We start from the raw sequence: 144,179 nt of genomic DNA, 5'->3' as shown, positions 1-144,179 counted from the left end.
TGGAATCCAGCCATGTGCTTTTCTGCCACAGCAGACTCCACACTCCTGGAGGGCATTGTGGCACAGCCTGTGGGTTGCCCTATATCATGTTTCCTTTGTATCTCGGGGTAACTGATTCCCTGGTTTTTATAAGAACACCTGCTCACCCAGAATAAAAATAAGACATTCCATCTTCTCTTGCAGCTAGATATGGCCCTATGGCTAAATTCTGGCCGAAGAGCTATGAAGAGAATGAGATATACACTTTCTAAGTCAAGTCCTTACAGGGAAAGAGTGTGCTTGCCTCTCATCCCTTTGTCCATCTAGAAAGGGGACGGTGTGCCATCTTGGGTCACTTGGGCAGGACATAAGCTAGGAAAGCATACCAACCAGTTAGAAGAAGCCCAGCTCTCTGATCTGTCACCCATGTTTGCATGGCCAGTGTTAGAGCTGTTATACAGCAGAAAAATAAACATTCATTTTGCTTAAGCCATTGTTATTTTTTAGTGGGTTTCCCTTGTGCCTCATGTAGTAAAGAATCCACCTCCAATGAGGGAGACCTGGGTTCGATCCCTGGGTTGGGAAGATCCCCTGGAGAAGGGGAAGGCTACCCACTCCAATATTCTGGCCTGGAGAATTCCATGGACTGTATAGTCTATGGGGTCTCAAAGAGTCAGACACGACTTTCACTTAACTATTGTTATTTTGGTTTTCTATTACAAAATTTGGATGGCATCACCGATTCAGTGAACGTGAGTTTGAGCAAACTCCGGGAGATAGTGAAGGACAGGGAAGCCTGGTGTGCTGCAGTCTATGGGGCTGCAAAGAGTTGGACACAACTTAGCGACTGAACAACAAACGTAAAAGCTTTCACCCCAAGACAGCCATTTCCAGGTTGTTGACATGTCATATATGCCAATATGCCTTTGAGATGTGCTCTATAAACCCTGTTTTGGGGGGAGTGAATCAATGAGGCATAGCTGTCTGTATCAAAACACTGGCATTTCCATGACATTTTTCTATTTTGTGTGATAAATCCCTCTTTACTTCTGTCCACTGGTGAGGTTGGGATGAAGAGGTGGGGCAGTGATATTACCTGATGTCTCTGGGTCCCAAGAAGTGTTCAACCCCAAACTCAGTCTTTTCAGATTCTCTTGGTGGCTCAAACTTTATGGGGATATCAAAACTGGGGTCCTGGTCCACACTCTGTCCCCCGGAAGTTTCTGTTAGCTCCTCAGCAGTTAAGCGGGGTTAGGGCAAAAGGGTGCTTGTGTTGAGTTGTGAAGAAACAACCCGCCTGCAGTTTTCAGTCCTTGATTTGACAGCATCACCAACACAGCCACATCCTGGCAGAGTCTCCAGGTGAGGGGAGCATCATCCACAGAGCATTTATAGCAGCCCAGTGCTGGGTGGAGGACCAGAAATTCCTGTAGGTTCTTCTAGGCACAGCTTGTTATTCTAAAACAGAGTCCCTCTGACCTGTGTGGAACCCCAAGCCCTTCATTTTAATGCCTGCATCATCTCTGCGCCCACCCCCCTTGCAGAGCCAGGCTCCTCACTCCCTCTCAGGACATCCCAAAGAAAGTCAGTAACACCCCCTGGGCTTCACCCATTGGTCACCTGCTTCCAGACACGCCTTAGTTTCCAATTCCCAGGCGCTAGGTGTCAAATGTGTTATTAGTGACTCAGTAGATTTAGTTGCAGGATTAATGCCAGGACATGGTAAAGTATTTAAGGACATATTCCATGTATTATTTTAAAATGGTGATTAACAGTGGTTTTGGAGCATTTTGGAAGATTAATTAAATGACTGAAAACCACCTTCTGGCTTTGCGATGTTTGTTCAACAAAAGCGTTTGAGGAAATTAGGTGTAATTCAACCACCTCATTATACAATTAGTTGCTTAATTCTGTCTACAGGCATTCAGGGTCATAGTTAGGATGAAATGGTGGTTTCTAGAGCATGGCTGGGCTTTAGAACTGTCTCTGTGCTTTTTAGGGTGCTGTGGCCTTCTGCCCCCTGTCCCTCCATCCCCACTGGTCCACTGGCCTCCCCCTGTCCCCCCAGTCACCATGCTTCTCTGCAGCCCACTGCTTTGGTGCTGGCTCCTCTGCCTGCCTGTGTGGTCACCATTTCTGCTGTTCACCATGTCTTTTTAGTTTTTCTCAGAAGCACGTGGTAGATGGCACTCCTCTCCCCACCCCCTGGAAGCTAGGTGGCCCTAGTAACTTGCTTTCACATCATGGGCAGAGAAACCTGTGTCGTTTCTGGGCAGAAGCTTGCACAATCTGTATGAAATTCACCCCCATCCTTTCCCTTTTCCATGGCAACTGGAGATTTTCCAGACAGTGTCTTCTCCATCAACCTTGGGTCTTGAAGTGAGAAAGATATATTGCAGCCTACAGGCTTATGGACACCAAGTGTAAATTGGAAACAAATCTTTATTTCTTACAACACAGAGACTTGGAGGTTGTTTTTTTCTGAGCATAACCTAACTTCTCTTGCAGATAGAGTAGGGGGCAGTTTCCCCAGATTTTCCTTTGGCCAATGACTTTTTATTTTTGAGACTCTTCTCAAATATTTTATCCTCAGAATATTTTGCTTTGTCTGTCTCCTCCCAGCCAATTGTGATTGTAAGTCTTTTCTTGGTTTTCTTCAGAATATGTACAGCCACCGACATTATTTCAGTTGTCCACTTATTGTGTTCCATTATTTGGAAGTTGGGGGGTTTCCTTGGTGGCTCAGTGGTAAAGAATCCCCCTGCCAATGCAGGAGATACGGGTTTGATCCCTGTTCCAGGAAGAGCCCCTAGAGAAGGAAATGTCAACCCACTCTAATATTCTTGCCTGGGAAATCCCATGGACAGTGGAGCCTGGTGGGCTATAGTCCATGGGGTATTAAAGAGTTGGATATGACTTAGCAACTGAGCAGCAACAATTTAGAAGATGGGTATTTTTTCACATGATCATATAGGTAAAATCAGAATGTATCTTATAGTCCAGGCTGTGTTATAAAGGCCATGACGCTGTTGAATTGCCCATGTGTGTGAACATCAAAATAACCATCATCCAAATCTGAAGTTCCCTTCTGCAGTGGACACACATAACTAACATGCAACTGACCAGGGTCAGCATGTTAGAAGAAGATAGTGGATTGGATGGGAAGCTTCTGTAACCTTTATGCATGTCATGGATGTAGGGATGGAGTGGAGAACTTGAGCAAATCATAGACATTTAGCAACAATCCTGAAATGGGAACCAAAGCAGGAAAACCATATACAATTCTAAAGTCTGCTTTGAAGAGTCCAATGCTTGGGACTTTAAATCCTTTGATGGATTCTTGAAAGAAATGCCACATCATCAGGGTTATGGATGAATGCATGGATGATGAGAAACCGTGGAAAAAACCCAGACACTGATGACAGAAAAGTCAGGCTCTGTGTAAAGAAGTCTGAGGAATAATGATCAGTTTGTTTCACTTGTATTTTCATTTTTATGTATGCACAATAGTAATATGTGATAAAAAATATTTGTCTAAAGAAGTCTCAAAGAACCCTTTTGATAAGTAAAATAAAAAATTCTAAGTGATAAGAAAGCATTTGTATCATGGTTTAATTGGCAGAGTATTTTTCTTTCACAGTGGAACGAAAAATAACAGTGCCTATTGCAACTGTGTGTCTTAAGAGTTGATGAAATATGGTATTTCTGGCTGGGGCTGCTCTTATTTAATGACATCTGCTGTGTCACTCAATTCCATTTCAGTGGAGTTTAAGCAAGACCTCTGGCCATTTAGAAAATTGGCTCACTTGGCCTTAGAGGCACTTTGCTTTTAAATGTTACCACCTCAGAACTTCAGAAGGGCTCGAATTTTGCTTTGAATGTCCACTGGGTGCCTAAGGCTTGGATGCCCATAGGTTTTGCCCCTGGATGGGACTGGGACCCTTAACCCCTAGAGGAAATTCATCCATTCCTAGACCTTGGGTGTGTCTTATGTTACTATCACAAATTTTCTACTGAATTCATGAGTCACCTGGTACTATCATTGAGTTAATACTTTTCCCTTTGGAAACCTTTTTTCAATAATTACAAAAAGAGTAGAGAGAGGTTCTTCACCCTCTTTCATTGGTAACATCATAATAACTATAGTACAATATCAGAAGTGGGAAGCTAAAAATACAATTTATTAAGGTGGAGACCTTAGTCAGATTTCACCAGTTTTTGCATGTATTCATTTGTATGTGCAAATACAGTCTATGCAATTTTATCACACGTGGCCCCTGTCAAGATACAGAACTGTCACCTCCTGGTTTATAGTCTGTGGGAAACTGAATAGAATTTGTATTCTGCTGTTGTATGAAAACTGCATAAATCTTATGTTGAATTGGTTCATAGTGCTTTTCAGGTCTTATACCCTTCTACTTTTCTATTTATTCTACTTAATTTTGAGAGTATGATATTGAAACTCCAACTAAAAATCTTAATTCATCTACTTAAAAAATAATTGTAACATATAGTGGGACTATATGGAACTCTATTCTATATTTTCCAGGTCTTATGTAAATGTGTTATCATACTTTCATGATTTAAAAAAGAAAGAAGGAAAAAAGATATAAAACTGTCAGTTATGATGACCCCTTCGTGGTCTTACCGCACCCTCCCTCTCTATGCCCCGGTCCACTAATCTGTTCTCCCATCTCTATAATTTTGTCATGTTAAGTTGAATCACACAGGATGTACAACTATTTTTTTCCACTTAGCATAATGCCCTTGACATTCATCCAAGTTGTCGAGTGTATCAACACTCGACACTTTTTGATACACTTTTTGATACACTCGAGTGTATCAACACTCCAGTCTCTTTTTCTTTATTGCTTAATTATATTCCATGGTGTAGACACACTGCAATTTATTTACCTGTTGAAGGATATTTGGGTTGTTTCCAGTTATTGGCTATTACAAAGAAGGTATCTATAAACATACATGGATGGATTTGTATGTGAAAATAAAATTTCATTTTTCTGGGCAAAATGCCCTAAAGTGTAATTGCTGAGTTGTCTAAATAAATGCATGTTTGATTCAGAGAACGGACCTATGGTTGCTGGGCTTGGGGGAGGATGGGGGAGGCAATAGTTAGGGAGTTTGGGATCGACATGTCCACACTGCTATATTTAAAACTGATAACCAACAAGGACCTACCGTGTAGCCCAGGGAACTCTGCTCACTGTTAAGTGGCAGCCTGGACGGGAGAGGGGTTTGAGGGAGCATGGATACATGTATATGTATGGCTGAGTTCTTTTGCTGGTCACCTGAAACTATCACAACAGTGTTAATCGGCTGGCTACACTCCAATACAAAATAAGTTAAAAAATAAGTGCATGTTTAATTTCATAAGAAACTGCCAAATCATTTTTCAGAGTGACTGACCCATTTTTCACACAAACCAGCCGCTGGTGGGTGATGCAGTTTATTCACGTCTGGACCAGCACTGTACTGTTTTTTTAAAATTTCATCTTAGCCACTCTGACAGGTGCACAGTGATGTCTCATCATGGTTTTAGTTCGCATCCCTTGTGGGAGATCCATTGAGCATCTTCTCAAATACATTCTGGCCGTCTGGCTGTCCTTTTGATGGAATATCTGTTCATGTCTGCTGCCCATTTTCTAATTTGATTTTTTTTTTCACTGTTGAATTTTGAGAATTCTTTATATATTCCGAATACTAGTCTTTTGCCAGATACATGGCTTGCAAATATTTTCTTCTTTTTTTTTTTTTAAATAGAGACTTTGTTTTGTGGGGAGCAGTTTTATGTTCACATCAAAACTGCAGAAGTCGGGAGAGTTCCCATATGCCCCCTACCCACCCACTCTGGGTCAATATCCCCCATCAGACGGTGCTTTTGTCACATCTGATGAACCTACGCTGACAGATCACTGCAACTCACAGACTCTAGCTTTCCTTAGTGTTCATTCTTCCTGCTGTATTTCCTTGAATTTCGAAAAATATACAAAGACACGTGCTCATCATTAAAACAGGCTTCCTTATCACACATGCCCTGAGAATGCTCTGTGCTCTGCTATTCCTCCCTCCCTCGTTGCCTTTAGCTGTTTGCTATCGCTTGTCTTTTTTTTTTTTTAAACTGTCTCTGTAGTTTTGCCTTTTCCAGAATATCATCTGAGTTTTCTTTTATGCTATTTTCTAAGAGTTTGATAATTTTGCATTTTGCATTTAGGTCTATGATCCACTTTGAGTTAATTTTTGTGAAGAGTCTAAGGTTTGTGTCTAGATTCATTTCTCTGGCATGTGGATGTCCAGTTGTTCCAGTACCAGCTGTTCAATAAAGCTGTTTTTCATGTTCTTAATAGCATTTTCTGCAGAGGAAAAGATTTAGATTTAATGATGTCTAATTTCATTGGCTTTTTTCCTTTATGGATTGTGATTTTGGTGTCATGTCTAAGAACTCTTTGCCTTAACTTTAGGTCCCGAAACTTTTCTCTCATTTTTTTTTTCTCTAAAAGTTTTATAGTTTTATATCTTACATTTAAATCTACAATCCATTTTTGAGTTACTTTTTGTATAAATTGTGGGTTTAGCATAGATTTTTTTTTGCCAAGAATATCCAATTGCTCCAACATCATTTGTTGAAAAGATTATCCTTCCTCGATTAAATGCTTTTGTGCTTTTGTCAACATTAGTCAAGCATATTTGTGTGGCTCTATTTCTGGTTCTTTGTTCAGTTGTATTGATCTTCATGTTTATCTACATCAATACAGCACTGTCTTGATTACTGTAGCGAGAGAGTGAGCCTTAAAATTTGATAATGTGATTGTTCCAACTTTATTCTTTTTCAAAATCACTTTAGGTCTTCTAGTTTGTTTGGATTTCCATATAAGTCTCAGAATAGAATTTTTATTTAAATTGGCTATTAAGATGCATTTAAAAGGGATATACACAAGTTGGATCTGTTATTTTTATCGAAATTAAAAATATAACTAGTACAATTTTGAAAAACTCACCTGGGACTTCCCTGGTGGTGCAGTGGATGAGAACCCACCTGCCAGTGTAGGGGACAATGGTTTGATCCCCTGTCTGGGAAGATTCACATGACATGGAGCAACTAAGCCGTGTGCTGCAACTACTGAAGCCTCCACGCCTATAAGAGAAAGCCACCAGAACAAGAAGCCTTCACACCACACCAAGGGGAAGCCCCCGCTTGATGCAACTAGAGAAAGCTGTTGCTCAGCAACAAAAACCCAGTGCAACAAAACCAAATAAATAAAAATCAGCTGAAGACCATGTGAAATGATCTCAGAAGCCACTCGATTGGCCCAGACCCTTCCCTCCTGGTACCTGTGTATTGGGAAAGGGGCTCTCTGTGGAATGCCGGTGGTGCTCCCTGGGAAAACACACAAGACCCCGCTCCCTCACCCAGGGCTGGCTCAGTGGTGGTTGACCTCACAGTCATCTACAGGATGGCTTGAAGCCTAGGAATTGGCCCAGAAGGTAGGCTCTGCTCAACTGTAAGGTCTTTTATGAACCAAGTGAGGCCACTGGATACTCCCTGGGAAAGCGTGAGTGTCAGGGGAAGGGGGCTGCTGGTGGGAACAGGGTGGCAGCCATGGGGGAGAGGACATAGGAGGGAACGAGACACTCAGGAAGCAGCAGCCACTCCTGTGAAGAGCAGCTGATTCCCCAGTGGGACACGCCTGAGTGGGAATCCTGGACCTCCTCTGGCCTGTCCTCACAGGGAGGGGGGCAGAGCTAGACCACCAGGCACACTGTAAAATCCATTAAACATAACCGCACTAGGTTCTGTTGTTGTTTTTTTTTTTTCCCTAGCGTTTTATTTTGTATTGGAGTATAGCCAATTAACAATGTGATAATTTCAGGTAGACAACAAAGGGATTCAGCCATACATATCCATATCCATTCTCCCAAAAACTCCCCTCCCATCCAGGCTGCCACATGACATTGAGCAGAGTTCCCTGTGCTATGTGGTAGGTCTTTATTGATTATCCATTTCAAACATACCCAGTGTGTACATGTCCATCTCAAACTACCTAACTATGCACCCCATGTAAACAAAAGCAGAGATTAGCTTTTGTTTATCCATCATCGTTTTGCTCCTAGTGCCAAAGTGCTGGCACAGGGAAGTTCTCCAATACACAGCCGTTGCCTGTTCTGGTTAGTGAATGGGTAAGTGGTGAGGGTGGAGAAGGACATGGCAGTCCACTCTGGTACTGTTGCCTGGAAAATCCCGTGGATGGAGGATCCCGGCGGGCTACAGTCCTTGGGGTCAGACACGACTGAGCGACTAACACACACTCAGTGGTTGGGGAGGCACTGGGATATCCAGACTCGCAGGCGGCCTTGCTCTGCTTTGGCTCCTGGAGGAAGCTGATGTAACTGGTGCTTGTGGGTCCCATTCTGTGTCCACATCAGAAAGCTGGCTGGTTGTTTTTTCCTTGAAAGCCTCTTTGTGAGGGCACTGGTCTCAGCCTGGAATCCCCCACCCCCACATCCTCCCTTCCTTCTCTCTTGGGATAGCCTGACTGGTCCTGACCCTCACTCCAGTCACAGCAGGACAGCCCCTACCTGCCTCTCCCAGGCTCCCACCCACTTGTACTTCTTCATCATCCAGGAAAATCTGTTTCCAGGGCCAAGGCCCTGGGTCCTGCCCTCGGGGTCCTACCGGAGTTGGGGTGCAGAGTGAGAAGCGGCCAGTTTTCTTCCTCGAGGTTGGGCAGTCATCTGGAATACACATTTGAACTTGAATTTCACTCTCCTTTTGTCAGCCTCCAATAGTTTGCTGTGTGCTGGGGCTTGCATGGCAAGCCCGGCCCAAGATTTCTTTGAAAGAAAACCCCCGACCAGGCCCGATGCATTAGTGTTGTCAGCACAACCGTTACCGTCCTTCAGAGAAAGGTCAACAAATAATTTCAGCTTTGTTTAAAGCTTCTTTAATGGATTCTGTAAAATGCTCTAATTACCAATGATTGTCCGTCGAAGTGCTTGCGAGCTTTTTAAAGATTTTCTGCACCCGTTTCACTTTGTTCACGTGGAGTTCAAGTTCTCTGGTGTACTTGAGCAAGAGGAAGCATTTCTTTTCTTTTTCTTATTTATTTATTTGCTTAATCATGTGATTTGGAGTGTTTACAAGGCCAGCAGGCTTTCTCTCTTCTTGGTCTGAAGCAGAAAGCTCTTACACGACTTCCCATCTGTTTCCATTTTGCCCCCCAATCAGAGATGAAATGCCACCTAAATGATAAGGAAGTCTCTTTCTTACCAAATGTAACATAACTGCTTTCTGCTTTACTCAGAATCCTCGTGCGCATGGTCTCACTTGAGCCCTACCAAGGGGGCTGAAGGACTCACTCAGACTGGGTCCTTCACTTCTGCTGGGCTGTTGACCTTCAGGATGGATCATTCTCTGCCTCGGGCCACCCTGTCCATCTTCATAGGCTGTTCGACAGTATCCCCAGCCTCTACCTACCGGACACCAGTAGCACTGTCCCTAGTTGTGGCAACCAGAAATGTCCTCAGATAGTCTCAAATGCCCATGAGGGCAAGATCACGCTTGGCTGAGGAGTTTTCACATGAAGAGGCCAACGCCCAATGCCCAATGCCCCCATCGACGGTGAGCCATAGAGCTAGAGTCTCTTGGCACTGATGGGCCCAGCAGCCCCCGAATCCAGTAGGGTGCACCGTCTTTTCCTCCCCTACTCCTGTTCAACTCCCTCCATCATGGTCCTTTCTGACCTGAGCGTCTCTATGCAGCAGGTCTCTCTCCTGGAATTTCTGTGTTTCACACCTCTTCTATTCTGGTTCCCTAAGTCTCACACTGTCCAGGATCAGATGTGCCATCTGATCCTTAGAGTGTCCATCAGGGGTCTGAACAGGGTGTCAGAAAGCTCCCCCAGGGAGTCTGTGCCCCCACCCCACCTCTGCCACCCTGCTAGTTTGGGTCAGCTCTGACCTCAGGCAAACCCCACCCCTGGGCTGCAAAAGTGAGGTGGAGACCCCCTGGAAGGGGAGAGAAGCTGCACTGACTCAGCTCCACACAGCCCCGGGGAAATTGTCCACTTTCCTCGTGTTCCTTGTCCAGCTAGAAGCACAGTCTCCAGTTCATGGGTAACTAGCCAGAGCACCCATGTTAGTAACAAGCTTAGAGTGTTCTGAGATGGTGACCTCTGACCTGCCTGGTTCCCAGGATCTCGCATTACCTGTCCTCTCTTGGCTGAAAGGGTTGATTTGGGATCAGGCCTCCACTGGGGGGTGGGGTACATGAACGTGTGTACAAAGTGTGCATACATATGAGTGTGTTGTCATGGGTGATGGTGGTATTTGGGGAGAGGGGATTCTTTCATCTAAGGTCTACATGTATTGGAAATAGTGGATTAGACAACATTACACAGGATTCTTTACTGAAGGACTTCTCAGAGTCTTTACTTGCCAACATGCTCTGTGACTATCTTAGAGTGATACAGGATGCAATGGTTTCCAAGGTAATTTGTCCACAGGATTTTTTTTTTTTCCCATTTTCATGGAGTATCTTATGCCACCATTCAGAGTATTCCTTGAGAAGGCGTTCACTGGATATGAAAGTGCACCTCTTTCCCCTTCGTCAGCCAGTTCCAAGGTAGCTTTGCAACCAGGAGGGATCCAGGTGGCCAAATACAGATGTACAAACCCTCCTTGGGTGTGATGAGTCTCAGTGGCTGGAATCAGGGCAAAACCCCAGAGAAGAGAAAATCCTTCCCAAATGTCTGGGCATGCCCACTGTGGCCTGGGGGCTGGTCTGAATGACCTGACCTTCCCGTCCAGCTCAGTGGCCCTAAGGGTAAATGGTGTGGCCAGAAGACATGGGGTGATGGGGTAGGGGGAGCCTGGAGAGAGAGAAACCCACCCTTGCCCACCTTCTCTGAAACTCCAGAAGAGAGGTGCAAGGGAGAGTGTGCAGGGGGAAAGAAAAACAGAAGATTCCATTTGTACCGGATGGTTTTGTTTTTTTATCTGTTTGCAAATGTTCAGTGTAATGGTTTGAAACCCAGCCGTGTAGCTGCCGCCGCCCACACACAGAGCTGCAGTACCACTGAGCATCGGCAGGCAAGCCGTATCTCCAGCATCGGCCATTACACCCGAACCCACACCAGGGCAGGCTGCACCCCTACCCCCTGGGTCCCTCCAAACCTCCCCCCCTCCGCCACCCTGCACCCCTGACACCCACCATCCTCCACACACACAATTAAAAAAAAATTTCCAGCACTCGGTTTCCTCTAGAGAAGGCAGAAAGAGAAGCAAAGGCAGACATGGGACGAGGAGGGAGGAAACTCTTGCCTCATCGGAGCCACCGGTTTTCCGGAGAGCGCGGCAGCCCCCACCTGCCTGTGGACTGACCACTTCAAGGTGAGAGAGGTCTTTGTGATTTCTTTGTGCACCTGGAGGTCTGGGAGGCAAGGCCAGATGAAGGGAGCTTAATCACTGAGCCTTGTCTGTCACCTCCCGAGTGATTCTATCAGGCAAGCATGATGGATGCTCTCTCCCAAGCACACACAGTTTTCTGTGACACAAGCCCCCACTCAGGTCCCTGTGAGCACCTTGGAGTCAGGGGGCTTCTCAGGCCCCCTCCTCCACCTCTCAGCACAGCCTCCTGAGCCGAGACGTGGACTAAGGGCTGACCCTGCCTTTGGCTTGACCTGTTGATTTCCGACTGAGGCCACTGACCTTCCTCCTTGGAGTGAGCGCTGACCCCAAAGTGGGTCCCTACAGAGTGGTTCTCCACCTATGGGGCTTTGGGAAACCTGTCTGCCCAGTGGCCCCAAGCCCGGTAATCAGAAGCAATCAGACCCAGCTGTCCAGCTAATCTCTATGAAATAGGCTTCCTTCCCAGTAGAAATCAACAAAGTTTAAAATAGAACGGACTGTAATCGGAAATGAAGCTATAGAGTTGTGTGTGTGTGAGGCAACAGGCAGCAACATCCGTATGGAAAATGTTAAGGACAAATTACATAGCTCACCGCCATGGGAGCCAGGAAAAGAAATGATTTCCTTGCTTATTAAGCATGTTTGTGGGTCGGAGGGGAGCTGAGTGGGGACATCTCCTCTGGACACTTTCAACCTCTGGACCAGAAGAAGAGGGATTAGAGAAGAGCGACAAAGATGGAAGGAAAGGAAAAAGGCCATAATGTAACGTACTTGGAGAAGAGAAGCAGAGAAAAAAAGCTCCGAATTCTGTGCAGTGAGGGATGAATCAGTTGGCATAGGTTTATTTTTAGTCTCTAAGATCTGCTGTTACAGTTTGCCTGGCATTAATTAATGTCATAGGCGTGTTTCAGACTCCGAAGGTCCTCAGCGCGTCACTCAAACCCGGAGGTGTCGACCCTCATGTCTGGGTGCTCTCGGGCCTTGGGGTCTGGTCTCTGCACAAACACGAGTCCAGAATGTTGCGCTCTCTGACCTTGCCCTCTCCGGGTGTATCCGTTCATCTCCTGGCTCCAACCCGTGGATGTCTGGCCACTGGCCAAGGGAGAATTGCAATTGTTATGCTTTGTTTTTCAAAAAGGAAAGGCTGTACGGAGTCGAAATTGGGGGAAAAAGATGTTGGATCATGGCTTGGAAAAAAAAAATGGCTTTAGGGGCATCTCTACCACCACAGAGAAGAAGGACGGGGCTCCCTAATCTCCACACTGGGTGAATATTGACGAAGCGTGTTTTGTAAGCAGAGAATCGCTCCCAAGGTAGTTAGGACGAAGTGTAATATTTTAGCAGGAACTCATCATGGGGCTTGGAAGTGGTCAGATGTTGGCTGAAATCTCACCTGAGGCTACTTACCCTGAAAACGCCTGTTCATATTTTGGAGCCCAGGCTGTACTGAAAGAGCAGTTTAGATGCAAGAGCTGTCCTGAGCAGGGTGCCTTGCTCTCTGAGGTGAAAACAGGATAACAGCTGGCATGAGGAAAAGGCAAGTGTGAGAAACAATGCTGAGCAGTAGTGGAACCATTGAGCCAACTGTTTGTACATTTGCAACAATTATTAGGTCAGTAAGAAAGTGCGAATGCATCCCAGCCCCTGATTCGAGAGGACATCTCTTATCCTTTCTTAAATTAATCCAAATATCCCCCCACGACCCTACAGTCAGACTCAGTCATTGATGAGTAGGTGTTCAGAGCCGCCTATGTATGGTCTTGATTTAGCTCCTGAGTCTTTCATGGTTGGTCCATCTGAGACAGGGGCATGGACAACCCCACCCAGGAACATCCCAGGGCAGTGGCTGACCTCTCTATGGAGTGAAGAAATACAAAGAGTGTGGCTGATCTCTGATGGCCACTGGGCAGGTTCAGTGCTCAGGTCCTTAAGAGAGATTAGCATCACTGAATTTGAGAAGTTCTTAAGAAGGAGGGTCAGGACCACCGAGAGGGTGTAAGTAGGCAGGGAACTGACTTAGGTGTTTTGTCAAGATTGGGTTCTGTCCTTCAACCCAGGCAGCGGACTCAAGGATCCCGAGTCCACGCATGTGAGCTGTGTGTGTCTGGGTGAGTCATGCCCTCCTGACCACACCAAGCTCCTTGAACATGGCCCATCACATCCTCTACCAAAGCTTCTTCAGCAACCACAGTTGGATTTTTCTGGGCTGGGAACACCTAGCTGGCAGGGGGTGATGAGTGGGGATCCAGTGGATGGGTAACGGGAATTCCGTTCTAATGGGAACCTCTGGTTCCTTCCAGGTTTGCCATGTGTGTGGCCACTGATGTACGAGATGGGTGCCCACCTGGGCACATCAGACAGGGCAGATGACAGACCTTCAGGCTCTTGTCACCTGCTTGAGACCTGACCAGAGGATGCCCTTAGAAAATGAAGTGAAAGCTTCCCCCGGTGCTGAAAACCTGGAGTCTTTAGCAGCTTTGTAATTTGTTTAAGTGCAGAGAGGTCTGATATGCCAGGCCAGTTGAAGGGATAAGTCCAAAACTATGATCAGAGAAGGTGACTGCTGCTGCTGACTCTGACTGCCCGGTGTTATGCCAGAAGGAGATGCTTTGCCTGCATCTCTTTTTCTAGTCCTTGTAATGCCTGGGAGGCTGCAGCCATCCCATCACCTTCTGATGGAGGAGGAAACGGAGCCTTATGTATGTTATTTTTTGCAATGCCTTCCACAGTAGACCCACCGATCTTACTATAAAATAACTCTTTCCCCTAAACAAGGCTTGATGAAGAATTTTCTGCTCCCTCACTCCTGGGTGAGGCACGTGTTTACCTGTGGTGTCTGCAGGTGGAGTCCTGCCTATTCTGGAAGTACAGGGGCCTCATCGGAAAAGCCAGAGCTCAGACCGCCGAAGGGAGGCCTGGGGGCCGGAGGGGTGGCCTCCCTTGCAGGTTTGTGCTCACTGGCAGGTGAAGGGCAAAGGCTCCCCAGCCCCGTTCCTTTCCTGCTGAGTTCCCACCCCCAGCAAAGGTTTGCAGCTAGGCAACTGTCACCTATGATCCTGGGAAGGGCCAGTTGTCTGCAGTGCGATGCAGAAACTAGACAGGGGTCCAGCATGGAGGCGGTCGTCCCACGTGAGGGGGTGGGGTTCTCCAGGGCCCCTAGCTACAGGCCCTCCCTGCCCCCTTCCTCCTCTGTGGCCGCCATGGGCCTCACATCCTGGGGGGGTCCCTAGAAACAGGGCCTGCTGATGCAAACACATGTGTCTCTCGCCACAGGAAACGTGGGCTCACGTCCACAGTGATAACCACCGCGCTCCTCCCAGACACAGAAGAGGAACAGGTTTTCGATGTTTAACTAAATTAGGAAACACGTGTTCTCCCTCCCCCGTGTATCCTTCTGGCAGTTCTCAGTTGACCTCATGTGGAGCCTCTGCTCTCGCTTTCTGTCCTACAGTGGGAAGCTGGACAATTAGGCAGTAAAGCCCTGTTCCTCTGGTCTTAGCTAAAAGCTGGGAGAAAACATGGTATTAGTGATACTAGAAATCAATGGGTTTCTAGTTTCTAGATACTAGAAACCAGTGGATCTGGGGTCCTAGGTAGGGCTGTCCGATAGAATACAGGCACCCAGCTGGACTTCAGGGATGCTGTGAATTCTCTTATACTATAAGGATTGCACAGGATACACTAGCTTATTCTTTGTTGTTTCTTCTAGACTCAAATTTAACTAGGCATCCTGTCTTTTTTAAATTTTTTACTTTAAAAACATTTAGTTTTATTTATTTATTTGGCTGTACCAGTTCTCACTTGCAGTCCGCAGGATATTCAGTCTTGGTTGTGGCATGCAAACTCTTAGTTGTGGCATATGGGAACTAGTTTCCCAACCAGGGATCAAACCTAGGTTCCCTGCATTGGGAAAACAGAGTCTTAGCCACTGGACCACCAGGAAACTCACTATTCTGCATTTTTTCCTTTTCCTTTTTTAAAAAAATAATTTTATTTATTTATTTTTATTATTATTTTTTTGGCTGTGCTGAGTCTTTGGCTGTGCAAGCTCCTCTCTAGTTGCAGCAAGTAGGGGCTACTCGAGGAGCACAGTTTTCTTAGGTTTCACATGCAGGGCTGCTCTTGCTGCAGAGCACAGGATCTAGGGAGCTACAGCTCCAACAGCTGCAGCATGTGGGCTCTGTAGTTGTGGCTCCCGGGCTCCGGAGCACAGGATCAGTAGTTGCGGCACTCAGGCTTGGTTGCTTCTTGGCATGTGGGATCTTCTTGGACTAGGGATTGAACCCATGTCTCCTGCTGTGGCAGGTGGATTCTCGCCCACTGAGCCCACCAGGAAAGGCCCCCATAATGCATTTTTAAAATTTGATGTATAGTTGATTTACAATATTAGTTTCAAGTGTGTAGCACAGTGATTCATTTAAAGATATATATATATATATATATATATACCCATATACATATATATTTTTTCAGTGCATTCTGCATTTTTATATATTTGCCACAAGTAGTAGTATGGGCTTCCCTGATAGCTCAGTTGGTAATGAATCCACCTGCAATGCAGGAGACCCCGGTTTGATTCCTGGGTTGGGAAGGTCCCCTGGAGAAGGAAAAGGCTACCCACTCCAGTATTCTGGCCTGGAGAATTCCATGTACTGTGTTGTCTACGTGGTCGCAAAGAGTTGGGCAAAACTGAGTGACTTTCACTCACTCACTCACTCTCTCACTCAGTAGTAGTATCTATAGTACAGGGTATGCCCACGCAAACTTGAAAAACTTGCTCTGGGAGGAGCTGGGGTCAAGTTCTCCATCAGATTAGCTCCCTGGGCCCTGAGGAGAATAAAGTTGCCTATGTGCTGTAGTGGGTACCTGGCTCTGGGCACACAGTAACATCTTATATGCAGGGTGGTCTCCTTGGGATTTTCCTGGGGAGGCATGATGAAATTCGCTGTCCCGGGGAGCAGCCAAGACCCAGGGATGCTGGCCTGACTTTCCAGGTGCTCAGATTCTGCCTCCCTGCCTACGACTTTCTGACAGTGGGTGGGTAAGCAGCACAAGCGCCTAGGAAAATCAAGCTTTGGAGGAGCAGTAATAACAGGTTAGCTTGGAAACGCTCTATGCAGAGAAGGGAAGGCTGTATCAACACATGCAAATTATATTCAAATACACTTGGCCGCCTGGCAGTGTGTACCTGTGGGAGGCCATGAGCTCATCCCACCTGCACCCCACTACTGTCCTGGGTCTCTGGCTATGGCAGGTGTACTGGGCTGAGCGCTGCTGGGACCTGGTGAGGTCTACATTCCTGGAACATGTTTGGCCTGGGGCAGGAGGTGTGTGTGTGTGTGTGTGTGAACAAGTACACACACGTGTTCTCTGGTGTAGCTGAGGATGCAAGAGGGCTGGTGTGGAGGTGGATGCATTCGGGGGGAACACATTGATGTGTGCGTGACTTGCCACTGTAATCTGTGCACGCCCAGCCAGACACACAGCTCCTGTCTCTCAGGATAAGCCCTCCTTAGGCTCCCCTGGGATCTCTCTCCAGAGAGGAAGAGACAGTCCCTCTTTCTGGTCATCCTTCTGCCAAGACGCCTGGGATGGATGCTGTTGATGAAATAGTTGCAGCTGTAATGTTCCCACTGGCTTCCACCATGGCTACCCAGGTGGCTCAGTGGTAAAGAATCTGCCTGCCAATGCAGGACATGCAGGAGACGCAGCTCAGTCCCCGGGTTGGGACGAAAACCTGGAGAAGGACAGAGGAGCCTGGCAGGCTGCAATCCATGAGGCCACAAAGAGTTGGACATGACTGAGCACACACACAAAAATGCTCCCATTAACATTGACTGGGATTAGAGGTCCACCCGCCTTTTGGGGAGCACCATGAACTTAATTGACCCAAGTGCCTGGGGTTATTATCATCCCTGCCAGACAGAGCAGTCTATGAAGGCTTTGAAAGATAAAGGAACTTGTCCACAACTAGAGAGAACGGAGTCCAGGTCCAACCCTAGGTGCCCTAAGACCCCTGCTCTGAGATTTTGGGAGCTTGGTAGAGCCCTGTCCACTGAGGACTGATACCTGAATCTTGGGCACAGACTTTTTGGAGAGAGTGAATTCTCACGGGAAAGTCTTCACGGAGATTTGCAAGTTTTAAGTGAGATGGTTTGGGATTTGTGCTTTTAGAGTTAACAGGGTTGGCCTCAAATATTGGTGCCAACTGCACCCCCATATGTTGAGAGATGTTTCCCAAGAAAGCAGCTGAGCCCAGGGACCGATGATGGAGGGGTGGACTTCCCCAGCCCATCTGTCTTGTCTGCTGAAGAAAGGAGCTCGGGTTAATGGCTAAGCATGGTGACGTGAGCCTCTTCTCAGGCTCCCCAGAAGACCCCAGATCTGAGTTAGGTCTGAAGGTCTGGAGCAAGGTGATGTGGTGCAGACGGAAGGACGGACGCAGACCTCAGGGCTGGGAGTGGCTCCCGTGGGGCCCCCATGCCAACAGGAGCTGAAAGGCCATGGTGGGCTGGGATGCAAACAGGAAGTGGAGTTTGGGACGGGGCCGCAGAGGTGTGCAGAGGCCAGCACCCTGGAGACCATGCAGGGAGGCTACTTCAGGGAGCTGTGACCGGAGTGAGGACGCTGGACGGGATTCTGTTTGGAAATCAGCCCTCTGGTTGTGGGAGGAGTGTGGTGTTTACAGGGGGCCTGGGGGTGAAGGGCGATCACTGGACCTTTGCTGCTGGTGGGCACACAATCCATTCCCATCCTGCTCGACTGCCTTCTCCACCCACAGCCCAGCAGGCTGAGCGGCCCCTGCAGACCGTGTTCCTGAGTTCACCCCTCTTGGCTCCCTCTCCTTCCCGCCTCCAGAGAACACGTGCACTGGCTCCCAGCCCACACTGCCCTGAGTTCTTCCCCTCAGGGCCAAACTCGGCACAACTGGACCCCACGAGAACAGGAAGAAGGCAGTGCAATATTAAGCATGCCTGAGCCCTGCTGCCTGACTTTTGAGAAGGTCAGGGCCTGATTTTTGTTTGGCCCCCACTTCCCTGGGCTGGGCTTCCCATGGAGCAGAAGTCATGGTGGGAGGAACTGATTGCCTCACGGAGCGGTCTTGCTCCCAGGCCCAGTGGGGGAAGTGCTTCATGGTGCAGGATGCCGCCCCCAGACTTGATCAGGGGACTGGACAAACACACCTGATGGTTCTAGCCACCCCTGCCCCCACCAAGTGCATCCGAGGAAGGACAAGTCAGAGGTTGAGCATCCCTGCCATGCTAAGCTCTGGAGAACAGGAAGGTCCTGGAGGGAAAAGGACATGGTAGGAAGTTGCTTTGGCCAGCCCAGCCTTGGAGAGGGAGTTACTGCCCCACTGTTTCGTGCCAGGGGGAACTCTTTCTCTGAAAAAAGCTACAAACAACCTTTGCTCTCCCAGCACAGCTGGGAAGTCGATCTGACAGTTGCTTATCAAGTACCTGCGTGGAGCTGGCTACATGTGTGTGTGCTAAGTCACTTCAGTTGTGTTCCACTCTTTGCAACTACATGGATCATAGCCTGCCAGGCTCCTCTGTCCATGGAATTCTCCAGGCAAGAATAGTGGAGTGGGTTGCCATGCCCTCCTACAGAGAATCTTTCTGACCTAGGGATCGAACCCATGTCTCTTACATCTCTTGCATTGGCAGGCAGGTTCTTTATCACTAGTGCCGCTTGGGAAGCCCTGTGGAACTGGGCTAAAAAGTTAAAAATTTGTCACCACCTTCAAGGAGTGCAGCTGGTGACAGAAGCTGTTGGGTAAACCAGTCATTGCAACATGCTGTTTGAAGTGCATGGGGAAGGATGTGCAAGCTACTGGGGCTCCCTGAGAGAGGAGAAGGCCTGGACAATTGGGTCACGCCTCACAGAGGATGCAACATCTAGACAGGCTGGATCACCTTTTCCTGCTCGAGGGAGAGGAATCGTGAGTCCAGAATGTAGTCATACACATGGATCGAGCTTGTAGAACAAGTATATAACAACTTTGGAACAGGAACTCATGTGGTCCAGTCTCAAAGCAGCTTTACAAGCCCCAGACAGGGGCTTGTAGGAGACAGCAGATGATTTATCTGATAGGCAAGCAGCAAGGTCCTTTGCTTGAGTTTCTTCAGTGCTGGGGAGGAGTCTCATGATCCACAGCAAAACTTGTAACATTTCTTCTTTCTTTTTCGTCCACGTTCCCTCCTCCAGTGTTCCTCTTCTCCAAACTCTGATGAAAAGCTTGTTCCTCTGTCCTGACCCTCTTTCTCTCAACCGATTTCCCAACGTCCCTGCCACGTCTTAACATCACTGTTTGTCGCTCAGTCATGTCCGACTCTTTGCGACCCTGTGGACTGTAACCCACCAGGCTTCTCTGTTCGTGGAATCCTTCAGGCAAGAATACTGGAGTGGGGCTTCAGTCTTGCCGTTCCCTTCTCCTGGGGATCTTCCCAACCCAGGGATCAAGCCTTGGTCTCCTGTGCTGCAGGCGGATTCTTTACCATCGGAGCCACCTGTGGCCTCAAAAGCTCTACACCCCTTGTCCTCTGATTGGACTTTGGCTTCATCTTGTAGCATCTTCCTCTTTGCTATTGTTCTGCATATCCATCAGCCTCCTGCTGGTTTTAAGTTGCCCAGTGGGTACTTATCCCAGGACCTTTGCACATCAAACTCCCTCCATTTGGAACAACTCACCCTCAGATTCCCCCTTGGCTGAATCATCCTTGCATTTCAGCTATCCTCATGTGTCACAGCACTCCATTTTTTTTTCTTTATCACTTATCTCTATCTGAAATGACTTCACTCACTTATGTGTTTTCTTCTATATGATTGTCTCCTACTCCAAAAGGTGAGCCCACAAGTGCCGGGGCCTTATCTTATTTTCCCCTGATCCTTTGAACCAGAACAGAAACTTGGAACCTGTTTGGTGTTCAAGAAATAGTTGGTGAATGTGTGAGTTAGCTGTGGAATGCAATTTCCCAGGAGTGGGTCTGTTTTCTTCCTCATGGCTTTTTTTGGTTGGTATCTGCCTGTTTGGTTTTTGTCCTTATTTTTCCTCCAGCATCTTGAACATGCATCACAGAAAAGACGAAGACCAGTTTGTTGTTCAGTTCAGTCCCTCAGTCATGTCTGACTCTGTGACCCATGGACTGGAGCATGCCAGGCTTCCTTGCCCTCCACTATCTCCTAGAATTTTCTGAGGTTCATGCCCATTGAGTCGGTGATGCTGTCTAACCATCTCATCCTCTGCTGCCCTCTTCTCTTTTTGCCTTCAATCTTTCCCAGCATCAGGTTCTTTTCCAATGAGTCAGTTCTTGGCATCAGGTAGCCAAAGTATTGGGGCTTCAGCTTTAGCATCAGTCCTTCCAATGAAGAACAGTTCAATGATGGCAAAACCTTCTCTGGGCAGTGGGAGGTGACAGGGCAGACTGGACAAAGCACAGCTTCGCCTGGACAGGAAAACAAGCCAACCCACTGACTCAGAGGACGTGAGTTTGAGTGAAGGACAAGGAAACTAGGTGTGCTGCAGTCCATGGGATCGCAAAGAGTTGGACACAACTTAGTGACTGAACAATAACAACACGTAAGGGACACACCCGGAGGATGGGACGGTGGAAAAGAAAGCCAGAACATGAGCTCAGAGGCCACCAAGAGAACAAAATCCCTGGGGTCTCCTAGGCCAGGACTTGGACTTGAGGAACAGTCATCATTCGGTTTCTTGAGGACAAAGGGATACTTGGCTTGGAGAAGTAGCTGGCAGAGGCTGATATACAAATCTTGGTTTTAATCTGTTTATTGAAATGTTTAAACATATCATTTTTGTAAATACATCTGAAAGACACTGATTAATCCATCTCCTAAGGGGTGGGTGGGGTGGGGGTCTTAGCACCGCCATTTTGTTCCCCATCTGGATCAGTGAACTCTTCCCCTTAAAAAAAAAAAAATAAGAAAACAAACTCCTTACATAAGAAAGTTTTGACAGAGGGTGGAAGAGGGGAACCAGTTTTTCTTTTTATCTCTGAAATGTAGGGCTTATTCTTTCTGGTCTAAAAAATTAATCTACAGAAACAGTGGGTGATGCCGACAAAAATCACTTCAGGTGATGATTAAAAATCAGATCAGCCAAGTGCTCAAGAGCCCCAGCACGCCTTCCTAAATAGGGATACTATGGGGAGAGAACGAAATGCACATTGCCTTCGCCCGGCTTTTGGTCTGCCACTCAGGCGCTTCTGTTCTCTCTAGCTCTGGGAAAGCAGAGTCAGGGCGACAGTCTGGGGAAATGAACTGCTCAGGCAGTTATGGCAGGAGCATCAGCAACAAGGCAGTAATGGGCCCCAGAGGCTCTGAATCTTTCCCCAGATATAGTACGATCATAGCCCGGTGTGAGCCGGAAAGCTGGAGTGATGGGAGCTGTTCTGGAAAAGGAAGGGGGCGTTTGTTTGCTGACTAGGGGTGGAGGAGGACAGTTTTGGGGAAACTGTCTCAAGAGTCAGAAGGACATTGTCCTGATGAACCTGTGCCCCCATCCACTGAACCACGGCCAGGGGTATCTTCCTGTTTCCTCATTCAACCCTCCCTTGAATGGATCTGGACCAGAGAAACCAACCCAAACCCAGCCCATCCCTGGTATCAGAAGAGTCTAAGGGGCTGGCACAGTGTCTGACCTGACATTTCCCAAGATTGGTATCTAGACCTGGGGTACTATATATATATTTTTTTAAATTTCCTCACTTCTGTAAATTTAGGTGGAACCACTAAATATTCTTATTATTTTTTAATTGGAGGATAATTACTTCCCAATGTTGTATTGGTTTCTGCTGAACAACAGTGTGAATCAGCTACGTGCTTGCATGCTAAGTTACTTCAGTCGTGTCCGACTCTTTGTGACCCCATGGACCGTAGTCTGCCAGGCTCCTCTGTCCATGGGATTCTCCAGGCAAGAAAACTGGAATGGGTTGCCATTCCCTTCTCCAGGGGATCTTTCCGACCCAGGGATTGAAACTGTTGTCTCTTACGTCTCTGTCTCCTGCATTGGCAGAAGGGTTCCTTACCACAAGTGCCACACGGGAAGCCCTGAATCAGCTATACATATATACATTTGTGTCTATACTATATACATGTACAGAGGTATCCCCTCCTCCTTGGGCTTCCCTCCCCTATCCCCCTCCCCTTGCACCCCACCCCTGTAGGTCCTCACAGAGCCCCGAGCTGAGCCCCCTGTGCTGACAGCAGCTTCCCACTGGCTCTGGTTTACACGTGGTCATGTATGCAGGTCAATGCTACTCTCTCAATTCGTCCCACCGTCTTCAGGAGAAGGTGTGTCTGCAAGTCTGCTCTCTACATCTGCATCTCTATTAAACATTTTGAAGATAAACTTTGTATCTTGGAGTCATGTTCTGTTTACAGGAAAGTTGCAAAGTTAGCCCTTTGTCCCACTGTGAGCATCTGACATGCACACAGGGCTGCACACTGACAGAGATGTAGTATGTTGACGCACGACTGTAACTGAATTCCAGACTTTATCTAGACTTCCAGTCTTCCCTGGATGTTGGCTTTCTATTCTAGGATCCAGACGAGGGTCAAATGGTATCGTCTGACATATCATTTTAAAAAGTGACTACCAAGGGAGTTATTTTAATGGGTATTGCAGAAGTATATCATGACCACATCAACTGTGATTACAGTTTGTAAACAATTAAATGACAAAAAACATGTCAGTTTGAAGAAATATGTTCTAAGTATAAATGAAGATGACGCTCAGCTTGGGGATGAAGATCCGGCATGCAGTGGTCTGGCTCCTTTTCATCACCACTGCCCTCCCCCCGACTGAAAGGGAGGGCATGGTGTAGGGTCCCCCAGAAATCTGGTTGTAGAATCCCGACTATGAAACTGGCCCAAGGGAGACCCCCGGGCCAGCAGCTCTTCCACGATCCAACAGCGCCTCCTTCCTCAGCAGGAGGAAGGCAGGAGGTGGAGGTGGGGGTGCAAGAGATCCTCTGGTGGGAATAAAGTTTCCATCTCAATTGTTCAGCTGACCCTTGACTCCCATTATCATGGATAATCACAAACTGGCTGGATGCTGCGTGTTTTACATAAAAACGTGGTTGAAGTGGCCCTGAGGACCCAGAGGCAGGTAATAGCATGGGCTGCTCCTGCGACTGCTCTTCAGGGGGGTTAGCTTTTCCATCTGCACAGAAATGAGAACAACAGCCGTGGGGACGCGTCACAGCCCTGTGGAGGGCTCCCCTCAAAAGGAGCTCTACAGGTGAACCTCATTTCTCACTACACAGGGATTGCAGTTACAAACCTCTTTTGATAAGGAGAATGTTAAGGGGAACAGAATCCAGAGAGCAAAGAGGCTTAAATGAAAACCCTATTGCATGTTCCCAAGAGCGCGTGTGTGCGCCCCTGCCTCCCGCTTGAAGCCCACTGTGAACACTCTGCAATTGATAAGCTTGGAGACTTGAAGGTTTTCCATCCCGGCAGGTCCCACCTGGCTGGTAGGTGTCTATGGGCCCCCATGCAAGGTCTGGATTTGGCTCAAGGCTGGAGAAATTTGATGGCATTTGTCTCTGGCTAGATAGTGTCCTCCGGCTGACCCTATGCAGGCCATCAGGTGACAGAGGGAAGCCCAAACAATTACTTAGGACACCCCAGGAAGACAACCCTAGAGGGATGAGAAATGTGGGGGCCCATCTCAGGAGAGTCGAAGGAGAAGGGTGGCTGTCTGTCCTGACTGGTCTTGCGTAGTCTCTTCTTCACAAGTTGTCCTGCTGCACGCACAAAAGTGAAAACAAGCAAACAACAAACAGATACATCCACGCATTTCCTTTCATTTAACACATGCCCTGGGGACTGCGATCTGCTCTAGGCCCAGTTCAAGGGTTTGCAGAGGCCCCTGGAGGAAGGGGAGAGAAGGGCTGGCAGCAGGATGTGGAGAGAGGACCGCACCTGGAGGCGTCTTGCAGTCACTTCAGATTTGACTCATCCGAAGCCTCGAGGAGATCTTCTTAGCGCCCTGCTTGCTGGTGAGGCTGAGCCGGGTCCCCGGGCCCCAGATTTCCCGCACAGACTCATCCTCCTGCGCAGTCTTGGGGGAGGGCTGCTCTCAGAGCTTCAAGAAGGGGGCCAGGTGCAGCCACCCTGGGGATTTGTGCCATGTGGCTGCATCTCTGGGGGCTGGGGAAGATTCTGGGCACTGAACCCCAAAGGCAGGAAGTGATTAGGCTCCCCCGGCCCCACTTCTGGACAGGAATGTCACTGAACCCCAGAGGCAGGGGGTCATTGGACTCCCCTCATCCCCACTGCTGGAAGGGAATGTGTGTCAAGGGGCACAGGGGCCACGCAGCATTGACCTTTGTGTAAATTCCTCTTCCCACCCAGTCTTCCTAGACCTGCGGGACATCTGCCGTCCTGTCCTGGTTTTGCTGTCTTTCCTTTTAGCTGCACCTGAGAGCTGTACTTTAGAGAACTGTCATTACAGACTGCAGTTTTGCCAAACGAGCCTTACTCTTGGCAAGGGAGTGACATATTTTTTTTGTTTCCTTGAGAGAGGAAAAAAAAAAAGGCCCAAGAAAGCAAGTTCACAATAATTCGGAAATGATTTTTCTTTTTCTTTGGTGACTGTTGTCACAGGCTTACTGGGTTGGTTATCTGCTGCTCAATCTGGACAGTTGAATTATGTGACAGTACTTAGAAAAATTGGAAGGGGAGCCATTGTTTATTATCTTGAGATATAATTCACATACCATAATGTTTCCTTTCCAAAGTCTATGATTTAGTGGTTTTTAGTGTATTCACAAAGTTGTGCACTTATCTCTATGATCGAATTCCAGAACATTCCACTCCCCTATCCCAAATAACCTCTGCACGTAGCAGCCGTCACTCCCCTCCCTAGCCCCAGCCCTAAGGAGCTATAACTCTACCATCTGTCTCTGCAGATTTGCCTTTTCTGGACATTTCATATACATGGAACCAGACGACATGTCGTCTTTGGTGTCTGGCTTCTGCCACTCAGCATAGCTCTGGGGTCCACTCAGCGTAGTTCTGGGGTCTACTCAGCATAGTTCTGGGGTCCACTCAGCATAGCTCTGGGGTCCACTCAGTGTAGCTCTGGGGTCCACTCAGCATAGTTCTGGGGTCCATTCAGCACAGCTCTGGGGTCCATTCAGTGTAGCTCTGGGGTCGACTCAGCATAGTTCTGGAGTCCAGTCAGAGTAGCTCTGGGCTCCACTCAGCATAGTTCTGAGGTCCACTCAGCATAGCTGCGGGTCCATTCAGTGTAGCTGGGGGTCCACTGACGTTGTTGCAGGGTCGGGATTTCATTCTTCTGTTGCCTCATGTCTCCATGGCATAGATATGTGAGATTTTTAATCTAATCATCCATTGATATGTTTATTTTCAATTAACTCCAAAGTCATGATTTTTTAAGTTACTTTTGTACAGGAAAGCTTTCCCATTAAGCTGTCTTCATGAAGTGTATTCACACTGTAACTTAGGAGGAAAAAGAAAAAGTAAATCAAAGTCCTTTCCGGATGTAGAGACAGATTCTTTTCTGAGGGCTTCCTTGGTTATGGGGGACTGTCTACTGGCTTCTCAGCCCTTTCTACATCCTCCCCGATGGCTCTCTACTTCTGGGAGTTTTGCCTTACTCCAGGGGCAGGCCCAGCTCTTCAGCTCTTCCAGTCTTCTCCTCTCCCTTCCCTGGTCCACAGCTGTCCCATGGCCCGCTCTCTCCCTTTCGGGGACAGCCGGGTACTCATGAACCTTTGACCTTCATGCGTTTCCAAGCCTCCCAGCTTGCCTCTTGCTGCTACACCTTGCCCAGAAAATTCTTTTTCATCCTGCAACACCCAGATCATCTATTTTCTCCAAGAAGTCCCCCAAACTGTCTTTCCCTGGGCTTCCATGATGCTTTATTTTTGTGTCGTGGTCAGGGGAGTGGTTCTACGACATTTAACAGTGGGAAAACTGTAGGTACCGATACATTGGATTGGATGCTGGTGGCAGTGCTGGGATCCGGGGATGCTGGAGGGTCCCGGGGAGGGGAAGGGCCGTTGGAGCGGTGCTCATGCTACACCACTGAAACACTGCCTCCGGCTTTCCCGTCTTACCTGCATACTACCTGTGACCACTTGCACACCTGGTGGCTCACATAGCTGGGGAGGTACCTGAGCACTGATGCTGGAGGTAGAGGGAGTGGAATCCACATGAATCTGCAGGATGGGGTTCTTCCAAAGACCAGTTCACTCACCCAGGTAAAATTCCTCCCCAAGCCCAATCTAGTTCAGCGTGAGGCTTAGATACATGACCAACTGGAGGTTGAGATGCAGAGTCTTAATCACTGGACCACCAGGGAAGCCCTGAGACTTTTTTTTTTTTGACCATATCAATAGCTGCAATTAAAAAAAAAATTGAAGTTGATTTACAATGTTGTGTTTCAGGTACACAGCAAAGTGATTTAACTTTATATATATACACATGTATATATGTATTCTTTTTAAAGTCCTTTTTCATTGTTGATTATTAAAGATACTGAATATAGTTCCCTGTGCTATAGGTCCTTGTTACTTATTTCATACATAATGGTGCATGCGTGCTCAGTCTCTGAGTCACGTCTGACTCTTTTAGACCCCATGGACTGTAACCCGCAAGATTCCTCTGTCCATGGAATTTTCCAGGCAAGACTACTGGAGTGGATTGCCATTTACTCCTCCAGGGGATCTTCCCCACACAGGGATCAAACCTGTCTCCTGTGGCTCCTGAATTGGCAGGAGGATTCTTTACTACTGAGCCACGTGGGAAACCCATATATAGTGGTGTGTATCTGTTAATTCCAAACTTCTAATTTATCTCTCCCCACCCTTTCCCCTTTAGTAACCGTAAGTTTGTTTTCTATGTGACTTAGAAATTCATTTTGCCTCTCAATTTCTACCACTGAGAATAATTATTATTTATGTACTGAACTTGTACATACTGTATTTTTACATATTTATGGATTGTATTTATTATACTTTTCAATGCTTCATCACTCCTGTGTTTTCTCCTTCCAAAGTTAGAGCAAGGCAGGGACTAGAGTGGGGAGTCAGAGAAAACTCCACCACGGATGCAGAATTTAGGGGTGCCCCAAACTGAAGTCATCAAGATAATGTTTTCATGTGATGTATTGAAAAATTAATGGTACAGCAGAAACCAACACAATATTGTAAAGCAATTATCCTCCAATTGAAAAAGTAAATTAAAAAATATTAAAAAATGAATGCAAGTGATTCCAAATTGAGCAAATTAGCAATACTTTAAATAAAGATAATATCACAGAGATTCTTGTCAGGCCTTCTTCACTTGCGGTGGAAATACTCTACCTGGGCCCTGAGAACCTGCAGTGTTTTGTGGGGAGGTTCTTGGATGCTTCTTCCAACCCCACCTCCAGGAAGACAACCACGCTGGCTCTACTTCTTACCAGCCTGTATAGAACAAACACGGCTCTGATATGCGGGGTGCCACACCTCCATTTCCCAGCAGCAGGCTCAGTAGATGCGCTGTTAGATCAATAGTCACAATTACTGAAGGCCTCAGCAGAAGCTGTATTTTTTTTTTTCTCTCCCTCTCTGCATCTCTCTCTTCCTGTTTTTTAAACGTTGTTACTGTGACATTAAGTGATGTATAGAAAAGAATTGACTTCCTATTTCTGAGCCAGACCAAGTTTCATCTCTGCATGCGTCTCCTCCAGGTTGTTCAAAATGGTGCTTTTCTCACTTAAACCTGGTGTTGACTCCAAGGCCAAGCCACGGGAGGTCATCCTCTTTTACTTTATTTTCTAATACACAAAGAGGATGCCTCTGCCCTCTGAGATGCTGCCTATAGAGTGGGCACCATTTCAGCAAAGAAGGTAGGAGGCAGGCCATGCCAGCGCCTCTCTGCTCTGAGTTCTTTTCTGGGGTCACGGATGTCTCCCCAGTTTCAGGCCAGGTCATTCGTGTTTGAGTTGGAGCACCACTGGCTGCAGGTACATCTCTCTTCATCAAGGTATGTAACATACTTCACGAGGTAAGCCTATAGATGATGCTAGTTTTTTTAAAAAACAAACTCTTTTTTTTCTTTACCCTGTACTCTTAATGATGTATTTATCTTCAAGCATACAGTTAAAAAGAAAATACTACATAAAACTGGGCTTGACCCAGTTCAGTAATTGTCCTGTGTGCTTACCATCACTGTTCTTTTTGTCAAAATATTTGCTGCAAATCATAATGGCTGTCAGAAACTGAGTCCGCAATCCGTGTTCTACTGAACATAGAAAAACCTATAAGTAAATTTGTTGCTGTTGCTTGGTAAGCAGTTCTTTTTTTTTTTTTTTTAGTGATGGATCTAATTAAACTGAAGGTGTGAATTGGTTAGGAACATTAGTTCTATTAGCCCAAGAGTTAGAAAAAGAAAACATACAGTATAATCTAAGTATCAAGGTATTTGAGAGCCATACTATTTATAGCAGCTCTACTGAGCAACCACCCAAGGGGAGCATTTTTCAATGAGATTTACAAGGGACCCTGGACCTGGCACCATGTATTTATACATATATTTGGGTTCCCAGCGTCCAAAATAGCTAAGAGCTGGAGGGTCTGTCAGATAAGCCCTGGAGCCCAAGTCCTGAGAGGTGGCATGCCTCTGGGCTCCCGTCGCAAATCTTCCTGTAAGAATGAGAGCCGAGATGTTATCTGCCGGAATGCAAGGGGAGACAGGATGCAACTTAGAAGAACGATAACGTTGGGCGACTGGGAAAAGCAGAATCAACGTCAGGGCCAATTTAAAATAATGTGCCTTTTAACTAATTCTAGCACCCTAGCTAAGGGTAAGCTTTTAAGATCACAAGACTGATACCCATCAGAGCAAGTGTTTGGGTTCTGCACGAGGCTTGGGGACTGTGGGAAGATTCTGAGAAGCCAAGAGATGAAGGTTTGCTTCCTTGGTTTTACTTTGACCAGAAAGACAGAGGAGGGGGAACCCCCCAAAACTTAAATAATCACTGCTTAGTTGCTGAGGGGAAATGAGGCTGCCAGGAGGGCCAAGTGGGTACCAGCCAGAGGCCCTTCTCATGGTAGAAACCACAAGCATGAATGCAGAGAACCAAGACTGTAGAAGGGGGATGGGGAGGTCTGTGTCGGATTAACACAGAGAAAAACACCCAGCGCAGAGTGCCCACCACCATACACATTTACCAGTTGTCTGATCCTCTGAACAAGTGGGCATAAGCCCTGACCTTCAGAGAAGGAAAACATGGCAAGGAGAGTCGAGGTGACTTTTCCAAAGCCACAAGAGGTTGGGAATTCCCTGGCGGACCAGTGGCTGGGACTTGTCACTTTCACGGCAGTGGCCCGGGTTCAATCCCTGGTCGGGGAACTAAGATCCCACGAGCTGTGTGGCATGGCTGACAAGGCCTTGTATGTGCATGCGTGTGTGCTGTCGTGTCTGACCCTTTGTGATCCCATGGACTACATCTGCCAGGCTCCTCTGTCCATGGAATCCTCCAGGCAAGAATACTGTAGTGGGTTGCTGTGTCCTCCCCTAGGGGATCTTCCTGACCCAGAGATTGAACCTGAGTCTCCTGCACTGGCAGGTGAATTCTTTACTGCTCAGCCACTGGGGAAGCCAGTGATGCCCTACAGTGCTTTAAAAAATAGTTTACAGAATCATAGAGTTTGAAGGGAGCTGAGGAAAGAGTCAAAGACAGGTATGGGAACTCCAAGGTCTGGGAGTTCTGTCCTTCTGGGTGTGGCTGAGCAAGGATGACCGAGTTTCTCTGAATGGTCAGTCAGGAACCTCTACAGAGTCTGTCAGGGCAGCCTTTCCTCTGCTTTGACTTGCAATGAAGTGAGAAATCTTTGAGGGTCTTTACTGATATCATATTGTCATTATAATCATTTGCACTCATATAATGGTGGAGCCTTGCCGTTTATGGCAGTGATGTAAAAATGAATATAAGGGCACTTGAGGACAAGTGAATCGACCTAAAGAAAATGATGCAGAGGAAAATGATATGCATCAAGTCAGTGTTTCTCCAAGGGCAGCCTTATGGTGCCCAGGCCTAGGGATATGGTTTTAGGTCTCTAGATGCTGCAGTAAATAACATGGGCTCACGTGAGACGAAGGTCACTTCCTGTTTCAGTGCTCTTTCTTTTTGTTTATTTATATTTATTATTTTTATAAAGTAGGCTTTTGTTTTGAGATAATTGTAGGTTCCCATGCAGCTGTAGGGGTTCCCTGGCAGCTCAGACAGTAAGACTCTGCCTGCACTGCAAGAGACCTGTGTTTGATCCCTGGGTCAGGAAGATCCCCTGGAGAAGGGAATGGCAACCCACTCCAGTATTCTTGCCTGGAGAATTCCATGGACAGAGAAGCCATGCGGGCTACAGTCCATGGGGTTGCAACGAGTTGGACATAACTGAGCAACTAACACTTTCACTTTCTTTATTTCATGCTGTCGTAAGAAATAATCCAAAGAGATCCCATGAACCTTTTAGCTAGGTTCCCTCCATGGTAACATCTTTCAAATCACAGCCTGCATGTTGATTTAGTCAAGATACAGACTGTTTCATCACCGCAGGGATATCCAGCGGCCACACCCACTTCCTCCCGCTCTCCTCTCAACTCCTGGTAACCTTTCATGTTTTCCAGCTCCATAATCTGTCATTTCAAGACTATTATACAAGTGAAAAAAAAAAAGAACTTCCATAAGAGGTAGCCATTCTACTCCTGGGTATAGAAACAAAAACATTAATTTTAGAAGATCGATGCACCCCAACTTTCATAGCACCATTTTTTTTTTTTACAATTGCCAAGGTATGGCAGCAACCTCAGTGTCCACCAAGAGATGAATAAATAAAGAAAATGTGGTGTATACACAGAATGGAATATTAGCCGTAAAAGAAGGAAATGATGCCATTTGCAGTAACATGGATGGACCTAGAGATGATCATAGCTAAGTGAAGTCAGAGAAAGACAAATACTGTATAATATCATTGACATGTGAAATCTTACAAAATACAACAAACCAGTGAATATAACAACAAAAAGCAGACTCACAGATATAGGAACAAACTAGTGGTTTACCAGTGAGGAAAGGGACGGGGGATGCGGCAACACAGATCTAGGAGATTAAGATGTGCTAACTCTCAGCGATAAAATAAGCTACGAGGGTATACTTACAACAAGGAGACTACAACCAATACTTTATAATAATGAAATGGAGTGTAACCTTTAGAAATTGTGAATCACTATATTATACACCTGTAATTTATATAAGACTATAAAGCAACTACATGTCCATTTTAAAATGGAAAAAAAAATAAAATAGGAAAAAAAAAAAGAAGAATGTCATGTAAATGAAATTACAGTGTCTGGCCTTGGGGTGTGGCTTTTTTCACACAGCATAATTCTCTGGAGATTCATCAATACTGTTCCATGTAATAGTTCACTCCTTTTGATTGCTGAGTAATAACGACATGGCTGGACCACAGCTAATTTAAATGTTCATCTGTTGAAGGACATCAGGGCTGATTTCGATTATCAGCTATTACACATAAAGCTGCCATGACCATTTCTGCACAGTCTCCTGTGTGAATCTAAGTTTTCATTTCTTTGGAATAAAAGGCCAGGAATGTAATCCCTGGGTTAAATGGTAGTGGCAGATTAATTTTTTTTTTTTTAAGACGCTGCCAAAGTTTTGTCCAGAATGGCCTTATCACTTCATTTTCACATCAGCCATTCATGTCATCTTTCCACATTCTCGCCTGCACTAGGTGTTATCACTGTTTTTCATTTCCGCATCCTGATGGGTGTGCAGTGATATTTCGCTGTGGTTTTCATTTGCATTTCTCTGATGGCTAGTGGTGCTGAACGTCTTTTCATTCGCTTGTTTCCATCTGTACATCTTTGGCGATGGGTCTTTCTTCATGTCTTTTGCTCACTTTTTGATTGGACGGTTGTTGAATTTTTTTTTTACATTTAATTTTATTGTATATTGGCATATAGTTTGAATCTTTTTTAAACTTAAAATTTTTTTTATGTTAGATTTTCATACTCTAGGTTTAATTCCCTGGTCTAATATATGGCTTACAAATACTGTCTCCTGGTCTATAGCTGATGTTTTATATCCTCTTCAAAGCAGGGATTCTCATAGAGCAGATATTTTTAATTTTGACGGAATTCAATTTATACATTTTCCCTCTATGGCTCATGCTCTTGGTGTCAAGTCTGAAAACTCTTTCCTATGCTCTGGATCCTAAAGAGTTTTCTCTTGTTTTTTTTTATTCTAGAGTTTTTATAGTTTTATAGTTTCTATTTAAACTTCACATTTAGAGTTAATGTTAATATAAGTAAGGTCTGAGGTGTAGTTGAGGTTATTTTTTATCTCTGGATGTCAGTTACTCCAGCACTGTTTATTGCAAAGATTACCCTCCCCTCACCAAATTGCTTGAACTTTTGGTAAAAATCTGTTGGGCCTACTTGTGCAAGTCTATTTCTGTATTTTTCTTTTTTTAATTCTGTTCAATTGATCTATGTGTCTGTACCTCTACCAGTAAGGCACAGTCTTCTTTACTGTAGTGCTGTAATAAGTTTTAAAATTTATTGAAAATTTAAACTGATTCCTCCCATTTTATTATCCTTTTTCCCAAACTGAGTTGCCCTAGTTCCTTTACCTTTCTCAATAAATTTTCAAATAATCTTGTTTATGCCCACAAAAAAAGCCTATGCGGATTTTGATAGGAATTGAATTAAGTCTCTCTAAAACTCTGGGGAAAACTGATATCTTTACACCTCTACTATGGCTAGTCTTCCAAACCATGAACACAATCTATCTCTTTATTTCTTTAGATTTTCTTTGAGTTTTTCATCAGTGTTTTGTAGTGTTCAGCATATAGGTCCTGGTTATGCTTTGTTAATTTTACATCTAAGTATTTCAGTTTTTTGAGTGCTTGTAAATGACATTGCATTTGAAATTTGGGTTTCTGATTGTTCATTGCTAGTATACAGAAGTGGGATTGATTCTTGTGTGACTTTGCTGAACTTGTTAGTTCTAAAAAGCTTTTTTCCTTTTCTCTCTCTCTCTTTTTTTCTGATTTCTTGGGATTTTCTACATAGATGATTATGTCATCTGCAAATATAGAAAGTTTTGTTTCCTCCTTTCTTGCCTCTGTGTCTTTTATTGTCTTTCTTGCTGTGTTGCACTGGCCAGAATTTCTACATCTCTGTTACATAAAAGTGCTGAGTGATCTCTGTATAATCCTGTTTCTGATGTTTAGGAGGAAGTATTCAGTTTTCCATCATTAAGGATAACATTTTTAAATGCACTTCATCAAACTGAGATGCTTTCCCTCTATTTCTATTTTCTGAGAAAGTTTATCAAGAATAGGTGTTGACTCTTGTCAAAAGCTTTTTCTCCAGCAATTGATATACATGTGATTTCCCTCCTTCTTTCCTCTGTAAATATGATAGATTAAACAGATGCAGGCCCAGGGCCCTGGGCCATGGGCTGTGTAATTCTTTCTATATTGCAGAATCTAGCTGCTGATATTTTATGAAGGATTTTACATCTATATTCATGAAGGGATAGTGCTCTGTAGGTTTTGTTTTGTTTTGCTTTTGGACTGTCTTTGCTGATTTTGGTGTCAGGGTAATACCTAGCTTCATGAAATTAATGGGGAAATGCCCCCTCCTCTTTTGTTTCCTGGAAGAAGTTGTATAGAATTTGTATTAATTTTTCTTTAAATTCTAGGTAGAATTCTTCAGTAATACTATCAGGATCTTAAGACTTCTCCTTGGGGTGTTTTAAAATTACAAATTTGGGGGGCCTCTCTGGTGGTCCAGTGGTTAAGACTTTGTCTTCTAATGCAGGGGGTGTGGGTTTGATCCCTGGTTGGGGAGCTAACATCCCACATGCCTTGCATCCAAAAATCCAAAACAAAGAATAGAAGAAATACTGTAATAAATTCAATGAAGATTTAAAAAAGATAACAAAATTACAAATTTGGTCTGCATAATAAATACAATGCTAATCAAATTATCTGTTTTATATCTGGTGAATTTTTGCTGACTTGTGCTTTTCGAGGAATTGATCCATCTCATTTACGTTATCACATGTATGTGGATGGAGTTATTCATGGTAACCCTTGTGCTGTCCATTTGATACTTGCAGAGTCTGTCATGATATTCTGTTTCATTCCTGATGTTGGTAATTTGTGTCTTCTGTCTTTCTTCCTTTCTAAATCTTTGTAGAGATTCTAAAGATAAATTTTATTAAAAATTTATTTTATTGAAGTATACTTGATTTACAATGTTGTGTTAATTTCTGCTGTATAGAAAAGTGATTCAGTTATATATATAGGTATATACATTTATTTTCAAGTTATTGTCCATTATGGTTTATTACAGGATATTGAATATGGTACTTTGTGCTATATAGTAGGATCTGGTTTTTATCCATTCTATACATAATAGTTTTCATAAAGATCAATTTATTGATATTATTAAAGAACAAGCTTTATTTTTCATTGACTTGATTAGTTTTCTGTTGTAGTTTAATCATTTTGTTTCCTTTTCTTTATTATTTCCTTCGTTCTGCTTATTTTGGGTTTCCTTTACTTGGTTATTGGTACAGGAGCTTGGTTATTGATTTGAGATTCTATCTTTTCTTGAATAAGCATTTAATACTATAAATGGCCTCTCAGCACAGCCTTAGCTGTGTCCCATAAGTTCTGAGATGTTATATTTCCAGTTTCATTCATTCGCTGTGTTTTGGACTTCCCTTGACACCTCCTTTTTGGCTTGTGGGTTATTTAGTAGTTTGCACTTTAGTTTCCAAGTGTTTGGAAATTCTCCTGTTGTTGTTCAGTTGCAAAGTTGTGTCCGACTCTTTGCAACCCCATGCACTGCAGCACATTAGGCTTCTGGGTCCTTCACTATCAGAGTTTGCTCAAATTCATGTCCACTGAGTTGGTCATGCTATCTATCTCATCCTCTGGCACCCTCTTCTACTTTTACTTTGAACCTTTCCCAACATCAGGGTCTTTTCCAATGAGTTGGAACTTCGCATCAGGTGGCCAAAATATGGGAGCTTCAGCTTCAGCATCAGTTCTTCCAATGAATATTCAGGGTTGATTTCCTTTAGGATTGATTGGTTTGACCTTCTTGCAGTCCAAGGGACTCTCAAGAGTCTTCTCCAGCACTACAATTCGAAGGCATCCATTTTTCGGTGCTCAGGTTTCTTTATGGTCTGACTGTCACATCTGTACATGACTACTGGAAAAACCATAGCTTTGACTATAGAGCAATAGTACAGGGTTCTTTTTGAAGGGCACTTAGGCTTCCCTTCAATCAGAGGCCTCTGGCTCTGTGAACTGACTAAGTTCTGAAGAGTGGATGAAGGGCCAAGTCAGGTTACTAGTGACCACACAACCATGCATAGAGTTTCTTGTTATCCAGATCAAGCCATATCCTAGGGACTGACCTCCTATTTTACCCCCAGTGGCACCCTGGTCAATCAGCTACCATGGAAGATGTCTAGGATCCAAGGAACTCTGACTCCTGGCCCCTCCCCATGGCCCTGTGCTGGATGCGCCCACTTTTTCATGGACAGTTAAGTGCTCCCACTTGGCCTCTGCTCTCCTGGGATCCCCAGTGAAATTGGGGAGCCCATCTCAAGGCTGACACCCCCTAGACATACGTGACCTCAAAAGAGAGCAACCACAGAGGTTTTCAGGGATATGAGTGCAATGCCCTAGAGAGGAGAGGGCCTTTGGGTCTTCTAGAAAATTGTGGTTGGGGAGTGGGTGGGTAGGTCTGAACGTGGCACACAGTACATCCAGGCCAGCCTTCCTAGTTACCTGAGCTGCTGAATTCCTGCCTCCATATCAGACCAGAGGAGTTCTGGCATCTCAGTCTCATGAAATCTAGGTCACCATTGGGTCCAAGTTTCTGTTAACCAACCAGGGAAGCTACAAAACCACATCCAGCCACTCAAAGAATACATTAAGTTGAGAACTTCTGATAAGCACCTCATCAATGAAAGTGGCCCAATCACTGATGGTCTTTCTATCCCTTCTGTTATAACACTCTTAGGATCTACTCCCAAACATGGATTCCCAGGTTTCTGCTGATATGTGTTATCAAAGATCTACAGCTATTTTGGTATATAAGCTATTTCCTCCTGGGTAAAGCTCAGGGGCATTATGGACTCAATGGACATGAGTCTGAGTAAACTCTGGGAGATAGTGAAGGACAGGGAAATCCAGTGTGCTGCAGTCCATGGGGTCACAGAGAGTCAGACAAGACTTACAACAACAATAATATACAATAAAAACAATAAAATAACAATAAACAACAATAACATAGCCTGTACCTGTTCCCTGAATCATGCCAACATGCAGCTCTAGTTACTGACAAAAGGGTGGGGGGCTGTGGTGGGCTCTGAGAAGAGAGGGCATCCCCGTTCGAGGCATCTATTAATGCCCCAAGGGAGCATACCATGGGGTTTTCAAGCTGAGGAAGATTGGTCTTCTTGGACTTTGGAGGAAAAGCTACTGCTACTGGTCAGAGAGGTTCAGAGTGACTTGGAGTCGCTGCTGTCAGTTTCTCCAGGTCCAATCAGATGGCCTTATTCCAAGTTTCAGGATCTCATTCTTACCTGATTACTGACCTAATTTTCACCCTAGACCCTTAGTGAGACTGTGAATCCAGCTGCCATTTAAATGCACAACTTGCACCATTAAATTTTGTGTTTGATCTTCTGTCATGTCAGCCCTGAAATAAATTCTTTCAGGGCTGTTGTGGAAGCTGTCTGATTCTCAGATCATGACTTGAGGTGGGAGTTAATAGACCCGGGTTTATAGTTTTCTAAGTGCTCAATGTCAGTCAGAAAAATTCATCTCATACCACATTCCTGATTGTCATCGTCACTGATGTGTGGCTGGTATTCCCAAGGCATGTGCCCCCATTGGCACTTTATCATGAGCAACCACAGGTAATAGCTTGATTAACTGTGATGGCACTGCTTGTCATGGGTTGCAAGCATCCCGTTTCTCATAGGCAAGGATCTAACCTCACACTTAAGTTCAAGGGCATGATCCCATCTTTAGGGATCTGTCTCTTGGGGCCCCTTCCAGTACTGATTCTGTAGTACGTATATCTAATCAGGAGATAGACATCACATAGTTGGTTACATGGGGGAAGTTTAGGATAAGGATGATTAAAATAAAAGAGTAACTATAAGATGTAAGAGGGCTTCCCAGGTGGTGCTAGTGGTGAAGAACCTGCCTTGTCAGTGCAGGAGACATGAGAGATGCGGGTTTGATCCCTGGGTCAGGAAGATCCCCTGGAGGAGGGCATGGCAACCCACACCAGTATTCTTTCCTGGTGATTCCCATGGACAGAAGAGCCTGGAGGGCTACAGTCCATAGGGTTGCAAAGAGTCAGACACAGCTGAAGTGACTTAGCATGCACGTACGCACAAGACTTAAGAACATTGTTTATAGTCCCTAGGATTGCGAGAGATTGTCCACAAAAGGGCAGATTTTGGATGGAGTTCAGATTTCAGTGAAGAAGTTGTGACTTAGTCACCCAACAGCAGAGATGTTGGCTAGTTTAGCCCAACTGGAGCTGGTCTGGAATTGCTGAGCACACAATAGGTAACCTTCTGGAGTGTGAGTCAGAAGCAGGCAATGACAAGAGATGTGGGTGTGCATTGGGAGTATAGACACTAGTGGGGACAGAGGCAGTCAGAGCTCATGGGCTGTGTGGAGGGAAGTCGGGCTTGCAGAGGGACTGGCCAGTCTGTATGGAGCCCCAGCCACAGACAGTTGTGCTTTGCCTGGATGGGTACCCAGTTTCACTGTCAGGAAGGCTGCAGCCACATCCTTTCCAGCCCAAGGTTCTGTGTATGGTTGCAGAGAGATGGCATCTGTGGCCTGTGGTTCAGGCGGGCTCTGTCGGATATCCTCGTATTGATTATGTGGTTGCTATTAGTATTGCATTATAGATTCATAACTCATCATAGTCTATTGGTGTCACTGCTTTACCAGCTGAAGTGAAATGTAGAAACTACCTCCTCTACCTTCTCCCACTTATATTTAACTGTCTTAAATATTTCTTCTAAATGCATTAGTGTTTTCTGTTTCAAACATCATTTGGAAAATTCAAAAGGAAATATTGAATTTATCTCTATTTTCTCTCTCTCCAGTGTTCTTTCTTCTTCTTGAAGTTCCAAGTGTCCTTCTTTTAGTAGTAGTAATGTTATTTTTACAAGAATGGATCACACCATTAATTTATAATGACTTTTTATTTTATGCTATTTTATTTGAAAAATTTTTTGCCACACCACATGCCTTGTGGGATCTTTGTTCCCTGACCAGGTATTGAACTTGGCAGTGAGAGTGTGGAGTCCTTACCACTGTATCACCAGAGAACTCCCCCTTCCTTTATTATTTCCTTTCTATGTAGAGAACTTCCTTTAGCCATTCATGCTGATGATAAATTCTCTGTGTTTTATTTGAGAATGCCTTCATTTCCCCTTCCTTCTCGAAGGGTCTTTTTGCTGGATATAGAATTTGTGGTTGACAGTTCTTTTCTTTAGGCCCTTGAAAAATGTTGTGCTACTTCCTTCTGACCTCAAGTTTCAGACAGGAAGCCTGCTGGCATTAGGATTTGTTTTTCCCCATAGGAAAGTTGTCATTTCTCTTTTTCGGCTTTGAGGAAATTTTTCTTAGTCTTAAGAGTTCAGAAGTTTGACTGTGATGTGTTTTGGTGAGGATTTCTTTGGTTTATTCTGTTTGAGATTCACTAGTGTCCTGATTCCATGGGTTTATATGTCTTTTGTCAAACTGAAGTTTTCAGCTGTATTTCGATGAATATTGTTTTTATCCCAGTCCTGTGTCTCGGCTCCTTCCAGAACTCAGATGATATGAATGTTATAGCTTTTGTTAATCTCATAGGTCCCTGAGGCTCTGCTCATTTTTTATTTTTCCAGCCTATTTTCTCTCTATTGCTCAGACTGGGAAACCTCTATTGTTCTATCTTCAAGTTCATGGCTTCTTTTTTCCCCCTCCCTTCTGTTGTGCTGTTGAGCGCACCCACTGAATTTTAAGATTTGGGGTTATAGTATTTTTCAGTTCTAAAATGTCTATTTGGTTGTTCTTTTACTTTTGATTTCCTTCCTGAGACTGTTTTTATTTGTTTCAATCCTATTTGTAAGTATTCATGGAGACATTTTTTCATGATGGGCCCTCTAAAATCTTTGTCAGATAATCCCAACACCTGTTGCATCTTGGTATTGGCATTTATGGGAATTATCTTTCTTTACTCAGTTTGACATCTTCCTGATATGGAAAGTGATTTGATCAAAACTTAGTCACTTGGGTACTACATTATGAGAGTCTGGATGGATTAAACCTTCTGTTTTTACTGGCTTCCTTTGATGCTGCTCAGCAGGGGGAGAAAATGGAGAGAAGTGCAGATTGCCCACCTGATTTCTATTGACCCCCAAGGGTGAGCTCCTCATTACTGCTTCATGGGGTGGTCATCCTGGCTCCCCACTCAGTTGTCATGGGTGTCTCCCTGGAAAATAGGATGCCGTGTTATGGCTCCTCACAGGCTTCCGCTGACCCCATGGGTATGAATGGCCTTATTGATATTGAGGGTGAGCATGCTGGTTCTCTTTTGAGTAATTGTATAGTTCTCCTTCGTTTTCCCCTCCAGTTATTATAAGCATTTATTTGTTGGTTGTTTTTGTTTTAACTGATAGCAGACACGGCATGATGATCTATGCCTCATACTTCTCGGCCAGTGACAATAAATGTCTTTTCACATGTGTCTTTAAAAAGTTAATTGCTTTTATTTTTAATTTTAAAAATTAATAGACAAATTTAAAAGAGTGGTTTAAGTTTATAAATGGGCTTCCCTGGTGGCTCAGTGGTAAAGAATCCACCTGAAATGAAGGAGCTGTAAGAGACACAGGTTCGATCCCTGGGTTGGGAAGGAAATGGCAACCCATCCAGTGGGTTCTTGCCTGAAAAATTCCGCAGACAGGGGAGCCTGGTGGGCTGCAGTCCATGGGATCACAGAGAGTCGAACATGCACGCATAATGACATGTACCCAGTACTACAGTACTATGCCGGACAGTTTTATTGCCCTTCAAATCTTCTGTGCCCCATGTATTCATCCCTTTCTCCCCCTCATCCCCTGGAAACCACATATCTTCTTACTGTTTTCATAACTTTGCTTTTTCCAGAATGTTATATAGTTGGATCATACAGTCCAACTATATAGCCTTTTCAGATCGGCTTCTTTTGATTAAAAATATTCATTTGTGTGTCTTCATTTCTTTTTATGATTTGATAGCTCCAGTCTTTTGTCATTAAAATTAAATTTTAATTAAAATAATTTCTTTTTAATGTTGAATAATATTCCACTGTCTGGATGCACCATGATTGACTTATTCACCCACCTACTGAAGGGCATCCTGGTTGCTTCTAAGTTTTAGAATATTATGGATTATTTAGAATATTTAGAAAGTTATAAATAGAATCATTTGTTGCTTTAAACCTGTTTGCAGGCTTTTGAATGAAAATAAACTTTTGGCTAACTGGGTAGATATAGTGAAACAAATGAAAGTGTCAGTCACTCGGTTGCATTCAACTCTGTTACCCGTGGACTGTAGTCCGACAGACTACTCTGTCCATGGGATTTCCCAGACAAGAACACTGGAGTGGGTGGCCATTCCCTTCTTCAGGGGATCCTTTCAACCCAGGGATCCAACCTGGGTCTCCCGCATTGCAGGCAGATTCTTTACCATCATAGCCACCAGGGAAGCCCGGTGATATATTATCACCTTTCTTTTTACTTTTCAAAAGTTGTAAAATATGCATAACATAAAATTGAGTATCTCAACCATATTAAAGTGCAGTTCTGTGCTTCTGAGTACATTCACAGTCTTATGCACATAGTTCCCTGTTAAAGTAATGCTAGCCCAGGTGCCCAGGGATTGGGGGAAGCAAGTGGTTCCCCCACACAGCACAGCAGGTGACAGGCAGCCAGGATGGACTGACGTTTGGAAAACTTGCAACTAGAATGACAGTCTTGGTACCCACGTTCTTTCTGGAAGTTCCATCTGCTGAAAATTCCATCTTCATAGTCTTGTCTCTCAGGCCCAGAAGGTGAGTTTTTAAAACCTATTTGCAGCATGCCCACTTTGTCTTTTTGCCCAGGGCCCCTTGTGGGTTGCTCTGAAGAAAGGGGCCTTTGGAAATAGTCACTTTCCTCAGGTTCCTCCCACCTTTCTGTTCATCTCCCCTTAGAGGAACATAGCTTTGGTGAGTGGGAAGCCCACACGTGACAGATGGAGGAAGCGAGGAGTCCGAGAAGCTCTCCGCAGGGTGGACCCTCAGGAGGGCGAGGGGGCGGGGGCAGCGCTTGGCAGTGGGTCTAGCTGAGCAGGTGGTCCTCCTAAAGCCTTCCTGGGGCACATGCTTGATGGCGATAGGATGGCTTCCCACCCCCTTGGTTCAGAGTGAGAATCATCAGCGCAGTCCTTTGCAGTTTTCCTGGGAAAAGTGCCATGTCCCTGCTCCCCAACCTCCGGAAGGTGCTGGTGGGCTTGCTACCTCCCTGGCAGTGATCAGCTGCTACTAAAAGGCGTCAATTTTGCTGTGATCACGCAACAGGCTGCAGAGAGCAAAATAATCATTGTGGCAGGTGTGTCAGAGATGTAGCGCTCTTTTTCTGGAATTTCTATTTTGAAGCCTCACTTCTCCCACCTCAAGGCAGTCAGTTCTGGACTTCTTTTCTCTCTCCCCTGATGATGGGCTTATTTCAGGAGACAGGTGGTGCTCACTCAGCCCCCACCTCCCCTCACAAGCCAGCCCCCCTCGCTGAGTCACCCCTTCTCCTGCATTGCCCTGGGTTTGACCCACTTTCCGGGTCACTCTCAGACCCCTCTTGGGTACTCTGGGAGTTGTTCTGGGCTGTAGCCTTCTGGGCTCTAGGGTTCTGGGCATAGAACCCTGGGGGCTTCTTCCATCCCTCCCACTGGACTTGTGGCTGCAGCTATTGCTATTGTGGGTCTCATCACCTCCCTCTGGCTTTTCTCCTTCCCACTTCCTCCCAACCGAAGGATGGTCCTCATCAGAGTCCCCTTAGGGTTTAGGCTTTGGAATTTACAAGTCTGTCCTCTGTTTTTGCCGTAATAACTCCATTGGAAGCCTTGGCCATTCATCCTTCTCTACATTTACCATTTAGGAACAAATTGCAGGCAGTCTTGCTGGGGATGAGATTTTCTGGGGCCACAGAGCCCACTGGGTGTGTCTCCTTGATTAGCTGGACATGCCAGCCATTGTGCCTTCAGCCCCCAGTGGGGTAACATGTTTATATGATCTATTGTTCCCCAACCTGGTTAGGTGAGGGCACGTAGGGCCCTCAGTGAGGACTTGCTTGATGATACACTCTATTTTTTAAAAATATTTTTTATTGTGGTAAAAGTCACATAATATAAAACATACTATTTTACTATTTTAACATATTTCACTGTATAGTTCAGTGGCACTAAGTATATTCACATTGTCATGCAACTGTCACCATCATCCGACTCCTGAATTTTTCACCTTCCCAAACTGAAACTCTGTCCCCATTAAAGACTAACTACCCCTCCCCTCTTGCCTCCTCTCCACCTCCCCAGCCTGAGGCATCTATCAGTGTACAGTCTAACTCTATGAATTTGACTCTTCTAAGTACCCTGTACAAGTGGAATCAGACAGTATGTGTCTGCATCTAATGTATATTGGAATGTATTTTTAAGGTTAACTTAATCTGTGGATAGCACACTCCTTAAAGCTTCCTTCACCCTGCTTTCCCACTCCCCTGTCAGTGTTATCTGAAATCACCTCCTAAACTGAATCCTTATGATGCATGGCCTTCTTTCTTGGGAACTGCACCTGAGACAGCCTCCCTTCCCGGAGGCTCTGAAGGGAGTTGGCTGCGCTGACTGATGGGGAAGAGACAAGGGGTAGGAGGGAAGGTGGGGAGGGGAAGATTCGCTCATTAACAGTTCAAAATATTATGGCGTATCACTGGAAACTCAGATGAACCAAGCACTTCCTCCCTGCCTGATGCCACCCTCGATGTTTCCATACACGTCATTCATCCGATCCTCCCAGCAGCTGCGCTCGAGTGACCTGGGAGCCAGGTGAGCAGAGATAGGAAGGCGGGTCTGATGGTTCTCCTGGGAAGCACCTGGAAATTTCTCAGCTAGTAGAAAGGACATGGCACCTTCAAGGAAGCCTCACCTTCCCTTCATAGCAGTGCTTAGAAGTTCTAGTAGCTCCTACCCCTCCCTAGGGATTTCTGTCTTTAAGTCTTTCCTTAAAAAATTACAAGGTCTCAAATCTGTGAGATCTACAACACAGACAGGTTTATGAGGAACAGAGAATAGGAGTGACAGTCTTGGGACGAAAAAGAGAAAAAGGATTAATTGTAGCATTTTCCAATTTCTGTGGTATAAATACTTCCACTGAAGCCAATCCCAGGCTATGAATGTGACATGTAGCTATGAAGTTGTGTCCAATTCTTACGATCCCATGGACTGTAGGGATCATACAGGCTCCTCTCTCCATAGGATTTCCCAGGCAAGAATACTGGAGTGGCTTGCCACTTCCTTCTCCAGAGTATCTTTCCCCTGTGTTGTTGCCACCTTTTGGCTCTTTTGAATTGTGGCTATCAAATTTTATGTCTATGTTTTTATTTCAATACCTATTTTTAATTCTTTTGGGTATATATGAAGACGTGGAATTTCTGGGTCAGGTAGTACATCTATGTTTAACTTTTTGAAGAGCTGCCAAGCTGTTTTCCACAGAGTCCCTTGGACTGCAAGGAGATCCAACCAGTCCATTCTGAAGGAGATCAACCCTGGGATTTCTTTGGAAGGAATGATGCTAAAGCTGAAACTCTAGTACTTTGGCCACCTCATGCGAAGAGTTGACTCATTGGAAAAGACTCTGATGCTGGGAGGGATTGGGGGCAGGAGGAGAAGGGGATGACAGAGGATGAGATGGCTGGATGGCATCAGTGACTCGATGGATGTGAGTCTGAGTGAACTCCGGGAGTTGGTGATGGACAGGGAAGCCTGGCATGTTGCGATTCATGGGGTTGCAAAGAGTCGGACACAACTGAGCGACTGAACTGAACTGCACTGAACTGCATCATTTTACATTCTCACTAGGGTTAAAATTTTCTCCACATCCTCAGCAACATGTTATTTTCATTATTATTATAACAGTGTGCTAGTTGACATGAAGTCATATCTCATTGTGACTCTGATTTACATTTTCTAATGACCAGTGATATTGAACATCTTTACATGTGTTTTTGGCCATTTGTATATCTTCTGGGAAATAGATGGGGAAACAGTGGAAATAGTGTCAGACTTTATTTTTGGGGGCTCCAAAATCACTGCAGATGGTGATTGCAGCCATGAAATTAAAAGACGCTTACTCCTTGGAAGGAAAGTTATAACCAACCTAGATAGCATATTGAAAAGCAGAGACATTATTTTGCCAACAAAGGTCCATCTAGTCAAGGCTATTGTTTTCCAGTGGTCATGTATGGATGTGAGAGTTGGACTGTGAAGAAAGCTGAGCGCCAAAGAATTGATGCTTTTGAGCTGTGGTGTTGGAGAAGACTCTTGAGAGTCCATTGGACTGCAAGGAGATCCAACCAGTCCATCCTGAAGGAGATCAGTCCTGGGTGTTCATTGGAAGGACTGATGCTGAAGCTGAAACTCCAATACTTTGGCCACCTCATGTGAAGAGTTGACTCGTTGGAAAAGACTCTGATGCTGGGAGGGATTGGGAGCAGGAGGAGAAGGGGACAACAGAGGATAAGATGGCTGGATGGCATCACTGACTCGATGGACATGAGTTTGGGTAAACTCTGGGAGTTGGTGATGGACAGGGTGGCCTGGTGTGCTGCGATTCATGGGGTCACAAAGAGTTGGACATGACTGAGCAACTGAACTGAACTGATATCTTCTTTGGAGAAATGTCTGTTCAAACCCTTTGCTCACTCTTTGTCTGAGTTGTTTGTCTTTTTGTTTATCCTGCATATGATTTGCAAATATTTTCTCCCATTCTGTGAGTTGTCTTTCCACTTTCTTGATAATGTCCTTTGATGTACAAAAGCTTTTAATTTTGAAAGAGTTCAATTTATCCTTTTATTTTAATTGCTTGTACATTTTGTGTCATAACTAAGAGCCCATTGTCAAATCCAAGGTCATGAAGATTTACTCTAAAAGTCAAGAAGATGTTTTCTTCTAACAGTTTCATAGTTTTAGTTTTTACATTTAGGCTTTAGATCCATTTCAAGTCAATTTTTATATGTAGCGTGAGGTAAGGATTCAGTTTCATTCTTTCGCATGTGAATATCCAGTTGTAGTAACTTTGCTTTTAACATGCTTTATTGAATTGCAGATTTATATAATTTAACTTTTAATTGTGGGCACATTTGGGCTTCCCTGGTGGCTCAGATGGTAAAGAATCTGCCTGCAAGCAGGAGACTTGGGTTTGATCCCTGGGTCGGAAAGATCCCCTGGAGAAGGAAATGGCTACCCACTCCAATATTCTTGCTTGGAGAATTCTATGGGCAGAGGAGCCTGGCGGGCTACAATCCATGGGATAGCAAAGAGTCAGTCATGACTGAGCATGCGCACACACAAATAATGCATAATTGTCTAGTGTAAGCAAGACCAATGCAAGAATTGAGACATATATACATGCTAAAGAATTATGAATTGTTTATCTGAAATTCAAATTTAGCTGGGAGTTTTATATTTTCATTTGTTCAGTCTAGTAAGCATCCCTTCAGATCGGTTTTCTTCCCTGTTGTCCTCATCCAACAGCAGAGACTCAGCACTCCAGAGTGGAAGATGCTGATTCTCTGCCCACTCTATAGATCTGAAAACCAAGGCCCAAATGAAGAAAGGGACTTGCGCCAGTGCATGGGGTCACTGTGGACTCTGAGGCCCTTGATGAGCTGCACGACTTTCTTTTGTCTCGAAGTCAGCACATTTTCTGAGTGTCTCCTCTGCACAGGGCACTGTGCTGGGTAGGGGGATGCCAGTGACAAGCCCACCGCATACCTGTGCGCAGGGCAAGAATCAAGAGTTCTCTTTGGAAAACTAAATAAAAGACAGGATTCAGACAGACCTGGGTCTGAACCCTGCCCTGTCATGTTTTAGCTTCACGACAAGTCACTTCCACTTGCTGAGCTTCAGTTTCCCCCTTTTTTTACAAGAGCGTAAGGGCATTTTTTTTGAGGGAGGATTGTTGTGGCTTCAGTAGAGGTGATGAAATGCCCAGTGCGGGCAGGCAAGTGTGTACTGTACAATGAGAGAAGAGAGATACCCACAGTAAAGTCCGGTTGTTGCTCACAGGTTTCCCAGCACCCCGGCCACCCAGATGATGTGGGATGGATGTGCCAGAACTTGCCTGTCCTACCTCGCCTGCCAGGGACCAGCCGGCACCTGCTTCTGCCCCCCCAGGGGCCCCGGGTGGGCAAGCATCGCCTCACTTGACCCTGGGCCCCGTCATCCTGCCTCGGGAGCAGGGCTTGGCCCCCACCGTGTTCCTGAAGGCCCTGCCCATCCCGCTGTACCACACAGTGCCTCCCGGAGGGCTCCAGCCGCGTGCTCCGCTCGTGACAGGCAGTCTGGACGGGGGCAGCCTGCCCTTCGTTCTCAGCCCCCTGCTGCAGCCTGAAGGGCCCGGTCCCACCCGAGCAGGGAAGCCGGTGGCCCCGGGGCTCACAGTGAACATCGTGGGCGCTCTGCCCATCCTGTCACCGGGCCTGGGGCCCGCTCTGGGCAGCCCAGGCAAGGTGCGCAACGCTGGCAGGTACCTGTGCCCACACTGCGGCCGGGACTGCCTGAAGCCCAGCGTTCTGGAGAAGCACATTCGGTCCCACACTGGGGAGCGGCCCTTCCCCTGCGCCACCTGTGGCATTGCCTTTAAGACCCAGAGCAACTTATACAAGCACAGACGGACCCAGACACACCTCAACAACTCCAGACTCTCCTCGGAGTCCGACGGTGGGGGGAGCAGCCTCCTAGAGGAAAGCGAAAAGGCCGCTGAGCCCACGGGGGCCGACCGGGCGCGATCACAAAGACCCCTTTCTCCCGGCACCCACGCCGCTGGGCACTGCGCGGTGCCCACCGCGCATGTGTCTCTGGTTGCCAAGAACCTGGATCGGAAGTTGGACGCTGTTCCCTGCCGGGGGTCCACGTTTGATATCAAGGAGGCCCCTGTAGACTCTGCTCCCGGGCTCCCGCTGGCCAGCCCGCAGTCGAGGTGGAAGCTGCCAGAGCCTCGGTCCCCGACGGCCAGTAGGCCGAGCTCAGCGCTGCAGCAACAGCAGGTGGAGAAGCCTGGAGACGCCAAGCCCTCGGAGGGCCGGCTGCGGAAGTGCGAGAGCACCGACTCGGGCTACCTGTCCCGTTCGGACAGCGCTGAGCAGCCGCCGGCCGCCGGCAGCCCCCTGCACAGCCTGTCGGAGCATAGCAACGAGTCCGAGGGCGAGGGCGGCCCCGGGCCCGGGCACGCGGAGCGGGTGGCGGGTCTGGAGCTGGAGAAGAGGCGGCTGGAGGAACGCATTGCCAGGCTCATCTCGCACAACCAGGCTGTGGTGGACGACCCCCAGCTGGCCCACGTGCGGCCCCGCAAGACGGTACTGTCCAAGCAGGGCAGCATTGACCTGCCCATGCCTTATACCTACAAGGACTCCTTCCACTTCGATCTGCGGCCGCCGGGACCCGGGAGGCTGCCGGCCGCCTTGCGTGCCGCGCGCTCCACCTGCACGCCCCCAGACAGGGCGCGCCCCCTCTTCTTCCACTCGGTCCCCACGCAGCTCTCCACTGGCACCGATTGCGTGCCAGTCACCAGGAGCAACTCACTGCCCTTCGTCGAGGGCACCGGGACGTGGCCGGAGCCGCTGGAACCTCAGGACGCCTGGCCCCGGAGGCAGAAACCTCTGAGCCCCAAGCCCACCCCCGCCCGCCCAGCTGATGCCCCAGGCGGGCACCCTCGGGCCCTGGTCAGACAGGCAGCGGTCGAGGACCTGCCGTGCCCCCTGACTGCAGATGCCCTGGCCCCCGTGGAGGACCCAGAGGGAAAGAGACCAGCTGCTGAGGAGGTGTCTGCCAGCAAGGGCCAGGCAGCTGCTAAGAAACGCGGCCAGAGGAAGCTGAAGATGTTCTCACAGGAGAAATGGCAAGTGTATGGGAAGGACACGTTCAAGAGCATCTACCAGAGAGCAAAAGCCAGCCACCGTGGAGGCAGAAAGGCTACCGAGGCGACAGTGGGCGGTGGGGCGGCCCTGGAGCGTCCTCTCCAGCAAGAGGCCACGGGTGGTGGGGACACTGTTATGGGGGCCAAGCCAGGGCCGTGGGCAAGTCCGCCAGTCCTGGCAGGCCTCTTAGTGACTGAGCCCCACAAGCAGGGGGAGACAGTGGCCGGAACAGGAGGCCCTGACCAGCTGGGCTCCAACACGGCCGCCTCACCCCCCGCCCTCAGCAGTGGAGAAGCCCTCTGTTTAGGCAGCAGGAGCCCTCTGCTTCCTCCACATGAGGGCCCACAGCTGGAGTGTCAGCAGCTCCCAGCACCTGGTCCCCGCAAAGGGGGTGATCTAGAGGCTCCCAGGCCAGACTCCAAGCTGGAAGGTGGCACCTGCGGTGGTGAGGGCACCACGGAAACCTGTCAGCAGGCCCATGTGGTCCCGAGAGGGCCTGGCGGGAGCTCAGGAGAGCCTAAGCCCCTGGACGACAAGCTCCCCTCAGAGAGGAAGAAGCTGAAGGTAGAGGAGCTAAGCTGCCAGGAGCTCCTGGGAGCAGGAGGAGAGACTCCTGGTGGCCCCATGCAGACTGCCTCACCACCACCTCAGAACCAGGACACTAACCCCGGGGAAAAGCCGGGGGGGCTGCCTGGAAGCGGCAACTGCACAGAGAGGGTCATGTCTGGAGCCCTGAGGTGGGAGGGTTCTCAAGACACGGAGCCTCCACCATGTCCCCCTGGGTGTCCCTCCCAGATGGCCTCCCACCCTCCGGCTCTTCACACCCTCACTGGCCCGGTGGACATGGCCTTTCCTCCCCAGTACCTCCTCAGGTTTCCCCAGCGAGACACCTGCCCCCTGTCGCCTGTCCCCCAGAAGCTAGACCAAGGCCAGGACTCTATCTGCAAGAGAGGGGGGCCTGAGGTACAGACATCTTTTGCTGAGTCAGGGCAGGGGGCCCTCCTGCCTCCCTGTCCTGTCTCAGGCCAGGCCCCAGCTGGAGAAGACAGCTTCTGGGAATACCCCAGCTGGTCCAGGTCATGGGACCAGAGAAAGGGGGTACAGAGAGAGGAGAGGGGCGGCTTGAATGCTGGTATACCAACAGCCAGCGCCCTCAAAGGGTCAGCCTCCTTCTTGCCTGCCCCAACGTGCGAACCCTGGAGGAGTGGGACCCATGAAACCCTAGAAACCTCCAGGAGCAGCACTGTGGCGAGGGCTGGGCCCTCTGGGGGTGTCCTCAATTCCTGGGAGCCCACTGGGGAGCTGCGGGCACCTTCTGAGAGTGCCACTCAAGCCCCTCCTTTGGGGTCTCCAGCAGAGCTTAGCCCCTGCTGCTCCCACCAGGCTGGCTCCTGTCTCTCGGCCAGCACGGCTCCCCACTGGCCTGAGTTGGCCTTGTGCACCAGTGCAGAGCCTTCCCGGAGCCGTGGGGTCCAGGGCTCTTTTCCATCGCTGAGAGCCGAGCCCCGGCTCACGTGGTGTTGCCTGAGCCGCAGCCTCCCCCTGCCGATGGAACAGAAGGAGAAGGATGCTTCTGTGTACCTGGGCTTACATTTACCTGGAGGTGGCCTCCAGGGTGAGGGTCCGGACGCCTGGCTGGTGAGCAAAACAGTGTCTGGAGCATGGACCAGGATACGCCCTGGAGATGGAGGGCAGATGCAGATATCGAAGGTAATACCAGTTTTGCCCCAGGGCCCTGGGAGCCGAGGGAGGATGTTTGGCAGGCAGGACTTGTGATGATGGAGAGAAAGTGTGAGGCCGTCTGGTATAGCCTCCGCTGTCCTGTAGAATGTCTTCTCAGCCCACTTCCAAGGGAGTGAATAGAGGCCCCAAGAGTAAAATAAAATGAAAGAAAATCATGAAAAAAAGTTTCAAAGGAAAGAATAACTGTACCTACCACTCTGGGTGATATCTTTTTCATAACGGGACATAAACCTTGACTAGGAGCTTCCTGGTAGCAGAGGCAAAAAGTAAAAATGAAATGCTCCTCAGGGGAGCTCTCTGGGTAGTCAACAAAATCAGAAACCCTTACTGAGAGACAGACACCAGGAAAAAAACTCTTCAAAGGAGAGCATTATCATTCCAGGGATTCCAGAAAAAATAGTTATAATCAGATTCTACTGATTCCCGAGTTTACTGGGAGCCATGGCAGAAAGGTTAAGGAGCTGAGTGCTCTAGAGGGTTGATTAATCCTTGGTGATTAAAAAGGCTTAGAGTCCCACCATTAGAGGGACCCCATGCACCTGGATTGTATCACTGAGGATGCTGTCCCACCCTGGGATGTCTTGGACCAGTGTGACTGAAGAGGGTCCTGTAGCCTCTGTCCTAATTTAATCATGTGGAACAACAGGGCCTGGTTCTCTGTAAGCAGAGCTTACAGGCTGCTCTCCCTGGTAGTATTGTCTTCATCCCAAGAGTGGTGGGTTAGGAAAGATTGTGCTGGGCCTGAGAGAGAACCTGAGTTAGCCTCCTTCCTCCAAAAGGCAATCAGTTACTGGGCGTGGATTTTGCTGGAGGAGGGCAAGGAGACAGCCACGGTATCACCAAAGGTCAGGGCTTTCCTCTGCAGATCCAGCCCAGGCAGTTTCCAGAAGATTCTGCCCAGGAATGCACAGACCATTTAGCAAGGCAGTATTTTGATGCCTGATTTCTCCAGACAGGCATCCTGTCTGCAGTGGGAGACCCCTCTGTGTTGTTCCCACCACAAGGGCTGTGAGCAATATGACGCCAGCATCACTGGTATTTTCAGCTCTCTGACCCAACAGCCCAAGGGATGCTGTCCTGGGACCGGGTGTCTGAGCCAGAGTGGAAGAAACGACGGTCTCGTAGAAGAGCGAAGATACCTCGTGGGAGCAGCAGGTGGAAACATCTGAGCATCCACTCTAAAAGGTAGGGCGTGTGGCCTCCTCTGTCACTTCCCCATGTGACACTGTCACTGCAAACTGCAATTTCAATAAACCTGCAAAGAAAACTTCACCAGGGATTCAAAAGGCATCTCTGTGCCCAGAGAGAAAGGGAGAGAGCGAGAAAGAGAAACTCAGAGAGAGAGAGAGTCCTGTTTAGGAACTGGGATGTAGAGTTTCATGGTTATAGGACTCAAATGTTTCCCCATCAATCCACTGGCTCTGTGTTTTTCAATGGTGCCCTTTTCAAGGCCAGGCATCCAGCAAATATTTGAAACAACTGAGTGGAAAACACATCCATTCAGTGTAAGTCCTGAAGAGAGAGCGTGTTAATTATTTACAGATTTTATTGCTTTTTTAATTATGCAAGTGATGCATGTCCTTTGCAGAAAAATTAGAAAATACACATGAACAAGGAGAAGACAATAAAATATCTTAGTGATCTCACCATTCAGAGACAATCACATTTAGGTGTGTGCCCTTCTAGACTTTTCTCTGTGCTCTGAGTGCATACGTAAACTCCCAACTGCAAATGAGGTGGGGGGTAGGGGCAAACACTCCTCTTTTAGCATGACATTCTGATTGTCTTGCCTCTTTGCTCAAAACCCTTCACATTGCCCACTGTGTGCAAGTTAAAAAGCAAATTCTTTAATCAGGACCACGACTTAGCTGCTAAACAGCAACACTGCCCTGCACCCGCTGCAAAGTTTTTCTGTCCCATTTTCCCATGGTTGTTCCCTTCCCCCTCAGTGTGACTTGTGGTCCCAGCCCTCATCCATCTTCATTTGACACTCTGAACCCAGATCCCTGAGGCTCTCTTGCACCTCCACACCATACCTCGCCCCCCAACGATGTCTCCTTCCAGGAGTGCTTGGCCTTCTCCTCTTATTGTAGGTGTTTGATCCAGACCTAGGTGCTCATCAAGAGGCCACGCAAATCCCTAATGCTTGCCTTCAACTACTCAGAGTCTCCGTGGCTGGAGATGACAAACCCTCTTTTGAGTCCCCTGCCCGTTTCACATGTCTGCCAGGACCACGTTTCCACAGCTGGCTTCACTGAAGGTTTACTGTGTGCCAGGCTCCCCATTTTTCTCATGAGGACACTGAGACCCACAGAGAGATTGGGCAGCCTCCGCAAGGACCCAGATCTGAACCAGCAAGCCTTCCTCCAGTGCTTATGTGTGAAATAGCAGCTTGCCCTGGTGTTCCCAGCCCATAACAGACACGAAAGTCGCATAGCATTTTTTGGAGATTTTTTGTGATGCTGTGTCAAATTCAGTGGGTCTGAGTGCTATCCAAGAGTCTGCATTTCTTTTTTTTTTTAATTTTTATTAATTTATTTTTGCTAATTTTATTAAAATTTTTTAAATTAATTTTTTCTTTGTTTTTAATTGAAGGATAATTACAATGCTAATTCTACTTTTAATTTTTTTAAATTATGAAAATATAACACAGTTACAGGAGACTTGGAAAATGCAGAACAAAGTTACATATAGTTCCATGATATATTATTTTTTTAAGTAGATAAATTAAAATTTTTAGTTGGATTTTCCATATCAAACTCTCAAACATTAATAGAGTGATTATACAGAGAAGTAGAAAGATAGAGTAGACCTGAAAAGCACTATGAACCAATTCAACATAATTGAGAGCTATACAATTTTCATACAACAGTAGGGTACAAATTCTATTCACGTTCCCATAGACTGTAAACTAGGGGGCACTGGAACATATCCAGGGACATAAGACCAGGTACAAAAATTTCATGGTCTAAAGGTATTGAAATCATATAGAGTCTGTTCTCATCACTGTTAAATTATGTTAGCGATCAATATCAAAACATATTCTGGGATAGGCTACCCACTCCAGTATTCTTGGGCTTCCCTTGTAGCCTAGCTGCAGGGAATCTGCCTGCAATGCGGGAGACCTGAGTTCGATTCCTGGTTTGGGAAGATCTCTTGGAGAAGGGAATGGCTACCCACAACAGTATTCTGGCCTGGAGAAATCTATAGACTGTATAGTCCATGGGGTCGCAAAGAGTCAGACACGACTGAGTGATTTCACTTCACTTTCACATATCTCCAAGTGCAATATGACATTTATTGAGAGAGATCTTTGGAGAGTCTGTACTTCTAACATGCTCCTCAGTGATGCTGAGGATGCTGGTCCAGAGAGTGGGCTTAGAGAGCAATGCTACATCACCCTGACCACAGCCCAGGAGCACAGGTGTGTGGCTTTGCTCCCACATAGCAAACGACACACTACACGACATCTAAGTGACAATGGCAAGCCTGAAATCTCCAGACCTCAGTCAGGGTCCTAGGAGATGTGGAGAGGGCCACAAGGCTGGGGGTGCCTCGTTTATAGCCTTCTGTTCCCAACGCTTGAACTAGACTGGTTGAACACATGTTCATCACGATCACGTCCGCAAAGTCTCTCTAGCCATGGAAGGTAGCGTATACACAGGTTCTGGGGATTAGGATAGGGCCATCTCTGCAGGGGTGAGTGGGTATTAATCTGTCTCTGACACTCTCTGTCTCCATCCATCCCCTAGATGTGAATGACTATATTATAGGGTGTGTGTATCCATTTATATATCCATCTACCCACTCACATATGTATGTATGCTTGCATATCTATATCTATCAATATCTATCCATCCATCTAGCTACCTACCTTGACTATTGATATATTGATATATTGATATCTGTCTGTCCATCCATTCATTCATCCATCTACCTTGTCTATCTATTTATCTATCTATCCATCCATCCACCTAGCTATGCTGTCTATCTATCTATCAACCTGTGTGTTCTCTCCTTAAGAAAGAAGCCCATTTTTAAGTTCATGCCCCCATTTCCACTCCATTTGTCTTTAACATTCTACAGGAAATGAAATACTGTGGCAGATCCCCCTATGGGTCCCAGCTCACAGAGTGTTATGAAACTCATGTATCAGCATGTTCTCTCTCTTTCTCTCTCTTTGCTGTGCTGCACAGTCTGTGGGATCCTAGCTCCCCGGCCAGAGATTGAACCTGGGCCCTCGGCAGTGAGAGTGTGGAGTCCTAACCACTGGACTGCCAAGGAATTCCCATCTTTTTCTCTTTTTTTGAAAAAATAAGAATAAAGAAAAATACGGAAAATTTTAGAAAATCTATAACAGATTCATGGGTGATGATCCAGAATTAACAGATGTTAACATTTTATCATATTTGCTTCCGAGCCTTAACAAATAAAACAAATAAAATATTACTTTATGTAGTATTTAAATATTACATAAAATAAAGGAAATAGAACAAAAAGATAATTAGGTAGCTTTATATGTTTGGTGCTATTTCCATCCATGTGTTCATACCTTATAATCAATGTATCCACTAATATATAAATTGTTTAGTGTCTTTAAAATATATATGTATATGTGTATATTTATATATATATCACATTGAATTTATCATCTTGCAGTTTGATGTTTAAACTTCATATTGTAGTTTTGAAGATATAGCCATGTTGATACATACAGATACAATTTATTCATCTTAATTGCTATAGAGTATTCTATCCCATGAGAATAACACGTTGCGTTTTCCATTCCCATATTTATGGACATTTACATTGTTTTCGGTTTTTTGTGTATGTGTTAACTTTGCCGTGAACATGCTTATGCATGCCTCCTTAAACACCAATGTGAGAGGCTTTCTAAGAAATATACCTTAAAGTGGAATTACTGGGTTATAAGATAATTACATTTTCAACTTGACAGTGTGAGAGTTTGCATGCTCCTATATTCTTCTTACTAATGTCAGGAGCAGACTCTTCATGTTTTGCCCACCCAGAATGTGTAGGATTATGTATATATCCTAGAATTGCATATATCCTTTGTCTGTAATACATAACTACAGGTACTTTCCAAGTCTGTTATCTGATGTTTAAGCCCATGCATTTCTATTTACCCATGGAATTGTAAACATTCTGCCTCTTCATTGCCTTTGGCATGTCAAATCTTTCTTCTGGGATTGTTTTCTTCTGTCTGAAGCATATTCCTGGGAGCTTCCTTTAGAGAAGAAAAATCTCACTTTTTATGAGTCTGAAAATGCATTTATTTCATCCTTGTTGTTGAAAAATATTTTTGCTGTGTCTCCAGTCTTAGGTTGACTGTTATTTCCTCCTAATCCATCAAAGTTCCTACTGCATCATCATTTAGTTTCCGTTTTATGGAGAGAAGTCAGCAATTCATCTACTCATCTACTTTTTGAAGGTCTCTTTTCTCTGGGTACTTTTAAAGATCTTCCTTAATCTTTGGTGTTTCATACTTTTACTTTGATGTCTCCAGATACACATCACTTTAAATTATTCCATTAGGAATCCCTTGGGCTTCTAATATTTGTTTGCTTGTTTGACACTGTGTGTATGCGGGCTCAGTTGTGTCCAACTCTTCTGTCCAGGGGATTTCCCAGGCAAGAATACTGGAATGGGTTGCTATGCCCTCCTCCAGGGGATCTTACCCAGAGACTGAACCCGCATCTCTTGTGTCTCCTGCATTGGCAGGCAGATTATTTACCAGCTGAGCCACCAGGGAAGCCAGTAAGCCGAGGTTTTGGGAACTTTGTGGTGGGTTTCTCCAGTAATTTGTTTTGCTTCTGCTAGGTACCTGGGAGCACCCATTGACCGCTACTTTAAAGAAAATTCTTGCTTGTAGTTTTTTCCATGTCCCAGTGTAGTGTGAATTCAGATTGCAAACCCATGAGAAGATAGACTCAGTGTTATAAAATTAACAGGAGAGACTTTTGCCCCCTTTACTCAGTGATAAGATTGGAATTAAAAAAAAAGTTCTCTGGGCCGGTGTTGGGGGTAGGGTGTATTATTCTTAATTCACCGAGATATTGAGGATATAACCTCTGAGGTCTCAGCTTTACACAGGACAAGAGTTCAGGTCTTCCGGCCACCTCCCACACAGGGTAGATTCTGGGTTTGAATTCTGCACCCCACACTGCCCCACCAGACCATGAACATGGAACAACAGGCTCCTGTGGTTTGGCAAATGCCCTCAAAATGAAAACATTCTCACTTTTTTTAGGTTTCTATTTTCACTTGGGTTTTTGACTTTTAAATATATCTTACCTCCTAATCAGAACACCAGTACATTTAAATATAAGTTGTAAATATTTTCATATTTTAATCTGCATTTTTAGTTGGTTTCAGTATCAGGGTAAATAGGAAGGTAGGCAATCAGAGTAGCTAGCCCACTGTACTGTGGAAATGGACTTCTATTTTTTAACCTTGTTTATCCTTTCTGGCTTCCGCGGTAGCTCAGGCAGTGAAGAATCTGCTTGCAGTGCAGGAGACACGGGTAACACCGGTTTGATCCCTGGGTCAGGAAGATCTCCTGGAGGAAGGCATGGCAACCCACTACTCTTGCCTGGAGAATTCCATGGACAGAGGAGCCTGACAGGCTACAGTCTGTGGGGTCGCAGAGTTAGACACGACTGAGTGACTAACACTCAACACTTAGACCTCTCTGATCATCAAGAAGTTGCATATTTTGACGTAGTCAGATGGAGCTCCTTTTTCCTTCATGGTTATGACTTTCTGATCTTGTCTAAGAAATTTTTCCTTAGTCTCCCGGGGTAAAATGATATTCTCATGTTCTTTCTTTATCTGTATTAACATTAAAGAAGGATTTATTTTTATATTTATGTAGAAAACAATGGACCTTGGGTCAAATTTAGCTCTTGACTTGTTTCTTTATACCCTTGTGAGGAAGGCATGGTTTCTACATTTAGAAAAATGCATATAGGCATATATGTGTATATACACAGATATTTGCATAAAAATATATAAATGTATACATATATGAGCTTTCTCTGTGGCTCAGACGGTAAAGGGTCGGCCTGCAATGTGGGAGACCCAGGTTCAACCCCTGGGTCGGGAAGATCCCCTGGAGAAGGAAGTGGCAACCCACTCCAGTGCTCTTGCTTGGAAAATCCCGTGGATGGTGGAGCCTGGCAGGCTACAGTCCACGGGGTTGCAAAGAGTCAGATACAACTGAGCAACTTCACTTTCACTTTCATATACCTATATATAAATATGTATTTATGTATGTGTTAAGTTGCTTCAGTCGTGTCAACTCTTTGTGACCCCATGGGGGGCCCAGGAGGTTCCTCTGTCCATGGAATTTTCAAGGCAAAAATATTGGAATAGTTTGCCATGCCCTCCTCCAGTGGATCTTCCTGACTCAGGGACTGAACCTGCATTGGCAAGGGAATTCTTTACCACTAATACCACCTGGGAAGCCCATAAATATATGTGTGTGTATATACATATATACACATAAAAATATGTGGTAGAGACCACATAGACTTTATATGGCTGTAAAGTCTAAAATATTTATTATCTGGACCTTTACACGAAAGGCTTATAGACCTCTGGTCTAATCCACTTTTTTCACTTTTTTGCTGTATTTTAACTTCCTGTGTATGCTTGGAGTTTATTTCAGGACCCTCTATTCTGTTTCACTCATCTCTCTGCTACCATCTCCAAATATGTAATGAAAATGGGTGTTTTCATTAATGAAAGTACAGGAGTTAAAGGAGAGGGATTAGAAAAGACAGGATCTGTCTTCAGAGCGGAAATGGGAAAATGTAAAAAATTCATACTTGGACACCTAATTGCCCTGATGTTAACTAGTAGAGGTGTAGAGATTCTGAGCGTCCACAGAAAATGTCTCAGCCGTGCCCAGAGCAGGCACTGGACCATGGAATTGGATTTTATTGATTAATTTGTAACTGTGTACAGTGCTATCTGAAGCATGAAACGCTCAGAGACTGGTTCTAGGAAGCTCCTGACAAATGAACAATGAATTGTGACGCCCTGAGTGAATTGGGATGAACAAGGAGGAGATTGGAGGTTATGTGGGCAAAGGGCGCTTTGTAAACCCTAAAATGCCCGTTAATCACGGAAGCGGCGAAAACACTGACGGCAGAATTCTCCTAATTGATGGTGTTTTTCCTTGTAAAGCGGAAGTGTGTGTGTCTGCTCACTTAGTCATGACACAGTCTCCTCATTCAATGAGATAACTCTGAAGTGAGGTGGAGGCACAGACCTGGTGCTGAGGCTCATGCTCCCCACGGCACCAGAGGCGACTCCAGATCCTGCGTGGTAGGGTGCTGAGGGTCTGCCATACCTTCCCACCATTTCTGTTTGCTTGATTACTCCTTGTAGGATTAAGAGAGGGTCACATGGCAGACCACGTATTCCTTCTCTGGGATCAGCATGTATCAGACCTGCAAGTCTGCCTCTTTGGATCTATCTTCTAAGACTTGCCTGATAGAAAGGGCCGTGGGAGTGGAGGGCCAGGGTTGGGTTGGAGCAGGCGGGGTGTTCAGTGGCTTTCAACCAGCATCGAGATACATGACAGCCCTACCTTGCCTGCTCTCGTGAGCCTCCCAGTGGACTCCAGAAAAGTTGGTATCCATTGCACTCGTGGCCTTGGCCCCCCGGTCATTAGGGCCCCAGCTGGTGCTGACCCAGAGCAAGAAGGCTTCTTTCTGATTGGTCTTTCACGAGGTCTATCAGTGAAGATACTGTGCTAATCTTACGTAAGTTATGTTAGCTCTTAAAGGAAGACCTACAGAGAGAGACCAAGAGAGCAGAGGGTGTGTCAGGTATGAGTTGGATTTAAAATCTGGCCCTTAAATAGCCGACTCAATGACATGAGTTTGAGCAAAAGGACAGGGAAGCCTGGAATGCTGCAGTCCGTGGGGTCACAGAGTCCGGACATGGCTGAAGCAACTTAGCATGCACATGCATATTGGAGATTTGGTAAATGCGCCTGAGTGCCGCTGGGGGAAATAGGCGGGCAGGATTGAGAGGAGGAGGAGCAGGGATGACCCTGGAATCTTGCATCTGAGGTTGGGCTCCCCAGAAGAAGGGCCTGAGATGGGGGTGTTGGTACAAGTGGTTCACCTAGGGAGGGTTCTCAGGAGGCTTGTGAGGGGTGAGGGAAGCAGGCCAGGCGAGGGAAGAACTCAGAAGAGATATGGGGTCAGAGGTCCAGTCGTGCTTGACCCCACGGGAGCGCTAGACTGTGACATACGTCACAGAGATTGTCCTGCTCTGAAGCAAAAAGACTGGGGTCTCACACCCGGTGACAATGGCTCAGGGCCCTTCCTGGAGGTGTGCACACTCCTCCAGGCCTTCCAGGCAAGCCGGTTCCCACTGGCCAAGGGCCGCGCTCTTGAGAAGGTGGTAAGAGTGCGTCCCTAGCAGCTGACACCTCAACAGCTGACATGGACGAGTAGCCAAGGCAGTAGCTGGCACCTGCTGGAGCAGGAGGGGCCTCGCAGGACAGTGATGGTGAGCTTGCAGTCCTGCCCCATCCCGGCTGTCCACCCCAGGGGGGATGCTGCGCTAGGAGGGGTGCTCACACAATGTTCTGGAGAACCCAGGAGAGAAAGAAATTGACCCTGCCCACGATTAAACAAAACTTGCTTTGAAGATACTGTCAAGGTCCACTTGGGCTCTCCCCCAGGGCTGAAAGGGTCTAGATTCCACCGCAGCAAGACCCGAGTCCAGAAGCTGCAGCTCTCCTGGCAGTCTCCTAGTTATTTCCATCAAATGCAGTCCTTCGCTCTTGTCCGTTTTCCGAAAGCAGACCTCCCTGCAGTTCAAACTGTGCCATTCTTAACACCTGTGAGCTCGTGTCGATCACCTGCTGACTTGGGGCAAAGGTGGACCCACGGCACATAGGCGAGGAAGGTTCCCGCATCCCTGCACCATCCTTCCTGCCTATGTCTCTGTACTTGGAAGTCACTCTCCCCAGGGCCTGCAGCAGCCCAGGCTGGTTTGACGGGTTTATGATTATCAGAACAGCAGCCCTGTGGCTCTTCACCTGGGCTCAGATCACACTTTCAGGATCCTGAAAGTGAGGTCTTGACAAACAGGAGAGGGTTGCTTCAAAGAACCAGGCAGGCATCCATGGGGAGTGACAGCTCCTGCCCAGGGCCAGGGAGGCAGTAGTGCTTGCAAGTGGAGCCTCTTCCAAACATGAATAAGATGAAGAAAAAGTCACTTTGTCCTTGTTGCTGCCGTGAAAATCAGTGCCCAGGAGGATACGGCACTCTGCAGATCTTATTTAAAATTCTGCCAATGGCCCTGGTGATGAGGGGACTGCGGCTGGATGTTGGCAACAGCTCAGACAAGTGAGAAAGGAAACTCGCCAAGCAGGTTGCCTCACCTTCCTCTGCCACCAGGTGGTTCTTAAGAGCATCATGGTGGGAACAGAATTCTTGTAAACTGAGCCTTGGGAAGGGAGACCTTGTAGCTTGACCAGGCAGCTAGAAGCGGTGCAGATGTCTTTTCAAAGAGCTGACCACTGATAATGGTCAAAATGGTGCAGGGACCTGAGTTAAGAGTCCCAACTGGCTACAGGGTTGCGAGTCAGGGCACATGACAGGTGGTTGGTCTGTCTTTCAGTTCCTTCACCTGCCACGAGGGGGTGCTAGACTAGCTTGCCGGTCTGCTTTTGGCTGCACATTCCTACTGGTAAAACATCTTTAGCCTGCACCCAAGAAATGCATGGAGAAGGAAGTGGCAACCCGCTCCAGTGTTCTTGCCTGGAGAATCCCAGGGACAGAGGAGCCTGGTGGGCTGCCGTCTATGGGGTCGCACAGAGTTGGACACGACAGAAGTGACTTAGCAGTAGCAGCAGCAAGAAATGCATAACTGTTTATTTACCAGTTAATTATACATATGTTCTACTCCCCTAAAGTATTATGTACATTATAAAGGGCATGCAACAATAGATATAAGAAACTCTAGGTGAAAAGCTCAGTATTTTTTTTTAATTTGTTGAAGTAGTGTTGATTTATAGTGTTGTGTTAATTTCTGCTGCACAGCAAATTGAATCAGTTTATATACATAGGCTTTTGTGGCTCAGCAATAAAAATTTGCCTGCAATGCAGGAGATGTAGGTTCAATATGTGCATGGGGAAGATCCTCTGGAGAAAGAGATGGCAACTTACTCCAGTATTCTTGTCTGGGAAATCCCATGAACAGTGGAGCCTGGCAGGCTAAGTCCGTGGGGTGGCAAAAGGAGTTGGACACGACTTAGCAACTAAACAACAACTCTATGCATTCTTTTTTCTATTCTTCTCCAGTATGGCTTGTCACAGGATATTGAATATAGTTCCTTGTGCTCTTCAGTCACACCTTGTTGTTTATCCATCCTATATATAATCGTTTGCATCTACCAATTCCAAACTCCCACACCCACCCTAAGTCTTGGCAACCACAAATCTCTTCTCTATGTCTGTGAGTCTGTTCCATAGATGAGTTTTATCTGTGTCCTATTTCAGATTCCACATGTAAGTGATATCACATGGTCTTTGTGTATCTCTTCATGACTTACTTTACTTAGTGTGACATTTTCTAGGTTCATCGGTGTCACGGCAATGGCATTATTTCATTCTTTTTTACAGCTGAGTAGTATTCCACTATATGTATAAACCCACACCACATCTTTTTTTTAATCCCTTCATCTGTTGATAGATATTGAGGTTGTTTCCATGTCTTGAGTATTGTGAACAGTGCTGCTAAGAACACAGCGGTGCCTGTATCTCTTCAAATTACGGTTTCATCTGGATATATGCCGAGGATTGGGACTGCTGGAGCTTATAGTAGCTCTATTTTTAGTTTTTTAAGAATGGAATCTCCAGACTGTTTTCTATAGTGACTGTACCAGTTTACATTTCCACCAACAGTACAGGAGGGTTCCCTTTTCTCCACACCCTCTCCAGCATTTGTTATTTGTAGACTTTTTAATGAGGGCTATTCTGACTGGTGTGAGGTGGTACTTCACTGCAGTTTTGATTTGCTTTTCTCTAATAGTTAGCAATGTTGAGAAGCTCAGTATTTTCTTTCTCTGCCCTTGTTACACACCTCCCCCTCCCCCGGGATGTGAAGGCTCTGTTTTGGAGGTTAGACCAGATGACCTGGAAGGACTTCTCTAGGGGGAATGTCCGTGATGCCCAGTTTTTTCAGAGGAGACCCTTTGGACCCAACCAGCCCAATAATGGTAGCTACTAGTCACTTGTGGCTCTTTAATCCCATTAAAATGAAATTGACCAGAAAGCTCAGTTCCTCAGACATATGAACTACATTTCAGTCACTACAGAGATGCCTGTGGTTAGTGGCTACCATGTTGGTTGATGCAGAGTACAGAAGGCTTTCATTACTGTATAAAGTTCCACGGGACAGCCTGTCACATAAGCAGTCAAGGTCATATATTCAGTGTTTAGTTACAGCAACTGACCTTGATTAAGCACGTGCTGTGTGCTAGGTGGTGTGGGAAGCATTTTCCAGATGCTGTCTCATTTCATGCTTACAGAGCCGCCTGAGTTGTGTCCTGTTGTCATTCTCACATCCTGGCAGGAGAATGAGGACTGGAAGGAAGAGGGGTTCCTGAGAGCTGACGAGCTGCCTGGACCTCATGCCCTTTGTGCTCTCCCAGACTCCCCATGGGAGCCTGGACTTTTCCCTGAGAGCATCCCGACTGGAATTTCTGTGCCCACGAGCCCCAGGGTCCAGGCTTTCCAAGGTGCTCATGCCGCCTGTGCTTCTTGTTCCCCAGGTACAGAGGGAATTTCCTGCAGAGCCGTGTCCAGCTGAGAGTCACTAGACTGCGGAAGCCACACTGGGGTCTGAGAAAAGATGGCCATCCACCCCGAGCCAAGGGCCTGGACTCCTGCAGGACCCAAGGGCAAGCTTCTTCAGAAATGGCAGGTAAGACTTGCTCTCCTTGGAGGTGGATCCAAACTGGGCACCATGCTGCTGGGGACGTGAAATGAGCAGAGGCAACTGTCCTTGATGTCTGAAGCCTGACATCCAGCAAGGGTATGGATACTTATGGGGTGATAACAGAAGTGTTACTTCTGTGGGGCGGTCAAGACCCTAAACTGGGGGAGAGGGTCCTGAGTGGGGGATATTGGGAATCAAACATTGAGACGCAACAAACATCCTTGAGTATGGAGGGCCTGAGTCAGAACTCTGGGTGCCTCCATCTTCCCCCCATCTTCTTCTCTGAAGAAGAAGCTCACTGGACTCTTTCTGCAGGGCCACTGTGAGGCTAAATGGGTCAATGGATGGGCTTTCAAGTAAGCGTGAAATAAAAGTAGCAGGAGGAGCTGTAATGAGAGAGTGGCTGGGAACATTGCTTCCATGGGAGGCTTACAAAAGGGGCTCTTCGTGATGCTCGGAAGTAAAGGCTGAACTAATGGAGACTGCTTCCTGGAAATGGGCTATTTTGAGTTGCAATCACTGGGCAAGTCACTTCACTTCTCTGGACTGCAGTTTCCCCTCCTTCCTCCCTCCACTGGACATTCGTGCGCCCAGCCTTAGCCTTGTGGGCAGTGTTTTGATGGAGGCAGACCAAGACCCTGTGTGAGAAGGTGGTGGGATCCCATCTGGCCAGTGGTGACTGAATGAACTGTCTTTCGTGGCTGATTGTTGTCCGTCTGGCTCAAGGGCTGACCCGGGGTTCTGCCTGCTGGTGGGGACAGTTGGGTAGGGTCCCCTCTTCTCAGCCTCTGTGAAGCCCCGCCACCCCCTCAGGAAGATAGTGCTTCCATGCTGCCCCTTGACCCCTCGCCCTACCCTTGCAATCCCCGTGCCCTCTCCTAGGCAAGGATGAGGACTCGTTTTTTTCCTCAATGAGAGTTTAAGTCAAAGTAGGTATTTGTTCCAATGGATGGCCAGTTGTGGAAGGAAAAGCACTGTCTTCTGATGGAACATCAAGGGTTAAGACCTTGTTGCTGGGCAGCCGGCCAGACAAAAATGCAGTCAGGGGATTGGGCTTTGCCTTTTCTCCATTTTCTGTGATTCCTCATGTTGAACTCCATTACTTGCCTCCTTCTCAAGGAGATCCAATCCAGGGACCTGCCCATTAGGGTGTGCTTGGGTGATACGACCCCCAAGAAAGCCCAACAGAACCCACCAGAATTTTGCCAGTTGCCCCAAATGGCAGTGCTTTCCCACCAGCTCTCTTTCCAGCACCATAGAGAGCTGAGTCAAGCTGGTCCTGGAAACTCACGTCAGCCACCATGTTTCTATTCCTAAGCTCCATGCTCAGAACTGAAAAGGAGAAGAAGACAATGCCTGCCCTTGATGAATGAGGTACAGGGTAAAGACAGACAGACAGACAGGCTCGCTGTCCATCCTTTGCTTCAATCATGTGGGGAGTGACACTGGAAGTCAGCAAGCTCCCTCCTGGGAACCTTCTGTCTGTAGAGAGGACGCTGATAGAGGTCTTACCCCCACAGTGGCTCAGGATGAGGGTCAAGCAAGGTTGCGTACAGCAAGGAACTCTCAGACTCTAAAGTAGATGAGAAATGTTGATTCTTAGCTCTGGAGCATCATAAGCATACGTGTGTAAGGTCTGGGGCTTCCCAGGTGGCTTGGTGGTAAAGAATCCACCTGCCAATGCAGGGGACACGAGTACAATCCCTGGGTGAGGGAAGATGCCCTGGAGGAGGGAATGGCAACCCATTCCGGTATTCCTGCCTGGAAATCCCATGGGCAGAGGAGCCTGGCAGCCTACAGTCCATGGGGTTGCAGAGAGCTGGACACGACTGAGGGACTGAGCATGCACACATGTGTAGGGTCCGGCATACGCTGAGTGCCGAGAGCATACACTGAGTGCCCAGAGCATACGCTGAGCGCTGAGAGCATGTGGGGTGCATGGTACTCAGTGTCCCTGTTGTTTAGTGAAGGATGAGGTCAGTGTTTCAGGGAGGAGCCCAAGGGGGCAATTTCTCAGCAGAGAGATGGCTTCTTCTGGATGTTCAGACATAGGGGGAATAGAACAGATGCTCTCTGGATTGGTAAATTGCTTCGGGCTGCGGAAGAAATTGCCACAAACGCAGTGGTTTAAAATAACAACAATGTATTCTCTCTCAGTTCTGGATGCCAGAAGCTGCCAATCTCTCCAGAGCCTCCAAGAGGGGATCCTACCCAGCCTCCCAGTTTCTGGGGGCTCCAAGCATCCTTGGCTTGTGATTGCACCCCTCCAGTCTCTGCTTTCATCTTCACACAGCTTCTCTCCTGTGTTTCTGTGGGTCAAATGTTCTCCAGTCTTTCTCTTATAAGGACACTTGCCATTGGACTTAGGGCTCACCTGAAATCCAGGATGATCTTACCTTGAGATTCATAATTTAATTTCATGTGCAAAGATGTTTTCCCAAGTAAGGTCACAGTCACAGGTTCTGTGGGTTTAGGACTTGGATATATATGTTTTGGAGGGATAGGCACAATTCAATCACGAACCACCTCAACAATTTTTCCCCCATCTGAGAACCAACAGAAGGGACCTCAAAATGTGTTTCTAAGTGGAAAAGGCAGTGGCATTCATGGACACTCATCGTCTGTGCTCTCCTTGTGTGCAAATGGCTTTGGCAGGAAAGTTCTCTATAAACCTAAATCAATATGCATTCATTAAAACAGGATCATGCAGCCCACCTCCCAGTAGGACATATTCACACCTGCAGGCATGTGGTCCAAGTGAGCTTCAATCCTGAGACCGGTGTGCTGGGTCAGGGGCCCCCCTTAGCTTCTCTTTGGGAGAAAGACCTGGTGGCAGTCTGGATGAGGGCAGGCAGGGCTCCACATGTGGTTGAAATGCAGTCACCACCTGTTGGTCCAGCCCTTTGCTCTGCCTGGGGAACTGTCAGCCCAAAGCAGGGAGCTCTCCTCTCCTCCCGAGAGGGTGGAGGCATCTTCCATACGTCCTCCAATGGATGTGGTCACTTCTTCCTAAGATGCACGTGTACCCCGTGTGCTCATGGTGACCCAGGGGCCTCAGTACTAGTGGAGAGACCAGCTGGAAAGTCTCTGATCTTTCACGGTCCTCCTCATCCTGTCTTCCCTTCAAAAGCTTCTCTCGACCTCAGGGACCAGCCCTGCCACTCCATGTTGAGAACATCACACTCAGTAGCTTTCTGATCTCAACACCAGCCTGTTCTACCAAAACCCAGGGAATGGGGGATAAAACCAGGCCCAAACAGAAAAGAAAAATCAGCAACAAAATCTAAATGTGGAGCTAAGATTGGGAGGCCAAACGCAGGGCAAAGCCCACTGGGAACATAGTCCCCTTCCACCCCCACCCCCATGTAGGTAATAATGTTGCAGCAGCAGAGCAGGTGGTAATAACAGATGACTGTGCTTTTGTGTTTGTTGTTGGAACAGTTGAGCCAGAGGTCTAGGTCACAGGTGCCCATTTTCAAAGGGCTTCCTCCCCCACGATTACGAAGCACATGGAGTGTGTCCATTAAGGGCAGTGGGAGTCTGTGGGGTGTGGTCTAAGCATTGGCCCCAGGGAATATTAATCACCCCTCGTTCCTGATTGAAGTGTCAAAGATGGAGCACGGATGTCAGGTCCGATAAACCAACAAGCATGGGGTGAATGGGCCATTGTGGACACCGTTGTGTTGGAGGGGGGGTGGAATGCGTTAAAATAAACACCCCCTGGGAATCAAAGGAGCTCAGAGAGCTTACTGCCACCACCACCCAAAGCCAATATTTCACAGCAGAGTGACGGACACTCTGAAAGTGTTGGGTGTCTGAAGATGGAGTGCCGTTAATAACTTCAAAGGAACCTAGAGATAGGCCTTGGTCACCCACGATTTACAAACAACTTTCTTGTCTTCTTTGACCTGGCAGGTCCTGGTTAGAGAGATCAGAGCTGGCTTCTTGGTGAGAGAGCTGACCCCACTGTGTGTGTGTGTGTGTGTGTGTGTGTGTGCATGTGCAAGTGTGCACACATGATTCTGTGAGTGTGTGCAAACATGTATATTTTTGAGGGGGGAGGACCTGGTTTCCTCAGCACAGCAATGATAGGGTGGTTTGTTTGGGGTGATCTGAGGGGCTATAACATGGGGGAATTTGAAACCCAGCAATGAAATGGAGAGTAATCTTTTGATGGGGGTGCAGGGTGGAATTTCCCAATTCAAATCTGGGAAAGAAAACCTTTGGCCCTCATCTTTGAAGGTCAGCTAAATCAGCAAAACATTTTCAAAGAAGTGGCCAGGAATACTTGTGTCCAGGGCCTGAAGTAAGATGTTGTTACGGATTCTTTCTCCTTTTTATTTTTGGAGAGTCTTCCTGTCAATAATTTATGAAGATGACAGAGAGGATGTTTTTGAAAAATATTTTTTAAAAGGATGCTTAATTTCCCTCTTTCAACTATTCCAATAACTTGGGACTAATCATTCGAATTAACAGATGGCTTGGCAGTGAAGTCTTCTGCAAGCAGAAGGCCAGAGGAGTTATGAAGGATGGAGACCTAATTTATAAGATTTTATGATGATTGGCATCTTTGAGACTCTTCTGAGAACTGAACTTTTTATTTTTATTTTTTTGACTTTCCAACACCACTGAATTTAATAATATTTTTTTAAAATCTTATTTTATATTGGACTATACAATGCATATGGTTGCAAAGAGTCAGACACGACTGAAGTGACTTAGCATGCGTATAGCTGATTTACAATGTTGTGTTAGTTTCAGGCGTATAGATAGCCAAGTGGTTCTGTTATATGTGTACATATATCTATTCTTTTCAAAGTCTTTCCCCATTTAGGCTATTATAGTATATTGAGCAGAGTCTCCTGTGCCATACAGTAGGTCCTTGTTGGTTATTTGTTTTAAATATAGTAGTGTGTCTATGTCAATCTCAAACTCCCAGTTTATCCCTCCCCCTCATCTTTCCCCTTTGGTAACCATAAGTTTGTTTTCTATGTCTGTGAATCTGTTTCTCTTTTATAAATATTAGTAATATTGTATCTTTTTATTTTTTTAGATTCCACATATAAGTGGTATCTGGTATCATATGATATTTGTCTTTCTCTGACTGACTTCGCCTAGTATGATAATCTCCAGTTCCATCCATGTTGCTGCAAATGGCATTATTTCATTCTCCTGGTATGAATGTCACATGCCTTTTATTTATTTAAATTTTTTTCGTATTCCTTTCTGTGATGGTTTATCCCAGGATGTTGAATACAGTTTACTGTGCTATACAGTAGGACCTTGTTGTTCATCCATTCTATATGTAATAGCTTGCAGCTGCTAATCCCAAACTTCCAATCCAACTCTCTCTCCTCCCAAACTAGTGGCTTGGCAACCACTAGTTTATCCTCTAAGTCCCTGATTCTGTTTCTATTTCATAGATAGGTTCATTTGCATCATATTTTAGATTCCAAAAGTAGGTGATATGATAGGGTATTTGTCTTTCTCTTTTTTACATACTTCACATAGTATGATAATCTCTAGTTGTATCCATGCTGCTGCAAATAATAACATTTCATTCTTTTTCATGGTCCCATAGTATTTCATTGCATACACACACACACACACACACACACACACACACACACACACACACATATACCACATCTTATTTATCCATTCATCTACTGATGGACATTTGGTTACTTCCATGTCTTAGTTACTGTAAACAGTGATGCAGTGAACACCAGGGTATATGTATCTTTCGAACTATGATTTTTCTCTGGATATATGCCCAGGAGTGGGATTGCTGGGTCATATGACAGCTCTATTTTTAGTTTTTCAAGGAACCTCCATACTGTTCTCCATAATGGCTACACCAATTTACATACCCACCAACAGTGTAGGAGGGTTTCCTTTCCTCCACACTCTCTCTAGCATTTATTATTTGTAGACTTTCTGATGATGGTCATTCTGATTGGTATGAGGTGATTTCTCATTGTAGTTTCAGTTTGCGTTATTCTAATAATTAGTGATGTTGCATGAACTTGTTTAAAACCTAAATTCAGTGATCCACCATCCAAGTTTCCAGCAAAGGAGTGAGGGGAGCTGAAAGTTTCTTTGTAGATTTCAAGTAGCCTTGACTTACCAGACACTTATCAAGCATAAGAATAGGAATGGTGTCTACAACTCTGAACAGAGGTTCTTACGCATAACATGTTTGACAACCACTGAGGGCAAGGAGGGTAAGCAGAAAGGTGATCCATCCATCCAGGTGGCCCTGGCAACAAACAGCAGTTTCTAGTGAGGAATTTTCAAATGTCCCTGCATGCCCATGAGGTGTGTGCCATTTAGTTTCTGCGTTAATTGTCTGAAGTTGTGACGACATCTTAATGGATTGGCTTGTTGGGGGATTAACTAAGATATTGGAGTTGTGTCTTCTGCGTGGTGTGGGAGGTCGTGTTTCAGAAATCAGGGTTTAGGTTAAATGTGCGATAGGTCCCTGCTGGAGTGGTTTCTCTTCTCACCTGAGCACCTATCTGCCTGATGCCATTTGAAGAACTGGGGGAGTTGTTTTCCATTTTGCAATTATTCCATGTAATTGACGTCAGTAAAAGGCCATCTTTTGTACCTGAAGGAGAAGTTCACTACTAAGCCTTGTCATGAAAATGATCTGTTTATTTCCCAGGTTAGGGTCTTAGGGACTTAGGAAAGGAAGCTTTGCAGGTGTGTGTTGTGTGACAGCTTGCACATTTGTCTTCTCACGTTGGAGTGTTATTTTTCCATTAGAAAAAGTCACTGAAAACTCACATGTCCATACAAAGTGGGTGAAACTACCTGAGCAAAAGCCCCTACCGATTCGCTTCTGTTGTGGTTATACAATTCCTGATGTGTTTCTCCTGATGAGGTCACTGCTCTGAAAAGAAGACTTTTCAAAAGAATACTTTTCAGAACATGGGGAGCAGCGGGGATGAACTCAACATCATTCAATTCTATTTGCATTTCAAATGGGACATTCTAGTCTCCAGGAGCTTAAAACTCATCAGCAGTCAGCCTATTACCCTTTTCCTAATATCACAGTTATTGACCCTGGGCTGCAAAAAAGGATCTCATAATGAGATTTGTCCTGTTTTTGTGTTTATGTGCACATTTCTTTCTCTCTAGTAGATGACATATCAGCTTTTATTTATTTTTTATTATTGAAATCCTTTGTGTCAAAAGGACCTGCTCCATTAACTGAATCCTGTTCTATGTACTCTGATGTGCGGATACACTAAAACACTCCTTGGTATAAAGAGTGTTCTTATACCTTTCCTTAGAAACGCATTTCGTGGAACTGAATGGAGAATGCTGATGTGGTTGAGGTTAATTATTCGGACTTTTGTGGGCACATTGGAAGTCGTGCTGCTTCTGCCGGTACACAGACTAAAATTGGAACGCTGAAGAGGAGCCCAGCGTGGCCCTGTGCCCAGATGACACATCTGAAGTCATATTGATTGAGAGAGATGCTTTATTGAACGATAAGAACTCCATAGAGTTTCTGGTTTTGCAATTTCCTGCAGCTGGCCTGGCTTCTGGCAGTAAACACCGTGAGATTCAGGGTAACATTTCAAAGTGAGATTTTAGAGAAATCTCCCAATAACTAAACTCAGAAGGCACTTTCAGTTCAGGAGCTGCACCCACATCTAATCCCCCCAACAGACTTGAGATGATTCATTTTCATTTTCAGAGGGCGAAACTGAGACTCAGAGTCTCCAAGTCATCCAGTGCCACCCAGATGATGAATCCAGGGTCCACGGTGTTTCCTGAATTCAATAATTCATGGACCATCTTCAGAAATGTCCCATCTGCATGTCATCTGTGTGATTATTTGCTTATGTGATCCACTTAAGCTCACTGGCAAAACCCATAAATTCTTTTATTTTCAATAGAAACTACTTATCAATGCTGGAAATGGAAAGCCAGTATCACATGCCATTAAGAGAACTTTATAGAAAGAAAACACTATGAACATGTTTTCCTGGCAAATAAATTCTGTCTAGATGGTTGTGGGTGAGAGCCCTAGATACACTCTCTTTGCTTAAAAAGCGACCTGGAAGATTTAAGGAGACGTTAGAGATACATTAGCATCCAATTGGGACTTTCTTTCCCTGATAAGAGGGTTGTAGGGAGAACAACCTTTTCATCGGGTGATTCCATTTTATTCAATGCTAAGCTTGCGACTCACCCGCCACTCGGGGTCTGAGTCCCTCCCTGGACTTTCTTGTGCTCTCACATCTGCTTTCCTCTGTCAGTAACATCCCCTTGGCTTCTGCTGTCTTAGCTAGGATTTCCTCAACTCTTGTAAGGCCTTCGCCTGTATCAGCTCAAACTCTGTGTTCATCAGAGTTGGGCTGGAGAAGCTGTGGACCAACATTCTGCAAAGACCCTTCTTGGAGACTGAACTTTTTCTGCCTCATGGGGGTGGGAGCTTAGTGGTGTCAGAGGTGTCCTAGGCAGGTTCAGACTCTGCATTTATAAGTCTGAGATGCTGACCCAGAGCCTTCTGTGACCAAAGGAGGGATGATGGGAAATGCCCAGGGTGCAGAGAGAGGAGAAGGAGGGACCAGGAGCATCTGAGACCTGGGTGGGGGCTCATCCTTCTCCTGAGGAGAGTGAGGGGCCATTGGAGGATGAGGAGGGCAGAGAGCAGACCATCCATTGTAGGTGAATGCGGAGAAATGATTGGGGCAGGTAGAGTGGATGCTAGGAGGCAGATGAGGAAGTTCCTGAAACAAGTTGGGCAGGTTTGTGTTGAAAATGAAATTGGAAAACAGGGATGCTCCACCTAGAGGAACAGAAAAGTTTAGTTTTTAATTATGTGAGTAATGATGAATCATACATCTTTTAACACATTCAGTTATGGTAATGAGGCTCATGTTCACTTTGACCACCACCCCCATTCCCCATGCCCCCCACAGCCCCCCAGATGAAACTACACTTTGGAATAGGAAGGGACCTGCCAGAGTGTTGTTTCTGTGCGTGTGTGTGTGTGTGTGTGTGTGTGTGTGTGCGTGTGTGTGTCTAATAGGAATTATACAACACTACCCATCTCATTGTGCAACTTGCCTCGTTTTACTCAATGCCATTTTGTGGTCTTCCCATACCGTTAATACATACAGAGCTATCTCAGCCTTGTAAATAGGGACAGAGTCTCTCTGGGTGGGGCTGCTGTGACTTTAGGCAGTCATTCTCTTAACAATGAATAGTTCATCTTATTCCTAGTACTTTACAGGGACCCACTGTCCATGACTCCCAGGCCCAGGTAGGGAGTTTCTCTAGGGAAGACCCAAGAAGAATTGCTGAGTCTTTGTTATGTTGCACGTTTACAATACTGTATTTTATCTTGGAATATCGATTTATAATGTGTTAATTTCTGGTGTACAGCAAAGTAATTCTGTTATACAGATATATAAGGGATATATGTACCTATTCTTTTTCAGATTCTTTTCCATAAGTTATTACACAGTATTAAGTACAGTTCCCTGTGTTATACAGTAGGTGCTTGTTGATTATCTACTTTATGAATAGTAGTATATATATGTTGACTACTTACGTATAGCAGTGTATATGTAGTAGTGTATATATAATCTCCTTACTTACCCTTCCCCTCTCTTTCCCCTTTGGTAACTGTAAGTTTGTTTTCTATGTCTGTGAGTCTGTTTCTCTTTTGTAAATAAGTTCATTTGTACCATTCTTTTAGATTTCACATATACATGGTATTGTATGATGTTTGTCTGACTTATTTCACTTTGTAGGATAATCTCTAGGTCCATCCACGTTACTGCAAATGGCATTATTTCATCCCTTTTTATGGCTGAGTAATATTCCACTGTGTATACATACACCACACCTTCTTTATCCATTCATCTATTGATGGACATTGAGGTTCCTTCCATGTCTTGGCTGTTGTAAGTGTTGCAGTGGACATTGGGGTGCATGTATTTCTTTGAATTATTTTCTCCAGGTATATGCCCAGGCGTGGGATTGCAGGATCATATGGTAGCTCTATTTTTTAGTGTTTCGAGGAACTTCCATACTGTTCTCTATAGTGAAAGTGAAAGTGTTAGCTGCTCAGTCATGTCCGACTCTTCTAAACCCCACGGATTGTAGCCTGCCAGGCTCCTCTGTCCATGGAATTCTCTAGGCAAGAATAGTGGAGTGGCTGCCATTTCCTCCTCCAGGGGACCTTCCTGACCTAGAGATTGAACTTGGGTCTCCTGCACTTCAGGAAGATTCTTTACCATCTGAGCCACGGGGGAGGCCCATGTTCTGTAGAGTAGCTGCCCCAGTTTACATGGAAGAGGGTTTCCTTTTCTTCACACCCCCTCCGGCATTTATTGTTTGTAGACTTTCTGATGATGGCCAGTCTGACCTGTGTGAGGTGATACCTCACTGTGGTTTAGTCATGTTGCGCAGTTTTAGTAGGTATTTCCAACTTGCTTTCTATTTCACATTCCCATCAGTACCTTTCCTATATTAGAGTACCTTTTCCTTCTTTGATCTTATCAAGCTTAAAAAAATCCCAAGATGTGTAACAGATGCTAACTGGAAAGCCTGTTACCAGGAGGGCCTTTCCACCCCAATCTTGCATCTCACTGCAGGGAGAGGGGGTCCACTGCCAAACAGACCATGAGGAAGGCTGGCAGAATCTGGTGGAAAAAAACATGGAGGGATGAATAGACTATCTTGTTTTGAAATCACAGAGAAGTGAGTTTCTCTTGAGCAAACTTTAAGTCCACTGGGTACAATTTGATGTTCTCTCCAAATATTAATAGATTTGTTCCTCGGCTGAGGCACGATGCCTCGGTCTGCTCTGAGAAAAGTCCGTCACTGCAGAGGACACAAGGCCACACAGGACTTCCTCTGTGCCGAGCCAATTCATTAGACCTGGTGAGCAATTTGCAGAAGAGATTAATTGATTTGCAGGCTGCTGAGCTCTGAGCATTACTCAGCTACCTCCCAGAATGCTCAGGCCACCTGGGAACTCGACCAAGCAAACAGCAATATGTGAGGCTTTAGTCAAAACCTGAGTGGTATCTTCATCCCTCATTATGGATGAGATGAATGTCTGGAGAGACATGTGAGATGAATGTATGGAGAGATGAATGTCTCAGCCTTCTCTGGTTTACTGTGGGATCTGGGGCCACAGTCCAGACTCCTGGAATAAAATGAGAAGGCTCACAGAGAATATGATAGCAATGTTTCTTTTTGCAAGCTTTGACTATCCCCAAACAGACACCTTGTTTATCTTATTCTGAAATGCTGCTACCAGCAGTGGATGCCTGTATCTTTGGGTTGTGAGGAAAGAGACTCAATTTAAATTGGTCTAGACAGAAACATTATCTCAGGGAACAGAGAAAGGGGCTTCAGGCTTGGCTGGATCTAGGGGTACAAATGATGTCATCCGGATTCAGTTTCTGTCCATCGCTTGGATCTGCTCCTGGGGCATCATCACTGGTTCCTTTAGGGCCTGCCTTGCCTGAATATGCTTGACTCCTTTCTGTAACCCCAGATCCCTGAGTCTGGGTGGCCTAGCTGGGAGCAGGTATCTCTCCGGAACCAATCACTGGGGACTTGAGTGACCAGGTCTAAGTCACACATCTGCCCTTGTAAGGAAGGATGGGTTGGGACCTTTAAGAGTAGAGGAGAGACAGTTTCCTAAAAGAGAGGGGCCCAGATGTCCAGACCACCTCTTACTCATGGTTGAATGGGATTCAGCTTCTGTGTGTCAGAGTTATGCCCTTAGAGTGGGGAGAAGCAGAAGATGCCGTGAGTACTCTCCTAAGGAGCTTGGGGACCGGTTGGTGGACCGAGACACCTTTGTGAAGTAGATGAGAGTTCATATGCAATTAGTGGGGTCCGCTCTGTGCCAGGCAGTGTGTGGGAGCAGGAAGAGAGGCAAACAAGAACACGCCACGGCCCCTGTCCTTAGGGAGAGCCCAGTCTGGCAGAGGCAGCCGGCACAGACTGGTAAACAAGTCATTACACATGCAATGCGGTAAGCTCGCTGATATGATTAAGCTTCCAAATGAGAGATCCTGACAGGGCCGACTGGAGCGGGGAAGGGAGAGTGGGCTAGCGTAAACAGGAACAAAACAGGAACAAAACAGGAGGGGGCCGCGCTTCCGCCACACATCTCATGGCCCCTCCATCCGGGCCCCCACAGCAGGGGGAGCGCGGCCCCCTACAGAGACCTGCAGCCTGTCACTGCATCATCCCTTTTTCTCCTCCTTGGATCATAAAGAATCTTTGCTATCCACAGTAAACTGCTGGAAGTGGAGGCGTCAACACTTAACTACTATTTACTTATTTATCTAAGATGCTAAGTGTTTCCCTTGGCAGTTGCTAATAGATTCCTGTAGAAACGGAGCGACACATCCTGAATTCCGATTTCTGCACCAACAGAAGTTGGGAGCACGAGAGTGTGTGGTGCACTCGTGCCTGGCTCCACTGGGGAGGCCAGAGGTTAGGACCATAGAGTCGTTTACAGAGGTTGAGATTTGGAAAGATCAACTATTATGTTAAAAAATTTCTTTTAAAATAAAAGAGGCACATGCCTTTGATCACAAACCTGAACTGGAGACTGTTCTGCTTCGGGAGGGCTTTCTGGAGACTGTCCTCACCTTGGAGTTGGGGGAGCCTCTTCTCAGCAGAACCCTCAAAAAGAGTCTTGTTCTAGAATATTCTATGTTGAAGGACTGGTAGACAAATGGCATCAGAGGATGAAGCAAGAGGAGTGATGATTTCAACAGACCTACCAATGGGGGACAAAACCATGGACGTTTCCGGTCGCCTAGTTGGGTCTTTCCTCTCTCACCTCCATCTGGGACCTGATCTTCTGGAGGGGCTAGGCTGTTTTGCTTTGGGGGACAGGTGAGCCTTTAGGGTTAATTTCAAAGGTGAATTTTAACTAAGGGATTAGTAGCAAAGTGAGGCCTGAATGGCGTCAACAGCTTTGAAGTGATAAGGAGACCAACTGCGTTGAGTCACAAGGAGAAGGTCAATCTCAGTTCCTTTGTAAGCCTCTCCATTACATCACAAAGGAAGTCCCTTTTTGATGCTAATACGTCTTTAACACCTGCCTGGCTAAGTCTTGAGAGAGGTTGGGTTTCAACCTCTAACTAGAATTTGAGAACTAGGTTCTGGGTTTGTTTTTTTTTTTGGGTCTGTAGTTTTACAGGTACAGGGCAGCTACTTCATCCTACCCATTTGCTTCCTACAATAGACCTTGGAAAGCCAAATAATTTAAAAAGTGCCAAACAGTCCTTCTTTCTCCCTCTCTTTCAGCCCCTCATTTGGCCAGTAGTAGTGCAGGGCAAGAAACTTTGTTTCTGGGGTCTGAAGAATTCAAGTCCTGACTTTTCTTCTTGCTACTTCCATCCTAGAAAGGATGGCCAAGGTCATCCTTTCTCTTTCCCTCAGATCCTCATCTGTAAAATGGGGCCACGTCTGAGTCCATATGTATCAGAGACTCACTAACCTGGCACTTGAAGAGCCCATGAGGCCAGTCTAGATAGCCCACTCATCTGTCCAGGGGACTGTCAAGATACTCAAGCTACAGGAGATGGTGAGTTAGAAAGTTCAATGGGTGTCACCCATTGAAAGGACTTTGTGGGTGTCACAGTGGTTATCCTGGCTGACAGTGGGGGCTGTGGGTTATCCTTCCACCGAAGTCTGGGAAAGACTTCTACAGGTCAAGGGGATGAATCAAGGAATAGTGAAATTCAGATGCAGAGCTAGGTGGTATGGAGTCAGTGGATGCTTGGGGGCACATGAATTTATGCACCTGGGTACAGATGGCCTGTGAGTATGACTGGCCCCAAAGGTAGAGGGGACAAAGGTATTTGAATAATCCTTTGGGTTCTGGCCCCATCCCATCTCATGCCTTCCTGGCACTATGAGTTCTGCTTAGGGACACTGCCTTTCTCTAAATAAATGCATTCACTGTGGCCTTTACCCCAAGGTTGGATGCTGGCAGGGAGCACAAGGGAATCGTGTCCAACAAGCTTTGCTTCCTGCTTGAGCACTGGAATTTCTTCTAATAATTTTCAATATGGCCCTTTGGGGTCAGCAGGGGGACGTCAAGGCCATTCTCCATTCTATTTAGGAGTCCTGCCCAAGTTCAAACATGGAGGAAAAGAAACACAAGTTCCATTCTAAGGTTTTTTTCTTTTGCTAAAACTCTATATTTTGCTTGTTTATTTCCCTAACTTCCAGAGACACGAAGAAGTGCTTTTTGTGCCCCCACCCGCTCTGCACAGACATTAGCGATCGTTTTCGGTCATTGCAGCTCTCCCTTTTCGCTACAAGGCACCTGGCATGCCGGGAACGGACAAAAGCTATTTCTCTAAGTACTCGCGTTTGAAATTATTAAGTGTTCATTAAGCACCCCCGGGTGCAAAGCACTCTCGGAGATGTTTGTTTCTCAATTTTCTATAATTTCCTGATTTTTTTTCCCCCTTCGCAAAAGGCAGATTGAAAAATGAACTCACTGCATCTCAGTTTCTGAATCATAGTTAATGTACGACGCCCCCTCTCATAACCGCGCTGTTTTCCTTCTGCCTCCTCTTGTCTCCTTTCTTATCAATCTGAGATAAAGTTCTTATTCTTATAAACCCCTACTCGAGAGAGTTGGGGTTGGTGGGGGTGGGGGCTGGAACTTTTTTTCGCTTTGTTCTCGACTCCCTGCCAGGAAGAAAAGAGTGCAAGAGCAGTGACCAGCACCCGCCCGGACTGCGGGTGGGCACCTCTGATGGGCATTGGGGCTGCGGGCGGCTCTGTGGCACCGGAGCAGGTGATCAAGAGAGCTGGGACTCTGCTCGCCGGGGGACCTGCCCCCCCAGCTGGTGGGCAGCAGGGATTCACGCCCCCCCAGAACTCCGCTGTGCGCGGACCCTTGTGGAAAAATACAGAAGACTTAAGCACCCCCTCCCGTCCGCCCTCACGCCCGGTGATACTGAGTCTTACATGAGTACAGAGAAAAGCTGTTTTTCTCTTTTTCTTTTCTTTTTTATTAAAACAACAACCTCATATAACCTCAAAAGTTGCCCATGAATTTACCAAAACTTTTTTTATGAAACTATTCTAACCTCTAATGGGGGTTAAAAAACAAACCCTGTGAATTTATTACCGAAGCGGGAGAAAAAAAAAAAAGGCACTTTTTATTTGATGGAAATTGTCTTCCAAGCTTCAAGGGTGCCCCCTAGCGCCGAGGAGCAGGCAGCGAGGATCACTTTTTCCACCCGGGAGCCCTGCTGAAAGCTCAAATTTGGGGTCCCTCTGTGGGGGACTCTGATCTCGCCCAGTTGTGGGTCCCGTGTGGATCAGACCCTGACTAACGTGGGGAGGGGGACTGCTCTGACTACCAGAAGACCCCTTGGCACGAATTTATTTTCTTTTCTTTGAAATTTAGATGACTACAGTGCAGGGATGGGAGAGGAAGGTTTTCATCTTAGGACCCTCTCCCCTCCCCATTTTTGAAATAGGGAGGACCACTCCTGCTCAAGTAGTGACCCTTGCCACTCTTTCAGCATGCAGGCGACCCCGGCTCTTTCCTGTTCTCTCATTTTTATTATAAATGAGAAATGCCACCCAGATGTGCAAGAATAAAAACCAATGCTAAGAGAGGAGGCGGAAGCGCCAGCCGAGGATGGAGGGAGGGAGAGGGGAAAGAAAAGAGAAGAGCGATACGATGAGGGTAAAATAAAGGACTAAACGGGGCGGGCCGGGGGTTTGGGTGGGCTGCAGGACCTTTGCCGGCTCCCTGTCCCAAGGTATGTGAGCAGGATACAGGATTCTGCTGCAAACGCAGACTCCTGGCTCCTTGCACAACAAAGAGGACTTTTCAGTCTTTCTGTGTCATGTATGTGAAGTGTTTCTATCCTCCCCAGCTTGGAAACAAACCAGTTCTCCTTCAAAGCTGACCATGTTTTTAAGAAGCACGCATTAGAAATATGAAAAAAAAAAAAAAAAAAAAGAAAAAAGAAAGAAGCAAATGTTCTAACCCAGAGATGCAGGGAAGGAGCGAGCCTGCGGCAGCCAGCCCAGCAGGGGCACCAGTGGGACAGCATCTCCCAGATCCGCTTGGAGGGAGGCTGCGGTTCTCTGTCCTCGGCTGGTCTCAGTGGCACCATTACCTCAGTTTCTCTGTCTATAACTCCAAGACGACAAATGACAGTATCCATTTGGTAGGGCTGTTGAGATATCACTTATGTCTATCATTTAAAACAGGGCTTAATATCTTATTTGACAATGAGCATTCCAGATCATGACTTTTAATTTCTCTCTACCAAGGAACCAGAAACCCAGAATTTTCCATTAAGTTAAATCTCCCAATTTTTACATGACAAGAGTGAATTCACATTAAAAAAAACAAGTTCATACATACACACTGGTCTGAGCCCCAGTATAGTCAGGAGATTTGAGACCTTTGCCAGCTGCCAGGGGGCTTGGGAAGGCTGCCCCCATCCCTATGTCAGCCCCCACCCCTACATGCTGAAGCCAGTGTGCTCACAGTTCTTTTAGCGTGAATGGATTTGAGGGAAATGACCCCTTTTCCTCCCTCTTCCCCAAGAATGTGGGAGGGGCACTTCAGTGGAATGTGGTATGTGGGCATGCATGTGGGCAACCACAGAGACGCAGGAAGGGGGGACTTGTCCCTGAAGACCTCGCTGGCCCCTCCCAATATGTGTGTGCTCTTCAACCGTGGTGCTTCAAGGTGTTCTTGGCTTCTGTCCTGGTTTTGGTGGCATCATCTGCCAGGCTGGCTTACCACGTGTTCCTGTACCAGGAGAGGCCTCCCCTCTGCCCAGCCCCTCCTGGGTTTCCTGTGTCCACTCCTGACTGGTGTGCCCTTCTGCCCTGATGCCTCAACACAGCGCCCATCTACTCTTACTGCTTGGATGAGCTGGCTGCTCTTTGCACATGGCCCCGCTCCCTTCACTCGGTCCTCCACGCACTCAGGGCCACTGTTTGAGCATCTTCTGTGCTGTTACATTGTTTGACGGGTAAACCGAGCCCATTTTACTGAGCTCCCTTTGTCTCCAAAAATGTTGAGACCTGAGCTTCTCCAAGTGTCATAGACAAAACAGCAACAGAAATTACATGGCACAGTGATTCCAAAAAGCATGAGAGAGAAGACGACTGAGAACCAGAGACACGAATTCCCATTTATCTTTGTTCCAATGGATTAAATAGAGTATGCTATTGATTTTTTAAAATCCACACATTAGTGGTTCAAAAGAAATTCGTTTTGTATGTTTTAATATGAAAGCAATTATTTTCCTTTTAAAACTGCTTTCTGGGTCTGTTTGGTTTGTTTTTTTTCTTTCCCTTTTCATTCTGCAGAGCAGAATACTGCATGTTGCTAAGTGGAGGGAGGGGGAAAGCTCTTCATTTTTCCCTTATTAATCTCTATCTGCTATACATTTTAAATGCTACATTCTATGATGCTTAATTTCAATTAATTTGGATTCATTTAAGTAACATTTCATTATAGATTCAATGCATCCATATTTTTCTGTAAATTAAGAAATGAGGAACATTATTTAGTGACTTAAGTCATCCTGTATCAAAACTAAGTAAAACCACGTAGCCTTGTTTAGTCTGGAAGTTTCCTTGAAGAGGAAGAAGTTCTTTTTGGGTTTTGTGTTTGTTTACCTTTCCCATCTCTTCCTGGATTTTCTGCAGCTTGTTTAGTAAGACTTGTGTTGGTTCTGACAGCTTGAGGCTTTCAATGCTTCTGAAGACAGAGGACATATTTCTTCTTTGCCTCCAGTTTTGCTACTCAATAAATTTGAGGAGTCATGAAGCCGTCATCTGCGTAGTTAGATAAGGAAGAAAATGATGATTTTTCTATTATTTTGCTTAGAAGAATGGGAAACTAGATTAATCACTGTCCATTGGAAGTGCCTCTTTATAGAAGAGACTGGCTCCTTTCAGTGAAGTCATGATGTGTCCCACGTTGGATGGTTTTCCGGGGACTAGGAGCAGACAATCAAGCTTTGAATTTTAAGTCTGTCATTAGGCGAGGTTTGGTAAATTCTTAATCCCACTTTGAATATGGTTAGGAAGGGGCTGGGGTGGGAGGGGGGAGAATACCCATGGCACCCACCCACCTCCTTTGCTGGGGCAGAAGGAAAGTAAGCAGTGTCTGTAACAGTCAGGAAAACAGTTTGTCATGGCTTATTGATATAATTGTTGGTAGCATGGGACCAAAATCCAACTCAAAAAGATTTGCAATTGGTTGTGAAACAAGAAGCCCAGAGACTCAAACAATATCACCAGGGCTCTGTTTATCCCTCTTCCTATCTGAGCTGGCCTTCTTGGTTGTGTGAGTGGGGCGTGCTTTGTTCCCTGGCATGAGGTGGCCCCCTGGCATGCATCATACCATCTTAACAATTGCAGTAGGAAGTGTCCTATTTGAATTGAATTGAAGTCCAGCACCAACTCTGACTTAGTGAGGTTTGGGCCATGTATCTAGCCCTGAGCCTTCTGTTTGTCCAAATGAGTGGAATTTGCTTGCTCCTGGAGATGAGACGTGGTGATTGGTCATAAACCAGCCCACTTATATTGAGAAGAGATGTTCCAAGAAGGTGGAGGAAGGACTGCTGAAATCAAGGAACAGAAGATATTGATCACAACCCACTCTTTTTAGTTCTTATTTTTATTTGTTTTTAAATTGGAGTGTAGTTCCTTTACACTGTTATATCAGTTTGTTCTGTATAGCAAAGTCAAACAGCTAAATGTCTACCTCAGTTCAGTTCAGTTCAGTCGCTCAGCCGTGTCCGACTCTTTGCGACCCCATGAATCGCAGCACGCCAGGCCTCCCTGTCCATCACCAACTCCCGGAGTTCACTCAGACTCACGTCCATCGAGTCGATGATGCCATCCAACCATCTCATCCTCTGTCATCCCCTTCTCCTCCTGCCCCCAATCCCTCCCAGCATCAGAGTCTTTTGCAATGAGTCAACTCTTCTCATGAGGTGGTCAAAGTACTGGAGTTTCAGCTTTAGCATCAGTCTTTCCAAAGAACACCCAGGACCGATCTCCTTTAGAATGGACTGGTTGGATCTCCTTGCAGTCCAAGGGACTCTCAAGAGTCTTCTCCAACACCACAGCTCAAAAGCATCAATTCTTCGGCGCTCAGCTTTCTTCACAGTCCAACTTTCACATCCATACATGGCCACTGGAAAAACCATAGCCTTGATTAGACGGACCTTTGTTGGCAAAGTAATGTCTCTGCTTTTGAATATGCTATCTAGGTTGGTCATAACTTTCCTTCCAAGGAGTAAGCGTCTTTTAATTTCATGGCTGCAATCACCATCTGCAGTGATTTTGGAGCCCCCCAAAATAAAGTCTGACACTGGGTCCACTCTTTCCCCATCTATTTCCCATGAAGTGATGGGACCAGATGCCATGATCTTCGTTTTCTGAATGTTGAGCTAATTTAAGCCAACTTTTTCACTCTCCTCTTTCACTTTCATCAAGAGGCTTTTTAGTTCCTCTTCACTTTTCTGCCATAAGGGTGGTGTCATCTGCATATCTGAGGTGATTGATATTTCTGCTGGCAATCTTGACTCCAGCTTGTGCTTCTTCCAGCCCAGTGTTTCTCATGATGTACTCTGTATAGAAGTTAAATAAGCAGGGTGACAATATACAGCCTTGACGTACTCCTTTTCCTATTTGGAACCAGTCTGTTGTTCCATGTCCACTTCTAACTGTTGCTTCCTGACCTGCATACAGGTTTCTCAAGAGGCAGGTCAGGTGGTCTGGTATTCCCATGTCTTTCTGAATCTTCCACAGTTTATTGTGATCCACACAGTCAAAGGCTTTGGCATAGTCAATAAAACAGAGATAGATGTTTTTTTCTGGAACTCTTTTGCTTTTTTGATGATCCAGTGGATGTTGGCAATTTGATCTCTGGTTCCTCTGCCTTTTCTAAAACCAGCTTGAACATCTGGAAGTTCACAGTTCACGTATTGCTGAAGCCTGGCTTGGAGAATTTTGAGCATTACTTTACTAGCATGTGAGATGAGTGCAATTGTGCGGTAGTTTGAGCATTCTTTGGCATTGCCTTTCTTTGGGATTGGAATGAAAACTGACCTTTTCCAGTCCTGTGGCCACTGCTGAGTTTTCCAAATTTGTTGGCATAGTGAGTGCAGAATTTCCACAGCATCATCTTTCAGGATTTGAAATAGCTCAGGTGGAATTCCATCACCTCCACTAGCTTTGTTTGTAGTGATGCTTTCTAAGGCCTACTTGACTTCCCATTCCAGGATGTCTGGCTCTAGGTGAGTGATCACACCATCGTGATTATCTTGGTCATGAAGCTCTTTTTTGTACAGTTCTTCTGTGTATTCTTGCCACCTCTTCTTAATATCTTCTGCTTCTGTTAGGTCCATACCATTTCTGTCCTTTATCGAACCCATTTTTGCATGAAATGTTCCCTTGGTATCTCTAATTTTCTGGAAGAGATCTCTAGTCTTTCCCATTTTGTTGTTTTCCTCTATTTCTTTGCATTGATCGCTGAGGAAGGCTTTCTTATCTCTTCTTGCTATTCTTTGGAACTCTGCATTTAGATACTTATATCTTTCCTTTTCTCCTTTGCTTTTTGCTTCTCTTCTTTCCACAGCTATTTGTAAGGCCTCTGCAGACAGCCATTTTGCTTTTTTGCATTTCTTTTCCATGGGCATTGTCTTGATCCCTGTCTCCTGTACAATGTCACGAACCTCAGTCCATAGTTCACCAGGCACACTATCTATCAGATCTAGTCCCTTAAATCTATTTCTCACTTCCACTGTATAATCATAAGGGATTTGATTTAGGCCATAGCTGAATGGTCTAGTGGTTTTCCCTACTTTCTTCAATTTAAGTCTGAATTTGGCAATAAGAAGTTCATGATCTGAGCCACAGTCAGCTTCCCAGTCTTGTTTTTGCTGACTGTATCGAGCTTCTCCATCTTTGGCTGCAAAGAATATAATCAATCTGATTTCGGTGTAGACCATCTGGTGATGTCCATGTGTAGAGTCTTCTCTTGTGTTGTTGGAAGAGGGTGTTTGCTATGACCAGTGCATTCTCTTGGCAAAACTCTATTAAGTCTTTGCCCTGCTTCATTCTGTATTCCAAGGCCAAATTTGCCTATTACTTCAGGTGTTTCTTGACTTCCTACTTTTGCATTCCAGTCCCCTATAATGAAAAGGACATCTTTTTTGGGTGTTAGTTCTAAAAGGTCTTGTAGGTCAACAAGAACCGTTCAACTTCAGCTTCTTCAGTGTTACTGGGTAGGGCATAGACTTGGATTACTGTGATATTGAATGGTTTGCCTTGGAAACGAACAGAGATCATTCTGTCGTTTTTGAGATTGCATCCAAGTACTGCATTTTGGACTCTTTTGTTGACCATGACGGCTACTCCATTTCTTCTAAGGGATTCCTGCCCGCAGTAGTAGATATAATGGTCATCTGAGTTAAACTCACCCGTTCAAGTCCATTTTAGTTTGCTGTTTCCTAGAATGTTGATGTTCACTCTTGCTATCTCCTGTTTGACCACTTCCAATTTACCTTGATTCATGGACCTAACATTTCAGGTTTCTATGCAATATCGCTCTTTACAGCATTGGACCTTGCTTCTATCATCAGTCACATCCACAACTGGGTATTGTTTTTGCTTTGGCTCCATCCCTTCATTCTTTCTGGGGTTATTTCTCCACTGATCTCGAGTAGCATATTGGGCACTACTGACCTGGGGAGTTCCTCTTTCAATATCCTATCATTTTGCCTTTTCATACTGTTCGTGGGGTTCTCAAGGCAAGAATACTGAAGTGGTTTGCCATTCCCTTCTCCAGTGAACCACGTTCTGTCAGATGTCTGCATACATCCCCCCTTTTTGGATTTCCTTCCTCTTTAGGTCACCACAGAGCATTGAGTGGAGCTCCTTGTGCTCTGCAATAGGTTCTCATTAGTCATCTCTCTTGTACATCGCTGGTATTGTTCAGTCTCTAAGTCGTGTCTGACTCATTATGATCCCATGGACTGTAGCACTCCAGGCTCCCCTGTCTTTCATTATCTCCCAGAGTTTGCTCCGATTCATATCCAATGAGTTGGTGATGCTACCTAACATAGTAGTGTATGCATGCCAGTCTCAGTCTTTCAATTTATCCCGTCTCTCCTTCCACCTTTCACCTTGGTATTCATACATTTGTTCTCTACGTCTATCACAGCCCAGTGTTGTTTTCTCGTAGAGGAGAGCAAAGAGCAAGACCGTTTCACTCTGTACTATTAGGTGACTGTTCTGGTGAAAGCCACTTGTGTCCTGCCCAGATCCCTTTTCAGGCTGGGTGCCCATCACCCCTGTGTCCTGGCTGCTTCCCTCTTTATCTGTACCTTCTCCAAGGGATTAGCCCTTGACTGTTGGGAATTACTTCCCCCCAACATACATGTAGTCATGTATGGATGTGAGAGTTGGACTATAAAGAAAGCTGAGTGCTGAAGAATTGATGCTTTTGAACTGTGGTGTTGGAGAAGACTCTTGAGAATCCCTTGGACAGCTAGGAGATCCAACCAGTCCATCCTACAGGAAAATCAGTCTGGAATATTCACTGGAAGGAGTGATGCTGAAGCTGAAGCTCCAATACTTTGGCCACCTGATGGGAAGAACTGACTCATTGGAAAAGACCCTGATGCTGGGAAAGATTGAAGGTGGGAGGAAAAGGGGACGACAGAGGATGAGATGGTTGGATGGCATCACCGACTCAATGGACATGAGTTTGAGTAAACTCCAGGAGTTAGTGATGGTGTGTTGCAGTCCATGGGGTCACAAAGAGTTGGACACGAGCGAATGAACTGAACATACACACAGTTGCTGGAGGCTGGTCCACAGTCCCTGATTGATTGATTGATTGATTGATGGAGGGACAGGCTTTTTGCCTTCAGGAAGAATGAGTTTTGTGATTATGGTTTGTTCTCCAGAGCCCCCTGTGGCCATCTCCCAAAATCCTTGTTGTCTAAACTTCTGGATTCTCTCACTTTTTTCAAGTTTCTTCTATAACTGACTTCTCGATAAGTCAGTTACACAAGAGTGCAAGACACCGACTATCTACAGATTGTGAATCACAGCTATTAATGTTTACCACTTTTGCCTTAATATAAGGCAAAAGGAGAAGGGAGTGGTAGAGGATGATATGGTTAGATAGCATCATTGACTCAATGGACACGAATTTGAGCTCACTCGGGGAGATAGTGAAGGACAAAGGAGCCTGGCGTGCTGCTGTCTAGCAGGTCACAAAGAGTCGGACACAACTTAGCAAGTGAACAACAAGGCTGTCTCCTATTTTCTCAACACAAAGATCCAAAGGAGTTTCTGGACCAACGTGAAATACAACCTCAAGATGGAGATGAAGTAGGCAACTTCTCCTTATACTGTTTTCTGTATTCAGCTAGTTGCACACAGTCCTTTAAATCACACATTACATAAAAGATCGGTGTAGGGACATTATGTTTTTTACTCACATTTCACAAAGCCATTCCAGCTGAACTTGTAGCATGAATCTTTGAGATGGCTTTTGTCATCGCCAGAGCCCCTGGTTTGAGTCACCTAATAGAGATTTCTGAGCACAGCATCTTCACATTCAACCCAGCTCTTTGAAATTTAGTACTTTTAGAATCTGAGCACAATGCCATCGTAGAAATTTATCCACCACGTGAGCACCTATTTATATAACATTAGGACAGTCACTTTCATTTCTCAGGTAGGTGCCTGTTTGAAATTTCCACCAAATAAACACATCCTATTTTGCTTTTTAAAGCAATCTTCAAGGGACTTGTTTGCAACAACACTCAATGCTTATAACTGTGTCGTCACCACCAGGAAAAATGACTAAATGTGTATTCAAGGTCCTCCTTCCTGTCACCTTTTCGAAACCAAATGATTCAGTTTACATATATGTATATCCATTCTGTTTCAGATTCTTTTCCCATAGAGGCTGTTATAGAATATTGAGTAGAGTTCCCTGTGCTATACAGTGGTTCTTGTTGATTATTTTATATATAGTGATGGGTATATGTTAATCCCAAACTCTTAATTTATCCCTCCCCCCCAATCAAGTCTCCTCTTTGGCAAACATAAGTTTGTTTTCAAAGCCCATGTCTTATTTTAAAAGGACTTCCCTGTAGCTCAAATGGTAAAGAATCTGCCTCCAATCCAGGAGACCTGGGTCGGAAAGAACCTCTGAAGAAGGGAATGGCAATCCACTCCAGTATTCTTGCCTGGAGAATCCCAGGGACAAAGGAGCCTGGTGGGTTACATCTGTGGGGTCGCAAAGAGTCGGACACAACTGAGTGACTAACACTCATTATTTTAAAAAGTCATTCATTTCAAAGTCTTTTATTATAAACATTTTTATTCTCAGACTTCAGTTCTATTCATTGCTCAGCCATATTATAATTTGTCTGCAGTGTATTATCTAATAAGAACCACAATAGGAGTAATCTTAGCTAACATTGATGGGTGGTCCCCATCACTAGTCGCTATTCTGAGCCCTTTTATTATCTCTTGTAAAATTCTTGATGGAAATACAAAAGTGCTCAAATTATACTCATTAAAATTTTGGGGGTTGTTTTTTAATTTTTACAATGTATTGGTTTCTGCCATACAACAATGCAAATCAACCATAATTATACTCTCCTACACTCATTTTAATGATGCAGAAATAAGATTATACAGCAAGCAAGTGCTAAAACATGTAGGCAATCTGCCACTAGACCAAGGTTATGAAATGTTATGCTTCTCATTCCCAATCTCATTAGTTATCATTGGACATCCCTAAATGTAATATATTTACATCCAATATTTATAAACAAATATTCTGAAGGAATTTGTATCATCCCAAAATATGCATATGAGTCATCATAAATATGTATCTCATGTATCAAATGTAATGACACATATATTTACTATATAGCAGTATCTATGTCAAACATAGGTTTACCTGTGATATGTTAGCTACTGCTGTGTAACAAAACACCCCCAAACTCAGTAGTTTATGAGTATTTATTCTTGCTCATGAATCTTTGGGTTAGTGGGCTATCAGGTTTGGCTGAATTGGCACTCGAGTCTTGCTGGGTTTGGTCATGCATCTCTGGGGTCCTTGTGGGAATGGCTGAGACTGGCCAATCTAGGATGGCATCACTCACATCCTGGAAGTTGGTTGGCTATAAGCAGGGAGAGTGGGGCTGGTGGTCTTCTTCCGTAAAGGTCAGATAATACATGTTTCTTTAACATTGCTGACCGTAAAGTCTCTGTTGCAACAACTCAACATTGACATGTTAGGGAGAAGACTGCCACAGACAATGTGTAAATGAATGGGCATGGTTGTGTTTCAATAAAACTGTATACAAGTAGACAGAGGGTCAGGATTGGTCTGAAGGCTGTAGTTTGCTGATCCCTGGCCCAGATAATTTGTAGATATGAAAAAATGGGTGAAGGCTTAATATTTGTTGGTCAACAGGCAAACCAAATTTGTCAAGACTGTATGGGGATAATCAAAGTTTAGGGCTTGCCGGGTGGCTCAGTGGAAAGGAATCTGCCTACCAATGCAGGAGACACAGAAGACATGGGTTCGATCCCTGGGTCGGGAAGATCCCCTGGAGAAGGAAATGGCAACCCACTCCAGTATTCTTGCCTGGAGAATCCCACAGACAGAGGAGCCTGGAGGGCTACAGTCCATGGGGTTGCAAAGAGTTGGACATAACTGAGGATGCACACACACTCTAACCAAAGTTTAGGTGATAGTCTAAAGTTTATTAGACTCCTACAGTAGAATATTTCTCATCACTGTGGTACTAAGTATGATAAAGCTTTGGCTTCTCTCTTGGAAAGTGAAAATAACTGAATTTAAAGGGATATGAAAAGCTTTATTCCTCTCACAAATGACTATTGTGTGTAACTAGAACAATCTAGGATGGTGGTTTCGTGGTAGGGACCCAGGTTCCTCCTGTCTTGTTGCTCTGCTCTCCTTGTCTCCTTGCTTTTCTTGTTTTGTGGTCTAGGGTGGCTTCTTCAGCTCCTGCCATCACATCTGCACTCCAGCTACTCGAAAGGTAAAGGAGGAGTGAAAGGGGACCAGCCCTTCCTTCAAGGGCCTGCCTTGGAAGTTGCATATATCATATCCTCTCACATCTCTTTGCCCAACGTTTAGTTACCTAGTCATACTTGGCTGCAAGAAAAACTGGAAAATGTAGTTTTTAGCAGAGCAGCACACCCCATCCAGAAAGTGGGTTTTCATTGCTAAGAAAAAGGATCAGAAATAAGGAGGCAACTCTCAGGTTCTGCCACAAGGGCTAGAGATATAGATGGGGTAAAAGTCCAAACTTTAAATTCAATTAATATTTATGCCAGAAATGCCATTCTCCAGGTGCTGTGTATGTGCTAAGATTTTCTCTCTGTGCCTGAGCTCATCTCTCTGGGCAGTAGTGACATCTTATTCCTTATCGTACTCTCCATCACAAGACAGAACTTTAAAATTCTAGTTTGAGAAAAAAACATGTTTTTGTTTGTTTATCTCCAGAGAGCAAGTGATACCGCTTCAAGAATCTTGTTACTAAACACCCGTGTTCATGCTGACAAGCTCGGGGGTATGTCTCCTCCCCAAGTTCTTTCAGTCTCATGTGCTTCTGCTTTGAATCCCTTTGGCATGCTCCCGCCACCCCTGCAATGGCCAAACAAGGAACCAGGTTGCCTCCTAGGTCCCCACAGATCCAGAGCCTACATCTAACAGTGCCTGGCTTCATCCTTTCTCTTCTGTTAGGTCCTTGCAGCTTTTTCAATGTCGCCCACTGATGGAATCTCAAATTATACGGTGAGCTACAGTAATAAGAGTAGGAAAAACACCTTGCTGTTATTTACCCAGAACGAGACATCAAACTGTCATAACTGCGTGAGGGTGTCCCATTATCTACACGTATCCTACTGTTTCTTCTTGGTACTCCCTCCCACCCCCGCCCTCCCCACTCATCAACCAGGGAGAGCTCGTGGTTATACCTATGTATCCCTGACAAGAAAATTAATTTCGATGGAACAGAGAGGGTAGAAGCTGTATGGAATGCGAAAACGTGAGCTGGCTTGTAAGTTTTAAGGCTCTGTTTCTCTTCCTGAGGAAAACAGGGTTGTGGTCACCTTTAATCTTCTTCTTCAGATTACGTTCAGGCTCAGAGCCCGTTACCTTCAAAATTCATACGGAGCTTTTAAAGAGAACAACCCCTTTAAAGAAAAAAAAAAATTCTTGATGAATGCAAATTGACATTAAATGCAGTTTAAAAAAATGATCAGGGTTTTTAAATATGATTATAATCAGTGGGAATAGTGGAGCAGAGTCAAATCATTACTGATCTCATTCACAGGGGTGGCATGGAAGGACTGCTGTGAATTCATCAGAAAATGAGCTTTTCTCTAAAGCCTGACCAACTGGGGATGCGCCCTGGGACGCCTGCCTGAGGCGCTGAGATGCTGCACACATATTAACCCTTGCAGAACTTCTCCCTGGAGATGCATCTGCAGTCACAAAGGGCAAGAAACCTCTGTGCAGGAGTGAGAGCTGCCATTGGGAGGAATGAAAAGCAGCATCTGGCCCAAGTTTCAGAGTCAGGCCAACAAGGTTGCTCTCTGTAAGCTCATTCCAAGGGTATTCATCAAGCAGCTAATATGTGCTGTTCCCTCAAGCCCTTTAGGTGCTGGAGAAATGGGGACCATTGAGGCAGGTCAGGTCCCCTCCCTCCTGGAGCTGATGTTCTAGGTGGAGGGAGATGGGCTATAGACCACAAATTAATGACTAAGATAACAATACAGACCTGAGTTTTATCCCAGGTCCTGAGCATGGTGTGTGTGGTACCCACTCATCTAACTCAAGCACCCCAATAGGCAGTGCCGGGTTCCTCGCATTGCGCAGACGAGGATATAGCAACACAGAGGGAAGGCATCTGTGGATGGAGGTGAGTAAATCCTTATAGCTCCTGGCTGACTCAGTAACTGCCGAACAGTTGGCTTTATGTCTCACAGGTTCGCCACTGTGGCCAGTGGTCTCCTCCCCACATCTGCCTTTTTGCTGCTCTGGGTACAAGGCTAGGAGGAGTTTGAGTAGCAAGGGTGCAGGTGGCCTTGCCAGAATCCAGGGGAACTCCACTGCATCTGTTAAAGAACCTACAACTCCATAAACAGGCTTCCCTGGTGGCTCAGATGGGAAAGAATCTGCTTGCCAGTGCCAGAGATGCGAGTTTGATCTTGACTGGAGAGTTCCATGGACAAAGGAGCCTGGTGGGCTATGGTCCAGGGGGGCCGCAAATAGTGGATCATTACTGAACACACACATACACAACTCCATAAACACAGGGACTGTGGTTGGATGACAGTTTTATTTATCATACCTAAAGCCTACCTGTGCTTTATCCCAAACACATGGCAGGAATTGGGGACAGACTTTGAAGCGTTCTCTCAAGGCCTTTCCAATTTTCCCGAGGGCCAAAACTGACAACTGCCTTCATCATGTGCCCACTGTCGAAAAGTTAATCCTTGTGTGTGTAGTGTGTGTGTGTGTGTGTGTGTGTGTGTGTGTGTGTGTGTGACAACCACCACCCATTCAGACCTTCTGAAAATGAATAAAAGAGAAAACAACCCAACTGAGCCTCTCCTTCTCACAGAATCCCTCCCTCCCCATTATGGACTTTGGGTTCCTCCCTGAGAAGAAAGGTCAGCCAGGGGTCAGGGGGTCTTGGGGTCCTTTGGGGACTGACAACACACAGAGGTGTGTTCCTCGATTTGAAACACCTCGGTCCACGTAATGCCTTTTTACAGAAGCTCCATTCCTCAGCTCTTTCTGTCCTTGAAGGATTGTTCTGTTGGTTCTTTCCCTTGTTGATGTGAAGATGGGCTTGTTCCGCAGCAGTCAATACCTGCTAAGGGAAAGCCTAGTGTGCCTGGGAGCTGCCCAGCACGCAGGGCCAAACTCGGAAGGCCCCACGCTTGCTTCGCTGGGCTGACTTGAAATTCTTTCTTCCTTCCAGTTTTATTGAGATACAGCTGACACACAGCACTGTATCAGTTTGAGGTAGGCAGCATCAGGAGTTGACTTACACACATTATGAAAAGATCACAATAAGTTTAGCAAACATCCATCCTCTCAAGGAGATACAGAATTTAAGAAATTTAAAAGAAATGTTTTCCTTGTGAAGAGAACTGTGTGTATATAACATAGAGCAGCGTTCATTATATTTATCACATTGTACATTACACCCCTAGTATTTTATAACTGGAAGGTTGGACCTTCTGGCCATCTTCATCTAACTCCCCCTCCTTCCATCCCCTGCCTCTGGTTACCACAAAACTGATCCCTTTTCCTGTGAATTTATTTCTGAAGTATAATTGACCTCCAACACTATGTTAGTTCCCATTATACAACATAGTGATTCAATATTTCTATACATTTCAAAACGATCATGATAAGTCTAGTTGCCATCTGTCCCCATACAAAGATATCACATAATTAGTAACTGTGTCCCCCACACTGTATATCTCATACCATGACTCATTTAGTTTGTAGCTGGAAGTTGGTAGCCTGTAATCTCCCTCACCTGTTTCTCTGTGCACCGCCCCCCCATCCCTGTCCTCTGTATCTGTGACTGTATCTGTTTGGTGGTTTGTTCACGGTTTTCTTTAGATTCCACATGTAAGTGATATCATGCAGTATTTGTTTTTGTGTGATTTATTTCACTAAGCACGATACCCTCTAGGTCCATCCACGTTGTTGCAGATGGGAAGATTTCACTCTTTTTACGGCTGAGTAATATTCCATTGCATGTATAGACCACATCTTAATATCCATTCATCCGTCTATGATGGGCATTTTACCCATTCATCTATTGGTGCTTCCATATCTTGGCTAATGTATGACTTGAAATTCTTAACCATTTTAAATAAGGGCCCACATTTTCATGCTCAGTGAGCTCTGCAAATTACATAGTTTGGGCAGACAGCATAGTACCCTGGATACTGTTAGAGAAAGTGGTTTGAAATGGGAGAACTGAAAAAATACACATATTTTTTTTCACTTCAAGACCCATCAAGGAAGGAAAAATGCTTTCCTGACTTATCTCAGAGAAAAGCTGCATTGTGGACCTAAGATCTGAAGAATAAGAGAAGTCTGGACTTCCAGAAGGTTCTTAGGTGCCTCTTGTGTCTGACAGCATCTCTACTTTTCTTGCATTCGATGTCCTCGACAGTTGGGAGGACTCTTGCTTCGTGTTGTGGAGGGTGTCCCTCTACTGGGGTTTGTCTCATGGTTTTATCATGGTTAGACTGGGGTCGGGGGGTGGCTTTGGTGAACAAGACTCTGGAGGTAAATTGATCTTCTTGTCACATCCTATCAAGGGTGTGCCATCACATGACTAACCGTTACTGATGTTGACCTTGATCACCTGGCTGAGGTCTCTCAGGCTCTCTTGTCAGCTTATCCCACACCTGCTCCCACTATTGGACTTTTTACCCACAGGAATTCTGCTTCTCTCTCCTGGTTATACCAAGGATGGCCTCTGCATCCCTGTTCCACCACTGGTTGCAAGCTCTGCCTTAAAGACTCCCCATTCACCCCATCCTGTCCCTGTGATGCATGATGTCATTATTATTTCTAGAACAAAGATAACCCGGAGCCATGACCAAAGACCAAGTACTATCATCTCTACCCAAACCAAAACCTGATTGGAAAAGTAAATTACTTTTATTTTCATTGAAAATATTTGATAGGAAGTGCATGAGAATACTCGCTGAGAAAATAGACCCAGAACCTATCATCAGAGGAGTGATGTTATCTATTAAAAAAAAGGGAAGAACCACTGGGTACATTTCCATGCTGAAACCTCTTTCGAATTTTATCCTTTACCCTGTACTCTTGCATCCATTCTCATCTCCTTTCCCTGAATTTATGAGCACAGGTGGGCACAGCCTCCTTCCCCTCAGAGGACCCTCATCATGAGGTAACACACACTTGATTCTCTGCCATCAAGGGCAAGGCAGTGCGGGAGGGTGATTTCAGTAGAAAATGGGTTGCCTTGGGGCCTCATCTAGGGGGAGAAATATTTTTGCACAGCCAGTCCCCAGTCAGATTCCCTTCCCCACACTCTGTAGGGGTGGGGACATAGTTAGCAGATGCAAATATAAGGCACCTAGTTAAAGCTGAATTTCAGATGAACTAGACATAAGCATCGGCATGCAGAGTTCCAAAGAATAGCAAGGAGAGATAAGAAAGCCTTCCTCAGCGATCAATGCAAAGAAAGAGAGGAAAACAACAGAATGGGAAAGACTAGAGATCTCTTCCAGAAAATTAGAGATACCAAGGGAACATTCCATGCAAAAATGGGCTCGATAAAGGACAGAAATGGTATGGACCTAACAAAAGCAGAAGATATAAGAAGAGGTGGCAAGAATACACAGAAGAACTGTACAAAAAAGAGCTTCATGACCCAGATAATCACGATGGTGTGATCACTCACCTAGAGCCAGACAACCTGGAATGGGAAGTCAAGTAGGCCTTAGAAAGCATCACTATGAACAAAGCTAGTGGAGGTGATAGAATTCCAGCTGAGCTATTTCAAATCCTGAAAGATGATGCTGTGGAAATGCTGCACTCACTATGCCAACAAATTTGGAAAACTCAGCAGTGGCCACAGGACTGGAAAAGGTCAGTTTTCATTCCAATCCCAAAGAAAGGCAATGCCAAAGAATGCTCAAACTACCTCACAATTGCACTCATCTCACACGCTAGTAAAGTAATGCTCAAAATTCTCCAAGCCAGGCTTCAGCAATACGTGAACTGTGAACTTCCAGATGTTCAAGCTGGTTTTAGAAAAGGCAGAGGAACCAGAGATCAAATTGCCAACATCCACTAGATCATGGAAGAAGCAAGAGAGTTCCAGAAAACATCTATTTCTGCTTTATTGACTATGCCAAAGCCTTTGACTGTGTGGATCACAATAAACTGTGGAAGATTCAGAAAGACATGGGAATACCAGACCACCTGACCTGCCTCTTGAGAAACCTGTATGCAGGTCAGGAAGCAACAGTTAGAAGTGGACATGGAACAACAGACTCGTTCCAAATAGGAAAAGGAGTACGTTAAGGCTATATATTGTCACCCTGCTTATTTAACTTCTATACAGAGTACATCATGAGAAACGCTGGGCTGGAAGAAGCACAAGCTGGAGTCAAGATTGCCAGGAGAAATATCAATCACCTCAGATATGCAGATGACACCACCCTTATGGCAGAAAAGTGAAGAGAAACTAAAAAGCCTCTTGATGAAAGTGAAAGAGGAGAGTGAAAAAGTTGACTTAAAGCTCAACATTCAGGAAACTAAGATCATGGCATCTGGTCCCATCACTTCATGGAAAATAGATGGGGAAAGAGTGGAAACAGTGTCAGACCTTATTTTGGGGGGCTCCAAAATCACTGCAGATGGTGATTGCAGCCATGAAATTAAAAGAAGCTTACTCCTTGGAAGGAAAGTTATGACCAACCTAGATAGCATATTCAAAAGCAGAGACATTACTTTGCCAACAAAGGTCTGTCTAGTCAAGGCTATGGTTTTTCCAGTGGTCATGTATGGATGTGAGAGTTGGACTGTGAAGAAAGCTGAGTGCCGAAAAATTGATGCTTTTGAGCTGTGGTGTTGGAGAAGACTCTTGAGAGTCCCTTAGACTGCAAGGAGATCCAACCAGTCCATTCTGAAGGAGATCAGCCTTGGGATTTCTTTGGAAGGAATTATGCTAAAGCTGAAACTCCAGTACTTTGGCCACCTCATGGGAAGAGTTGACTCGTTGGAAAAGACTCTGATGCTGGGAGGGATTGGTGGCAGGAGGAGAAGGGGACGACAGAGGATGAGATGGTTGGATGGCATCACCGACTCGATGGACATGAGTTTGAGTGAACTCCGGGAGTTGGTGATAGAGAGGCCTGACATGCTGCAATTCATGGGGTTGTAAAGGGGTGGACATGACTGAGTGACTGAGCTGAGCTGAACTGAACTGATATATATAGTTGTTGTTGTTTTTTAGTTGCTAAGTCATGTCCAACTCTTTTGCAACCCCATGGACGGTAGCCCGCCAGGCTCCTCTGTCCATCGGATTTCCCAGGCAAGAATACTGGAGTGGGTTACCATTTTTTCCTCCAGGGGATCTTCCTGACCCAAGGATCAAACCCACGTCTCCTGCATTGGGAGATGGCTTCTTTACTACTGTGCCACTAGGAAAGCCTCTAAATACACACACACACAAACACACATACATACATATACACATCTCTATGTGTGTGTTATATATATTAGCATAAGTATGCCCCCAAGCATGACAATAGGATACACTTAGGTTACAAATGATCCATTGTTGACCTGATGTTCCGGTTTAACTCGGCATCCCGTTTCATCTACTACCCTTCCCTGAGGCCCTCAGACCACCATTTCCAGCCTCTACCATCCTGCAGGAGGGGGGCTCCATCTACTTGAAAATACACCTGACCGTTCTTTCAAATTCTACTTCTGCAGCTTGATCGGTGTGGTGGTGCCCTGTCCTCCATGCCCAGGCTGGGGGGCGCAGGGCACCACCTTTTCTTGCAGATGGGTTGGCTTCTGGGCTGTCTGTTGTTCAGACTCCTAACCTGTTACTGCTGAAGAGGCTGGTTCAGGGTCAGCTGGTCGGATCACCCATTCTGGGTCACCTGGGCACATGGATCTCCCCATTTGCCCTGAAATTGGTCCTGTTTGCTCTCTCTTTCTTTCTCTCCTTCCCTTTGTGTCTCTGTCCATCTCTGCCTTCTGGCTCCTTCCCCTGGTTAAGGCTTTTCCTCCTGTGGTCTGAGGCCACTCATCAAGTCACCTGGACCCCAAATGAAGTCAGTGGCAGGGGCAGGCATCCTCCAGGCCGTGTTACTCCACCAGTGATGACAGGCCGCCTTCACTTTCTCTCTTTTCCAAGCCAAACCCTGGAAGGAAAGGGGTTAATTTTCTTTTTGAGAAATTCATGCGGGAGGTGATATCAAATCTGTCAGTTCTGGCTAAGAAAATACACTCAGAAGCTGTAATCAGGGGCAAGCCTCGATCTTCTAGACATGGTACATCTCTACACTCAAACCTAAATTTTATTGTCTCCCTCATGCTATTTCATCTCCTCCTGCCCTCCCCACCTCTTGTATTTATTAGAGGCTGGGTATGGATTTCTTTCCCTGGGAGAACTGTCATAATAATGAAGTATACTTGGCAGACACTCACAGTGAATATACAGGGTTGGAGGATATTCTGCAAGGAAAATGGTCAGGCTTGTTTTCCAGATCAGGTAGACTAATCATTTCTCAAGATAGAAGTTTTGAAGGTTGCTTTTGCCTAGAGAAGCTGAAAACTCCTTGAAGGGGCAGAAAGTTTCTGCGATGTGGATCTTTATGACTTCCCTCCATGGCAGTCTGCAGTCATCTTGTCTCTCTGGGTACCAGCATCCTCTGGGGTTCAGTCCACTTCAAGTCTTTCTTCTGCTCTCCCCGCGAGGGGTCTGGCTGAGAAAGCCAAGAGAACCACTCTCCACGCTTCTAGCCCTTGTTCTTTGATGGATGTTCATGTAATTTTCTCATTATTTTTCTGTCAGCATTCACAGAAACCGTGTAAACTACTTTATTTCAAAACCATTATGTTAGTTTACTCCATGGTAATTTAAGCCATGTGTTCTTTTTTCTGATTTGAATTTAGTAATAACATATTTTAAACAGAAGTCAAGATTTCCTGAATAAAATTTCAATGATAACTGCTGACGTTTCTGGGTACCCCCCCAACTCCTTCTTTAATCTCCTTTTATTGGACCTTAGTTCTACATACGTGATGAGCTGTCCTTTCTTTCTCCGGGCATTTTAAACAGACTCTGGGACTTTTAAGAGGAGAAAATTTTGGAGGGAGATGGTCATCTTATCGACCCAGCTGTCTCTGATTCAAAAAAATAACCAAGGGGACTTCCCTGGAGGACCAGCGTTAAAGACTTCCGGCTTCCAATGCGGGGAGTGCGGGTTTGATCCCGGACCTGGAAGCGAAGATCCCATATGCCTCTGAGCCAAAAAAAACAAAGCATAAAACAGAAGTAATATTGTAACTAATTCAATAGACTTAGAAAATAAAGAAAGAAAATAACCAGGGTCCAGCTGTGTGGTCAGGTGCACAGGTGCCCCAAACCCAACCCTGCCGGGGACCACTCCCAGGGAGGATTCCAGGGACTGCTGGAAGACAGGAGTTTGTAAAGACTGTCTTCTCTCCCTGTAGCAAGATTTGCCTATTTTAAATTCTATTTTTTCCCTCAGCCCCTTCATCTTTGTATATAGTGCAGAATTTTGTATCTGCTCCAAGTCTTGTCTCCCACTCCATTCCTTACCTCTTCCCCACGTGGAATTTTCTGGATTCCTGACATTATTTATACTCCTTTCCAGACAACAGTTAGAAGCATCTCCCACTTTCTGTTAGATCTGGATCTCCCTTCCTATAGTGCTCTTGACTTGTGAAAGACTCCCTTTGTGGGTGATGGAGGAGAAATCTTCAAGGAATGATGTAAAGATTTCTTATATGCTTGAAAGCCTTGACTTTCTCCGTGGTTCTAATATGTCAATTGCTGTTCTGAAAAATCTAGAAATCAAATTTCTTAATGAATTTGGTAGCATGAGCATCTATACATTTATTTCTAGCGAGGGATATTCTTTCCTTTTTATTTTCTCTTTCTCCTTCCTGCTGCTTTGGGAGTCCTATCTGTACTTCCAAGAATGCTTTCAGTTGTGTAACTGAGGTTTTACATTTCCAGGGCATTCTAACCAGACTGATTAAATGTAGAGGAAGACAAAGTCTATGACTCCAAGACTGGGAGAGTTTCTGAAGTTAAAAAAAAAAAAAATCCTGTAATTTAAGTTTCCTGTTATAAAAGGCAGAATTTCTAAAGCTGCTGGGAGGACAAAAGACTGACTTCCTAGGATTCTGAAAGAATTGGGTCCATTTCTTCCTGTTAGTACTCTTTCCCCTTTGTTACACACGCTTCCAAGTTCCACGTAACCTTGAGGTTGGAGCCTCTTCATCACAGGGCAGAGTCAACCCTTGATATTTCATTTCCTGCTTCAGCTGAAAGAACTCATGACTGTCCCCCTTTATTTTTCTCCAGCCTCCATAGAAACCACATCGAAGCTTTTGCTCAAAACACACTCCTTGAGTCTCTTTGCTTCGGAATTGCAGTCGCAGGAGGGCTCTTTTCTTTTGAGGTGGAAATCTTGAGAAAAGCTGAAGCCAAGTTGAAAGTCCTTCCATTATGGGCAAAGTCCGCCCAGTCAAGTTTCTTTCATTATTAAGAAAACCACACTTAGGAAATCGGTTGAAAGCATACATTCTTGAGTAAATTTTGGTCTGAAAAGTTTTCAAAGAGTCTTTTGAGTTGCTTTTATTCCTTTCCTTTTCTCCCAGCCCCCTTGCTCCTCTATAATAGAGTTTAAGAAATGCTGTTGAATTCTGGGTACAGGATTTCACATTAGTGAAATATTTTACGCTGGCTCCTTCACTAATGTTTAGAAGAAATATCTGAGTGAGAGAAAGTTTTCAGCTTTCTAAATACTTGCCTTTCCTCAAAAAAAAGTAAAGGCAGGTGGTCTGGAGAAAGACAAAAAATGCCCGAGTAGCACATGCGATGTAGTATCCAAACACGTTACAAAAACAGAAAAATGTTCTCTCGTTCTGTTTCCTGGGTTTCTTGTCTTAATGATTTTACTGCATTTTAGGTTTGAGAGAAGACAGAGATTCTCCCTGGATATTATCTTTCACAGAGGCTAAACTTACAATGTTTCTTTCCTGAAGTGATTGGAAAACCAAACGGATTGAGGCCAATGCCAATGTTTTCTTTCTTGCTTTTGTTTCTAGCTAGAAATTAGTCCATTTCTCCCCCTTGTCAGGATTAATGAAGGAGAAAACAAATGCTCTTTCTGCTCAGTTATTATCATTGAAGTGGATCAATTTCTTCTTTTTAAGAATGCAAATCTTGAGGACAAATTGAGCTTCTCAAATATCTCAATTATATTTCAAGAAATGGACAGTCTTTTGCAGCCTCATTTTATAGGCTCATAAAGAAACATTGAGAATCATAATTCAAAGAGGATATACTCTTGATTTCGATCTGGGTGTTACAAATTCCAAATTTTCAATAATTGTTTTTGTTTTTTTTTCTCCTTCACCTCATGCCCACAGTGGCTCTCTAAATTTTAGGTACATGCTTATGGTCTGGGAACAAACTTGCAACTTCAGGGTTGATTTTAAACACAGCTTTCCACTCAACATCTTTCAGGGGAAAAAAAAAAATCTCTGAGAGGGAAATCTTAAATTGATTGCCTTTCATCAAAGAGAAGTAAGTACTGCTAAGAGTAGTTTCTGAAGGAAAACATGATTGCTTAGAAAATTGCATTAGGAGAGAGAAATACTCTGGCATGGAGTGGGATTTTAGTAAATGTATTTTTCTGTCCCTCTGGTGGGTCCTTCGACTGTATTCTCTCTGAAGAACCCAGCTGAGGTTTCATACTACTCCTTTCCCGAACAGAGGGAACCTACCTCAACAAAATAGAGGGCACACATGACAAGCCCACAGCTAACATCACACTCAGGGGTGAAAAGCTGAAAGCATTTCCTCTAAGATTGGAAAAGAAACAAGGATGTCCGTTCTCATCACTTTCATTCAACATAGTTTTGGAAGTCCTAGTCACAGTAATCTGAGAAGGAAGAAAGGAATCCAGATTGGAAAAGATAAAACTGTCAGTGTCTGCAGATGACATGACACCATACATAGAGAATCCTGAGGATGCAACCAGAAAACTACTCAAGCCCATCAATGGGTTTGATCAAGTTTCAAGATACAAAATTAATACACAGGAACCTGTTGCAATTCCGTAAGCTAAGAATGAAAGATCAGAAAGAGAAACTAAGGAAACAACCCCATTCACCATCTCATCAGAAAGAATAAAATACTTGGGAATAAACCTACCAAAGGAGGCAAAACTCTGAAAACTCTAAGACACCGATGAAAGAAACTGAAGCAGACACTGTGTTCTTGGATAGGAAGAATCAATATTGTTGAAATGACTATACCACCCAAGGCAATCTACAGATGCAGTGCAATCCTTGGATGGTTCTGCAAGGTGACATTTTCTTGATTCCTCAGGCTGGTCACTTCCTCTCAAGCCTAATTAGATGTCCTTGTGCCGTGATTCATAACCCATCTCCTTTGTGGCATTTACCGCAATACCAGTCTTTATGTAATTATGTCTTAATTTTCTTCTCTTCAGCTACATGCACACTACATCAGTGAGGCAGAATTGAGCTGCTTAAATCATTGACAATAAACCCATATTTAATTCCAGGGTGAAGGAGGCACTTCTATGCTTTCTTTCTCACTGGAATCTCTTCTTTTGAATTTTCTGTCCATACCTAAGCTTTTAAGTGGCTGAAATATTTTAACTGATTTTTTTTCATTAACATAGTTTAGGAAAAATTCTTCTGAGGCAAACATTATCAAAGCAGCTATCTTTCATTGAAAAAAAAAAAAGAAAGGTAAAGTGAACTTCTCTGACAGGTACTTCTTGAAATAAAAGTTTACTGAATCCTACTGAAAAGGTGGGATAGCTCAATATTAAATGAGGATGGTGAAGTAATTCTGTGAAATTAAGTACATTTGAATTGTTTTTATCTTTTCACCCTTTCAGCTTCTGTTAGTCATGAGTGAACTGGGACTGGTGGAGATGGGGGGGGGGTTGGTTTACTTCCTGTCACTCGTGACCTGCTCCCTCTGTCACAAATCACCTCCACATTTTCCCTGAGAGAAACAAAATGGCAGCCTGAACTCCAGGGTTCCCTCACCCACCAACTCACTCTCCGCCTCTGACTAGAGCTAATGGCTCCGTACCATTATTTTTCCTGTCAGATTTAATGGGGAGATATTCTTTTCCTAAAGCCATTAGTAAGTAATATTGCTTACGGAATCGCTGAAACAAGGATAACACCTCCTTCTAAGGGTGTAAATCTTAAGAAATGATGAGGCAATTGCCTAAACACATCAATTATATTCCAAAAGCCTGAACTTTTTTTTTTTTCTGCTACAATTTTCATTTAGAGTTAAGAAAGTTTGAAAGTAATGATCTCTAAAGTAGGTTCTCTTGATTCAATTTTGGCATTAAGTAATTCAAATAATATTAGCTGGGGTTTTTTTTTTTTTGTTCTTCATTTCATTTTCCCTCTTCCCTACAATTTGTCCTCTCTTTATTTTAAGGCATTCTCTTTTCGTCTGAGGATGATTTAAAGTTTCAACTTACCAAAAGATTTTAAGCATACTTTCCCACTAAATATGTTTTTCTGGAGAAAGTGGTAAGTGAAGTGTTCTCAAACTGATTGCTTTTCATCAGAGAAAGAGAAGAGATTTAAACCATAGAGAAAAGTGGTTTCTGGGAAAAAAAAAAGAGGTTGGAAAATGATTACTTGGAAGCAGAAAAATCTCATACAAAAAATAAGGATAGAACAGAAGTACTTCAGATTTGGTTAAAAGATGGAAAAATATATTTTCCTTTTCCTTTTGTGCGTCTCTCAACCTTGTGTGTTTCTCAGCCTGAGAAACTGACCTATTGTTATGAGAGTATGATGGTCTTCCTTGTTCTGATAGAAATGATTTGCCCTGCACACTCTGGAGTTTTTCCTCATGACTTTCAGTCTGAGTTTTAAAGCCAATGACATTATTGGCCTCTAATTTTTCTTTCAGACTGATAAAACCATACCATACTTGTTGCAACAAAGAAAGCAACACTGACATATGCAAGGAAAATCTGACAATCCCCAGCCAGCCTCGTGGGCCCTAGAGGCTGCCAGAGTTGGGTTGATGCACCATCACACATCCATACAGAAAAATATGGACAGACACTTTATTTTGTTGTTTACACAAAATAAGAGATCATACCATATTCAGTCATCTACAGCTCTTTTCTTCTTAATATATCTTGTATGTAACTCTAGGCATATATTACAGATTGATGGATAGATCATTTTAATAATGGCACAAAAATCCTACAGTATAGCTGTATCATAATTTATTTATTCAACTCTTCCTCTATTGATGGATGTTGCTGTTGATTGCTGTTGGTTTTCCTACCACAGCTATTGCTGCAGTAAATATTCTTGCTCAATTTCCCAGAGAGCAATTGCTGCATCAAGGCACGTTTTATAATTATAAATTTCATTTTATAAGACACTACTAAATTACTTTTCAAAAACAGGATTACTCTCCCATAAATATCTTTTTGACAGTATTTTTTAAAAAGAAACTTTGCTTCTGCAAAAGAGCAGAGGCTGAGTGGAGACTAAAGCCTTGCCTTCATCCTTGGTGCCCCTGAACCTCTTCCCCAACAAAGGGTCACTCATTGGCTCTCTTGGTGGCATTCAGGCCACAGATAGGTTGGTTGTTAGTACAGTGATGTGGTTTGAAAATTAATTTATCAGTGTGTAAAAGGGAACCATGAAGCTCAGATTTCTGGTTTCTCATGAAAAACCGATAGCTCCAGCAAACTGGACTCTTGGTCCTTGCTGGTCTCGGTGAGTGGGGGTTGAGGGGCAGCCTGGCTCTTGGGACTGGGCCAGTCTTTCTTCTTCATCCACAGCCCTCGTTTCTGTTACTGATCTGGCCCTGTAGCTTTTGAGTTTATGATTCTTGGTTTCAACCAGGGTTTCCCAGTGGTGACCCTGTTGACCTTTGGGGTTGGGTTCATCCAGAATGGGATGGGGGTCTATCCTGTGCACCTCAAATTGGAGAAAGTCCCTAGACATCACCTCTGGCTGAAAACCACTGTCTTTGACCTACTAGATGCATTTTCTTGAGTAGTTGTTCAGATAAAGCTTTTCCAAGAGTGTTTCTGAGTTGCTTTCATTACTTGTCTTTATCCCGAAGGCATCTGTCTTGCTTCCTGAAGGAACATTGTTGAACTCTGTACACGACCAAGCTTTAATGTCACGGAAGGAATTAAAACCAACCCTGTTCGCAGAGTTGGAAGAAAATATCTGAATGGAGAATGTGATCAAAATGCTTCGCTTTCATCTCAGGAACAGAGGTGTAGACATGGCCATGATTACAGGTGGTTTCTCAAGTAAAAACTCTTTCTAATTACACACACATAAAAGGGCCAATTTCCAAACACTGGATGAAGAGGCTTGAATACATCCCCAGAATAAAGGGTGACTGTGCCTTTTTTCCTGGTTTTCTGCAGCAGTTTCTTTTTGTGATTCAGGGCCTCGGGCCAGCAACCTTCTCCCCTTCTGTTCTCACAAGAGTCCTCAGCATGTTCCTGAGAATCTGAAAGAATTTGGAAGGCAGAGGAGGAGGGGTCTCTCCTGGGCTCTTCTCCCACTTTGCCTTTGCTCTCCTCCTCTGACAGAAGCTAATGACTTTCCTACATCTTTTCTCATTAGAATTAATAGAGAAGTATCCTTTCTTTCCCTAAAGCTATTATTAATAGTTAAGTCACCAAGCTCTGGAATTGCTGAAACAGAGTAATTTCTCCTTCCTTCCAAGGTGTAAATCTCCAGGAAAGATGAGAAGCCATCATGAGTATATCAGTTAGGTCCTGAAAGGGACCTTTGTAAACAATTGTATTTAGCAACAGGAAACTTTTAAAATAACGATACGGAGGATGGATGGGTTGCATTCAGTCTCAGCATTTAAAGTCTCAGGTGGCCATTTCTTTGATCATCTCTTTTCCTGACATGATTTCATCATTCTATTTTCACTCTCCATTATAAAGTCTCTCTCTTGTTGTCTGGACAGGATCCAACTGTTAACTTCAAGCACGATTTTAAACAGCAATTTCCGCTAAACATAGTTTAGGTAAAGAATTTCTGTGTGGGAAGATTTCTTGTCCTGATTGCCTTTCATCAGAGGAATAGAAAAGAGATGAGAGCCACTAGGAAAGTGTTTCTGAATAAAAAATTCATTTGTGATTAGTTAGAGGCCAACTTTCCAAAGATTGCACTGGGATAGCACAAAAATGCTCAAGGCTGCTCTGGATAAATACCTTTTCCTGGTTCTCTCTCTCCAGTCTCTGTCCATCTATGGAACTAGAATCGGGCACTGCTTGCTCCCTATTGCCCATGGCCCACCCACTTCTGATCACTTTCTGATTGGAATGAATGTCCCCAGCCTCTGCCTGCAAATAAAGCTTCTTCCTTCCATCATTTTCAGCTGTACTTTTTTTTCTCTGGAGTTCCTTACAACAGAAATTGTAATAGAATTGCAGAAATGAATGGATTTACTTGCAAAAAATTTTAGTCCAGTCTGAGAGCCTTAAAACTATTGGTTGAATAACTTACTCAAATGAATGATTCAGACTAGGTAGAGAGAAAACCAGCCCCAAACAGGTGGTGTGGGTTAACAGTTTTACAACGTGGGTGATTTTATTCCTGTTCATGGATACAGGTGGGGTCAGGACCCCCTTGCACAATCTTATTGCCCCCTTGGCTTTTTCCTTCTAGCATTTGCTACATCTACTTGGTGATTTTTTAATTGAAATTTTATATTTTGAAATATTTCTTTCACATTCTTTTCCATTATGATTTGTTACAGGATATTGGATATAGTTCTCTGTGCTGTACAGTAGGACCTTGTTGTTTATCTATCCTGTATATAATAGTTTGCAGCTGCTAATCTCAAACTCCCAATCCTTCTATCCTCCAAGGACCCCCTGTCCCCCTATGGCAACCACAAGTCTGATCTCTGTCTGTGACCCTGTTTCTGTTTTGTAGACAAATTCATCTATGTCATATTTTAGATTCTGCATATATGTGGTACCATATGATGTTTTTCTTTCTCTTTCTGATTGACTGCATTTAGTATGATCATCTCTAGGTCCATCCATGTTGCTGCATATGGCATTATTTTGTTCTTTTTTATGGCTGAGTAGTATTCCATTGTACATATATACCACATCATCTTTATCCATTCATCTTTTGATGAATAGTTAGGTTGCTTCCATGTCTTAGCTATTATAAACAGCTCTGCAATGAACATTGGTGTGTATGTATCCTTTTGAACTATGGTGTTCTCCGGATATATGCCCAGGAGTGGGATTGCTGGATCATATGGTAGCTCTACTTTCAGTTTTTTAAGGAACCTCCACAATGTTCTTCTGAGTGGCTGCACCAATTTATATTTCAACTGACAAGTGCGGGCGGGTTCCCTTTTCTCCACATCTTTTCTAGCATTTGTTAATTGTAGATCATTTTTTTGGTGTAATGATTTGCTGGCTGAATTTCTCCCCCATTAGACTGTCATTTCCATAAAGGTGTCTCCTTCAGTCACTGAATAAATTGCCTATGTTCAGCGCAGTTCCTGGCAGAGTGTTGACTGTGGTCAGTAATGAATATTTAGGCACAGTCACATGGACTCATAAATAGCTCAAGAAACAGGGACTCAAGGACTTCCCTGGTGGTACAGTGGATAAGATTCCCTCCTGCCAATTCAGGGGACACGGGTTTGATCCCTGGTCTGGAAAGATTCCACGTGCCACAGAGCGACTAAGCCTGTGGACCACAAGTACTGAGCCTTGGTACACAGTTTGTGCTCCGCAACAAGAGAAGCCACCCCAACAAGAGAAGTCACTTCAACAAAGAGTAGCCCTTGCTCACTGCAACTAGAGAAAGCCCAACTGCAGCAATGAGGACCCAGTGTAGTCAAAAATAAATATTTTTTCAAGTTTAAAAAGCAACAACAACAAAACGAAACAAAAATATGGACTCAAAAATATGGGCTCAACTAGTATTTGGAATATGAGCAAATAACTGCCCACATAGTGACTCCATTTGGAGCTCTGCCTGGCTTTCCTGAAGTAATTGCAAATTTTAAATGCTAGCACTTTGTGCATATTTCAGTGTCAGGGATGCTTGTAAACAATTTCATCTCAGATAAATTAGTAGTCTGGTGATTACTCCTAGGATCTTGTTGATACTTACAGTTTACTTAACGAGGCCCACATGGAAGACTCCTTTTTACTCCTTTCTTATAATTCATCATCTTTGGACTCTAAATTCACGGAGGTTTGGGGTGATTTGGGGCAACTGATGAAAAGGCAGTGAATTTCTTACATTTCCAGATAATGATATTTGAGTAATATGTCTATTAGCATTTTCATATGACATAGCTGGCAGGAGGCTTGGCATTAAGGGTGTCACCAGTTAAGCTGTAAATTTCATGGTGTCATTTCTTCATTCCATTTCCCTTCTAATTATTTACAGTTCCCTATTGCTGTTTCAAGCTGGTTAAATTTAAATTTGTTGCCACACTAATCAGTCTCTTCCTCTCTCCAAGTGGTTTGGCAGTTATTTCTGAAAGTGAAAGTGAAGTCGTGTCCAATTCTTTGCCACCCCGTGGACTGTAGCCTTTCAGGCTCCTCTGTTCATGGGATTTTCCAGGCAAGAGTGCTGGAGTGGATTGCCATTTCCTTCTCCAGAGGATCTTCCCCCAGGAATCGAACCTGGGTCTCCTGCATTGCAGGCAGATGCTTTACCGTCTGAGCCACCAGGGAAGCATGTTATTTCTGAGGGAAATTATTAAATATGAAGCCATTAATGGCAATAGGGGAACAGAATGGCATACAGAGCTGTGGTGAGAGATGAGTTCTCTAATAATAAGATGCTGATGATTGCATAAGAGCAGTTGAATCTGCAAAGATTGCCATAGGACATAGAAATCCACGATTTCTGAAGATGTATGAAGTGATTCATAGAATGATGCCAGAACATAAACAGGACCTGGTTCTGTGCTTTAACGTTGGACCTGAAAAGTTTTTGAAATGGGCCATCCATCTAAAAGCAAGGGTGCTGTCCTTTCCCAAGAATCTCAATTCATTTAACACACTTTAGTGACATTATTTGGGCATTTTTCACAATGATTAAAGATAACTCTCTTTTCTCTGTAGACTGTAGGTCACAAGCAAATTAAATCAATGGATTTTCTCCCCTCGCTTTCTCCGATGAGTCAGAAGTTATTGGTCAAAGGCACACATGGCCTTTTCGTTAAGCTTAAAAACCCAAACAACCTGCTCAGAAGATGCTTGACCAATCTGATTATTTTCTCTATACTAATTGGTTTTTATTCTTCATTGAATTGAATGAATTGCCTGGTGGTTTTGTCACTGTGGGGACATGGCTTAATCCACTTAGAGTGAGGCGCGTGGGCCTGGTAGACTCTGGGACTCTAGAAACGTCTTTCATCATTATTGTGTTTGGGTGGTTTTTCATAGGTGAGAATGAAAATGATCTCAAATCTATGTTCTCCATTTCTCTCCCCACTGCCCTAGCCAGGCCATCCCCCCAGTCCCCTGGATGACCCTGGGAACCTTGTAACTGGTTTTCCTACTGCACTGCCCTTTCCCCTAATTTAGTCTCTGTATAGTAACCATGTGCATCTTTAGAGAATGTAGACTTCTTGATGGAAACACTGGTTTCTTCACAATGAATGGTGAATAAAATCTAATCCCCTCCCAGGACTTCTTGCATCCTACAAGACCTGAGCCCCCTGCTCTCCACTGTGCTTCCAGCAAAGCCTCCTTCCACTGAGTCCATCCTCTGAGCTCCATCCCACTGCAGGGCCCCTGCCTCTGTTTCTCCTTTGTCTGGAATGACCTTTGAGGGCTGGTTCTTCCTGATCCTGAAGGTCTCATTTCAAGTGTCACCTTATCAGAGATACCTTCCTCTACTAGGCAAGCCAGTTAACAGTCCCACCCCCAGTTACTCTCTGTAATCTGCCCCTTGGATACTGTTACTCTCTATAATACTCTGTTTATTATTACTCTCAGTATCATTCTCCCTTCCCTGTTTACTGCATTTCTGTCATAGCTTCCTCTGTATTGGTCCTCCCTGGAGTACCTACCCCTCATTTCTTTCCTTCTTGACCCCCATCACAACCTCAATTACCTTACATGCCTCTGTTTCTCTTCCTTGAGCAAAGTCTCATAAGAACCAGGGCATCTTGGTCTTGTTCTCTGATTCCTTAGGGTTGAACATGGTGCCTGGTTCCTTGAAGGAGCCCAAAACATGTTTGTTGAGTGGATGAATGAAATACCAAAATCCTGGTGCTGTTTTTAGATGATTGTGGTACTATGGTACTCAAGTAAAGATTGTATTAAAGGGAAGATCACAACTTCCTTTGCCAAATCATTGCAACTTGGATGGATGTTTAAGCTGATTTGCTCAAGATTAGTGTGCTCAGGTCATCCAGGGACCTGTCCCGAAGATATAAGAAGTGGATCTGTCCCTTTGGGTTCAAGATGGAGGAGAGAGCATGTTCACTGTCTTCCACTTTCCTCTAAAAACTCAGAAGTTAGTGAGGAATGCGTTTGGAATGTCCAGGTCTACAGGCACGAGGTAAGCAGAGAAGAAAGAGTGCCATGGTTTTGGGGATTGGAATGCAGAGGCTGAATGGTCACTGAGTAGCAGACCCAAGCGAACTTCATCCTGATTTAACAGTGGCCAAGTCCTGGATATTAAGAAATTCATGGCACCAGGTGGGACTGAAAACAGGATTGTTGGTTGACCACTCCCCAACCCCCCAAAACCTCTACCCCGCCACTGATTCTCAGATCCTGGTCACATCCTTCACTCTCACCCCCAAATAATGTTTGGGGCTTAGTCTCTGGAGACCCTACAAAATGCTGAGGAGCAAGGGGACTAGGTTGAAAACAGAGGGTTTAACCAAAGGTTGGCACCGGATGCTGAACCCCTCCCTGCCCAATCTCAATTCGGACTGCAGAATGCTGCTGACACCTGCCTTACAATTTCCAGGCAGGACATCAGAGAACTCCTTCTGCAAAAGTCGACTAGCCTGTGTGGAGACCCAGAGTGGATGACTTCAGGGTTTTCCACGTCAACAAGGCGACAAGATAACCTTGCAGGGAGATCCATGATGGACACTTTACATCTGTAGAGTTTCTAACCAGCTTTTCAGTACCTACTTCTAAAACATGGGCGGATAGATTGCTGGATATCTCAGGGAAGCCTTTAAATATGAAAGAGAGATTAAAGCAAACAGAAACAAAGGAACCTAGAAGATAGACAGTGTAGGGACAGGCAAGTTTCAGCAATAACAGTGGCAACATCTTGCCTGAGACAGGTGAGAAGATGCTGGAGCCGTGAAGTAGTAACAGGATGCTATAAAGAAGGGACAATAATAATAATAAATTATTATTATTATTAATTATTGGAATAATTAATAATCTTGAAATAATTAATTATTCTAAGAGTGGGCTCTTGGAAATTAAAAACATGATACAGACATATCAATCCTTCCTTTAAGGAAGACTGATGCTGAAGCTGAAGCTCCACTACTTTGGCCACTTGATGTGAAGAACCAGCTCATTGGAAAAGACTCTGATGCTGGGAAAGATTGAGGGCAAAAGGAGAAGGTGGCAACAGAGGATGAGATGGTTGGATGGTGTCACTGACTCGATGGACATGAGTTTGAGCAAACTCTGGGAGATAGTGAAGGACAGGGAGGCTTGGCACGCTGCAGTCTGTGGAATTACAAAGAGTCAGACACGACTCAGCAGCTGAACAACAACAACAGACACAGACACTTATAAGTTGGAGTAGAAAGTTGAAGGAATTCTCCCAAAAGAAAAGAAAAAGAAATAGAAAATAGGAGAGAAAAGAAAAAAAAATAGAAGGTTAACTCAAGAGGTCTAATAACCTAGAAAGAGCAGTTCTAGCTAAAAAAGAAAAAACATAAGGAAAAATATATATCAAAGAAAAAATATATTTTTGTAAAACATAAAGACATGGTTCAGATTGAAAGGACCCATTTAAAGTGTACAGACAATGAATGCAAATAGACTCAGGATCATAGTGACACTGTCATAAAAAGGAGCTTAGGAGTTTCCAGAGAGAAAAACAAAACCGTTTCCTCCAAAGGACTGGGAACAGTAAATCATGTTGGCTCCAGACTTCTCAAAAGCTAGAGCTCTGTGGAGCCACATCTTCAGTTTTGAAGGAAGACGAATTTTAATTCAGACAGCTATATCCAGACAAGCCACTAGTTGAAGTCTAAAGAATTCTATTTCACCCTTTCTCATGAAATTGTCAGAAGTTTTGCATTAGGAAAGAACGCAAAGAGAGTAAACCCAGGAAAAAGAAGTGTGTGTGTGTGTGTGTGTGTGTGCGTGTGTGTGTGTGTTTGGCGGGGGCGGGGCTGTCCAGGAACCAGAGGTGAAGAAAATTGTTAGGGTGGGGGTGTAGGGAGATGCATTGGCTCAGCCCCACTTTGGGCCTAGGGAGCAGTGGTCCACTGGGAATAGGTCAGAAAGTTCTGAGTGGCAATGAAATGAATGAATAAAATGAAATAAAAGACAATTGGGAAGGAAATGGGAGGTGGTTTTGGTAATAATTTCGTACAAAAAACTAGGCAGAAGAAGAAGACAAAATAATGATTGATTCCAGGAAAAACAGTGTTGGCAAGAAAGGCAATGTAATCATGGTACACCACCTGACTTGGTGGTGAAAAGCATGTTCCTGAACATAATGATGTAAACATTGTATATCCTCAACAAAATCTTGACAGCATAGTCATATAACATATAACTGAAGAGAGGAGAGAGGGGAGGGATGTGTGCCCAGGGGCGGGGGTGATAAGGCTTGTGGATGAGGGTTCTAAACCCGCCTCTCCCCTCATGACATCATCAGCTGTTCTCCAAAGTGGAAAAGGGGAATCTAGAGGTAATGCTACATGCTTGTCCTTAGGAGAGAAGGAGATAAACACGAAAGGAATCCCAAGTGGGAAGAAATGAGTGGGTGGGCAGGTGTGGCTGTTTTTCTTAAGTAGAAAGACAACTTAAAAAAAAAACAAACCCTGTGCATGTGTAATGTTAATCAAAATAAAAGCAGATTTAAAAGTACATTGACAAGGGGGGAGGGGGTGGGGGAGGGAAGGACTGGAAGTTTGGGATTAGCAGGTGTAAACTATTATATAAGATGGATAAACAACAAGGTCCTACTGTAGAGCACATGGAGCTCTACTACACTCAATATTCTATGATAAGCTATAATGGAAAAGAATATAAAAAAGAATGTCCATATGTCTAGGGCTCCCAGGTGGCTCAGTGGTAAAGAACCCGGCTGCCAATGCAGGAGACATAAGAGATGCAAGTCTGATCCTTGGGTCAGGAAGATCCCTTGGAGGAGGGCATGGCAACCCACTCCAGTATTCTTGCCTGGAGAATCCCATGGCCAGAGGAGCCTGGCCGGCTATGGGCCGTAGGGTTGCAGAGAGCCTAACACGACTGAAGTGACTTAGCACGCATATGTGTATAACTGAGTCACTTTGCTGTACAGCAGAGATTGGCACAAAACTGTAAATCAGCTATGTTGTTCAGCTGCCTAGTCATATCTGACTCTTTGCGACCCCATGGACTGCAGTACGCAAAGTGTTTTTAAAGTTCATAAACTGAAAAGTGGTTTAAACCCTTTTCTCTGGCAACACAGTTCTTAGAGAATGCTTTTCTGCTCTGCTCTCATGATGGGATCTACATGCTCTGAAATTCCATGATCCTTCTGACCTGTATCCCAGGCCAAAATGATAAAATGGAAGAGAGAGTAAGGTTCCCTTGAAAGGGAGATGATATTTGGTGGGGACAGTCAAGGCCATGTCTTTGTCGCCCCTCTTCCCACACTCATCACAAAAATCACCACAAACAACAGCAACGCAAAAACCCATCACCTTCCTGCTGTCAGTGCTCTGATGGGGATCAAGACATCCAACATAACAGGGAAATTTCCTTTCTCAATATTTCCACTCTGGCCTCAGCTAAATGACCACAGAATTCGAGCCAATCCAAAATTAACCAATGTGGCAAGGAAGATGACTCTAATGAAAAAAAAAATCCACATGAAATATTTTTTAAAAATCTGTAATCAAGGGATTTTTCTACCTTGGGAACTGGTTTTTCCATCTCTCTCCTTAGCAGAAGTGGAGACGTTTTATTTGACAGTGTGAACTGATTCAAGGTAAATCAAGTTGGTGGACGTGCCATGTAGGATGCAGCTGATGAGCTCGGAGCTGGTATCGAAGACATTGGTCAACCCCTGGGAAGTGGCTATTGGCTGATTTTGTAATTTCAGGCGTGTATCTGTGTGCCCCCATTTCAGGTGTGACTCCGTCAGGGGAGCCCTCCTGTGTCACCTCAGGATCATCTGTTTGCCCTGAGAACAGAGAGCAGGAGGAAGAGGAGAGCGGACACGTCTCCCGGAGTTTCTGTCCTAACACGAGCTTAAGAACCATCGGGGACACGGACAGACTGATCACAAAGGTGGGAATTGAAATTTGGGGTTGTCTGTACCCATCTGTGGTCTAGATTTATGCCTCTCTTTTTCTTGTTAGTGTCCAGTGTGGTGGAACTCACTCAGGACACCTAGAGAAGTTTCCTGGCATAAAAAGCCCCTCGAGGCAAACAGATGCCTCAATCATGGTGCTGAATGAGTGGACGGTGAACCATTGGGATGATCTCACAGTCGATTAAAAAAAAAAATCCCAAGTCCCTTTATAATTCATACTTGAATAAAGATGCTGCCCAGTTGGTGGTGGTGGTAAAGAACCCACCTGCCAATGCAGGAGATGCAGGTTTGATCCTTGGGTCAGGAAGATCCCCTGGAGGAGGAAATGGCAACCCACTCATTTTCTCACCTGGAGAATCCCCCAAAATAGAGGAGTCTGGTGGGCTACAGTCAGGGGGTCTCAAAGAGTCAGACAGGACTGAGCATACACACACACATTGAGTAGTACACATTAAGTAATGATCTAAAACCGGATGCTCAGAGCTGGTTGGATAACTGAGTGATTGAGTTTTCTTAAGTCCAGATAAACATACAGAGCGGTCTCAGTAGCTTATTGTGTGTCAACAGGGAACTCTCCTGGAGTTAATGCATCTATTAGTTATTAATGGAAACTGAGGAGAACGTTGCATTGAGGTTCACAGTAGGTAAAGAATCAGGACCTCCAGACCTTGTTCTCATTGAGGACCACATCTCTGATCACAAGTTTTTTGGTAACAATTAACCTTTTTTCCCTCCATTTACTTTCCTTTGCACTTTGTTGCAGGAGATTTCATCTGCTGGTGAGCATGGGGCTGGTTGTCCTCTAATCACAGCTGTGGGGTCAGGTTTATCTCTGCCATCTGACTCCTTGGGGGCTAATGACAGACTTCCAGCGTGCAGCAAAAGTCTCGACATGGGATCATTGGAGACTCACCTGCTGCCCTCTCAGCAGCACATCTCAGCAGACCCCACACCATGCGTTTTCTCAGATGCTCAAGAGCCTTCTACCTTTGTGTCCAAAGGAACCTCTCTCGGCCATGACCTTGCTACCTCTGCAGCTGCCGTCTGTCCTTCCCTGGGGGCAAGAGCAGGCCACACAACCCTGGGAATTCACAGTGTGGAACAGCAAGACCACAGCCAGGGTGAAGAGGAGACTCTCACACAAAGCTCTCCAGACAGAAAAACGATAGCAGAGGGTGTGTCCCCAAACCTTTTGCCAGGGAAGCCTTCATCTGGGCAGAGAATTTCAGGTTCAGTTACACCAGGGTCCATTGGAAAAATTCATCTTGAAATACCAGCTTTAGGACCAGGTTCAGCTAGTTCACACCAAGAGGAAGGGAAACACAAGTCATGTTTTCCTTCTGGGGGGCAATGTGGGTGTAGGGAAGGGCTGGTCCCCTGCCCTCTGGTAGGACCAGATAGTGTGAAATGTCAAGGAACAGGATTCGTGGCTCTAAAGGATGATGCCATCCCTTCTAACCCAGGGCTGCCCACAGAGATCCCTGCAGCCTCTTTGAAAACCCTCAGGAAGAGAAGTTTGGAAGGAATGAGAAAGCAAACTCGTGTGGAGTCCAGCGACACCAGCAGCGATGATGAAGATCGGTTAGTTATAGAAATCTGATGCTTCCAGAGAAAGATGGTGTCTGTCTTTTCTCCACTTCCAGGGAAAGATGGTTGATGCTTTGCAGTCAATGCCATCAAGTGGGCGGCAGAAATGAACTCTATTCATGAAGCCCCTGCAGAGAGGAAAGCCATCTGGGGGTCTTTCTAAGATGTCCCCAACCCACTCTGAAACCCAAGCTCAGCCTCACTCCTCCCCAGATGCCCTGCTCACAAGGTGCCAGCAGGGCAAAGGTGGCAGTGAAACAAAGTGTAAGGGTTGACCTGCATGAGGACTGTGGCTTGACTTCTAGCTGTGTCCTCTGCTTTGGTTCCTCACTGCCTTACCCAGGAAACTGGCATTGACCCAGAGAGCCACAATTGACTTGCTTCTGAACCAGGGTCAAGGTGACAGGTCTCCTCCATCAGTGAGCTTGGGGTTGGCTTCAAAGAGGGTAATGGTACTTGGGAAGGTTGGGGAAGCCTGCAAAGGATCTGGGGTGTGAACTGGGCCGTGAGATACTTCTGTTCATTCCGGATTCCTCCAAAAACTGAAGTTTGGGCTCAATAATTTGCCTCCTTGGTGGAAGTTGTAAATATACTTCAAAATGCCTATGATCTGGTGAAATACTGAGTGTCTGTCAATGTTGCGCACATGGTCAATGCTTACGTGTGATTCAATGACACAGCATGTTTAGCTTGTGTTCCTGGTGCCTTTTCTGTGGAGACCTCTGGAACCCTTGGTTTTTCTAGCTCTTGCAAAAGGAACATTGTGTTAAAAGTTGATAGAACAGACTCTGTAATGAGTCATTTTTGAGGGGGAAAATTCACTTGTTTTCCTCCAGTTCTCTCTGTCATATTGTGCTCTGAGCAATTTCAATTAGAGGGTTACATTTTAGTAATCTCTGCAGCTTAAATTGACGCCTGCTCATCGTGATGGGAGCCTTTCAGATTTCCTCCAGAAGCTTCAAGGTTACAAAACTAATTGGAGTTTTGACGCTGTTTTACATCTTGGTAATTTTATTTTGGGGGCTTGGTGTTACTTTGCTGTCAAATTAAATCAGCCTCTGTATTGTGCAAGTCAGAACAGCACAGAGAAAATTCCCCAGGATTCCAAGCCCGTGCACCGCTGTGCAGGAGAAAATAGCTGATGTACGTCAGCGGTGAGCAAAGCCTCCAAGTTACCACACTCTTCTCTTTAAATGGGAGAGGAGAAACTTCAGGAGATCTACACTGCTGCATTTCAATAAAATTTTATACTTGCTTTTGGTATGATTTTGTACCATTTGGAATTTATAGCCCAGCTCTTTTGGCTTCACTTTGATGTAAGGATGTTCCTACGACATAGTTCAAAGGCAACATCTCGCATGGTACGAAGATGTTTTAATGCCTCCTTGTCTGTGATGAAGGACGGTCAGATTTCAAGAGTCTTCAAGTGAAGTTTCCAATTTTAGGGTTGTTTATACAGAAACTTGGTGGTAGGGTCAGCTTCTCCCGATGACTTAGCTTATGTCTGTAGTCATTTCAGATGCGCTTCGACGTAGCCTAGTAATTTCAAGCCCAGTCAAGGAAAAGATAAGAAGGAAGCTAGGCGTTTGCTTCCTGTACTTTCTAAACCAAACAAAAGTGATGTAATTATCTACCCTTTGATTTATCCTTGCCACTGTAGTGAGAGAAGGTCTAGCAAAGTGGTCTGAGTCCTGGAGGAAGAGGGAGAGAAGGCCTGACCTTGTGCAGAGCTGGCTAGGGAATCTTGGTGAAGACTTACGCCCTTTTGGCACCTTTTTCTCCTTCTGGGAAGGAGAGAGTAAGACTAGATGCACTGAATGCTGCTCTGGGCCCTGATTCTCATGAGCGTGGCTTGGAGGAGGGCCTCATGAGAAGTAGTCTTGCACCCAAGAAATTTGGAAGGCGGATGTGGGGAACTAAACCCAATTATTATTATTTTGAAGAATGTGGACTCAGGGAAGCTCTTTCTAATTTTTCCCCCAGAGTTCCAGGTTTAGGGGGGTGCAGTCAACCCATTTCTACATGGTGGCTTATAATGTAAAAATTAGAAGCAAAAACAGAACACTACTGTGTAGGGGGAAGCCAGCATGTCTGTAGGATGAACTAGTTACTTTGTCTTGGGAGGCACTGGTCAGGGGGGAAAACTATGGTCTAGATCCTTCTTTCCTGGGTGGTTGCTGAGTTGCTGGCTGCATCACTGTACTGAAGTCAGTACATCACAGCTCCCAATAGCATGACCTCGGGAGAATCAGGTGGGAGCTTGATCCTTCTACAGCCCATCATTGCTGGCTGCCACATCCCAACCTCCTTCAAACACGGCAGAATGCTGATTTCATCCCTAATTCTCTGTGCCTCTCATGCAAAGGTGAGCAGATCACCAATTTTCCTCTCTCCGATGGTCCTTTTAACTAGTTGGTGGCAATGTTTACAAGTGTACCTTACTTCATATCAACATGAATTTGTGAAAAGCTGTATTTGAGTGGATTAAAAAAATTTAAAAATGTAGTTTGAATGACCCTAGAGGACTTGGCTCTTGAAAATCATCCCAAGGTAAATATTTTTTTTAATGAAAAATTCTTTTATAAAGCAACAGACAATCTCTGATTTTATAAGTCTTAATTTTCTCAAGTTCTTAAGGATTTTCTTAAGGTGAACTGCAACTGTAGGGGTACATTTTAAGGATATTATTGGTGAAATATAACCCAGTTTGGGTTATTGACAATAAAATTTCAGTATTATTGATTGGTCATTGCTGCTATGACCGTACAAGTGTGTGCCGTGGAATGGTTAAGGGAAAGCAAATTTATTTTAGAACAGGGCAAAATGGAGTCTAAAAATCAGGGATTCCCCTTTCTCCCCAGTGCTGTTAATTTCATTGTAGCTTGAGGTAAGAGTCTTAACCAATGAGTGTCTCAGCTTCTCCCACAGAGAATAACTCCCAGGATGCTGTCATAGATAAAGATAAAGTGCACTTGGAATTCTTCCCTATTTTCTTGGAGCAAGGTATACAAATGCCATGAACTCTGATACTCAAGACACCACCAAGTGTGCCCCTCCAGCTGTACCTACACCCGGCCAGATCTCACTTGTTGACGATGCATAGAGAAAACAGGTTTCACATTCCCCCACTCTTGGCAAACTATACTGTTAAGTGGCTCTTAATTAATGTCATGTCCTTTTTGATGGACAACCTGAATCTTCCTTGATGTAAGGCATGATGGAGACAGCTCATGCCTCCTTGTTGTAAGACTTGATAGAGACAACTCATGCCTCATGATAGAGACAACTCATGGCCTTTGAGATTCTGGGCCAAGCTAATATCCCCTCATTTCACAACCCAGGAGAACCTATGGTTCATCTTCCAAGAGGTTAAAAAAAAAAAAAAAGACAGGGGATTGGTGCTTCTGTGTTTGAATCAAAACCCTGTCAATGGCATGATGGGTAACTAAGGGCAGGTTAAACTTCCGTCTCCTAAAATCCCGCCTCTAGAGCTCAGATGGGAAGAGTGGCCTTGTACAATTGTGTTGTGACCACAGCTCTTGCCATGACAGATGAATGATTTCTGTCTCATGCCAAAATGTATTTCCTTGCATTTACATTCATTACTTAGAATGACCACATTATTCATCTTTCCTCCCAGCATAGAAATTTGCATTTTGCACAAAAATCTGCCTGGTGCAGCAGATTTTGTAGTTATGGAAGCTGTCATCATTATTGGAATGTACCGCTGCTCAAATCTCCAGACATAATTTAATCTGGTGAGGAAAAAAATGACCTGCCTGGCTCTATGGAGGTCATATTTCTAAGGCGATGGCAAACAGGGCTCATGTGCTTTTTTTATCTTCAGTTGTGACTCCCAGAACTCTTGTGAGGGAGACTCTTTGGCATTTGAAACACTACATTTCTCAATCTGTAAGCACAGCTTTTTGCTCTTCTTTCCCAGATACTCATTAAACCTAGATGGCAAGACCCAAGAAATCCTATGTGCTAGATCTGTACCCTGTACAATCCTTTTCATCCATGCTTTGTATGTATGTGGGAATACACATAATTCAATCTGAAGTATAGGACATTGAGTGTATTACTTCACCACTGAAAGAAGAGCCAGGGAAAATAATTAGCTGCCGTCGTTTGGAGCCTTAGAGGATGACTCAGTACTTATATATGCAGCCAACTCTTTAGAACTTACTACACTATCCGTTGTTCAGAATCAAGAAGCTGTTGGCTTCTTGGTTGTTTGTTTAAATGTATTTCCTTCTTTATATGGTTAAATTATTTTGTTTTGATAAAAATAAAACTGAAAATAAAGTGTCTTTTTTGATTTGTTAACATTTTAACTCAGACTACCATCAAAAATACATCCTAGATAAGTTGGATATCTGAATATTCCTGAAAAGTTGACCAGACATTTCATCCGCCATATTGGTATCCCATTCCACTCAATGAAAGACTTGGGTAATGGCAAATTATCACATTTTCTCGTGTTGTTCTCTTTCCTCATGTGTCCCTTCTGTCATTGTCTGCCATATTTAAAGGTTCATGACTTAGCAACGTGTTTTTAAATGTAGCTAGATTTTAAGGCCACATGAGGGCACTATCCACAGTGCAATAATCCCAAACTTTTCCCTGTGGAATTGATGTTACTTGGATATTTAATATTATTCATTAACCAAGAAAACATCCTTACTTCAAAAACAATGCCTCCTTAAAAGTATAAATCATGTACTCTTGGCAAGAATAGTAGACTTATTTTTACATACCAACACAGTATTCTATGTCTATACCTCCCGGAGCCATTTGAAGTCAATGGAGACATAATGCATTGGGAGGAAAAGTGTGAATGGAAACATGGGAAGAGCAGATATACTGAATGATGGATTTTCATAGTTTTTTTTTTGCTAACTCATCAAACACTTACAGTCATAAACTGATCTATTCTTTACAAACTTCCATCATTTGAGAACCATCTTACTGCTTTTTGCCATATTTGTCCACACGTGGGTACATTCTTCATTCAATACTTTTATTTAAATCATCTCTGTTTAAAGAAGCTACTCTTTTTGTAAATTATAGTATCTGTGAAATCTCAGCCTTAATTTGGTAGGTGTGTGTATTTTCCGATATGAATTAAAAGTATTAAGATTGGTCATCGCATACCAGTTAAATATCTTCTTTGTACTACCCAGGATAGCCCCTCCCCCACACACACTCTGGGGGGAAACATGGAACTAATCTAACAGATACTTGTGTTAGTTTCTTGAGTTATTCCAGTTTTTATTAAGCTCAGCTCTCTCTCAAGCCAACAGAACTGGTGAGGGCAAGTCGCACTGTAGGCTTATCAGATAAGTGTCTTCAGTCAAACTTTACAGCTGAGCAATTAACATTCCAAGTCAAAGGACGCTCATATCTATTAGTCTCAAAGGAACAATCATATAATAGCTGGTTGTGTCAATATAGTTTTTAATGTTTTGTTTTTTTATTGGTTGGTTGGTTAATGAGTATAGAATGATACACGAAAAAGTGTATTAGGGATTCATGCTGAACCACCAGCAGTCCCTTCAGTTCTGATGAAAGACCAGCTTCCTTACTCTTGAATCTGAAGCAAATGGATTCGGCTGTGCTAACAGCTACTGAGAACAAGTCTCCAGTGGCGTATCTTTAGGCTGCAAACGCAGAAGGAACTGCTTGGTAGCATCTAAGACATTTGTCCCCAGCTGTGAATGACGTCTGTTCTCAATCTCCCTCAGCTTCTGCCAGAGGCAAATTCAACACTCTTTACCTCTGAGGATCAAGCATTAGTCCATGTGATTTCTACCCATAAGTAGAGGAACTAGTCTCTGGATAAATGCAGGTGTGAATGGTTTCCAATAGGAAATTGGCAGCTTTGTATGTGCAGCATCTGTGGATGGGACTCAGTCCTGTCTCTGACCTTAGTGGGAGTCGAGTTGTCTTCTATGTGTATGTTGCATGGAACTGGCAAGAATTTATTAGAATTCAGCAGAAATTCAGACACAGTCCCTAGACTTCATCATAAATAAAAGGTCAGGTATCTAGGCTTATTTTTTTTTCTATATGTTAGAGTTCCCATTAGACATGTTTGCTCTAAGGAGTCTCACCCTATGCCCATGTGTGCACACGTAAGCCATACTCTACTCAGAAAGTCCCCTCTTGTTAAAATAAAGAGCTGGGTGGTAGAGGTCCATGAAGTACATAATGAGACAGCCACACAAACAGCCCCAAAGATATGCCCTTGGAGGCAGGGCATGGTGTCTTGAGGTTCTTAGCAACTGGGACAATGCCTAGTTCATAGCAAGTATTAATGTACATCTGCTAAGTGAAGGAACAGAAATGGCTCACTAGGCATCAAGGGGAAAAAAGAAAGAGTCTAAGTTGCATGACTTGGCTCCACCCCTTTTCTGATTATTGCCTCATTATCAGAGACAAAGTCATCTAGAGATGCTGTTCAATATCCTATGAGGCACAGAATGGTCCCCACCAAGAAGTATCCAGTCTCAGGGCCAATACTGCTGAGGTTCAGAAACTCTGGTCTAAGAAGGTGAGGTCACAGTCTGTTAGAGATCCCAGAGCAGCCTTATACTTGGACTGGATGACAAGACTAGAATGGGGAGAAAAACTTGCCTTGGCAGGACCAGAAGCAGAGTCTAGTCTCCATATCCCAGTCCTGATGCTTTCTGTTACATTACCTCTGGAACTTCCCCAGTTGTGTTCAGTTCAGTTCAGGTCAGTCACTTAGTCCTGTCTGACTCTTTGTGACCCCATGGACTCCAACATGCCAGGTTTCCCTGTCCATCACCAGCTCCTGGAGCTTACTCAAATGCATGTCCATTGAGTCGGTGATGCCATCCAACCAACTCATCCTCTGTCATCCCCTTCACCTCCTGCCTTCAATCTTTCCCAGCATCAGGGTCTTTCCCAATGAGTCAGCTCTTTGCATCAGGTGACCAAAGTATTGGAGCTTCAGCTTCAGCATCAGTCCTTCCAATGAAAATTCAGGACTGATTTCCTTTAGGATTGACTGGTTTGATCTCCTTGCAGCCTAAGGGACTCTCAAGAATCTTCTCTAATACCACACTTCAAAAGCATCAATTCTTTGGCGCTAAGTTTTCTTTATGGTCCAGCTCTCACATCCATATGTGACTACTGGAAAAACCATAGCTTTGACTAGATGGACCTTTATTGGCAAAGTAATGTCTCTGCTTTTTAATATGCTGTCTGGGTTGATCATAGCATCTTTTAAATTCAAAGCAAGAGTCTTTTAATTTCATGGCTGCAATCACCATTTGCAGTGATTTTAGAGCCCAAGAAAATAAAGTCTGTCATTGTTTCCCCGTCTATTTGCCATGAAGTGATGGGATCAGATGCCATGATCTTAGTTTTTTGAATGTTGAATTTTAAGCCAGTTTTTTCACTCTCCTCTTTCACTTTCATCAAGAGGCATTAGGACATGCATTTTGAATCCATACACTGTAGACCATCTATGGGTTATGGTCCAATTAACTTCATTTTTTTTCAGTCTTCATTCCACTTTGAGGAGAAAGAACTAAGACATGGGAACTTAAGTCCATGTGAACAGATGTTTAAATATTGACTAGACATCCAGCAAATATAGATATAAAGATCAGCTTTTACTGTGAGGGTAGATGCAACCCAGAGTCCCAAACAGTCTTCATTGACCTCTATAACCAAATGGAATGAAAGAGCATGAATACTGCTGCTGGGAACCAAGGAGTTTTCAGATATGGTTTTGTTCTTATTTAGTCACTAAGTCGTGTCCAACTCTTTGCAGTCCCATGGACTACAGCACGCTAGGCTCTTCTGACCTCCACTATCTCCTGGAGTTTTCTCAGATTCATCACCATGAGTTGGTGATACCATCCAACCGTCTCATCCTCTGCTGCCCCTTCTCCTCCTGCCTTCAATCTTTTGCAGCATCAGGATCTTTTCCAATGAGTCAGCTCTTCGAATCAGGTGGACAAAGTATTGGAGCTTCATCTTCAGCATCAGTCCTTTCAGTGAATATTCAGGGTTGATTTCCTTTGGGATTGATGGGGATGCACCAAATCTGAAAGGTTGTTTTGCATCTTCTTCTTTGTAGAGGAAATTGAGAACCTGAGGATGTGGTCCTGGCTTGAGTCAGAAGCAAGGATATGACTGATATCAAAGCCTCAAAGTCCAACATGCTTGCCATGACATGACCAGATTCTGCCTCTGAAATTGTCCATTATCTCCACTCTCCTCGATAAGAGCGTCAAGAGGATCAATACATTTTATCAAGTTTTTCTGCATCAGGGTTGGGAAATATCAATGGAGTTCTGGTTAACTGGAAATCAGTCAGAAAAATATATTATCCAGACTAACTCATCCTCCAAATGTTCCAGTTAATCTAGGTGTGATTGTGCTGGTTTTGCAAAAAGAAAACTCTCTCAAGACATTTGGACTCAAATAGATGTGATTGGTGCCTATGTGGCCCCATAATTTATGTACTTGAGTTGCTGTTCTGTGGACCATTTGCCAGGGTTCACAAGCGTAGACAAAGATGTTAACAGCAAAAAAGACATCACCAAAAGCATTTGGAAGACAAACACTTCACGCCTTCAATTATAAGACAACCTGATGCAGGGAGAGAATAAATTAATTTAAAAACCTCCTGCACAAAGAAGATAATGGAAAAACACATTACAAATAGTTATCACTTTCATGCTAAAAACAAGTGACTTAGAGAAAACTACTGATAGAGCTGAATGTTTTAGTCTTATTATCTTTCTCCAGTTTTAAATTCTTAGGGGAGAAAGAGAGAACAGGAGGAAAAAAGAGAAGCTTTCATTGTTTCAACAAACATTTGCTGAATACTTAGTATGTTGCCAGGCACCAGGACTTTCTGTGACTTTTTCTACTTTTAAAATTACTTTCAGTAGAGAACTTCAAGTGCCTCATTGCTGATTCCAACAGCTCTAGAAAGGCCCTTCTTCTCAGGTTTTTGCCTAAACTGTCAGCTTTAGAGATGCAGCTGGGAATTTCATTGAGTGTCCCCCTGTCCACCGCCACCAGGAGCCTGAATTTTAGGGCTTGGTCCACCCTAGCCTTAAGGGGCATCCATTTTCTAGGAGAGGCTTATGAGTCTCAGGTTAGCTTTTCCCGTAAGCAGACTCTGAAACAGAGTTTAGTGCCTGAGGTCTACCAGGAAATGCTCTTAAGGTCCAGCCCTGTGCAAAGGAGAATGAGGAAACACGTTGGGCAGACGGAGAAGCTGAACTCTAACACAGACTATGACAGCCTTGGCCAACCTGTGGAACACTCTGGAGAAGGGGTGTGATCTTGGGGAGGCAGCTCTCTGCAGCTGAGGCAGTCGCCATAGGGACCAACAGTGCCGATAGTGCTTCCAGGGGCCGGGGCAACAGTCCTTCACTGGAGCAGATCTGGTGGTACTTCACAGCAGCCACAGTGAGGTTCCACTGCAGGTGCATCTACGCCCTCTCCTTCCCTCCCTCCCCCAGCCTCCCTTCCTCCCTCCTTTCCATCCTCCCTCCCCTTCTTCCTTCTTTCCATGCATCCAACAAACTATTTATTGAACGCCTGCCATCTGCCAGGCACAACCTGGTAGAGAAGATGTCGTGAAACAAAATATTACACATTATTTACTTACCATTTTTCAAATGCTAAAAGGGGCCATACCAGGTGAGAAAAGAACTGGGGGAACCCACAGAATCAGGGTACCTTGAGACTGAACGCTGAAAGATGAATTAGAATGAGAGGGAAATGGATGTTCCAGGTGGAGGGAGCTTTGAGGGACAGGAACTGAAAAGACAACGGTATGGCCCCGGGCACAGAGGGGGACAGGTGAGTGGACTGGGGAGCAGGAAGTGAGACTGCAGGGGGCAAGGCTGGACCTGGAGGATTTTATGGGCAGAGTTAGAGTATATTTTATCCTAAATGCTATGAACAAGAAATCCACACCATGCTTGGTGAATCCAAGAAGGAGGTTCTTCTGGAACTGAAAAGCTGAAAATTGACCTAAAATGTAAACGCACACTCCTGTCTACAAGGTGTATACTGTTCCTGAGAATGGGAGGTACCTAAGATGAAAGTAGCATCTTCCAACCAGCTCAAGGAGATGTGTAGAACTGCGCAAAACTCTATATGGACCCACTTAGGGTTTTGTGTAGGCATCTGGTTTAACCTGACTTTCCCCCTGCCTTCTTTAATTTTCACAACTGCTCTCCCCAACTGTTAATATGTGAATAATCTAAGCCTTAAAACAAAATCCTTAAAGGGTCCATTGACCCCAAGGCTTGAGAACTGCTGTCCATAAACCCTCTGATAAAGGAGTAGATGACTTTAATCGCCTTGCAGTTTTTACAGTCATCTGGATGAAAAGATGAAAGGGGAAAAGTCCCTGCAATAACAGAAGAATCCAAATGCCTGCTGTCCAGTGTTGAATCTTGTGAGATATATGGAGCGAGACGATCTCTTCTCACTTATGTAGGGACAGAAGTGAGACACACTGGGATCTGATAAAATTCAAGAGGCTTAGGTTTGTATTTGGAGTCTTCCTCTTTCTCTCTCATTCTCTCTTCATTGAGATGGGGAAGCATTTGAAAAACAGGCCTGTTTTTGGCTTGAGAAGGAGTGGTTCTACCCGATGTGTGGTCTCACCCAGGACTCACTCAGAATACCCCGCCCACCGAGGTGCTTTATTTTGTTCAGCCAGTTTCATTCTGATTTCACATAAAGTTTGAAAAGCTTAACCTTTTCCATTAGTGGCTGAGTCCTCCCCCATCCCCCATAGAGATCACCCAATTAAAAAAAACCAGTTCCTGGGTCAGTGTACATGAGTCATCTTTTGTTTGATGCTTATAAAAATGGTCTGTATCCGATGAGGAAGGCATCGGGAAAAAGCACTTCAAAATGTGCTACGTTCAAAGTGTCAGGAGAGAACCCTTCAGGACTAAGGGAACAGAAGGCACATATTGGTCTTTAATTAAGAGAACTGTTGAGAAGGAAGGACATTTAACATTTTATCTCCCGGTGGCTTCACGGCCACATGAAGCACCTGGGTGGCGAAGATGGGCTTGTTGCCCTGGTTGTCCTCACACCTGCCTTGGTCTGTGCAACTGACCCAAAGCTAAATGCTTCCCACCAGGGGTTGGGGTGATTAGAAATGATTGTGGACTCGCTGTGCTGTGACAACTCAATTTTCACCAGCGGTGCAGGAAGCAAAGCTGTAGTCCCCCTCCTGCGGAACACGTCTGCCACAAAACATTAACAGAGCAGGAGAAATAGCGATTCTCTGCCTAGAGATTCCCGCAGACCTGGGAATGTGCAAAGGGCATATAGGACTAAGGATCGGAGCCTCACTACACAGATTTCAACACAATTTCATCTGAGGGAGAAAGAGCTTCTAAGAGTATGAATGGAGGGGAAAAAAATCCTATGGGTTGTACTTTGATTTTATAACCAGATTGTTGGAAATTACTGACAGATTGAATAAAATAATATGCTTTGGAGCAGCAGGGAGCTTCAAGGTGGAAGTCTAATTGATTTCTACCCTAAACCTAGGAGCTAGGGGGTGAGGTGGGAGGAGCTATGTTATTAATCACCCCTAAGGTCAATGCTTGGTGTTTTCCTGCCTAGTGGGAGGAAATGTCATTTTCAATTACGTACATATGAATTTCAGATGACACCTGGTGTACCAGAGAGAAAGATTTGTGTGGATAGACAGTTACAGCCCATCTCTGGATGCACTTGGGCAGAACCACATCACCCGATAAAATAGGGCAATTATAGAGCATCAGGGGTGGGCTCAGGCAGGTGGTGAAAAGCCCCCATCTGTAAGAACCCCACCTGGTCAGCTCTCTCTTAGAGCCATGTGCTGTTGTCCTTCCTGCAAAGCCTTTGCCGTAGCCCTGGCCTGAATAGACTGCAGATCTGCCTTGAATATGAAATACCTCTGGGGGCATCCAGCCATTTTCTACCCTGCAAGTCAGAGAGACAAAAGGCAGATTGTGTCTGTATTTAAATGATCTTTCAGGGGTTCACTAAATGTCGAGATAAGATGAAGGTCAACGAGAGAAGGTTTTTCTGAATTAATATGAATTCTTTAGCATCCAAGTTTGAAAGATGGTTTTCTGTTAAGCTTCCAGGTATTTCTTCTGGTATTCAAAAGACAAGGATTTTGTGATAGGGTTGACTCTTTGAACAAGAAAGTCTTTGGGCTTTCATGGAGAAGAGACCCCTCAAAATCATCAGGCATGTCTGATTTGCTTACAAGTAACTACTGTGGGTCCAGCCTTTTTCTGGACATCCGAGATTCCAAGACCAAGTCAGACCTATTTCTGCTAACGGGAAGGCTCAAAATAAGATATGTTCAGTTATATCCACCTGAGTTGGAATGCTAATGTTGTGATGGGGCCCACCCGGCTTGCACATTTGTGGAGAACAAACAAAACATACACATGTAAGGGAGAGGGGTGAAAGGTCACATCAGCACAGGTCTCTCACGCTTCGACCAAAAGCGTAGGTAGTTGATTCAAATGACTTGCAGCTGGCAGTATGCTCTGAGGCCAAGCAAAAGCAGAGGCATGTGTCTCACGTTTAAAAAAAAAAAAAATCTGTGGACCACTTTTGGCTCAAAATATGCCAAGAGTTTGCAACTCACCTGTTCCCATTTGCTGGTTCAAAAGAAAAAAAAAAAAAAAAAAAGGAAAAACCAGCATATTAGAATTCATGGGAGGACATGGGGTTGTTCTGAGACCCTGGCAAATGGATTTCTTTTGTTTTATTAGCATAAGTGAATTATTAATTCAGCACAAAAGGAACATAGATCTTTGTCATATAAGAATTGCCAATACCACAAGGGACCTTCACAAACTAGGATGAAAATAATATCTTACTTATATTTGCATAATGCTTTGCAATTTCTGAGGCCCTGCCATATACTGTGGTGGCTAGTGGGTTTAGCTCTGGTGGTTGCCTGGAATGGAGTTTTGCCCCATGCAGGATAGCAGGGTGATTTGACTTCATTACCATCAAGCCCCCTATCAGACATAAGCACCCTAGATTCAATCAGAAGCACCTAGGCAGGGAGGAAAGTCATTAATATTTAGCTTCCTTTTTTTTTTTTTTTTTTGCATTCCCAAACTCCACCAAACTTTTCTAGAATGTGCCTTTGAGACTCAAGGGACGTGGTCCAGCTTTGGGGAGTGGTCCAGTCTGAGCCTTCATGAGCTCCATCCATTCTTTTATCCCTAACAGGATAGAGATGTTTGCCACAATGACCAGCTTGTCTTGGTTTGCCTGGGACTTCCCCCATTTTAGGACTGGAAGTGTAACACCCCAGGGTCCTCCTCAGTTCTGGGCAAAATAGGAAGATTGGTCATCCTGCATTTGCCAAGTCTCTGATATCACACCAGTTGTGCCCATTATGGCCCTTTCCCACAATGCTGAAGACCCGGGTTCCATTCCTAGGTGGGGAAGATACCCTGGAGGAGGAAATGGCAAGCCACTTCAGTATTCTTGCCTGGAGAATCCCAACGACAGAGGAGCCTGGTGGCCTACAGTCCATGGGGTCACTAAAAGCTGGACTTGACTGAGTGACTAACAGTACATATTTATATATCTTTATCTACTCATATGCTGATGAACACTTAGATTGCTTCTATGTCTTGGTTATTGTAAATAATGCTGCTATGAACATTGGGGTGCATGGATCTTTTCAAATTAGTGGTTTTCTTTTTTTCAGACACCTACCCAGGAGTGGGATTGCTGGGTCACATGGTAGTTCTGGTTTTTGTTTTTTGAGAAACCTCCATAATGATCTCTACAGTGGGTACACCAATTTACATTCCCATCAACAGTACACGAGGGTTCCTTTTTCTCCGCATATAGAAATGTGTTTTCCCTGAGAAGCCAGAAGTTTGTGGACAAAACAGCCCCAAAGGCAATGACCTCAGAAGGGCCCGTCTGTCTGTGAGGACGTCTGACCCACCCTAGAAGTCGACGGCTTAGAACACAGTAAGCCTCCTCTTCCTGTGCAGTTCTGGGAAGATCCAGAAGGTTATACTGAGGAGGATTTAGTAGCTAATGCGGATAGAAAAAGAAAATAAATGAATAAAAGAAAGTAATCACTGTCTTTCAGAATGTAGTCTGAAAAATAACAACATAATCCTGATTTCATAATAATTCAAACCAGATGAAGAGAACTTCACACCTACCCCACACCAATTTCTCTGATTTCTAATCAGTTATTGTGGAGGTAATCCATCCATCACCCACCCTTCCATCATCCATGCATCCACCAACAGCCTCTGGGAAGGGGAGGTGGGGGTGCTGAGCACAGGCTACAAAGTCAGGCAAGACTGGAGCCAAATTCCATTTTTCCCGCATATATCAGATCTATGATTTGGGGCAACTTACTGACTTTCCCTGAGCCTCAGTTTTCTCATCTGTAAATGTGGGCTTCCCAGGCAGCACTAATGGTTAAGAACCCATCGACCAGGGCAGGAGATGCAAGAGACGTGAGTTCATCCCTGGGTTGATTTCCTGGAGAAGGGCATGGCAACCCACTCCAGTATTTTTGCCTGGAGAATCCCATGGACAGAGGACCCTGGTAGGCTACTGTCCATAGAGTTACAAAGTAAATGGGGATAGTAATTGTTTTGGCTTCACAGGGTTAAATGCACATAAAATTCTAAATGCTCAGAGCCTGACACACAGAAGGTTCTTACCATGAGCCCTCTCCTCAAATTTCACAGAGCAAGACTCAGGGCACCATCAGGTGGTGGCCACAGAGGGGCAGGGTCAAGGTGTGCGACGGCAGGGCCCTTGAGGTCCATCCGTGGCGTGGTCACTGACATTTTCCCTTTCAACTAACATGTCTACTTCTAGACTTTGTCTTAAAAAAGTACATTGACAGGAGCACCAAGGCAGTTTTAGTAGAATGCAGCATAAATGCCCACCAGCAAGTAAAAAGTTCAATAAACCAGAGTACATCCATTCAAGACATGTTTCAGGGTCCAAAAGAATGAGTCAATTGATAAATATGGTAGGGAAGGGCCACCGAGTTTAGCATAAGAGTGTTTATCAGATGTCCCCATTTTTATAAAAACAAACAAGAAGGAATAATGCGTTGGAACAGAGCCTAGAGGAAAACAGTGGAATACACAGGACAATGTATCGCACAGCAGTTGGTAAGTTGAAAGGTTGACTTTTTCGGGGGAGGGTGGTGTCATAAGGAGCAGGGTCATATCATTCAGCAGCTGACAGAAGCTCCCTGGGGTATCATAGGGGACTTTCCTTGGCGTTGAAGAGCGCTCAGGACCCTCATTGCTGGTGACAAAATCCCAGGCAAATCTTCTTGGTTCACATCCCCCTCCCACAAACCCATATTCACTGGGACTGTGATTAAGCCAGGCCTGAACAAGGGAGGGAAGGCCTCTCCCAAAGGACCTTGCAGGTAAGGAGCCAGCTGTGGGGATGAAGTACCTCCCAAGCTGTCATGGGAGAAGAGGGAGACTGGATGCTGAGGAAGCAGAACCCATAGTCCCAGCATGGTCCATGGCGTGTTTTTGCAGCACTGGAAGTTTATAGATCTGAATGTCATTGGGAGAAATTCACTGGAATGACGCAAACACCAGAAGCAAGGGGACCTTCCAAGAAATCCCAGTGGATAAGGCTGGAGCTGCTGAGGACTCAGAAAAGAAATAACATGGTGAAGAGGGAAAAGAGGGAAGGGACCACGGGCCCCAGGTGGTGAAAGGGTGTGTGTTTTCTTGTTTGCATGGGGCGACGGAGTATGCTTTGAAGAGCTGGCCATGGGGACCGTGGAGTGAGATGCTCCGGAAGGAGGGTTTGCTTATCCTGATTGGAAGCAGCTGTGGGTCTTAGACTTCGCAGAGAGGCAGAAAAGTTGGTGTTTCGATGGTGTGAGAGGTTACTCTGGATGATTTCCTGCTGCCCAGGCCTCACAGAATTGAAATGATTTTTCAACCTCCTCAGACATCCAAGACTTCCCAGGAGTTCTGAGGAGGTCTCTGAACATCCCTTTAAATCAATCTGGCGATGTTTTCCTGAGCTCTCAGACCTTGTCGGCTTGCTCTCTGCCCTTCAGAGCAACCTGGGTGACTCAGCTTTTCAAGCAGAGAAATGACCCCTTCAAGATCTGCTCTCACATTTAATTCTCAGGAGCCTTGGGAAGGTTTCTGTGGTGTTAACAGGAGCCTCAGAGCAGGGTGGGACAAGCAGCTAGAATGTTAAGTATGTTAGGAGACAATGAGTTTTGACTCCCTTGGGTAGTAGTCTCACCATCAAATTGGGGAAGTTAAAAATCCCTACCTTAAAGGGTTCTATTTTTTTGTTAAGCAAGCTTTCTAATTTAAACATGTTTTCTATTTTAATATAGTTTCAGATTTACAGAAAAGTTGCAAAGATAGTATAGACAGTGTCCATAAACCTTTACCCAATGTCCCCTATTTTTCACATCTTTCATTTCTGTAGTACTTTGGTGACAGTGACAGGTCTGACATGGGACTATGTATGAAACTCCACAGTTTATTCAGATGTCACTAGTTTTCACCTAGTGTCCCTTTGCATGTCCAAGACCCCATCCTGATTGCCCCTTTGCATTTGGTCATCATCATGTCTCCTTAGGCTCCTCTGGGCTGTGATAACCTTGACAGTTTGGAGGAGGATTGGTCAGCTGTTTTGTGGCTTGTCCCTCCATTTGGGTTTGTCTGATGTTTTCCTCATGATTGACGTCCCTGGTGGCTCAGATGGTTAAGAAAAAAAAAAAAAAGTCTCCCTGTAATGCAGGAGACCCGAGTTTGATCCCTGGGTCAGGAAGATCCCTGGAGAAGGGAACAGCTGGCTACCTACTCCAGTATTCTTGCCTGGAGAATTCCATGGATAGGTGGGCTACAGTCCATGGGGTCACGAAGAGTCAGACATGATTGAGTGACTAATACTTTTGGGGGGCTTCCCTGGTGTTTTCCTAGGGATTAAGCTGCGGTGGTGGGCTTTGTGGAGGGGATCACATAGGTGAAGGGCCCTTCTCATCACATCATATTAGGAGTTAATGCCATCCTATAGTTTGATCATGGAACGTCACTGTGAGGATTCAATGATATCATGCTTATAAGTTGCTTGGAAGAGTTCCTGGCCCCTAGAAAATCTGTGATGATTAGACAAATGAACTAACAATGGACCAAGTGGTTACTGAGGATTTTCACTTTGTCAGTTTGTGTGTCTGTTTCAAAGACAAACCAGCCCCCGTTCCTACCCTCCAGGACACTCCAGTCACGAATGTAGACAGCCACCTCCAACTCCCATCCATAATGCTTTGTTCACAATGCCTTTCTTCAGCTATTTCTGAGTTAGGGCTGTAACTGCTGGCAACTGGAGTGTGTGTGAAACCAGAACATGAACCAACACAGCAATTTCTGGTCGGGATAACAGCCCCACAGACAAAGGAATGGCAACTTACACAGCCGCCGCTCACCATGCAGTGGAGACAAGTAGAAGAAGGGAGGGGATCCTTCTGAAAGAGCTCTCAGTGGAATCCAGAGGCTGAGAGGAACACCTGTAGGGTGTTTTACATTGATTTTCACCTTAACCTCGGAAGCACTCTTCCAAAATGGCCATTGTTGATTTCCTTGAATGCGAAAACAGGGGCAGTCCTAGGGGAGCGTTCTTTCTCTCCAGGTTCTCTCCAACATAGGTTGATGAGATTTTGGGTACAGGGAGACACAGAGACCAAAAAGCCCCAGTCTTCCTGCCTCAAAAAGCTCAGCTTTAGAATTATGGTGAGACTCAAAAGGTACAAAACACGTAAAAAGTGCTTTGAAGGAAAACAGTGCAAAACATATGTAAGGTTTCTAAATAAAAGTCTGAGGTGGTCTCACCTGTCTTTCCAGCCCCTTTTTCTTACCAGCCTGGTGACACCATCATATATATATATATGATGGAGCTTTGGAGTTTTTGCTGCTTCTGAGTGGCCAGACTGAAGGGAAATTTCCCTTTCTTACAAGAAATAGGCAATTTTTAGATGATAAGCTTTTAATCAAACACAATATGGTTAGTGTGATTCCCTGACATGCAAACCTGTAGTCTCATCCTTTTTTAAAAACCTTGGAAGATATGCTTCATGAACTTGTTTCAATTCAGCAAACAACGGTTTTCAGAGGAGCATCTAACAAGTTCCCAACACTGATATGCGGGGATTCTTTAGTGGCAATGAATGTCCAGTTGAACTCAAATGAGTGTTCATATTTTTGGCAGAAGCAGCAACAGTGATGGGTATGTGTAGAATGTTCCTTCTGCTCTTTGCAATTATGGGAACATGTTAATCATGACTTCCTAATCAGTAAAGAGCTCATGACATATGTAGGTAGGATCATGGGTGAAAATGGATACTAGGAGAAACCAATTATTTTTTATTTTTGAGGGCAAGGGGAAGATGTTAGCTTAGCACTTGTGGAGTTATAAATGGACTTAGGACTGATAACTGCTCCAAAGCTCACCAGACACCCTTTCAGCACAGCTCTGATGGGTAAGGCTGTAAGGAACATTTCCAAGTGGAGTTTGCACAATGCATATGTTTAAGCTCAAGAGTTTGTATAAATTATATTTATTTTCACTATGATTTTCCAGGGAGAAGTTCAAACCTCAGAGGTGAAGTAATCAATCCTAGAGCTAACAGACAATAGAAAATCAAAGGGCTCCAGCATTGCTTTTTTTCTTTTCTCCCAACCTCCACTGACGAGGAACAGAAGTTCTGCCCAGATCAGGCAGAGGATCTCAGTAGGACAAAGCCCATAAAATGAATGCATACCTGAGGTTTTTTTTTTCCCCACACTTGAATTTTTGTTTGCAGACATGTTGGCCCAAGTGAGCAGTTACTCTTTGTGACCCCAAGGACTGCAGCACACCAGGCTTCCCTGTCCTTCACCATCTCCTGGAGCTTGCACAAACTCATGTCCATTGAGTCAGTGATGCCATCTAACCATCTCATCCTCTGTCACCCCCTTCTCCTCCTGCCTTCAATCTTTTTCAGCATCAGGGTCTTTTCCAGTGAGTATATTCTTTACATCAGGTGGCCAAAGTATTGGAGCTTCAACTACAGCATCAGTCCTTCCAATGAATATTCAGGGTTGATTTCCTTTAGGATTGACTGGTTTCATCTCCTTGCAGTCCAAGGGACTCTCAAGAGTCTTCTCCAACACCAAAGTTTAAAAGCATCAATTCTTCGGTGCTCAGCCTTCTTTATGGTCCAACTTTCAAAAGTTACGGATGTAGATTTTAGTTGCTAGAGTCACCGGGGTTCCCTGTAGTGCCTCAACTGATTTGCATTGGATTTTGTGTCTTGTCATCTAAACATCCCTGGTCTCTAAACACAGAGCCTGGCTTGCAAAAGGCTTCTCTGTAGGCATCCCTGTCTGAATGACTGATAGCTTTAGAGGACACTGTCCTGTCCAGGATTCCCAGCCTTGGCGTGTTGACGTTTGGGGCCAGAGGCTTCCTTGTCATGCTGCTTTGTGCACTGGAGGAGTTTATCAGCACCCCTGGCCTCCATCCAGTAGATGCCAATAACCAATCTCCCTCCCCCAAGTGGCTGTCACCAAGCCCAAGCTCATTCTGCTTGCCACATGACAGGCCAACAAATTGGGAGATGAGATTTCTAAATTTTTTATTTATTTTGGGCTTCCCTGGTAGCTCAGATGGTGAAGAATCTGCCTGCAATGCAGGAGACCTGGGTTCAATCCCTGGGTTGGGAAGATCTCCTGGAGGAGGAAATAACAACCCACTTCAGTATTCTTGCCTAGAGAATCCCATGGACAGAGGAGCCTGGAGGGCTAAGTCCATGGGGTCACAAAGAATTGGACAAGACTGAGCAGCTAACACTTTCATTCTCATAGCCAAGTAACAATGTTGTGATAGTTTTATATGAACAGCCAAGGGACTCAGCCACACATATATTAATACATGTATCCATTCTCCCCCAAACTCCCCTCCCATCCAAAATGCCACCTAATATTGAGCAGAATTCCATGTGAGAAATAAGATCTTGGCACAAGAAATAAGATCATTTCAACTCACCTTATCTCATTGTATTTTATTTTTTGGTGTTCTCATCCAGTCCATGTGGTACTTTTTATAGGAGATGTTCAATAAATTCTTCAAAATGAAATATTGCAGGGGAGTTTACATCATTGGTTCTCACCTAGGGGTGATGTACCTGCCCACACCCCGTGCCCGCCCTGGGTAGTTGAAACAAGCACTAATGATTTCAATGGGAAAGCTAGCAGACTAAGAAGACGGCAGACTAGCATCTAGCATCTCAAAAAACCATCTTCCCTCGGTCTGAATTCAAACTCCTTTTACATATAAAGGTGGGGGGTCAACTGTGGTGCCAATCAGTGGCTGAGTTGGGCCACTGTAACTGGTACCTGCCTCACTGCCACTGCACCCCAGGTCTGAAGGACCCGGCTGCTCCTGCAACGCTGTCCGTTAGCCCTCGATGGCATGAGGTATGCAGATGGCAGAGACCACAGTGGCCATGTGGAGGGTTGTCAGGTGCTGTGGGTTCAGCCCACCCTGGCCCCAACAGTCAGCTCCTGACCCCAGAGATAGGCCCAGCGCTGGTGCCCCCAGGGTGGAGCTCCTGTCTGCTTGCTAGAGCAGTACAGTGGGTGGGTGGCAGGAGTGGGCTGGCCTGATGGGCTAGGAGGGGCTGTGGACAGAGAGGTCCTCGCCTCAGTGGAGCTCTTGGGGCAGTGCACTCAGGCCAATGTCATGGAAGGAAGGGCTGATTACACATCAGGTTGGGGTGGGGGAGGCCACCACTACATGGTGACAATCAGAAATGTCTTCAGACACTACCCAGTGTTCCCTGGGAGCCAGACACACCACTCCCAGGTGAGAACCACAGATATAAACACACTTTCAATACTTCATTTTGAAGAATTTATTGAGCATCTCATAAAAAAGGTATTGGATGAGAACACTAGAAAATAAAATAAAATGAGATAAGGTGAACTGATCTTATTTCTAGTGTCAAGATCTTATTTCTCGTGTACCTTTTGGTTTAGAAGAGGTTTTGCAATAGAGCTTGGCCCAGTACAGCCCTAGCACAAGACCATTGCTATGGGCCATTACCCCTCCTCCCTCACCACCCTGTTACCAGATGATGGTTACTGCAGAACAGTTAGTGGTCCCCATTCAGCTATTGGTCAGCACTGCAGTAGCCCCTCCCACAAGCAACCAACTGTCAGTGAGTGACCCTTAGTCTGGGCATTCAGCCAATGGTCTGTGGAATGGTGGTTCTCAGACTGAGAGTGGGGTAAGAAGTGGAGCCCAGCCTTCTCCCTGGGACCCTCCAGTTTTCCTGGCCTCAGCCCAGTGGGTGAGCCAAGAGCCTGGGGAATAGGCTGCTGGCTGTGTCCTGCAGGATCCAGAGCCCTTGCCAAGGCTACCCACTGCTGGGCCCAGGTCTTGAGGTGGTTGTGGTGACCCTCTCCCCCATCTCTGTCTCAACCTCCTCATGGCAGCGGCTGTCTCCGTAGGGTGCAGCCTTCTGGCCCCCTCCTTATGGGCAGCCTGAGGAGCCTGAAGGCCAGTTGAGTCCCAGGCGCCTGGCTCCCTCAGCGACGGCACCTGGACAGGATCTGGGGACCAGGACCTTCTTGTCAGAACAGAGAATAACGTTCATTTGGTATAGATTTCCCAGAACCTCATTACCTGACCATGACCGGACCTCAAGAACAAAGGCTCTGACGCCAAGATGTTTGCAACCTCATGCCTCCTTCACCTTTCCCAGAAAAGGGTTTCACTGAAAGCCTTCCAGGACCAGAAGGCTGGCTATTGTTATTTAATAAATTAACTAAAAGGCTGGTAATTAAATTAAATTAATTTATTTATTTTGGCCCTGCTGGGTCTTCATTGCTGAGCAGGCTTTCTCTGTGGCGAGTGGGCTTCTCATTGCGGAGGCTTCTCTCATCACAGAGCAAGGGCTCTAGGGCACAGGTTCAGTAGTAATGGGGCACAGGCCTAGATGCCCCAGTGCATGTGGGATCTTCCTGGACCAGGGATCAAACCCATGTCTCCTCTATTGGCAGGCGAATTCTCTACCACGGAGCCACCAGGGAAGTCAGAGTTTGGTATTCGTATGGAATGAGCCACCGCCTCCTTGCAGGGCCCTGCAGTAAGCTTTCTCTGTTCCAGGCTTGGATGTTTTGGTCTTGTTTGGCCTCACAATGCGGTGGACACTGTGCTGCTGCCCTCAGTCCAGAGGTGTGTCCAAGCCTTTGTGACCCTGTGGACTGTAGCCCGCCAGACTCCTCTGTCCATGGGGAGTCTCCAGGCAAGAATACTGGAGTGGGTTGCCATGCCCTCCTCCGGTGGATCTTCCCAACCCAGGGATCAAACCCAGGTCTCCCGCATTGCAGGTGGATTCTTTACCATCTGAGCCACTTTGCATTTCGGCAACAGTTTGTCATCTTCAGTTGCCAATGCAGAAGCTGATCCAAGCCATTTATACTCCAGAAGCTTTGGGAGAAAAATTGGTTTCATTCATCGGAAGCTGCCAGTCACCCCTACCCTCTGGTCTGTTTTGGAGTCATTTACTTTCTTACCAGACTCTTCCTGTCCCACTCTGTCTATATCCTCTCTCTTAATAATGAAGGGGTTTCGAGGAGGGAGAAGTGTGCTTATCCTAATTGTGCTTATTTAGAACATCGAACTCTTCTCAAGATGACAGATTTGCTTTCTGTCAAAGTTCTGCAGCAGAAGGTTTATAACACATCCTGAAATTAACTGGGTCCTGTCACAGAATGCAGGCTTCCCTTTTTTCCAGATTGTAGGTAGGAGAAGTCCCAGAACTGGCCTTGCCAGGTGAGGCTTCCATCAGCTTTAGCTCACAGGGACGCAACCTTGTAGGCTCTCCCTGCAGCACCTTAGTTTTCCACTTTTTCTTTTTTAATGGAGTATGAATTGCTTTACTATGTTGCGTTAGCTTCTACTGTACAGCAAAGTGAACCATCCATATGTATACGTATATCCCCTCCCTCTTGAATCTCCTCCCCACTGCCCCTATCCCACCTCTCTAGGTCACTACAGTGGCTCTTGATGCTGGGCACATTTCCCTTTGCACACAGCCATCGCCTCTGCTGAATCTAGATAGCTTTGAACTTTCATTACACCACAGAACTGGGCTCTGCTTTGTGCAGAACTGTTATTTCTCAAAGCTTGTTTAGACAACCTCTGGCCTCCCTTTTGGTTAATGTAAGGATGTTCTCCCAAGGCCTCTGCCTTCCTTCCCTGGGAGTCTGAGGCTACTTCTAACCATGAAATCTTATTTATAAGTCTATTGTGAGACAGAACAAAGGCACCAGGGCTGTAGAACCTCCTCAGAAGCTAGAAGCATCACCACTCCTTGCCCAATCACTCCCCACAATGCTTCTCTGTTTCCCAGAGAAAGTGTTAGCGTCTCTGTGTTGTGGAAAAGCACCCGTGGTGAAAACCAAATGTGAAAATCTTGGAGCCAGCTGTGTACTTTACATGTTAGCATTTAATTTCATTACCCCTGCTTTGCCCAGATTTTTTTTTTTTTTAATCTGCTGACACAACTTCCCAGGGACTTTCGCCACCTCTTTCCCATCCTGAACACACACACTTCACAGAAGCATGGGCAGAGAACACACTGGACAGTCAGCAGGAGCGATCCTGTGTTTCTCAATGACACATAAAAAGAATGAATTTAAATTAAGTAGCCAGTGAAGGAAAACAAAAAAACAAAAAGCCCCCAACAAGACCCATGGACCAATATGCCAGATTTTTAAACAGATTTGATGAGATCAGTGGATGACCCAGATGTCTTGCCTGGAAGAACCCACATAGCATACAGTTAAACACTGATTTTTCAAGGAACTCTAAGGGATGGGTACAAAATAAGGCAAACAAGCCAGGCACACAGCAAATAATCTTGTTTCCTGTCGCTGACAACTCCATGGAGTGATTTAACCTTTAATTTGTCTGAACATCAAAGGAATCCATTCACTGGAAATATTTTCCAAAATGTCATGAAATAATGTTTCTCTTCCAAACAAAGCCCAAGCTAGCATGGAAGCCTTCATTTATATACCTATTGGTATTTAAAAGTAAAATTCCCCTCCAGAGAGAGAAAGTGCTCAAACAGAGCTTGTTTCTGTCCAAAGGCCAGACTAGTTCAAAAATTGTAATTCAAGTGACCCCCAAACAAAGAAGGTGACTCCCAGCGGGGAAATCACCATCACACAGAGGCCAAGGGGCTTTTTTTGTTTCTAAGGGTAGGGTATGCAAAAGAAGAATTTTCTTGCCTTGGGGAAAGAGACCATTCTGCCTAGGAAATCAGCACCTGTTGAAACGTTTCATCCAGAGTAATGTATTATTATAAAGCAACATCATGTGGTTTGATCACCCCGGGTGACAGCCACATCTGGAGCCGTCTCTGCTTATCATTCATGAGGAGCCGCAGCTAGTGATGGGCCTTGGATTTAAATTAAAAAATCAAGGCCACCTTGGGACTTGTGGCCTCCTCCTTCATTACCATGTAACCTTTCTTCTCTGACCTTTCTCCTGACATTTTTTTTAAAATAAGAGATTTGGAACATCTCTTTCATTTGAAACTTGTATTATCTTTCAAGTCCCCACTGCCACCCTGCTTTTATTTATTTAAATTTATTATTTTTATTTTTTTATTTTAATTGGAGGCTACCCTGCCTTTATAGAAACTACAGAAAAGCCTGGAAGTTAGTCCAGCAATATATCACATTCCGAGTGCCTCGCCAGGTGCTGGGCATGGAGGGACAGATTTACAGCAGGAGTAAGATGAGGATCAAATTTCAGGGGCCCCTTTCTTAATCACATGCTCTGCTTCACCTGCCCCTTCAAGACATGGTGGGAGCAATATGCTGAGCGGTCACTGTAGACCAGCTATGCTTTGTAGAGGAGCTGAGAGGGGTTACAAATGATTTGCCCCAATTACTCTTTCAAAGACTAACAACCCTCTGTCCGTGGACTAAAGAGCTCTGAAAAAATATATATATATATAACAACTTACTTGGCCATTACTGTCATCAGCTGGGCATCCCTGGTAGCTCAGCTGTTAAATTTCTCCTGCAATGCAGGAGACCTGGGTTCGATCCCTGGGTTGGGAAGATCCCCTGGAGGAGGGCATGGCAACCCACTCCAGTAGTCTTGCCTGGAGAATCCCCTGACAGAGGAGCCTGGCGGGCTACAGTCCATGGGGTTGCAAAGAGTCAGACACGACCGAATGTAACTAAGCATGCACGTCGTCAGTTACTTTGGGGGGGTGTATGGGAGGATTTCCACCCCCTTTTAATTTTATTTTTTAATTGTGGTTTTATACACACACACACACACACACACACACAAGATTTACCATTTTACCATATCTATATAACATAGTATTTAACGTTTTAATCCATTTTTAATGTACAGTTTTGTGGCATTAAGTAAAATTCTTATCATTGCTCAACCATCACCACCACCATTGGAACGTTTTTTGTTGGTTAGTTGCTGATTGTGTCTGACTCTTTGTGACCCCATGGACTGTAGTGCACCAGGCTTCTCTGTCCATGGAATTCTCCAGGCAAGAATACTAGAGTGGGTTACCATTTCCTTCTCCAGGGGATCTTCCTGATCCAGGGTTCGAACCTGCCTCTCATTTGTCTCCTCCCTTGGCAGGCAGATGCTTTACCATTGAGCCGCCTGCGAAGCCTGGGACTTGTTTTTTTTAGCTGAAGGATAATTGGCCTACAATGTTGTGTTAGTTCCTAGTGTGTAGCAAAGCGATTCCATTTTAGACTCTTTTCAGACTGTTTTCCATTATAATTATTACAAGATAGTGAATATAGTTCTTGTGTTATACAGTAGGTCTTTGTTGTTTATTTTATATATGGTGATATGTATGTATTAATCTCAAACTCTTAATTTATCCCTTCCCCTCCCCTTTCTACTTTGGCAACCATAAGTTTGTTTCTTATGTCTGTCTATTTCTGTTTCGTTTTGTTTTTTAGATTTCACATGTAAGTGAAATCATACAGTATTTGTTTTTTCTCTGACTTATTCCACTTAGCATAATATTATCCAGACCCATCCATGTGTTCACTCAAGGCAACATTTCATTTTTATGGCTGAGTAATATTCCACTGTATATATAGACCACATCTTTGTATCCATTCACCTATAGATGGACACTTAGGTTGCTCTGTATGTTGGTGATTGTAAATAATGCTGTGATGAACACAGGGGTGCATATGTCTTTTTAAATTAGTTTTTTTCTTTTATTTGAAGAAAATGCCCAGAAATGGAACTGCTGGATCATACAGTACTTGTAACTTTTAGCTTTGAACCACAATGAGATAGCACATCACACCTGTCAGAATGACACCTATCTAAAAAGACAAGAAACAACACATGTTGGCAAGCATGCAGAGAAAAGGGAACCCTCGCATACTACTGGTGGGAATGTAAATTGGTGCAGCTACTATGGAGAACAGTATGCTTCTTCTTTCTGTTTTTTCTGTACTTTGGTCTCATATCCAAGAAATCATTGCCAAATTCAATGTAGTTGAAGTTTTCCCCCTAGTTTTCTTCTAAGAGTTTTACAGTTTTTGTTCTTAGGTTTAGGTCTTTGAACCATTTTGAGTGAATTTTTGTATCAGTTCAATTCAGTTCAGTCACTCAGTCATCTCCGACTCTTTGCCACCCCATGAATCACAGCATGCCAGGCTACCCTGTCCATCACCAACTTCCGGAGTTTACGCAAACTCACGTGCATCGAGTCAGTGATGCCATCCAGTCTTCTCATCCTCTGTCCCCCTTCTCCTCCTGCCCCCAATCCCTCCCAGCTTCAGTGTCTCTTCCAGTGAGTCAACTCTTCTCATTAGGTGGCTAAAGTATTGGAGTTTCAGCTTCAGCATCAGTCCTTCCAGTGAACACCCAGGACTGATATCCTTTAGGATGGACTGATTGGATCTCCTTGCAGTCCAAGGGACTCTCAAGAGTCTTCTCCAACACCACAGTTCAAAAGCATCAATTCTTTGGCACTCAGCTTTCTTCACAGTCCAACTCTCACATCCATACATGACCATTGGAAAAACCATAGCCTTGACTAGATGGACTTTGTTGGCAAAGTAATGTCTCTGCTTTTGAATATGCTATCTAGGTTGGTCATAACTTTCCTTCCAAGGAGTAAGTGTCTTTTAATTTCATGGCTGCAGTCACTATCTGCAGTGATTTTGGAGCCCCCCAAAATAAAGTCTGACACTGTTTCCACTCTTTCCCATCTATTTCCCATGAAATGATGGGACCAGATGCCATGATCTTCGTTTTCTGAATGTTGAGCTTTAAGCCAACTTTTTCACTCTCCTCTTTCACTTTCATCAAGAGGCTCTTTAGTTCCTCTTCACTTTCTGCCACAAGGGTGGTGTCATCTGCATATCTGAGGTTATTGATATTTCTGCCGGCGATCTTGGTTCCAGCTTGTGCTTCTTCCAGCCCAGCGTTTCTCATGATGTACTCTGTATAGAAGTTAAATAAGCAGGGTGACAATATACAGCCTTGACGTACTCCTTTTCCTATTTGGAACCAGTCTGTTGTTCCATGTCCACTTCTAACTGTTGCTTCCTGACCTGCATATAGGTTTCTCAAGAGGCAGGTCAGGTGGTCTGGTATTCCCATGTCTTTCTGAATCTTCCACAGTTTATTGTGATCCACACAGTCAAAGGCTTTGGCATAGTCAATAAAGCAGAAATAGATGTTTTTCTGGAACTCTCTTGCTTCTTCCATGATCTAGTGGATGTTGGCAATTTGATCTCTGGTTCCTCTGCCTTTTCTAAAACCAGCTTGAACATCTGGAAGTTCATAGTTCACGTATTGCTGAAGCCTGGCTTGGAGAATTTTGAGCATTACTTTACTAGCGTGTGAGGTGAGTGCAATTGTGAGGTAGTTTGAGCATTCTTTGGCATTGCCTTTCTTTGGGATTAGGATGAAAACTGACCTTTTCCAGTCCTGTGGCCACTGCTGAGTTTTCCAAATTTGCTGGCATATTGAGTGCAGCACTTTCACAGCATCATCTTTCAGGATTTGAAATAGCTCCACTGAAATTCCATCACCTCCACTAGCTTTGTTCGTAGTGATGCTTTCTAAGGCCCACTTGACTTCACATTCCAGGATGTCTGGCTCTAGGTGAGTGATCACACCATCGTGATTATCTGGGTCATGAAGCTCTTTCTTGTACAGTTCTTCCGTGTATTCTTGCCACCTCTTCTTAATATCTTCTGCTTCTGTTAGGTCCATACCATTTCTGTATATGAATTTTTGAACGTGGTGTTATATAACTATTTTTTTGTATATGGATTTCCAGTTTTCCTGGTACCATTTGTTGAAAAGGCTGTCGCTTCCCCCATTGAATGGCCTTGGCACCCTTGTTGAAAATTATTTTGAGGAAGTTCTCTGGTAGTCCAGAGGTTAGGACTTCGTGCTTCCCCTGGAGGGGACATGGGTTCAATCCCTGGTAGGGGAACTAAGATCCTGCAAGTGGCATGCCTTGTGGCATGGCCAAAAAGAAAAGAAAATCATCTGCATATGTATGCAAGGCTTTTCTTCCGTTCTTTCACTCAT

The 144,179-nt window shown here is 44.9% G+C and overlaps 1 protein-coding gene across 3 annotated transcripts; it reads left to right on the top strand.

Moving 5' to 3' along the window:
* The first annotated feature begins 28,091 nt into the window (after positions 1 to 28,091).
* On the top strand, positions 28,092 to 119,792 carry ZNF831 (zinc finger protein 831). Of its 3 annotated transcripts, XM_042229926.1 has the most exons (6): positions 28,092 to 28,422; positions 46,860 to 50,419; positions 51,498 to 51,637; positions 63,276 to 63,427; positions 113,712 to 113,872; positions 114,661 to 119,792. In XM_042229926.1, exons 2-6 carry the CDS (start codon positions 46,895 to 46,897, stop codon positions 115,495 to 115,497), a joined length of 4,815 nt encoding a protein of 1,604 aa, XP_042085860.1. In that variant the 5' UTR covers positions 28,092 to 28,422; positions 46,860 to 46,894; the 3' UTR covers positions 115,498 to 119,792. The 3 variants fall into 3 exon arrangements, with proteins under 3 accessions (XP_042085860.1, XP_060252936.1, XP_042085861.1); XM_060396953.1 differs by having other exon boundaries at positions 113,712 to 119,792; XM_042229927.2 differs by lacking the exons at positions 63,276 to 63,427; positions 113,712 to 113,872; positions 114,661 to 119,792 and having other exon boundaries at positions 51,405 to 51,613.
* Positions 119,793 to 144,179: the final 24,387 nt, after the last annotated feature.

Source organism: Ovis aries, chromosome 13 (genome assembly GCF_016772045.2).
Source record: "Ovis aries strain OAR_USU_Benz2616 breed Rambouillet chromosome 13, ARS-UI_Ramb_v3.0, whole genome shotgun sequence".
NCBI lineage: Eukaryota > Metazoa > Chordata > Mammalia > Artiodactyla > Bovidae > Ovis > Ovis aries.
This window is presented reverse-complemented; position numbering and strand designations above follow the sequence as displayed.

What these genes read in the sequence shown, in the direction of transcription:
- ZNF831 (XM_042229926.1), top strand. Translation starts at nt 46,895, where the DNA reads ATGGATGTGCCAGAACTTGCCTGTCCTACCTCGCCTGCCAGGGACCAG. An exon ending in GGCAGATGCAGATATCGAAG is followed by an intron (nt 50,420 to 51,497) that starts GTAATACCAGTT and finishes TGGTATTTTCAG; the next exon opens with CTCTCTGACCCAACAGCCCA. An exon ending in CGGACAGACTGATCACAAAG is followed by an intron (nt 113,873 to 114,660) that starts GTGGGAATTGAA and finishes ACTTTGTTGCAG; the next exon opens with GAGATTTCATCTGCTGGTGA.